This window comes from Rhinoderma darwinii, chromosome 3 (assembly GCF_050947455.1).
Source record: "Rhinoderma darwinii isolate aRhiDar2 chromosome 3, aRhiDar2.hap1, whole genome shotgun sequence".
NCBI lineage: Eukaryota > Metazoa > Chordata > Amphibia > Anura > Rhinodermatidae > Rhinoderma > Rhinoderma darwinii.
The window spans coordinates 265,984,039-266,128,217 of record NC_134689.1 but is presented as its reverse complement, the minus strand read 5'-3'; the positions used below and the strand labels follow the sequence as shown (position 1 = coordinate 266,128,217).

Genomic DNA, 144,179 nt, shown 5'->3' with positions numbered 1-144,179 from the left:
ATTTTTAGGTCAAATCCTCACTCCTCATGAATTCCGCATGGACCCTGCCAAGGTTCAGGCTGTGGCGGAATGGGTCCAACCTGCCTCCCTGAAGGCGCTACAGTGTTTTTTGGGGTTCCCTAACTATTACAGGAGATTTATTGCCAACTTCTCGGTCGTCGCTAAGCCTCTTACGGACCTTACTCGCAAGGGTGCTGATGTCCTCCATTGGCCCCCTGAGGCTGTCCAGGCTTTTGAGACCCTCAAGAAGTGCTTTATCTCGGCCCCCGTGCTGGTTCAGCCCAACCAAAGGGAGCCATTTATTGTGGAGGTTGACGCATCCGAGGTGGGAGTGGGGGCCGTCTTGTCCCAGGGTACCAGCTCCCTCACCCATCTCCGCCCCTGTGCTTACTTCTCTAGGAAGTTTTCGCCCACGGAGAGTAACTATGATATTGGCAACCGCGAACTTTTAGCCATTAAATGGGCTTTTGAAGAGTGGCGTCACTTCCTGGAGGGGGCCAGACACCAGGTAACGGTCTTTACTGACCACAAGAATCTGGTTTTCCTAGAATCTGCCCGGAGGCTTAATCCTAGACAAGCTCGTTGGGCACTATTCTTTACCAGATTTAATTTCTTGGTTACCTATAGGGCTGGGTCCAAAAATATTAAGGCTGATGCACTGTCACGTAGTTTCATGGCCAATCCTCCTTCCGAGAAGGACCCTGCTTGTATTTTACCCCCTGGTATAATCGTTTCTGCCACTGATTCTGATTTAGCTTCTGACTTCGCGGCTGATCAAGGTTCAGCTCCCGGGAACCTCCCTGGGGACAAACTGTTTGTCCCCCTGCAATACCGGCTAAGGGTACTCAGGGAAAACCATGACTCCGCACTATCTGGTCATCCTGGCATCTTGGGTACCAAACACCTCATTACCAGAAACTATTGGTGGCCTGGGTTGCCTAAAGACGTTAGGGCTTACGTCGCCGCTTGTGAGGTTTGTGCTAGGTCCAAGACCCCTAGGTCCCGACCTGCGGGCTTACTACGTTCCTTGCCCATTCCCCAGAGACCTTGGACCCATATCTCCATGGATTTTATCACCGATTTGCCTCCATCTCAGGGCAAGTCGGTGGTGTGGGTGGTAGTAGACCGCTTCAGCAAGATGTGCCACTTTGTGCCCCTTAAGAAACTACCTAATGCCAAGACGTTAGCTTCGTTGTTTGTTAAACACATCCTGCGTCTCCATGGGGCCCCAGTCAATATCGTTTCTGACAGAGGGGTACAATTTGTTTCCTTATTTTGGAGAGCTTTTTGTAAAAAGTTGGAGATTGATCTGTCCTTCTCCTCCGCCTTCCATCCCGAAACTAATGGCCAAACGGAAAGGACTAACCAATCCCTGGAACAATATTTAAGATGTTTCATCTCTGACTGTCAATTTGATTGGGTCTCATTTCTTCCCCTTGCCGAATTTTCCCTGAATAACCGGGTCAGTAACTCGTCAGGGGTCTCCCCGTTTTTCTGTAATTTCGGGTTTAACCCAAGGTTCTCCTCCGTTTCTCCTGGTTGTTCCAATAATCCCGAGGTAGAGGACGTTCATCGGGAACTGTGCACAGTCTGGGTCCAGGTTCAGAAGAACCTAGAGGCGTCCCAGAGCGTACAAAAGATTCAGGCTGATAGTAGACGTTCTGCTAACCCCCGGTTTGTCGTCGGGGATTTGGTCTGGTTGTCGTCCAGGAACTTGCGCCTTAAGGTCCCGTCCAGGAAGTTTGCTCCCCGATTTATTGGACCTTATAAGATCATTGAAGTCCTCAACCCTGTATCCTTCCGTCTGGAGCTGCCCCCATCCTTTCGCATACATGACGTCTTCCATGCCTCCCTCCTTAAACGCTGCTCCCCGTCCTGTTCCCGTTCTCACCCCTGAGGGGGTGGAATTCGAGGTGGCCAAGATTATGGACAGTAGGATGATCTAGGGCTCTCTCCAGTACCTGGTCCATTGGAGAGGATAAGGGCCGGAGGAGAGGACTTGGGTACCTGCTCGTGATGTTCACGCTGGGGTATTGATCAGGAGGTTCCACCTTCTCTTCCCCACTAAACCGGCTGCAGGCCTAAGTGGCTTGCTTGTAACCTAGTAAATGGTAGAGAAGGGAGCTAGCTCCCTGCTCTGCAATAGTGTTTAATCGTATCTGTGTCCTAAAGACGCAGATACAATTAAATGTGGCAGTCGCCCGGGGCCCCGGGTGCCCGATGCTAGCGGCGCCACCGGGAATGAGGGGGCTCATGCCGCCCAGCCCATATGTGTCACATATGGGCCGGGTAGCACGGGCCCCCTCATGCTAAGGGCCCCGTAGCAGCTACTATGGCTATTACAGCGGTAGTTACGCCACCAGTGTTGCACTATTTACAGGGGGAAATGTGTGGCCCTCCCTATAAGGGGCACTGTGGCAGATAAGCCTAAGATTTCTGCTGCAGATCCACTGGTCCAATTGCCTAAGGAAAATCCGACCCGTATGAATATAACATTAGTGTTGGTGTTCAGCTTGGACCTTCATCTGACGGGGAACCCAGGTAACTGGACTTTCACAAAAAATAGTTGAGCACCCCTGGTCTAGACACTGCCATACCAAAAAAAAGACTGAACAAAGCTTTGTGTGGGTTGATGAGAAAAAAACCAAGTGGAATACAAAATAAGCAGTCCATTCTTGCAGGAAAGTGTGTGTTTACACCGTGTTCCAAATTATTATGCACATTGGATTTAAGTGTCATAAACATTTAATTATTAGTTTTTCAATTAAACTCATGGATGGTATTGTGTCTTAAGGCCCTTTGGATCATTGTAATCAATCTCAGACACCTGTGATAATTAGTTTTCCAGGTGCGCCCAATCAAAGGAAAACTACTTAAGAAGGACGTTCCACATTATTAAGCAGGCCACAGGTTTCAAGCAATATGGGAAAGAAAAAGGATCTCTCTGCTGCCGAAAAGCATGAAATAGTGCAATACCTTGGACAAGGTATGAAAACATTGGATATTTCAAGAAAACTTAAGCGTGATCATCGTACAGTGAAAAGATTTGTGGCTGATTCAGAGCACAGACGGGTTCGTTCAGATAAAGGCATAATGAGGAAGGTTTCTGCCAGACAAATTAATAGGATTAGGAGAGCAGCTGCTAAAATGCCATTGCGAAGCAGCAAACAGGTATTTGAAGCCGCTGGTGCCTCTGTAGTCCCGCGAACCTCAAGGTGTAGGATCCTCCAGAGGTTTGCAAGTGTGCATAAAGCTATTATTCGGCCTCCCCTAAACAATGCTCACAAGCAGAAACGGTTGCAGTGGGCTCAGAAATACATGAAGACTAATTTTCAAACCGTGTTGTTTACTGATGAGTGCCGTGCAACCCTGGATGGTCCAGATGGATGGAGCAGTGGATGGTTGGTGAATGGCCACCATGTCCCAACAAGGCTGCGAGGTCAGCAAGGAGGAGGCGGAGTCATGTTTGGGCTGGAATCATGGGGGGAACGTTGGTAGGCCCCTTTAGGGTCCCTGACAGTGTGAAAATGACCTCTGCAAAGTACGTAGAGTTTATGACTGACCACTTTCTTCCGTGGTACAAAAAGAAAAACTGTGAGTTCCGTAGCAAAATTATCTTCATGCATGACAATGCACCATTTCATGCTGCAAAGAATACCTCTGTGTCATTGGCTGCTATGGGCATAAAAGGAGAGAAACTCATGTTGTGGCCCCCATATTCCCCTGACCTCAACCCTATTGAGAACCTTTGGAGCGTCCTCAAGCATCCTCAAGTAAAATATCTATGAGGGTGGGAGGCAGTTCACATCAAAACAGAAGCTCTGGGAGGCTATTCTGACATCCTGCAAAGATATTCAAGCAGAAACTGTCCAAATACTCACAAATTCAATGGCTGCAAGAATTGTGAAGGTGATATCAAAGAAGGGGTCCTATGTTAACATGTAACTTGGCCTGCTAAGTTTTTTTTGATTGAAAGAGCTTTTGATTTCTGTAAATAGGACCTCCTGATGCTGCAAATTCAACAAATTACCATTTTAATTCTCTTTACAACCTTTAAAATGTTTTGATCTCTATTGTGCATAATAATTTGAAACAGTGCATTTTGAGTTGTTTACTTCTAAAAAAAAATCTGTTATCGTTAGGAGATTTGTTCAATAAAATTTGCATTATACTCCAACAGTTGATTGCTTGAAGATTATACTGACTGTCATTTGCATCGACTATTTAGAAAAATCAGCGAAAAAGAACATTTGCATAATAATTTGGAATATCAGCCTCAGCCTTCCGTACATGGGTTCCGTGAGACCTTTCCGTCGGGAGAACCCATAAACTAAAAGACAAACGGAAACCATAACTTCTGTGTCACGAAGCGGGTTAGTGGACCCACTAGGCCATACCGCCGTAGCAGGGAGGCAGCTGGCCAAACAACAGGAAGCCCCAGCAATACAATGTCACGCACAAGGGTACCTGGATAGTCCAGACAGTGGCCGCAGCTCTGGCACAGATGGAGATGGGTGTAGCAGATAACGCCAAACGTGGCGGATGACACAGGTGCCGCAGGTTGCGCCAGACGTGGCGGATTCCTCCGGACGTGACAGATGACACAATACGTGGCGGATTCCTCCAGACGTGGCAGATGACACAGGACGTGGCACGACTCGATACTATAGGCACAGCATGGGAAACAGGAACAGGAAACAAGGCACGGGTAACAACTGGAACGGGAAGCACTAAGGGACCATTTGCAAGACAGACTGGGAAAACTAACAATACTCAGGCAAGGATCAGAAGGCCTGGGGCCTTCTTATAGACCAGGAAATCGTGGAAGTTGATGATGATGACGATTTCCTTTGTGCACCCTACGGGACACAGCAGACCGGAGCGGAAGTGAGCGCTGGCGTCTCCTACGAAGGAGATGGGGACCAGTGCTCACGGATCCATGGCTGCGGGCATCGGGAGGTGAGTAAACCCGACGGCCCGCGGCCATGGACGCTACATTCTGTTTGCATTACCATTGATTTTAATGGTAATGCTTCGTTGCAAATTATTTGAATTTGTTTGTGTTCGGTAAGGCTTCCTTTTTTTCAAAACATAAAATTTTTATTTATTGCGGAAACAATGGTGTAGTCGACTGCGCTATTGTTTCCACGAAAAAAACGAAATTGACCTATGCTCTGGCTGGGGATTCAGCTCATAGAAAGCGCTATCTACAGGGGGAGTGGCGCTACCTTCAAGGGGGGTGTGGCACTACCTATATGGACACTGTGGTACTATATAGGGGCACTATCTACAGGGGACACTGTGGTGCTATGTACATGGGCACTATCTACATGGGCACTGTGTCACTATCTACAAGGGCACTGGCACTAGGGGCAGCTAAGGGAGCATTATACTGTATGGGGGCAGCCATGGGGGCATTATGCTGTATGGGGGAATTTGTTTGGGCATTATACTGCATGGGGGCATCTGTACGGGCATTATACTGCATGGGAGAATCTGTGTGGGCATTATATTGTATGGGGTCATCTGTGTGGGCATTATACTGTATGGGGGCATCTGAGTTGGATTTATACTGTATGCGTGCATCTATGGGGCAATATACTGTATGGTGGCAGCTATGGGGGCATTATACTGTGTGGGGGCAGCTATTTGCTATTATACTGTGTGGGTGGCACTATGGGTGCATGATACTGTGTGGGCTGAACCGGGTGTGTGTGGGCGGGGATTAGATGGGATTAGAGGCGTGGCTTAGAAGAAAAAATTTGCTGCGACGCACTGCGGTTGTCCCTTTTTGTGATACTTGAAAGTTGGGAGATATGCAGTCATATTGAATATTTCATATTACATACGGCTGTAATAAGCAGATATAAGCCTGCATATTATTAACCATTTAACAATCTGCTATGTCATTGGTTCCTTGTTCACTATTCATGAAATACACATATATATTCATTTCCAAGCTGCTTACTATCCAGACAGCATATAAAGCAAAACTACGCACATATAAAGTCAACTAAGTACATCAATGTTTATATAAAAAGAAAACAGCTGTTTACTATAAATGCTTTTGTAATATACAGTATAAGCACTGGCGTAGCTATAGGGGTCGCAGCGGTCGCAATTGCGACCAGGCCCCGAAGCCAGGGGGGCCCACAGCCCCCCGCACCACATCAATAAAGTGTTACTATAGTAACTCGGGCCGCGGACCCCTGTTACTATAGTAACAGACTTTACTTACCTTCCTGGTTCCGTATCGAAGCGGAGGTCCTGACGTCAAGCGCTGTGCGCAGCGCATGACGTCACAGCGCTATGCGCCGCGCACAGCATCGAGACGACAGAACTACCGCCGTGGCTGAAGAGGAAGGTAAGCTTAGCCGTGACTGGCGGGGTCCGACTTCCGGGACCCGCCAATCAGCTGTTTTGAAGGGTCCGCAGCACTCGTACGAGAGCTGCTCCCCTTCATTCCGGTCACTTCATTCCGGTCACACTGTGAATCGGTGTCGGCGATTCACAGTGTGAGCGAGTAGTGAAATGAAGGGGAAGCAGCTCTCGTACGAGTGCTGCGGCCCCTTCAAAACAGCTGATTTGCGGGTCCCGGGAGTCACATCAGCTATTGATGGCCTATCCTGAGGATAGGACATCAATGTTTAGGGACTGCACAACCCCTAAGCCTACGATGTAGCAGGCTTAAGGGGCCCATGAGACAGGATCACAGATTGTGTGATACTGTCTGCTGGGCCCTGTATCTAAGCCAATCACATGGTAGGCTTAGATACATGGCCCATGCGTGATCCTGTCTGCTGGGCCCTGTATCTAAGCCAATCACATGGTAGGCTTAGATACATGGCCCATGCGTGATCCTGTCTGCTGGGCCCTGTATCTAAACCAATCACATGGTAGGCTTAGATACATGGCCCATGTGTGATCCTGTCTGCTGGGCCCTGTATATAAGCCTACCACACTGTAGGTTTAGATACAGGGCCCCAGCACACAGTAATCTTATACTGTATAAGATTACTGTCTGCTGGACCCTGTATCTAAGCCTACGTTGTGGTAGGCTTAGATACAGGGTCCCACAGACAGTATCACACATGGGCCCTGTATCTAAGCCTAACACATGTGTTACTAATTGGTTTTCTTGTGTGTTTTCTTACAGGTTTGGTCGTTGGCGGATTCCAGGACTAATTAGATGACGGCTTTTTTTTTTATTATCAATAAAATGTTAATGAGGGTTGTGTGGGTTTTTTTTTTTATTTCAATAAAATATTTTTTCTATGTCTTTGTGTTATTTTTTAAACTATATTACTACCGCCTTAGTAATGGCCGCTGGCTGATTGACTGCGTCCATTGCTAAGGCGGGGCTTAGTGTTAGCCGGTGCAGAGGCTAACACTAACCCCCTTTATTACCCCGGTACCTACCGCCACCAGGGGTGCTGGGAAGAGCCGGGTACCATCCAGTACCTGACCATCTGTAGTGATGGTCGGCCACTGGGGCGGCCGCAGGCTGGTAGTATCAGGAGTGGAAAGGCCAAAAACAGTGGCCCTTCCCACCCTGGTGATGCTAGGCTGCTGCTGCTTTATTGTATCAGGCTGGTTATGAAAAATGGGGGGGACCCCAAGTCATTTAAAAAAAATAAAAATAAAAAATAATTGGAAAGAACGATGTTGGGTCCACTCAATTTTCATAACCAGCCAGATACAACATAGCAGCAGCAGGCAGCATTACCAGGGTGGGAAGGGCCACTGTTTTTGGCCTTCCCCAGCCTAATACTACCAGCCTGCGGCCACCCCGGTGCCTGCCCGTCACTACAGATGGACGGGTACTGGTTCGTACCCGGCTCTTCCCAGCACCCCTGGTGGCGGTGGGTACCGGGGTAATAATGGGGGTTAGTGATCGCCTCTGCACCTGCTAACATTAAGCCCCGCCTTAGTAATGGAGGTTGTCAATCAGCCAGCGGCCATTACTAAGGCGGTGATAATAAAGATTAAAAAGATACAAGCACATAGAAAAAATATTTTATTGAAATAAACATACACAACCCTCATTAACAATTTTATTGAGAATAAAAAAAACGCCGTCATTGAAGTCCTCGAATCCGAAGTCCAACAACCGAACCTGTAAAAAAAAGCAAACACACAAAAATAATCAGTAACACATAAAGAAGCAAAATTATTATTCTTACCTTTCCTGGGTCCAGCGCTGGAGCCGCAATGTCAGCGAGCTGACCCTGTATCTAATCCAATCATGAGTGATACTGTCTGCTGGGCCCTGTATCTAATCGTATCATGTGTGATACTGTCTGCTGGGCCCTATATCTAATCGTATCATGTGTGATACTGTCTGCTGAGCCACTGTATCTAATCCTATCGTGTGATACTGTCTGCTGAGCCACTGTATCTAATCCTATCATGTGTGATACTGCCTTCTGAGCCACTGTATCTAATCCTATCATGTGTGATACTGTCTGCTGAGTCATTGTATCTAATCCTATCATGTGTGATACTGTCTGCTGAGCCAATGTATCTAATCCTATCCATAGTTTATAGGGTCGTAGTGCTATAGATATGCTATGCTGTCTCCTATACACACATTTCTTTTTTGAGCGGACACATATGTATTGGGGCTATTTCCCCTGACATTTTAAGCCCTGAGGGTATGTTCACACGGCAGCCTCCGTTACGGCTGAAATTACGGTGCTGTTTTCAGGAGAAAACAGCACCGTAATTTCAGCCGTAATGGCATGTGCAGGCGTCTTTCGCTGCGTCCATTACGGACATAATTGGAGCTGTTTTTCCATGGAGTCCATGGAAAATGGCTCCATTTACATCTGAAGAAGTGACAGGCACTTCTTTGAGGCGGGCGTCTTTTTTACGCGCCGCCTTTTGACAGCGGCGCGTAAAAAAAATGACCGTCGGCACAGAACATCGTAAAGCCCATTCAAATGAATGGGCAGATGTTTGCCAACGCTTTTGAGCCGCATTTTCGGACGTAATTCAATGCTAAAACGCCCGAATTACGTCCGTAAATAGGGTGTGTGAACCCAGCCTTAGTGACGCCCCGGCTGCTAGTGCTGCATTGTTGGGTCACTTAGGAGACCCAGCGATGCAGCTGAAAGCTGCGGACCGAAGGCCATGAGGAGTTTGCAGGGGGGGGGCCCCAATAAGAACTTTTGCACGGGTGCCCATGAGCCTTTAGATACGCCCCTGAGTATAAGCATGTGCTTGACCAAACTAACAATATACCATTATGTGTCACTAAATGCCATATACCTTATCATACCTTTTTATGGCACAAAATATAAATGTGTGGTACAGAATACAATTGTGTGACACAAGGTTACATTGTCATTGTTTTACTCAAAATATCTTTATATTCTGTATACAGAATATGATTTGCTGACATAGAATACAAATAAATGGGGAGCTTTTAAAGATCTATTACATGAATGGTGTAGTAAGTTTATACCTGCTGGTAACAAAATGTCTAAGAATAAAAGGAGACCAATATGGGTGACAAGGGAAATACTGAATATAATAAGACAAAAACAAAAAGCATTCAAAACATTGAAGGCTGAGGGTTCAACAAAAGCATTCCAGACTTACCAAGATCTCAAAAGAAAATGTAAAGTTAGCAAAGTTTTCTACAGAAAAACAAATTGCTAACGACATTAAAATAAATCCCAATTTTTTGTATAGATATAGTAATGCCAAAAAGAACAAATCTGATAATATTGTCCCTCTTAAAGATGACCATGAGAATACAATTATAGAGTACAAAGGGAGAGATGAGATATTAAACACGTACTTTTCCTCTGTGTTCACTAATGAGCTACCAGTACCAGATATTCAGGGGGACAGTAATAAAGATTCACTACCCGATATTACCTGCTTAACCCCTTCCTGCTCCTGGACGTACTATTAGATCATGGTAGCTGTATCGTTCGCGCTCCATGACCTAATAGTACGTCTCGGGAGTAACGGCCATTTCGGCCGTCCTCCCGACACATACAGGAGCTGTGACGGCTTCTGTCTCGTACAGCAGCTGTCACAGCTCCTACAGCGGGGACCGATCGCTGTGTCCCCGCTGATTAACCCCTTAAAAGCCGCGTTCAATAGAGATTGCGGCTTTTTAGGGGTTAAGCTGCCATCGCCGGCCTGCTGCACGATAGCGGCCGGCGATGGTGACTATGGCAACTGGACACCAAACAATGGGGTCCGGCTATGCCATCGACGGAAGCCTAGTGGGTCCTGACAAAGTCAGGACCCACTATGCTTGCTGTCAGTGAGTAGCTGACAGTTCTTATACACTGCAATACGCAAATAACAAATAAACTATACATAATTGGTATCACCGTGTCCGTAACGGCCTGAACTACAAAATTATTTTGTTATTTATCCCGCACGGTGAACGCCGTAAAAGAAAATAATAATAAACCGTACCACAATGGAAAAAAATGGAATAAAAAGAGATCAAAAAGTTGCATGTACCTAAAAATGGTACTGATCAAAACTACAGTTCGTTACGCAAAAAATAAGTCCTCGCACGGCTTTATTGATGGAAAACGAAAAAAGTTCTGGCTCTTAGAATAAGGGAACACAAAAAGTGAATGATTTTTTACAAAACTTATTTTATTGTGCAAACGCCATAAGACATAAAAAAAAACTATAAACATCTGGTATCGCCGTAATCGTATCGCCCCGCAGAATAAAGTGAATATGTCATTTATAGCGCACGGTGAACGCTGTAAAAAAAAAAATAGAATAAAAAAACAATAATAGAATGGCTGTTTTTTAGTCACCACTCCACCTAAAAATAGAATAAAAACTGATCAAAAAACCGCATGCACCCCAAGAAAACTACAATGAATTCCTCAAGGGTAGAGATGAGCGAACTTATGAAAAGTTCGGTTCGGCAGGTTCGCCGAATTTCATGAAAAAGTTAGATTCGGACCGAACTAGTTCTGACCGAACCTGTAATACAAGAAAGCCCCTAAAAATCGTGTATAACACTGTTTAAAAGCCCTAGAAGCCCTGTATAACACTCTTAGGTCACCCATGAGTGTATCCAAGTACTTTTGAGCTGTCTTTAAGGCAAAGTTAGTGTCAAAGTTACGCCAACATGTATGGCTATAGGAAAACGGATGGGACACGGTGATAACTAACAGAAACCACTGCACTTGTGCATGTTGTATGCTTAATGCATTGTTAAAAAAGGTACAAAAATTAACCATTTTAGGTGGCTGATGCCTGCCAGGGTTCATACATATAAGGTGGTAAAAGAAGAAGCAATGGCTTTTGACAAGCTCTCAAAAAATTTACCCTTTATGGTGGCAGATGCCTGCCGGGGTTCATCCATACATGGAGGTAAAAGCAACAAGCAATGGCTTTTCACAAGCCCTCCAAAAATTGACCCATTTTCTTGGCAGATGCGGCTTGCTCTCTGAGGAGTGAGGAGGTGCTTTGGTTTTGGGTGTGTTTTTTTTTGTATATACCTTCCCAGGGACTCTGCTTTATTACCTGCCCAGGTTTGTTACACCTGTCTGGGCTTGCAGAGTGCCCTGAGGGGGGCTCCATCCGGAGATGGAGTCCCGGTCCTCCACCCTCCGGAGTAGGCCGGTGGGGGGTGGAGGGACATCCCAGCTGGCTGGGAAAGTGGAGCCAGCCCTGGGGGAGAGAAGGTCATCTTGGGGCTGCAGCAATGTGGCCTCGTCGCCCCCCAGGGCTGGGGCATCGCAGCATGCTGCAAAGAGAGCAGAGGCGATGGAGCACTCTCCAGGAGAGGGACCAGCAAGATCGGGCCCGGAAGACCATGGCTGCAGGGACCCCGCGGAGTGGGGGTCACTGAGGCCGGGAGAGGAGGCTACCACTTTTGGCTCCCACCTGGTGGCCCACCTCGAGGAGTATAAAGACCTGGGTAGGTCCCTGCAGCGCCTCCGTGGAGAGCTAGCGGTAGCCCGGCAGAGGGCAGCGAAATCCTCTGGCGGCAGGAGAGCCAAGTTTTCGGCGCAGGTCCGCTCCCTGCTCCGGGAGGTGAAGGAAGTGGAGGAGAGGAGAGCGACCATCCTAAAAGGAGGAGGCGTTTTCGCTGAAAAGTTAAAAAATGAGGACCGTTTTACGGAAATGGCGGTTAGAGGAAGCGGTCAAGGAACCTCGGCAGCAAGCATAAAAGCTGCCATGGAGGAAACCCCTGTCGAGCCGGTGCCTGTCCCAGCACGGGAGGAGTCGGACGCAGAGGCGCCGCGCGAGTCGGGGAATTTAACGGCAAGGACTATTTCACCGAATATGGTACGTTTACCGGGGAGCAGCTCCGGGTCAGAGGAGGAGCACCCCCCCCGGTTTACTGACACAGATCTGCGACCAGGAATCCCCTGTGTCGCTGGAGGGGTTCAGTTTCGGCTCGGAGCTGCCCCCAGAGGAAGAGGAAAAAAGTGCAGCAGCAGAGAAACGGAGGAAGAAAAAGATGCGGCAGAAGCTGAGAGAGGAGAGGCGGCTGAAAGAGGTGAGACTCGTGTATGTCCATGGGTCTCCCCTGCACTCCGGGTCACAAGAGATTCTGGTTCGGAGTGCAGAACCCGCAAACCCCCCAGCCCCGGCTCCTGCAGTGGGGTCGGGGCGGGAAAGCGGGAAGATCGCAGCGAGGACGGGCAAAATGGCGCCGGACGGTGCTCGCTGTGAAGTGGGCGGCACTGGCGGCCAGAGCGCAGCAGGGGGCGTGGTCCCAGAGCAGGCTGACGGCGAGCCCCGGAGACCAGTGCTTGGCATGAGCCGAGTATCGGAGGAGGGGGCGGACCGGAAGTCAGCCGCGGCGCGGTCCCGTGGATCGGGTGCCTGTAACGTGGCCGGTCCTGTCACACCGCGACCGGTCAGCGTAATAGGTCTGCAGGCACCCGATGCCTCGGATAAGGGCGGAGCCAAAGCCTCTGGCAGAGGCGGAGCCAGTCACTCCGGAGTGGAGGAGGGGAGTGGCTTGGCAAATGTAAATCCAGAGTTGCTGCTGAAAAGCAGCTCAGAAATTAAAGTGACAGTACCAGTAAATGAAAAGTGTAAAATAAAAGTTAATGAAGAGCGTAAAATAAAAATTAATGAAGAAGGTAAAGAAAAGAGCAATGATGTAAATAAAGAGGTGATTAATGAAGTATATAGTGATGTAAATAGAGAAGTGTCTTTTCCTGCCCTGGCAAGTGATATGGACACCGATGATGCGGAGGGTTGCTTGGAGGTGCCGCTTATGTCATCTGGCGGCCCCTCCGTAGCTGCACCTGATGATGCAGAGGTGGGAGTTGGAGTCAGGGCAGGGAAAGCGAGTGAAAAGAAAAAAAATGTTGAGCCTGGCTTGGCCAAGGGAATGACAGGGTTGCGAGAGAAAGTGTCAGCCGGAAATGTGGGGGGGCCTGGTGCTCCTCTTCCCAGTGCCCCAATCAGGACTTATGCCGGGGTAGTGGGGGGGGGACAACCAGCCCACCCACCCTCGTCCTCCGGCCCTGGGGAAGGTCACTTGCAACAGCGCCTCCTGCAGGCCTTAAGGGAGGGGAAGCAGTCCCTGACTGTAGGGGGTGTGCAGAGGGACCTATCATTCTGGATAGATAGGTACGGATTGGAGGCCTTCTGAGAGAAAAGAGGAGATCAGTGGTCGCTCCCGACAACGGGGCAGGCTGTGGTCAGGAGGAATGTGGTCCGTCTCCGGTGGCGTGGCAATGAGATCTGTCCCCCCAGGAAAACGGTGGTGGAGCTGCTGCTGGGGATCGGCTTCAGGGCACGTGACATCTTTGCCCTGATACACACTCATGGCTCAGCTGAGTTCGACATCAGCTTTGTTCAACCAGGAGGCCTGGAGGTCTTCTGGGGGAATTATGAGCTGGTGAAGGACGAGCCCGGCTGGCGGGATTTTGCTGCACAAGCGATATCCCGCCAGAATGGTCTCAAGAAGGTGACCGTTCTCACCCGTAACGACTCACTTTCTTGCATTGACATCATGACCTGGTTAAGTCGTTTTGGAGAGGTGGCGGAGATGCCCAGGAAGAATCTGGATGAGTTTGGCATCTGGTCAGGGGCCTGGACGTTTATGGTTAAACTTAGGCGTCTGGGGAAAACTGTGTCCCACATTCCATCCTCTGCTTTCCTTGGGAGGGATCGCATCCTGGTCTTCTACCAGGGGCAGCCGAGGCTGTGTCACCGGTGTGGCGACCCCTCACACTTGAGCGCAGGCTGCACGGTGCAGAAGTGCGCTCATTGTGGGGGGGTAGGTCATCTGGCCGCATCGTGTGACCAGATTAGGTGTCACCTGTGTGGTGACTTAGGTCACCCATTCAGTAGGTGTCCTCACTCCGTGGTCAATGTTGTCGCCAAGCCTGCAGGAGAAGAGAGTGGGGTGGCTCCTGTGGGTGAGGGGGCATGCAGAGACGGCGGGGCAAAAGGGCAAGTGAAGATATCAAGGAGAGGGCTCCAGCCTTCCTACCATCGAAGGCTGGAGAAAAGGCAAAAGGAGAGGGAGCTGAGGGAAGCCCAGGCAACTGGGCGGACCTCTGGCCTGAACCCGGAGCCTGCCGGATGCCCTTGGGGACACTGAATTGGATGAGGAGGTCAGGAGGATCCAGAGGGAGCAAGCGGCTGAGGACTCTCAATCCTCCCAATATGAAAGTGTTGGTGAGGAAGAGAGGGTACAGCCTAAAAAAACACCTGGGACACAGGGCAAGATCTTGAGCGGGCCAAAGTCATCTGGCCATGCCCCGGCCATGGAAGGCAACATCTGCACCCCTCTGGTGCTCTCCCCCAACCGCTACCAAGCCCTCATGGATTTTCCAGCTCTTCAGCAAAGTGAAGAGGAGGGTGAGGTAGGGGTCTCAGAGGGCACCGGACCCCTTCCCCCGAGAGGTACAAAGGCCTCTGGGGCAGGGGTCAACCTGGGGCAGGGGGACGAGGATGGGAGTGTGAGTGAGGGGGGGGAGGTCCGCCAGGAGGGGATGGACTCCACCACCTCCAAAAAACGTGCTAAGAAAGGGAGAGAGTCTGGGGGGTCCTCCTCAGACCATGACAGGGGTGGGAAGAAGAAAGCCATCTAATTTTATCATCCAGGATGGCGGTACCCACACCGTTGACGTTGGCTTCCATTAATGTCGCCAGCATTAAGTCAGATATGGCTAAATTCTAAATTTATGGCCTTTGATTTTCTCAGCCGAGTTGAAGCTGACATTTTGTTTTTGCAAGAGACCAGGCTGGCGCTTTTGGCAGACGTCGTAAAAGCCAGCAGGGATTGGCGACGCGGGCCCTCCTACTGGTCTCTTGCGGCCGAGCCATATAGCGGTGTGGCGGTTCTTTTCACCGCACCGGTAAAATGCCGACGGATGATAGAATTAGAAATGGGGAGGTGCCTGATTTTAGATGTTCTCATAAAGGGACAAGAATTGCGATTAATCAACATCTATGGTCCCCAAACTAAGTGGGACCGGAAAAGTTTCTTTATGAGGATTAAGCCTTTTCCTTTTTTCTAGGCGACAGGTCATCTTTGGAGGGGATTTTAACACTATCGTTAGACCCCGCGATAGAGGAGGTTCCATAGACAGACTGGCCTACGATAGTGTAGCCTTAAATAGCATAGCTAGCGAGGCTCGCCTGGTGGATATCCACATCAGGCATACCCCAGGTCACCCCGGGTTCACCTATCAAAGAGGAAGCTGTAGGTCTAGGATAGATAGGTTTTTTTTAAGGAGGAAGCCATCTCTTCACCAGTGTCCGTTGTTGAGGTGGAATTCTCCGACCACTGTATGATTTTGTTTTCTCTGAACATTGCAGAATCCCTTCGGATGAGTCGAGGTATATGGAGGCTGAATTCTACTCTCCTGGAAGAAGAGGAAATAAGACAGGCCTTTGAAGATTTTCTCCAGGACCAGGTACCTCTGTTGTATCTAGGTGGCACTAAGTCTGAGTGGTGGGAGTTGTTCAAATATCGGGTAGCAGGATTTTTCCGCCGGCTTTCAGGCCTCAGGTCAATGAGCAGGTACCGCTTGTATCAGGAACTGAGGAGAAAACTCGAACGTCTGGTCTCGAACGGAGGTAGTCAGGAGGAGATCTCCGGGGTGAAAGCGTTGCTCAAAAGGTGTCAGTATGATAGGCACGCATCTTTGTTTCTTGAGAGGGATTTCGGGAGGTACCGCTCGCCCGACCCCTTCAGGAACTGTAAGATGTCAGTGAGTCGTAAAATAGTGACAGGACTAATAGACAGTACAGGGTCCCTGAGGAGATCCAAGTCAGGGATTCTGGAGGTTGTTAGATCCTTTTACTCTCACCTTTTGGGTAGGCAGGATCCAGACCGAGAGGAGATGTCTGCTTTCCTGGCTGAAACTATCCCTGAGCCAGGAGAGGATTCCTCCCTTAATGTCTTGATAGATCCAATCAAAGAAGAGGAAGTAATGCTGGCGATTGATGGACTAGGTCTGAAAAAATCACCAGGGCCGGATGGCTTAACATCCGAGTTCTACAAGACCTTTAAAGGAACCCTAGTTCCCCTCTTGACATCTGTATTTAATGAGTGTCTATCCTCGGGCACTCTTCCGAGGTCAATGAGGAGGTCAGCTTTGATTGTTCTATCAAAAGGAAAGGATTCGACTCGTATTGAGAATTGGCATCCCATAGCGCTCCTCAATACGGACAGAAAGGTTCTCGCAAAGGTGCTGTTTAATCGGTTGGTGAAATTTGCACCCCGGCTTCCTTCGCCGGTCCAGCATTGTTCCGTTCCAGGCCGCAGCACTTTTAGTGCTGTCCTCAGTGTCAGAGAGGCAGTGGAGCGGGGAAATTCTGGCCAGTGGAAGGTGTACGTTCTGTCCTTGGACCAGGCCAAAGCGTTTGACCGAGTGAATCACGAGTATCTATGGTCGGTCCTTCTGAGGTATGGTCTGCCGGGAGGGTTTGTCAATTGGCTCCAGACCTTATACGCTGGGGCAGAGACTTTCGCGCTGGTTAACGGTTGGGTTGGAACCCCCTTTGAGGTTGGGTCTGGTGTCCGCCAGGGCTGTCCTCTGAGTCCCCTGCTATATGTGTTTGCGATTGACCCTTTTTTTAAGAAGGGTTGACCGTAGACCATTGGCGGGGATCAGGGTCGGCTTGGAGGGGCCGGAAGCCACTCAGAGGGTGGTTGCATACGCGGATGACGTCTCCATTTTCGTCTCCTCGCAAGGGGAGGCGGAGTGGGTGATGTCAGAAGTGGAATGTTACTCACGGGCATCTGGGTCCAAGGTTAACCGTGACAAGTGCGTGAGTCTCTGGCTGGGAGGAGGAGATCCTAGTTTTGGTCTCCTGGACACCCTTCCAGAGCCTCAGGGGTCTGCAAAGATCTTAGGAGTGGAATTTGGCCCGGGTGATTATCCCAAGAAAAACTGGGATGGCAGGCTAAAGTTAGTTGCCCAGAAGGTCGACCAATGGAAGGGTTGGTCCTTAACCCTTAGAGAAAGGGTTCACTTGGCCAAAGCTTACCTGGTGCCCATGTTGCTCTACCTTGGCAGTGTGTGCATCTTGCCAGAACCTCTCTGGGCTCGGGTCTATAGCCTGTTCTTCCAACTGTTATGGGGGAACAGGCTTAACCTAATTAAGAGAGAAGTTACGTATCGACCAAGGAAACTAGGAGGGTTAGGTATGGTTAACCCAGTGGTGTTCCTAGTGAACACCTTTGTTAAGATCAATATGGCAAACCTCTGGCAAGAGAGGGCTCCTTGGTGGATTCTCTACTACAGGGAGTGGTTTCAGCCCTTCTTCCAGGAATGGGAGAGAGGAGGCCAAGTGAAAGACCTGCGTACACCTCACGGACATCTCCCGGCTTATGCCGCCCTGGTCTTGAAGATGGTACGCCGGTGGGGTCTGGAGGTGTGGGAAATCAGGACCATGCCGAGGAAATTCCTCGACAGAAGGGTTCTGATGACCCACTTCCGGAAGCCCCTGGCACTCAAAGACTGCCCAAGTAGTGACCTCGGGGAGGGATTAAAACTTTTAAATTCAGTGAGGATTCCCCAGAAGTTTTGGGATCTGGCTTGGCGCTGCTTCCACGGGAGACCGTATGTAAGGGGCAATTTGAAGTACAGAAACACTGACGACAGAGGATGTCCTCGGGAGGAGTGTAGCGATACACTAGAGAGTATGGAGCATTTCCTGCTTCATTGCCCCTTTAATGCAGAGGTGTACAAAAGGGTGGGTGCCTCCATTGGCTGGCTCGGCTTAGCCAACCTCTCCTACGCCGGATGGGCTTATGGGATGTTCGGAGACCTAGGTGGAAGGGACCGTAACACTTCTTTTTTAGTTAGCATAGTGGTTAAGCACTTTACCTGGAACGCACGGTGTTTAGTATCTACGCAGAGCAAAATCCTTCTGGTGGAAGAGGTTGTAGGGAACATCATCGGTGGCCTGGTGAAGGTACGCTCTTTGGAGGTTGATAGACTGGGAGCATCCAAAGCCTCTCGCCTATGGAGGGGCTTTTCTTTTGGGGTGCCTTAGGGTATTGACCTTCCGGGGGGGGGGCTCATCCGGCTCGTCCGGGGGGGGTCTGCCCTCGCTTAGGCACAAAAAAAAATTAAGCGATAGGGAAAACAATAGGGAAAGGAGGGCGAGTTTAGGGTTAGATCAAACATAGGGTAAGAGAAGGGACAGCATTAGGGGAAAGCGATAGGGGAAGCGATAGGGAAGGTGTCGGCGTGGGTGGATCCTATCCCTGGGGGGGTCGGGTGGGTCTCTTTCTCCTCTTTCTGGTGGTAGGCTGGGATTGTGCACGGCAGAGTGTTTTGTTTTCAGTACATAAAGGCAATATAAAGGCTTACAGGAACCGAACTTGGTGCTTTCAGGTTGTGTTTTTGTTGTTATGTATATGCGAGGGAGAGTGACAGGGGTTTATATAGGTTGGGTGGGGGAATTGGGGGTTGTGGGGAGGATTATATTGATTCTTCTTTTCTCTCCCGCTCGTGTCCGACTATGCAGAACATGAGAGGACATGGGGCGAGGGTCTGAGTGGGAGGTTTGCGGTGTGGTGGCGGAGGCCAACATCAGGACTAAGCGGACATGAGAGGACATGAGGCGGGGTGTTGGCCTGGTGTGGTGAAGGGTTAATTCAGTTAGAGTTAGGGTTAGTATATATATATAACAAAAATTTAAAAAAAATATATATATATATATATATAAAGGTATATAGGTGGAAGTGTATATAGGTGTATATATATTTTTGGGTATATGTGGGTGTATATTAAAGTGTGTTGTATATAAATATGGGTAGGTATGTCGGGGGGTTTGACACATTCCGGCTGATTGTTTCAAATGAGTACGGAAGGGAGTGAGTGGGGGCGAATGGATACGGGGAGGTGGCGGGGGGAAACGATAAAGGTTGAATGCGGATGAGTGTAGCTGGATGAGGAATCGGCCAAGTCCAGGAACATGGAGGAATACAGTGATGTATTTAAAAGTATGTATATAATGTCTTATGTTTATGTTTGTATATGTTGTATTTTGGTTATGGTTTACATCGGCTGATGTTGTTGTTATGTTTTTTTACTTTTAGAATAAAAGAGTTCCATACATGGATGTAATGTAAAAGCAACAAGCAATGGCTTTTGACAAGCCCTCCAAAAATTTACCCTTTTTATTGGCAGATGCCTGCCGGGGTTCATCCATACATGGATGTAAAAGCAACAAGCAATGGCTTTTGACAAGCCCTCCAAAAATTGACCCTTTTTATTGGCAGATGCCTGCCGGGGTTCATCCATATATGGATGTAATGTAAAAGCAACAAGCAATGGCTTTTGACAAGCCCTCAAAAAATTTACCCTTTTTATTGGCAGATGCCTGCCGGGGTTCATCCATACATGGATGTAAAAGCAACAAGCAATGGCTTTTCACAAGCCCTCCAGGCCTGCTTGTAGCAGACGGCAGTGGAGGTGTATTGGTGGTAGTAGAGGTAGCCAACACAGACAGCAAGGGTGGTAGTAGTAGTAGCAGCACATTAAAAAAAGAGACTGGACGACAGTCACAGGACAAAGCCCTGTGGTGGGGCAGGCCTCAGGCCTGCTTGTAGCAGACGGGCGGCAGTGGAGGTGTATTGGTGGTAGTAGAGGTAGCCAACACAGACAGCAAGCGTGGTAGTAGTAGTAGTAGCAGCACATTAAAAAAAGAGACTGGACGACAGTCACAGCACAAAGCCCTGTGGTGGGGCAGGCCTCAGGCCTGCTTGTAGCAGACGGGCGGCAGTGGAGGCGTATTGGTGGTAGTAGAGGTAGCCAACACAGACAGCAAGGGTGGTAGTAGTAGTAGCAGCACATTAAAAAAAGAGACTGGACGACAGTCACAGGACAAAGCCCTGTGGTGGGGCAGGCCTGCTTGTAGCAGACGGCACTGGGGGTGGATTGGTGGTAGAAGTAGTAGCAGCACCAACAACGGCACATTAAAAAAAGATTGGACAGGACAGAATCCCATAGTAGCAGGCGGCAGCGGCAGCAGCAGCAGCCATGTCAGATCTAATCAGTGGCATCAGGCACAGGGGTTTTAAAATCCTCACCGATCCACGCTTGATTCATTTTCAGAAACGTGAGATTTTCCAAGCTGTTGGCTGCCAATCTTGTTCGCTTAGGGGTGACGAAGCCCCCTGCCACGCTGAATACCCTCTCTGATGCTACACTGGAGGGTGGACAAGACAGTACACCCATGGCAAACTGGGCCAGTTCTTGCCAATGATCCAATCTGCTGACCCAGAAGTCCATGGGGTCTGGGATCAGCATTTCTGACGGAGAAAGGGCACAGTCCAGGTACGAGTGAACCTGGTTGTTTAGGTGCTGCACCTGGTGATGGTGAACATCCCTTTGGTGACTACGATGTGTGTCAGGTCGGGGTATTGGATGTAAAAATGTCATTATATTTTCCAAACTGAATTGGCTGCTGCTACTGCTGCTGCCGCTGCTGCCGCCTATTGCAGAGGTAGCTCCGCCAGAGGCGGTGGAACGATGAGAAAGTGGGGAGCGGAGAGTGGCCCCCCGGTCAGACATGCTTGCAGCAGGTGTTTGCCGTTTGAAAGCCGTGACAAGCTGGCTGCATAGCTTCTCTCGATAATAAGCCAATTTTGCCTCCCTCTCGGAAGGCGCAAAAATCTCCCCCATTCTGGCTTTATACCGAGGGTCTAAAAGTGTGGCTATCCAGTACTCATCTCTTTGCTTCATGCCAACAATATGACAGTCAGCGTGCAAGTAACAAAGCATACAGCTCGCCATCCTGGCCAGAGTTTCAGAGGGCCCGGTTGGTTCCATCTCCGCCCCATACTGCCATGGTTGTCCATCATCAAGGTCGTCGTCAGACTCGTCATCACCACCATCACTGTCATGTTGTGCGGCTGCCTCGTCCCCTATCCCTTCCTGTGATTCCATCTCCAAATCCAGCTCCTCTTCAGGTCCTGTTTCCTCATCCTCCTCCTCCTCCTCAACATCCATAGCCAGATGTGATCCTTCCTCCATCCTTTGCTGAATCATCGCTGTGAGCGTTTGCTCCATAATGAATATCAGCGGCATAACATCGTTCATTCCGCTAGCGTCACGGCTCACAAATCGTGTGGCCTCTTCAAAGGGCCTCAAAACGCGACATGCGTCTCTAACCAGCTGCCAGTATCTGAGCTCGAAATTACACTGGCTCCAAACGCTGGCCGTCTGCTGCATCAGGAAATCATTCACGGCTTTCCGCTGTTCGTACAGACGGTCCAACATGTGCAGGGTGGAATTCCAGCGTGTTGGAACGTCGCAAATCAGGCTGTGTTCTGGGAGATTGTTTTGACGCTGCAAGTCCAGGAGGGCGTGCTTAAATGCATACGAACGTCTAAAGCAAACGCAAACCCTCCTGGACATGGCCAGCACACCCTTCAAACCAACATATGACTTTAAGAAGCGTGTTATGACCAGATTGATCACATGTGCCATGCAAGGAGCGTATGTCAGGTGACCTCGACGCAGTGCAGCCACAACGTTCTTGCCGTTATCAGAGACAACATTGCCCAGTGTGAGTTTCAGAGGGGACAGCCAGCGTGCGATTTCCTCCTTGATGCACAGCAGCAGCTCCTGCCCTGTGTGGCTTTTCTCGCCCAGGCTCAGCAGGTGTCACCTTGCACTTATGAAAAGAGGAGGGAGGAGGAGTGGAAGATACGCTGTGTCCTGTCGGGGACGGGAAGACCTCCAAGGAGGAAGGCAAGGAGGAGGAGGATGGTAGGCGCCTGGTGTCCGGAGTTGAACCAGAAAGATACAAGCGTGGAGGTGGTAATGCCTGGTATTGCTGCGGTGGTGCATTGGACTGCAAAATATTAACCCAGTGGGCCGTGAAAGACATGTACTGTCCCTGCCCATAGTTGCTGCTCCACGTGTCGACGGTGGCATGTACCCTGCTGCACACGGATAATTGCAAGGACTGGCACACCTTTTCCTCCACATGCTTGTGCAAGGCAGGGACAGCTGTTTTGGAGAAGTAATCTCGGCTAGATATTCGCCACCTAGGCTGAGCGCACGCCATCAATTGCTTGAAGCCGGCGGAGTCGACCAGGTGGTACGGCAGTGACTGCACAACCAACAACTTAGCCAGGTGTGAATTAAGCCGCACGACAAGTGGATGACTGGGTATATATTGTTGCTTATTGGACAACGATTCCGTAATGGATAACTGGCGGGACGTAGGAAGAGCACTAGATGACAGTGATGATGATGATGACAACGACATGGTGGTTAAGGCCTGGCTACTACTTAGATGACAGGGACTCGGAGCAGCAGCAGCAGCAGCGGCAGAGGGGTCTTCATTAGATGTATATGATGATGGTGGGGCATGTCGATTGTCCCACATGGCCTTGAGATGCCGCTCCATGTGTTTACGTAGAGCGGTAGTTCCTACATTGCTGCCCTGCCCATGCCTTACTTTCTGCTTGCAGATACGGCACTGTGCCATGTTTTCGTCCTCCGGGAAGGTACAGAAAAATTGCCACACGGCAGAGTACCGTAAAGAGGTAGTACCACATACACCACCACCACCCGAGCTTGCCCCTTGTCTGGCAGGCTTTTTTCGGGAGCCTACACCACCATCAGTGTCGCCGTCACCGGCTCCTGAGCTGACCCTACCGCTGCAACGTTTTGCAAATTGACTTCTGCCCCTACCTCGGCTTGGCTGTTTATCACGGCCAGTGCCGCCACTACTACCCTCCTCCTCTGACGCCGTCATCACCTCGTCACCTGGTTCCCACGTCCTGTCTAAAACAACATCATCATCATAGCCTTCCTCATCATCCCCGCCACTTCTGTCACTGTGTTGAGAATGTGATGTGACATCATGGCGGGCTCCATGCCCCCCCCTCATTACTGCGTCTGCCACCACGGCTACCCCCACCAACACCCCCACTACCGCAGCTATGCGTCTCGGACACCGCTTCCACCTCCACCACCGCCGCAACACACTCCGTTGGCTGACTCGCGGAAAACAAATCATCATCATCACTATGTTGTTCAGTATCTTCCTTCGCACCCGAGGAGATGTCTCTTAGGACTCTCAGGAAAGATGGCTTCCCGCTAGGAAGGGGGAGCGAAGACATAGATGATGGAATGGAAATGCTAGAAATACCTATATTACTACTGTCACTGTGCCAAGGAACTGTAGAGGATCTGGAATCCAACGAAACCTGGCTTGAAGCAAGATCGTCAGAGTCTTCATGCTGAGATGACCGCGAGCCAGCCAACCAGTCCACAATGGCCGTATTGTCTAAAGTAACCCGCCCACCGGAGGAGATGGACAAGTCTGGCTTGCTGATACTGCTACTACTACCAGCAGGCACATGGCTGCTGCTACTAGTGGAACTGGGCACATGTCTTGTGCCACAAATGCTGGTACTGGGTCTGGCACCAACAGATCCAACATTTGGACTGGAAAAGGAGACGGCATGGGTGTTTTTTCCTCTACCCCGTCCTTTCACAACCTTTTTTTTACCAGACATTTCACTGCTGGAGTTCAGCAAGTTGAATCAAAACCCGGGGGATGAGCCCCTTCTAAAAGCGTATTCACACTGACACTGGCTTGGCAAATGGCAATGAATGACAATTTCTATCAGCCACGCCGCGGTGCACTCAGGGAATGCTGGGCCTTGTAGTACTACTACTACTACAAAGGCTGCCTGTATTGCAAGTTGGATTGTTATTTGTTTGTTATGTTAACGGCCGGGGATGAGCCCCTTCTAAAAGCGTATTCACACACTGACACTGGCTTGGCAAATGGCAATGAATGAGAATTTCTATCAGCCACGCCGCAGTGGACTCAGGGAATGCTGGGCGTTGTAGTACTACGTCTACTAAAAAGGCTGCCTGTATTGCAAGTTGGATTGTTATTTGTTTGTTATGTTAACGGCCGGGGATGAGCCCCTTCTAAAAGCGTATTCACACTGACACTGGCTTGGCAAATGGCAATGAATGAGAATTTCTATCAGCCACGCCGCGGTGCACTCAGGGAATGCTGGGCGTTGTAGTACTACGTCTACTACAAAGGCTGCCTGTATTGCAAGTTGGATTGTTATTTGTTTGTTATGTTAATGGCCAGGGATGAGCCCCTTCTAAAAGCGTATTCACACTGACACTGGCTTGGCAAATGGCAATGAATGAGAATTTCTATCAGCCACGCCGCAGTGCACTCAGGGAATGCTGGGCGTTGTAGTACTACGTCTACTACAAAGGCTGCCTGTATTGCAAGTTGGATTGTTATTTGTTTGTTATGTTAACGGCCGGGGATGAGCCCCTTCTAAAAGCGTATTCACACACTGACACTGGCTTGGCAAATGGCAATGAATGAGAATTTCTATCAGCCACGCCGCAGTGGACTCAGGGAATGCTGGGCGTTGTAGTACTACGTCTACTAAAAAGGCTGCCTGTATTGCAAGTTGGATTGTTATTTGTTTGTTATGTTAACGGCCGGGGATGAGCCCCTTCTAAAAGCGTATTCACACTGACACTGGCTTGGCAAATGGCAATGAATGAGAATTTCTATCAGCCACACCGCGGTGCACTCAGGGAATGCTGGGCGTTGTAGTACTACGTCTACTACAAAGGCTGCCTGTATTGCAAGTTGGATTGTTATTTGTTTGTTATGTTAATGGCCAGGGATGAGCCCCTTCTAAAAGCGTATTCACACTGACACTGGCTTGGCAAATGGCAATGAATGAGAATTTCTATCAGCCACGCTGCAGTGCACTCAGGGAATGCTGGGCGTTGTAGTACTACGTCTACTACAAAGGCTGCCTGTATTGCAAGTTGGATTGTTATTTGTTTGTTATGTTAACGGCCGGGGATGAGCCCCTTCTAAAAGCGTATTCACACACTGACACTGGCTTGGCAAATGGCAATGAATGAGAATTTCTATCAGCCACGCCGCAGTGCACTCAGGGAATGCTGGGCGTTGTAGTACTACATCTACTACAAAGGCTGCCTGTATTGCAAGTTGAACTGTTATTTGTTTGTTATGTTAACAGCCGGGATGAGCCCCTTCTAAAAGCGTATTCACACTGACACTGGCTTGGCAAATGGCAATGAATGATCATTTCTATCAGCCACGCCGCGGTGCACTCAGGGAATGCTGGGCGTTGTAGTACTATGTCTACTACAAAGGCTGCCTGTATTGCAAGTTGGATTGTTATTTGTTTGTTATGTTAACGGCCGGGGATGAGCCCCTTCTAAAAGCGTATTCACACACTGACACTGGCTTGGCAAATGGCAATGAATGAGAATTTCTATCAGCCACGCCGCAGTGCACTCAGGGAATGCTGGGCGTTGTAGTACTACGTCTACTACAAAGGCTGCCTGTATTGCAAGTTGGATTGTTATTTGTTTGTTATGTTAACAGCCGGGGATGAGCCCCTTCTAAAAGCGTATTCACACTGACACTGGCTTGGCAAATGGCAAAGAATGAGAATTTCTATCAGCCATGCCGCGGTGCACTCAGGGAATGCTGGGCCTTGTAGTACTACGTCTACTACAAAGGCTGCCTGTATTGCAAGTTGGATTGTTATTTGTTTGTTATGTTAACGGCCGGGGATGAGCCCCTTCTAAAAGTGTATTCACACTGACACTGGCTTGGCAAATGGCAATGAATGAGAATTTCTATCAGCCACGCTGCAGTGCACTCAGGGAATGCTGGGCGTTGTAGTACTACGTCTGCTTCAAAGGCTGCCTGTATTGCAAGTTGGATTGTTATTTGTTTGTTATGTTAACGGCCGGGGATGAGCCCCTTCTAAAAGCGTATTCACACACTGACACTGGCTTGGCAAATGGCAATGAATGAGAATTTCTATCAGCCACGCCGCAGTGCACTCAGGGAATGCTGGGCGTTGTAGTACTACGTCTACTACGAAGGCTGCCTGTATTGCAAGTTGGATTGTTATTTGTTTGTTATGTTAACGGCCGGGGATGAGCCCCTTCTAAAAGCGTATTCACACACTGACACTGGTTTGGCAAATGGCAATGAATGAGAATTTCTATCAGCCACGCCGCGGTGCACTCAGGGAATGCTGGGTCTTGTAGTACTACTACTACTACTACTACTACAAAGGCTGCCTGTATTGCAAGTTGGATTGTTATTTGTTTGTTATGTTAACGGCCGGGGATGAGCCCCTTCTAAAAGCGTATTCACACTGACACTGGCTTGGCAAATGGCAATGAATGACAATTTCTATCAGCCACGCCGCTGTGCACTCAGGGAATGCTGGGCGTTTTAGTACTACGTCTACTACAAAGGCTGCCTGTATTGCAAGTTGGATTGTTATTTGTTTGTTATGTTAACGGCCGGGGATGAGCCCCTTCTAAAAGCGTATTCACACACTGACACTGGTTTGGCAAATGGCAATGAATGAGAATTTCTATCAGCCACGCCGCGGTGCACTCAGGGAATGCTGGGCCTTGTAGTACTACTACTACTACTACTACTACTACTACTACTACAAAGGCTGCCTGTATTGCAAGTTGGATTGTTATTTGTTTGTTATGTTAACAGCCGGGGATGAGCCCCTTCTAAAAGCGTATTCACACACTGACACTGGCTTGGCAAATGGCAATGAATGAGAATTTCTATCAGCCACGCCGCAGTGCACTCAGGGAATGCTGGGCGTTGTAGTACTACGTCTACTACAAAGGCTGCCTGTATTGCAAGTTGGATTGTTATTTGTTTGTTATGTTAACGGCCGGGGATGAGCCCCTTCTAAAAGTGTATTCACACTGACACTGGCTTGGCAAATGGCAATGAATGAGAATTTCTATCAGCCACGCTGCAGTGCACTCAGGGAATGCTGGGCGTTGTAGTACTACGTCTACTACAAAGGCTGCCTGTATTGCAAGTTGGATTGTTATTTGTTTGTTATGTTAACGGCCGGGGATGAGCCCCTTCTAAAAGCGTATTCACACACTGACACTGGCTTGGCAAATGGCAATGAATGAGAATTTCTATCAGCCACGCCGCAGTGCACTCAGGGAATGCTGGGCCTTGTAGTACAACTAGGCTGCCTGTATTGCAAGTTGGATTGTTATTTCGTTATGTTAATGGCCGGGGATGAGCCCCTTCTAAAAGCGTATTCACACTGACAATGGCTTGGCAAATGGCAATGAATGAGAATTTCTATCAGCCACGCCGCGGTGCACTCAGGGAATGCTGGGCCTTGTAGTACTACTACTACTACAAAGGCTGCCTGTAATGCAAGTTGGATTGTTATTTGTTTGTTATGTTAACGGCCGGGGATGAGCCCCTTCTAAAAGCGTATTCACACTGACACTGGCTTGGCAAATGGCAATGAATGAGAATTTCTATCAGCCACGCCGCGGTGCACTCAGGGAATGCTGGGCCTTGTAGTACAACTAGGCTGCCTGTATTGCAAGTTGGATTGTTATTTCGTTATGTTAATGGCCGGGGATGAGCCCCTTCTAAAAGCGTATTCACACTGACACTGGCTTGGCAAATGGCAATGAATGAGAATTTCTATCAGCCACGCCGCGGTGCACTCAGGGAATGCTGGGCCTTGTAGTACAACTAGGCTGCCTGTATTGCAAGTTGGATTGTTATTTCGTTATGTTAACGGCCGGGGATGAGCCCCTTCTAAAAGCGTATTCACACTGACACTGGCTTGGCAAATGGCAATGAATGAGAATTTCTATCAGCCACGCCGCGGTGCACTCAGGGAATTCTGGGCATTGTAGTACTACTACTACTACAAAGGCTGCCTGTATTGCAAGTTGAATTGTTATTTGTTTGTTATGTTAACGGCCGGGGATGAGCCCCTTCTAAAAGCGTATTCACACACTGACACTGGCTTGGCAAATGGCAATGAATGAGAATTTCTATCAGCCACGCCGCAGTGCACTCAGGGAATGCTGGGCGTTGTAGTACTACGTCTACTACAAAGGCTGCCTGTATTGCAAGTTGGATTGTTATTTGTTTGTTATGTTAACGGCCGGGGATGAGCCCCTTCTAAAAGCGTATTCACACACTGACACTGGCTTGGCAAATGGCATTGAATGAGAATTTCTATCAGCCACGCTGCAGTGCACTCAGGGAATGCTGGGCCTTGTAGTAGTACTACTACTACTACTACTACAAAGGCTGCCTGTATTGCAAGTTGGATTGTTATTTGTTTGTTATGTTAACGGCCGGGGATGAGCCCTTTCTAAAAGCGTATTCACACTGGCGCTGGCTTGGCAAATGGCAATGAATGAGAATTTCTATCAGCCACTGTGCACTGACTCAGGGAATGCTGGGCCTTGTAGTACTACTACAAAGCCTGCCTGTATTGCAAGTTGGATGCAACGGGGATGAGCCCCTTATAAAAGCGTATTCACACACTGGCTGAGTAGTGAGTAGTGGATGAGCCCCTTCGATTGCTGGATTCGTGCCTTTTAGATTCCTAAAGCTTTCCCTTACTGCACAGAGATGCTATCCCTACAGCTCCTGTCTGTAAAATGGCCGCTGAGCTCCGTGCATAGACTTTTATTGCAGGCTTCAGCCCGCCCCTATGCTGCCTCCCGATTGGCTGGGAGAGCCGTTTGCAAGGCATTATGGGATAGCCTGATGTCAGGTGATCTTGTGAAATCCTCCATTTTAGATGTAACATGTGGCAGGCGCCAAAATGTAGCCGGGTTCGGTCAAAACGGGTTCGGCCGAACCCGGTGAAGTTCGGATTAGCTGCGAACCGAACTTTTCCGGAAGTTCGGACCGAAACCGGGTTCGGTTGTCCCAGTTCGCTCATCTCTACTCAAGGGGTCTAGTTTCCAAAATGGGGTCACTTTTGGGGGGTTTCCACTGTTTTGGCACCACAAGACCTCTTCAAACCGGACATGGTGCCTAATAAAAAAGAGGCCTCAAAATCCACTAGGTGCACCTTTGCTTCGGAGGCCGGTGCTTCAGTCCATTACCGCACTAGGGCCACATGTGAGATATTTCTCAAAACTGCAGAATCTGGGCAATACGTATTAAGTTGCGTTTCTTTGATAAAAGTTTTTGTGTTATAAAAAAAAATGGTATAAAGAGGATTTTCTGACAAAAAAAATATGTAAATTTCACCTCTACTTTGCTCTAATTTTCTGTGAAACACCTAAAGGGTTCATAAACTTTCTAAATGCTGTTGTGAATACTTTGAGGGGTCTAGTTTCTAAAATGGGGTGTTTGATAGGGGTTTCTAATATATAGGCCCCTCAAAGCAACTTCAGAACTGAACTGTAACCAAAAAAAAACTTCTTACATTATACTGATAATGAGCCGTGCCCACCCTGAGATGACCCCAGTTTTGACCATTTGTATAAACGGAGACCCCTATTAGACCGTTTCAGTGCCCGGTTTTCACAAGCATTCACCCCTGAGAAGTGTATTTCTATTGAGGAGTCCTTGGTACATTTTAAAGGGAGGCTTCAATTCCGCGAGTACCTGCCGGGTAAGAGGGCAAGGTATGGCGTGAAGATGTATAAGCTGTGTGAGAGTGCATCAGGGTATACCTACAGATTTAGGATATATGAAGGGAAGGACACCAGTATTCAGCCCCCAGAATGCCCACCCTTACTGGGAGTTAATGCAAAAATTGTGTGGGATTTGGTGCACCCACTGCTGGACCAGGGTCACCACCTCTACCTGGATAATTTTTATACCAGCGTCCCACTCTTCAACTGCCTCGCTTCCAGAAGTACTGCGGCATGCGGCACTGCTAGAAGGAATCTAAGAGGCCTCCCTAAGACTCTGCTTGGGCAAAAACCCAGAAGGGGAGAGAGCAGGGCACAATCTAGCAGCAACATATTGTGTGTCAAGTACAAGGACAAGAGAGATGTCCTTGTATTGACAACAATACATGGCCACACCAGTACCCATGTACCAGTACGAGGTACCAGTACAGAGACCCCCAAACCAGACTGCATCCTGGACTACAATAGGTAGATGGGAGGGGTGGACTTGTCAGATCAAGTCCTGAAGCCCTACAGTGCCATGCGGTGTGGTATAAGAAGCTGGCCGTGCACATCATACAGATGGCATTGTAAAATGTGTGCGTGCTACGTCGATGTGCAGGCCAGAGGGGAACTTTCCTGGAATTTCAAGAGGTGATTATCAAGAACCTAATCTTTAGGGACCAAGAAGGGGGGGGGCACCCAGTACTTCTGGAAGCGAGGCCACACGCATCTACCAGGGCAACACTTTCCAGGAGAAGTTCCCCAAACTGGCAAGAAGGGAAAAAGTCAAAAGAGATGCAAAGTCTGTTATAAGAGGGGGATAAGGGAGGACACAATATATCAATGTGACACGTGTCCCGAAAAACCAGGGCTCTGTATCAAAGAGTGTTTTAAAATTTATCATACATCCCTTGGTTTATAACTTACCCTGATGCACTCCGCACAGCTTATCCCCCCTCGTCTTTCCCCTCTGGGCCCTGCTCTGTGCCCAGGCAGCTGATAACAGCCACATGTAGGGTATTGCCGTACCCAGGAGAACCCACATTACAGTTTATGGGATGTATGTCTCCGGTCAAAATGCTCACTACACCTCTAGATGAATACCTTAAGGGTGTAGTTTTTAAAACGGGGTCACTTCTTGCGGGTTTCAACTATACTGGTACCTCAGGTGCTTCTGCATACATGACTTCGCACTAGAAAATCCCCAGTAGGCCAAATGGTGGTCCTTTCCTTCTGAGCCCTCCCATGGGCCCAAACCGCAGTTTATCACCACAAATGGGGTATTGCGGCACTCAGAACAAATTGCGCAACAGAATGGGGTATTTTGTTTCTTGTGAAAATAAGAAATTTTCAGCCAAAACTAAATATTATTGGAAAAAATTAATTTTGTTTTAATTCCCAGCCCAATTCAAATAAGTTCTGTGAAAAAACTATGGGGTCAAAATGGTCACAACACCCATAAATGAATTCTTTAAGGGGTGTAGTTTCCAAAATAGGGTCATTTCTGGTTGGTTTCCATTGCTTTGATACCTCTGGGGCTCTGCAAATGCGACATGGCACCCGAAAACCAATCCAGAAAAATCTTGACTTCAAAGAACAAATAGCGCTCCTTTCATTCTGAGCCCTCCCATGGGCCCAAACGGCAGTTTATCACCACAAATGGGGTATTGCCGCACTCAGGACAAATTGGGCAACAAAATGGAGTATTTTATTTCTTGTGAAAATAAGAATTTTTGAGCTAAAACGACATATTACTGGAAAAAATATATATTTTTTTTATTCCCAGCCCAATTCAAATAAGTTCTGTGAAGAAACTATGGGGTCTAAATGGTCACATTACCCATAAATGAATTCCTTGAGGGGTGTAGTTTCCAAAATGGGGTCACTATTGGGGGATTCCTACTGTTTTGGTACTTCAACACCTTTTCAAACCTGGCATGCTGCCTAAAATATATTCTAATAAAAAAGAGGCCTCAAAATGCACTAGGTGCTTCCTTGCTTCTAGGGCTTGTGTTTTATTCCACGAGCGCAGTAGAGCCACATGTGGGACATTTCTAAAAACTGCAGAATCTGGACAATACATATTTAGTAGTGTTTCTCTGGTAAAACCTTCTGTGTTACAGAAAAAAAAAATTGAATAAAATTGAAATTCAGCAAGAAAAATGAAATTTGCAAATTTCACCTCCACATTGCTTTAATTCCTGTGAAATGCCTGAAGGGTTAAAAAACTTTCTAAATGCTGTCTTGAATACTTTGAGGGGTCTAGTTTTTAAAATGGGGTGTTTTATCAGGGTTTCTAATACATAGGCCCCTCAAAGCCACTTCAGAACTGAAGAGATACCTTAAAAAAAAGGCTTTTGAAATTTTCTTAAAAATATGAGAAATTGCTGTTTATGTTCTAAGCCTTGTAACGGCCAGGAAAAATAAAATAATGTTTAAAAAACGATGCCAAACTAAAGTAGACATATGGGAAATGTGAACTAATAACTATTTTTGGTGGTATAACTGTCTCTTTTACAAGCAGATGCATTTAAATTCAGAAAAATGCTATTTTTTTCAAAATGTTCTCTAAATTTTGCAATTTTTCACCAATAAACACTGAATATATCGACCAAATTTTACCACGACCATGAAGCCCAATGTGTCACGAGAAAACAGTCTCAGAATTGCTTGGATAGGTTTAAGCATTCCGACGTTATTACCACATAAAGTGAAATATGTCAGATTTGAAAAATGGGCTCTGAGCCTTAAGGCCAAAACTAGGCTGCGTCCTTATGGGGTTAAGAAGGTTAAAAAGGTGGAACCGAGTAACTACCGTCCAGTAAGTTTGACATCTGTAATATGTAAAGTATTTGAGGGTATTCTAAGAGATGAATTACAAAAGTATATAGCAGAGAAAAGTCTAATTACTGATAACCACATGGATTCATGAAAAACAGGTCAAGGCTAAGCAACATGCTCGGTTTCCATGAGGAGGTAAGTGCAAATGTTGGTCATGCGGCTGATGTGATTTATTTGGATTTTGCAAAAGCTTTTGATACTGTTCCAAACAGGGCCAGCCTTAGGGGTGTGCGACTGCAAGTGCACAGGGCGCTGCACCATCCAAGCATGTAGGGACTGCCACTGGGCCCTGCCCTCTACTCTGTGCTCTGCTCTTAGTTAACACACATGGAGTAAATAAGAGCAGAGGAGCAAGAGCCCTCAGCCCACAGCCCATCCTGCAAGAAACCTCTAATCCTGTCAGCAAGGAGAGATGGTGAGTGTCTATGTGTCACTGTGTGTATATGTGTGTGTATATACAGTATGTGTATATATGTGTGTGTGTGTGTGTGTGTGTGTGTGTGTATATATACAGTATGTGTCTCTGTGTTTGTATGTGTATATGTTAGTGTGTGCGCGTGTGTGTGTGTGTGTGTGTGTGTGTGTGTGTGTATATATATATGTATGTGTGTGTGTGTGTGTGTGTGTGTGTGTGTGTGTGTGTGTGTGTCTGCATGTGTTTATGCCCCCATGTAAAAGTGTGTGTTCAATATTAAAGTAGAACAGATAAAATGAAGATATCTGTGCTTCCCCTATATACCCTGGTTCCCCTATATACCCTGCTGCACCTGATATACCCTAATGCCCCCTATATATCCTTCTTCCCCTATATACCCTGCTGCCCTTTATATACCCTGCTGCCTCCTATATACCCTGCTGCCCCTTATATACCCTGCTGCCCCTATATACCCTGCTGCCCCTTATATACCCTGCTGCCCCTATATACCCTGCTGCCCCTTATATACCCTGCTGCCTCCTATATACCCTGATGCACCTTATATACACTGCTACACCCTATATAGCCTGCTGCCCCCTATATACCCTGCTGCCCCTTATATACCCTGTTGCCCCCTATATACCATGCTGCCCCTTATATACCCTGCTGCCCCTTATATCGCCTGCTTCCCCTATATACCCTGCTGCCCACTATATACCCTGTTGCCCCTAATATACACCCTGCTGCCCCTTATTTACCCTGCTGCCTCTATATAACCTGCTTCCCCTATATAACTTGCTGACCCCTATATGCTCTGCTGCTCCCTATATACCCTGATGCCCATTATATACTCTGCTGCCTCTTATATAACCTGCTGCCCCTATCTACCTTGCTGTACCCTATATACCCTGCTGCCTCCTATATAACCTGCTGCCCTTTATATGCTTTTCTGCCCACTATATACCCTGCTGCCCCTTATATACCCTGCTGCCCCTTATATACTGTGCTGTCCCTTATATACTCTGCTGCCCCTTATATACCCTGCTGCCCCTTATACACTCTGCTGCCCTTAAGGGAAACACCACATTTTAATATATAGTAATCTATAAAACCTTAACCAATTCATGGCAATTAATTAATGGAAATAATATTTTTTAAGTGTAGCTCCAGTTTGGAAGTGCATTGCATGACATACATATATATAAAGTGTGCGTCCAGTTGCAGAGAATGTGCACTTAGCCCAGAATGCTGCTGGACTATAAAAAGGGCTCTGCCCTCTTGATCATTGCCTGAGCGTTGTTGTGTTACCTAAAGTTTGTCTTGCAAATGGTCTCCTAGTGTTTTCCAGTTCCCAGTGTTACCCGTTCCTGCTGCCTGTGCCCTGTATCCCGTGCTTCCGTGCCTCTGTGCCGTCTAGAGTTGAAGTCGAGTTGTGTCTTCCGCTGCATCTACTGTGTTACACCCGCCAGGTGTCTGTCTGCTGCCAGAGCCTGAATCACCGCTACTGTCTACATTGCCTCAGGTATCATTTCTGGACTATAGACATTGTATTGTACCTGTTTGGCCAGCTGCCTTTCCGCAACGCGGTACGGCGCAGTGGGTCCACACCCCGCGTCGTGACAGCAGGTAACATCCACTACATTATCTATACTCAGAGGGTTATCGCTGTGTTGTCAGCGGTGTTACATAGGACTGAAGGTAACACTACTACATTATCTGTTCTCAGAGAGTTATCACTTTGTTATTTGTGGTGTTACATAGGATTGCAGGTAACATCTACTACATTATCTGTACTCAGAGTTATCACTGTGTGTTATGTGTGGTGTTACATAGGACTACATGTGAAATCGACTACATTATCTGTACTGTGTATATATGTACCTGTGTGGGTATATATGGGTCTGTTTGTGAATGTGTCTTTGTGCTTGTATATATGTGCCTTCATGTCTATATATGTGCCTTTTATGTATCTGTATATGTTCCTGTCTGAGTATTTATCTGCCGGTGTGAGTGTGTGTGTGTGTGTGTGTGTGTGTGTGTGTGTGTGTGTGTGTGTGTATATATATGTATTGGTATGTCTAAATATTTACCTGTATGTATGTATGTATGTATGTATGTATGTATGTATGTATGTATGTATGAATGTACTGTAGAGGCACAGTTATGTAAACAAGCAATGCTGGGAGCTATGCCCAGTCTTATTGTTAGGCCCAGTTCACCCAGAGTTTTTTGGGGATGATTTTGACACGGAAACCACGTTGGAATCAGTGCCAAAAAATGTGCGAAATCGCCTCACATTGATTTCAATGAGAGGTAGAGGTATTTTCTTTTTCCCAAGCAGCTTTTTGCTGCTCAGCTGCTCACAGGAAAAAAAGTGGCATGTCCTTTCCTGCCGGGGTTCTGCCTCTGGCCTCTCATTGAAATCAATGGGAGGCAGAAAAGGCGTTTTTTGCCCGCGATCCTCAGAAAAAGCCGTGGCAAAAATGCGCAGGCAGGTTAAAATCTGCCTCAAACTTCCTGAAGGAATTCTCACTGACACATGCCTGTTGAGCAGTATAGGTGGATATTTATTAACAGGTTTAAGCCCTTAACGAGCACCCAGCGTCTTTTGACGACAGGGAGTGAATGTCCTTAGTCTACAGCGACGTCTTTTGGCGTCACTGTAGAAGAAGTGGATGAGCGCTCCTGTGAGTGCTCATCCTCTAAGCAGGAGCTGTAACTTACCTGTCCGTGACCGCGGCAAGATCAAAGGGAACTCCCTGCTTTGATCTCGTGATCGGAAACCCGGTGACGTGATCAAACACCGGGGGAATCCCTCTGCAGTCATCCCTGGGAACATAGAGAGGACCCCAGGGCTGTCTGTTCAGTTTGCCTGCTGTTAGGGCACACTATGTGCTGCCCTAACATCAGCCTGTGTCATAGTGGCACAGTATGATGTATTAGCATACAGCAGTATGCTAATACATTACAAGTAAAAAATTAAGTTGTAAATAAAGCTATTCCTTAGGCCCTATTCACACGACAGGGATTCCTGGCCATGTGACGAACGTTTTTTGAACGGCCGTCACACAGCCGCAGTAGGAACAATAGACCCCAAATGGGGCTATTCACACGGCTGATTTTTTGCCGGCCAGGTAAACTTGGCCGTCAAAATATGGTGCATGCTCTATTTTCGTCCGTTCTCCCGGCCACACAGCTCCCATAGACGTCTATAGGGCGGTGTAAAGCATGGCTGTCACTCGGATGTGATCTGAGTATTGGCCAAGCTTTCCGCCGCTCGTTCGCTCTCTTTTCCTCCTCACAGTGCGAAGTGCATGTGAGGAGGAGGGTATTTTTTTTCTCCCTGTAGGAGCGGAATCCCCAATCCCCGGCTACAGCTTCGGCAACGGTGTGGTCGGGGATTGGGGATTCCGCTCCAGGAGAGTCCCTGACTTCACTGTCCATATATGGACACAGTGATGTCAGGGACTTTTGAAGCGGAATCCCCGGCGCTGTGGCCGGTGTTTCCTCTCCAGGAGAAGTCCCTGACTTCACTGTCCATATATGGACACAGTGACATCAGGGACTTCTAAAGCTGAATCCCCGGCGCTGTGGCCGGTGTTTCCGCTCCAGGAGTAGTCCCTGACTTCACTGTCCATATATGGACACAGTGACGTCAGGGACTTCTGAAGCGGGATCCCGGGTGCTGTGGCCAGTGTTTCCGCTCCAGGAGAAGTCCCTAACTTCACTGTCCACATATGGACCTTGAAGTCAGGGACTTCTCCTGGAATGGTCCCCTACAGTGGCATTATCTACAGAAATGGCCGCCCGAACCGTACATGATTGCAGCCACATTCATTTGTATTTGAGTCCTCAGGACTCAGATACAAATGAATATTATAGGCTGCAGGCCACATTAGACCTGCAGCCTATAAGGCGCAGGCCTGTGTAATGAGGTACTGCATCACGCCGGTCTGCGCATGCGTCTAGTCCAGAGGATTCACATGCATCCAGCTGGAGCGGTCTCCGCGGGAACGGGGCAAGGTAAGTAAAATATATTAATTTTTTTAGGTGGGGGTAGCACTGTGTATATATTCAAGGAGGGGGGGAGTGCTCCATGACACTATATACAAGGGGGGGAGTTCTCCATTACACTATATACAAGGGGGAGTGCAGGGTGGCCCTATATACAAGGGGGGAGGGTAGCGCCGTGTGGGCCTATATACAAGGGGGAGGGGAGCGCTGTGTGACACTATATACAAGGGGGGAGTGCTCTGTAACACTATATACAAGGGGGGAGTTCTCCGTTACACTATATACAAGGGGGGAGTTCTCCGTTACACTATATACAAGGGGGGGAGTGCTGTGTGACCCTATATACAAGGGGGAGGGGAGCGCTGTGTGGCACTATATACAAAGGGGGGAGCGCTGTGTGCAATATATACAAGGGGGAGCGCTATATGGCCCTATATACAAGGGGGAGCGGTAAGTGGCCGTATATGCAAGGGGGAGCGCTGTGTGGCCCTATATACAAAGGGGGAGCGCTGTGTGACACTATATACAAGGGGGGCGCTGTAATATCTACAGGTGTTGTGTGTGGCACTATGTACAGGGGGCTCTGTGTTTGTGGTATTTTACAGTGTATGGTATTATTATATTCAGGCGCGCAGTGTTTGGTGCTATTATATTTAGGGGCACAGTATATGGCACCATGATAATTTTCTTTTCGTGTATAGGTGTGGAAATGTTGGAAAAGTGAGGAGCCGAAGACATCCGAGTGGCAAATCCTGCAGAAACAGGACATGGCCGGGAGAAGTCGTCATGAGCTCTGGACCGGATGGAGAAGAAAAGAGGAAAAAAACTACTAGAATCTGAGAAATAGTCACCTGTGAGTCACTAGATTTATAGAGAATCTGTCACCTCTCCTGACATGTTTATTATAGGAAATCCTTGTTTTTCACAAAAGTCTTTCTGCATTCCTGGCCTGATACACAATTCCCCTTGTTAGGAGGATGTGTCCCAGCACATACTGTCAGTATGTAGGGACACAGCCCTGTGACAAGGGGAATCGTAACACCCATTAGTTAATACTTGCCCAGAAAGGTAGTGTTAAAAATAGTTATGGCGCGGCAGGGCGGCGATGCGGAAGGGGGGCCCAAGTTTGAATAACAGCCCAGGGCCTATGGTCTACTTAATGCCACCTATGGGGGGGGGGTGCGATGTAAAAGGGTGCTGTGTAGAACTACCTACAGGGGGCTGTGTGGCATTACCTACAGGGGGCTGTGTGGCATTACCCACAGGGGGCTGTGTAGCATTACCTACAGGGGGCTGTGTGGCACTACTTACAGGGGGGCTGTGTGGCACTAAATACAAGGGGGGCTGTGTGGCAATACCTACAGGGGGGCTGTGGCAGTATCTACAGAGGGAAGTGTGTGGCAAAAAATGTACAAATGAAATTCATCTGCTTTTAAAACAGACAGGGAAAAAAAATTAAACGGGTCAAAATCGTCCGTTAAAAACGAAAACACGGCCCGGAACAGATGCAAAACGGCCGACACTCGGACCCTGTCGTGTGAATAGAGCCTTAACCCCTTCCCGCACCATGACGTAACTGCACGTCAAGGTGAGCAGTAATTTTGCGCACCTTGACGTGCAGTTACGTCTGTACTTTGACAGTTAACCGCCGCGCGGCGCTACACCACAGTGGTAGTTAACTACACCTGTTGCCGATAAGCGGCCCATCGCCGCTGATTTTTGCAATTAACCCCTCAGATACGGCGTTTGATTGCGATTGCCACATTTAAGGAGTTTAGCGCAGATCGTCAGCCTCGCATGAAATGACGGGGGCTGGCGATGGTACCCATGGCAACCGGACGCCAGACAATGGCTTCCAAGCTGTCATGTACAGAAGCAAAGCATATGAGGACCAGCCGGAGGCTTCCTGTCAGAGTGACTGTCATGTCACAAAGACAGAATACATTACACTACGTAGGTAGTGTAATGTATTCTAGCAACGATCAGAGCTGCAAGTCTAAATGTCCCCTAGTGGGACAAGTAAAAAAAGTTTAAAAAAAAGATAATAAAAATGTTTTATAAAAGTTTAAAAATAAAAGTTATAAGTTACATAAGCAAAAAATTCTTTTTTCTCTAGAAGTCTTTTATTATAGGAAACAAATTAACACGTTAAAAAAAGTACACATATTTGGTATCACCGCGTTCATAACAACCCAAACTATGAAACTATAATGTTATTTTTCCCGCACTGTGAACACTGCAAAAAAAATAAGTAAAAAACAATGCCAGCATTACTATTTTTTGGTCACCACCCCTCTCAAAATATACAATAAAAAGTGATCAAAAAGTCGCATGTACCCCAAAATAATACCAATAAAAACTACAACCCGTCCCGGAAAAAACAAGCCCTTACACAGATTTTTTGACTGAAAAATAAAAAAGTTATGGCTCTCAGAATATGGTGACACAAAAAATTTATTATTTTATTTAAAAAAAGTGATTTTATTGCGCAAACGCTTCAAAACGTAAAAAAAACCTCTATACATATGGTATCGCTGTAATCGTATCAACCCGCAGAATAAAGTAAAATTGTCATTTATAGCCCAAGGTGAATGCTGTAAAATAAAAGAATAAAAAACTTTGTCAAAATTTATGGTTTTTGGTCACCCTGCTTGCCAAAAAATGGAATAAAAAGTGATTTAAAAAAAACACATGTACCCTAAAATGGTACCAATGAAAACTACAGATTGTCCCGCAACAAATAAGCCCTCACACAGCTCCGGTGGAGAAAAAATAAAGAAGTCATCGCTCTCAGAATATGGCGATGCAAAATGTGCAGAGTGTTTTAAAAGTGGATAAGATTGGGCGCCATTTATCAGTGCGACACCGGCCACATATCTATGAATTATTATTTATTTACCCCATTATTATACCCTCTTAATATGCCCTGTTGTAATCCTCACAGCTTACATACGCCCCCACATTGTAAACTGAAATACCAGTAAAACAGAACTACTACCAAGCAAAATCTGTGCTCCAAATGGCGCTCCCTCTATTATGAGCCCTACAGCGTGCCCAAACAGAAGTTTACGTCCACAGATCTGGCATCGCCATACCCGGGAGATTCCGATTAATATTTTATGAGGTATTTGTCTTCAGTGGCACAAACTGGGCACAACATATTGTGCACTAAAATAGCATATGAGTGGAAAATTTTAATATTCACTCCGCACCACCTGTTGCGCATTAACACCTTCGTGCACCACGACCTAATAGCATGTCGTGGTGTGCAGGGGGGATGTATGGAGCGTGCTCACGCACTGAGCCTGTGCCATACGTTGCGGGTGTCAGCAGTTTATTACAGCTGACACCCGGGACTAACGGACAGGAACAGCGATCGCGCTGTTACAGGAGCTTGTAAAAATGACAATATACTGCAATACATTAGTATTGCAGTGTATTGTACAAGCGATCTAACAATCGCTGGTTCAAGTCCCCTAGGGGGACTAATAAAATGTGTAAAAAAAATAATAATTAAATAAATATTTAAAGTCCAAAAGAAAACCCTTTTCTCAATTTTTTGCACTAAAGCAATGTAAAAAATACAAAAAAATACACAAAATTGGTATCGCTGCTTCCGTAAAAGTCAGAACTATTACAATATACCATTATTTAACTCACGGTGAACGCCGTAAATAATAAAGAATTTAAAACGCCAAAATCACAGTTTTTTTGTCTCCTTAGCTCTAAAAAATGTTTTAATAAAAAGTGCTCAAAAAGTAAAAACCAGTAAAAACTACAGCTCGTCCCGCAAAAAATAAGTCCTCACACCTCTCAATCAACCAAAAAATAAACAAAGTTATGCCTCTCGGAATGTGGTGAAACAAAACGTTTTGTGTTTTTAAAAAATAGTTTTTAATTTGTAAAAGTAGTAAAATATAAAAAAAAATCTGTATAAATTTGGTATCACCTTAATCGTATTACGTCTCAGAAAAAAACTTAAGTTGTCGTTTTTACCGCACGGTGAAAGCCATAAAAACGAAACCCAAAAAACAATGGAGGAATCTCAGTTTTTTCCAGTTTCAGCCTGCAAAGACTTTTATTTCAGTTTCCCAGTACATTAAATGGTACTTTAAATGGTGTCCATAGAAAATACAACTCCTCCCGCAAGAAATAAGCCCTAACACCATTCTATTGATGGCAAAATAAAAAAGTTATGGCTCTTGGAAGAAGGGGAGTGAAAAATAAAAATAAAAAAGCAAAAAAGGGATCAGTCTAGAAAGGGTTAATTAATTTCTAATAAAAAAACATTTATGACCACGTGTGGTATTGCCGTACTCGGGAGAAATTGCTTTACAAATGTTGGGGTGCTTTTTCTCTTTAATCCCTTGTGAAAATTAAAAAATTCAACATTTTAGTGGAAAAAATGTTGATATTCATTTTCACAGCCTAATTCTAATAAATTCTGCAAAAGACCTGTGGGGTCAAAATGCTCACTATCCCCCTAGATAGATTCCTTAAGTGGTGTAGTTTCACAAATGGGGTCACTTTTGGGGGGTTTTCACTGTTTTGGTACCTCCGGGGCTTTGCAAATGTGACATGACACCCGAAAGCCATTTCAGCTCAATTTGAGCTCCAAAAGCCAAATAGCGCTGCTTCCCTTCTAAGCCCCGCTGTGGGTCCAAACAGCAGTTTATTACCACATATGGGGTATTTCCGTAATCGAGAGAAATTGCTTTACAAATATTGGGGTGCTTTTTCTCCTTTATTCCTTGTAAAAATTTCTACGTTTGTTCAGAAAAAAAGTAGATTTTCTTCTTCATAGACTAATTCAAATACATTTAGCAAAAAAACTGTGGGGTCAAAATGCTAACTATACCCCTAGATAAATTCCGTGAGGGGTATAGATTCCCAAATTGGGTCACTTTTGGGGGGTTTCCGCGGTTTTGGTCCCTCCAGTTCATTGCAAATGCTACATGGAACTGAAAACTAATCCAGCAAAATGAGCGCTCCAAAATCTAAATGACGCTCCTTCTCTTCTGAGCCCTGCTGTGGGTCCAAACAGCAGTTTATTACCACATATGGGGTATTGCCATAATCAGGAGAAATTGCTTTACAAATGCTGGGGTGTTATTTCTCCTTTATTACTTGTAAAAATAAAAAATGTCTACGTTTTTTCAGAAAAAAAGTAGATTTTCATCTTTACAGACTAATTCAAATACATTTAGCAAAAAAAAAACTGTGGGGTCAAAACGCTAACTATACCCCTAGATAAATTCATTGAGGGTGTAGTTTCCAAAATGGGCTCACTTTTGTTTTGCTTTTTACTGTTTTGGCACCACAAAACCTGACATTGTGCCTAAAATATATGTTTAAAAAAAAGGAGGCCCCAAAATCCACTGGGTGCTCCTTTTGCTTCTGAGGCCTGTGTTTCAGTCCATTACCGCACTAGGCCACATGTGGGATATTCTAAAAACTGCAGAATCTGGGCAATATATATTGAGTTGCATTTCTCGGGTAAAACCTTCTGTGGTACAGAAAAAACTGTATTACAAATGATTTTTGGCAAAAAAAAATTCTACTTTGCTTTAATTCCTGAGAAACGTCTATGGGGTTAAAACACTTTCTGATTGCTGTTTTGGATACTTTGAGGGGTGCAGTTTTCAAAATGGGGTGATTTATGGGGGTTTCTAATATATAAGGCCCTCAAAGCCACTTCAGAACTGAACTGGTCAATGAAAAAATGGGCTTTTGAAATTTTCTTGAAAATATGAGAAATTGCTGCTAAAGTTCTAAGCCCTTATTCACACGACAGGGTTTCCCGTCCGGGTGACGGCCGTTCATAAATCGTCCGTCACCCGGCTGCATTAGGAATAATATACCCCTAATGGGGCCATTCACACGACCGATTTTTTGACGGCTCGGGAAACCTGGCTGTCAAAAAATGGGACATGCCCTATTTTCGGCCGTTTACCCGGCCGCCGGCTCCCATAGAAGTCTATGGGGCCGGGTAATACACGGCCATCACCGGAATGTGTCCCGAGTGATGGCCATGTATTCCGTCGCACGTGCTCTCTCTCCTCCTCCTCCTCACAGTGCAGAGTGCATTTGAGGAGGAGGAGGGTCTTTTTTTGCTCCCTGTAGGAGTCGGAATCCCCAATCCCCGGCCGGGGATTGGGGATCCCGCTACAGGAGAAGTGCGTGACTACACTGTCCATATATGGACACAGCGAAGTCACTCACTTCTGCAGCGGAATCCCCGACTCTATGGCCGGGGATTCCGCTACAGGAGAAGTGCGTGACTACACTGTCCATATATGGACACAGCGATGTCACTCACTTCTGCAGCGGAATCCCCGACTCTATGGCCGGGGATTCCGCTACAGGAGAAGTGAGTGACTACACTGTCCATATATGGACACAGCGATGTCACTCACTTCTGCAGCGGAATCCCCGACTCTATGGCCGGGGATTCCGCTACAGGAAAAGTGAGTGACTACACTGTCCATATATGGACACAGCGATGTCACTCACTTCTGCAGCGGAATCCCCAACTCTATGGCCGGGGATTCCGCTACAGGAGAAGTGAGTGACTACACTGTCCATATATGGACACAGTGACGTCACTCATTTCTGAAGCGGAATTCCCGACCTGTGGCAGGGAATTCCTCTCCAGGAGAAGTCAGTGACTACACTGTCCATATATGGACATTGAAGTCAGTGACTTCTCCTGGAATGTGGGGGGGGGATGGGTGCAACATACAGGGGGCTGTGTGGCATCACCTACAGGGGACTTGGTGGCACCACCTACAGGGGACTTGGTGGCATCACCTACAGGGGGCTTGGTGGCATTACCTACAAGGGGCAGGGCGGCATTACCTACAAGGGGCAGGGTGGCATTACCAACAGGGAGCTGGGTAGCATTACCTACAAGGGGCAGGGTGGCATTACATACAAGGGGCAGGGTGGCATTACCTACAAGGGGCAGGGTGGCATTACCAACAGGGAGCTGGGTGTCATTACCTACAAGGGGCAGGGTGGCATTACCTACAAGGGGCAGGGTGGCATTACCTACAAGGGGCAGGGTGGCAATACCTACAGGGGGCAGGGGGGCATTACCTATAGGGGGCAGGGTGGCATTACCTATAGGGGGCAGGGTGGCATTACCTATAGGGGGCAGGGTGGCATTACCTGCAGGGGGCTGGGTGGCATTACCTGCAGGGGCTGGGTGGCATTACCTGCAAGGGGCTGGGTGGCATTACCAACAGGGGGCTGGGTGGCATTACCTACAGGGGGCTGTGTGGCATTATCTACAAAGGGCTGTGTGTGTCAACAAAGTTAAATGAAATTCATCCGATTTTAAAACGGACAGGGGAAAAAACGGACGCAAAACGGGTCAAAATCGGTCGTTAAAAACGGCAACATGGCCCGGAACGGAATCAGAACGGATGCAAAACGGATGCAAACCGGCCGGGAAAAACGGCCCAAAACGGCCGATTTTATCGGCCGACACTTGGACCCTGTCGTGTGAATGAGGCGTAAGCCTTGTAACGTCCTAGAAAAATAAAAGGACGTTCAAAAAACGATGAAAACATAAAGTAGACATATGATATATATGAAATAGTAAGGCGGGATTCACACGACCGGGTCCCGCCCGAGCCCGAGTGTCGGCTGGTAAAATCGACCATTTTGACCGACCAGTTTGCATAAAGTTTTGCATATATTCTGGGCCGGGCAGATCTGGACAGTGACATCAGCGGCAACTCCTGAAGGGGAATCCCCATGTGTTCGGGTATTCCGCTTCAGGAGTTTCCCCTGATGTGACTGCCCAGATATGAACAGAGACATCAAGCGCTCTGTCCAGGAGCGGAATCCCCGAAAACACGGGGATTCCGCTCCTTCAAGGAGCTAAAGTGGGGCTAGCACATAGCAGAGCGGGGAGATACCTCCCTGCTCTGCTATAGTGGCGTCGCTACAGTAGTAGCAGCCGCAGCAGCAGCTGCTAGCGGCGCCATGGAAGGTGTCGCCGGGCCAGGGCGCTTTTAAAACAAGCAGGGGAAGGGAGCCAGCGCAGCGCTCCCTTCCACCTGCTGTACACCCCGGCCCTGCCACACAGTGTACAGCCATTCGTCCGAATGGCATCAACTCCTCCTCCTCACATGCACTCTGCGCTGTGAGGAGGAGGAGATAGAGCGCAAGCGACGGAAAACCCGGCCATCACTCGGGACACATTCCGGTGATGGCCGTGTATTACCCGGCCCCATAGACTTCTATGGGAGCCGGGCGGCCGGGCACCCGGCCGAAAATAGAGCATGTCCTATTTTATGACGGCCGGTTTTCCCGGCCGTCAAAAAGTCGGTCGTGTGAATAGCCCCATTAGGGGTCTATTATTCCTAATACAGCCGGGTGCCGGCCGATTTATGAATGGCCGGCACCCGGCCGGGAAACCCTGTCGTGTGAATGAGGCCTAACTATTTTGTGTGGTATCAATTTTTTTTACTAACATAAAGTACAATATGTCACGAGAAAACAATCCCAGAATCACTTGGATAGGTAAAAGCCTTCCAGATAACACATGTCAGATTTGAAAAAATCGGCTTCGTCCTCAAGGCCAAAGCAGGCTCAGTCCTGAAGGGGTTAATGGGATTAAAAAAATGTAACAAAAAAAATATATATATATAAAAAAAGTCCAAATAAAGTCATTATTTTGTATAAAATATATTTTATTGCCCCTACACTAAATTTTTTTAAAAAAACCTACACATATTAGGTATCTAAACGACCGTAATAACCTGAAGAATTAATCGAACTGGTTAGTTAGCGTGAAGCGTGAACGAGATAAAAAATTAACAAGTAAAACTATGCCGAGAATCGCTTTTTCTTATAGTCACGCCATAAAAATTTTTTTTTTTTTCTACCTCCAAATGATGAAAAAAAAATAAAACAATTTCTCCCGCATAAAACAAGGCCACATACGGCCACGTCAATGAAAAAAATACAAAAAGTTATGGCTGCTGAAATGCAGAGAGGTAAAAACGGAAAAATTGAGCTGGTCATTAAGACCTTTTCAGGCCCGGTCATTAAGGTGTTAATACCCAATTACTGGGGAGCTCTTGCTGGCACTATTTATGGGGACACTGACTGACACTCTCGCTGGTTGTTGCTTTCACACAGGTACCAACAACCAGAGCATTTGAGGGCAGATGTATTCTTAAAATAATTCTCCCTAAATATTATATAACCAAACAATTCCACTTCACAATCAATTCTTCCAAATTTAATTGAGGCCAATTTACTACGAATCCCAGCTAAAGGATGGAGAGACAATTCTCCCATCTCTATCACTGAGAACATGAAATTCTGCACACAACAGCTATGACTAAGGTGACTTCCGTTTTCGCTGCGATACACGACATTGACACTAGATGGCAGTGCAGAGCGCCAGTAGCTGCGTCCCTGAATGGGTTTTCTGCACATGTGCACAGACTGAAAAGAAAGGAAATCAGTGAGAATGCAAATACAAAGTGCGTGTGGGAGTGAGACACACAGAGGGAGAGGGAAATGTCTGGCCTGAGATACAACAAAAGCCAGAAGATTCCAGCCATGGAGCAGGCTGCACAGGTCCGGGGAGGATAAGTGCAGGGATTAGAAGGGGAAGCGCCGATCACTGGACACAGCTGCAGGCGGGACCAGGCTTAGTATTATACACCTATTACCAGGAACACTTGTCTGGACGGTCACAATGTTCGCCATTAAACATCCGAAGCCAACGTTTAGGTCTTATCTTCTGCCACCTCAGGTATGTAATGTCGGATATAGCGCGCATATGTTATACAGAGACCTAGGAGTTCAGCACGGCACTTACTATTCTATATATCACTATATAGGGGAGGAGGCCTGTGGCTTCTCACTGCAAGTCAAGTGTCAAATGTACAATCACAGTCTGCCCACTGTAGAACTCCAGCTCTTGTGAGACTACAACTCCCAGCAGGTCTGCGGTCTGGGCCTGCTGGGAGTTGTAGTCTCACAACAACTGGAGAGCCACACGGTGCAGCCCATTGATCTCCATTGTGCAGATGTCTTCACATGACTGCAGTCTATCTAAATACCACTCATATATTTCTCCCATATTTTCCAGCATGAAGATAAACTCAGCCCAGAAACCAAAATCAAAAAGCTGAAACCAGTGCTGCTGCCAGGTAAGAGAGGGCATGTGTAATGGGCATGGAGTGTGTTTGCCCTGTGTTTGTTTTTCTGTCTCTGTGTCAAGTGTAACATTGGATTTCATCATAAGTTGCCGCGCTAGAAAAACATTCCACATTTTATTGTAAATATGTCACATAGTTGGGATTGCAAACACAGCTGGAAGTTGTAACGTCATTGAATATGTTCATGGCTTCCAGATGATGCAGAGTTAAAGGGGTTCTCCGATGCTGGGACGCTGCACTCGCACAGGTGCTCAGACCCCAGCGCTGTTGAGGCAGGAGACTACTGTAAGGGGTAAATAATGACACATCTCCATAATGTCCGTGTAAGGGCACATTCATACGCAGCAGATTGTTGCAGAGATTTCTGCGTCTGACCCATTCATTGGCAGACCATGTGCGTGCTGCCGAAACCAGCCCATTCCGATATATGGAAGTGATTTTCAGTCTCTGAAATATCTGCGTGAAATCTGCTGCATGGAGGGCTCCTCTAAAGCCGAGATCTCAAGACCTTGGAAGCAAGGGGGTGTTTGTTGTGTCACAGTAGTGGGCCTCGTTCACATCTGCGTTGGAGGTTCCGTTAGGGGCCTCTGTCTGAGGTTACCAGGGACAATAGCTATTGTCCGTGGCAAAATCATGGACACCTCGAAAGAACCCATTAAAGTGAATGGGTTCCGTCTGTCGCCGTCGCTTCCATTATTCCCTTGTCCTGCTCCTTTCACGGAGCAGAATAACGGAACACACCGACGCAGGTGTGAACGAAGCATAACCTATGCTCACCCCAATAGATTTGACACATACATTAATGCACATGACTCGTCTATAGAATTATCTATATGGATGAGCACCGGTAAAACAACACTCCCCAATATCTCTTATCATAGGCCTAAAATTAAAAATATAACACTGTAAATGCTTGATAGGAGTGGGTCTCCACTGTGGGACCCTCACTTATTGGGAGAACGAAGGTCGTCCCCTGCCCCACCCCATACTGTTTAATGGAAAGTAGGGTGTTCTGGTGCGTGTCCCTCTCCTTTGAGGTTTTTGGAGTTACCTAAAAAGCCAAGCGAGCAGTATATGTTTTTTTTTTATAGATGTAAATGCAAATCTAAGACACCATTGTAAAGTTATTAGAGACTTTGCTCATGTCTGGTGGTACAGTAAGTAACTGCATGGATATCTGTAATAACCTTGTATTGGTGTCTTATATTTAAATACATAACATTTATCTACCAGATCCCTAGAAACCCCTTTAACATTTAGTGTTCATGACCATTCCGACAAAGGGAGCGGAGAGTTGCCGGAAAGAGGGGCTCTCGCTCTTGAGGACTTTGCACAACCATGTATTGCGTCACTTCAGCGGGCTCCGAGTATTGCCTCGCTGTCTCTATCGTTTCGCAGCAGGGGTAATGTGCAGGCATGGCAACGTTCTGGGACTTGCGCCATCAGCTCATCGCCAGGTTGGGCTGTAAAATGAATAGGGGATTCTAGATGGGACAAACCCTTCAGGCAGGGGATCTCCATATCTTCCAGTGTAACTACGGTAGTACAGCTGTATCAGCAGAGGGGCACTTATCTGCCACCTTTCTGTAAATGCCATTCCACTTTCTAAATAGCACCCGATGAAAGTGACTTTAAAGGGCTTTCCCCATCAGAGACATTTATGACGTATCCACAGAATAAGTCCTAAATATCAGATAGATGCGGGTCCCACCTATCTCTAGAACGGGGCCCCCTAAAGCTTGTTCTACTGCTTCGTGTTGTGACTGAAGCGTGAGATTCCTGACCTTGAATTACGGAAACAGCGAAGCTTGCTGAGCTACGCGGTCTCCGTAATTCCCATAGAACCAAATGGTAGTTACAAAAACAGCGTCGTTCGCGTGCTACGCTGCTTCCATAACTGCCATTCACACTATGGGAGTTACGGAAACAGCGTAGCTGAGTGAGCTATGCTGTTTACAGAATTCATGGTTGGAAATCGCACGCTTCATTAACAACACAGAGGTAGAATGGGGTTTAGGGGGCCCGTTCTAGAGATGGGTGAGGTGAGATCGCATCTATCTGACATTTATGACATATTCTGTGGATACCTCATAAATGTCTCTGATGGGGAAAACCCCTTTAAAGCAATTTCCCTAGTCAGCTGTAGAAGTAGAATGAACTGGTTGGTCTACACAGTGAGGTCAGGAACCAATGATACATGGCATGGAGTTGTGTGGGCATGCATTGAGCAGGACATTAGGTAACTGGATGTAGCTGCATCACCTGCCAGAACTTACAGTTGACTACAACTTTTTCACGATGCAAAGTTTCCATTTGGAGTGAGACCAAAGTCGTGAAACACTGATGCCAAGCATAGCACATTACATCTTACTATGTAGTCTGGGTGTATCCATGTGGTTGGAAACATCGGGCATTATGTAAAGATCACCAACCCGCATACTGGGTCACTCTGCTATTTGGTTAGACAGGGCTTATGCTTCAGGCTTTTTTTTCTGTATTCACTTTATGTACTTTTAACCTATGTCTGCACAACATGATGTCCTGAAGAAATGACCTGAGTATTGGACGGGGAAGCTGCTCGCTGCATTAATACATGGAGTCCAAATATTACTCCTATAAATATGAACATAAATATACAACAGCATTGCACACCCTGATAATCTTACCAAAGGTTCATCCTATCTAACGTTCTTTGGCCATGTTTTGGCGTTCAGGATTCATTCTGTATGAACACGGCCTTTGTATTTAAATTCCTAACCATCTTCAGGATCACTGTTTGCTGTCAGTAAATGGAAACTTTGTTTACATTGTTTTACTCCCTGTTGCAAGCTTAGTTGACATAAAACCAGAAAGATATGAAATAGTGGTTTTCCCATATTTAGTGTACACTGAACTTTACAAGTGACTTTTCAGATAAGCTGTCATACGTGTGCACATGAGGAATAACCCTATTTCTGGCCATTATATGACTTGTACTGTGGGTGTGTTTTAGCCTAACTGTTATAATGGCTTCTATACACTGCACACGAAGAGGAGAATCCTGCTCTCCCATCTCTATCTATCACATATATAGAAGCTGCAGCAGCATGGAGGACATTATACAGCAGTAATGAGCAGTGTGGCTGTGAATCCAGCAATTGGATGACATAATACTCCTACCAGCAACTGCCTCTCTCGCTCCTGCTCTCCTACCCTCTCCATAGACTTCTATGGGCAGGTGTAACCTGATCCTTCTGTTAGCCAATATTATAAAAAAAATTATCTTTCTCCACTTATCAGACGCCCCCCCCCTCTCCATCCTGTTTACTTACCCTGAATTTACTGTTTTCTAGTAAGCGACATTACAAAGTTTCTTATATTCACTTGTACTGTTGATAAGCTACTGACCATTTAAACATTTTTTTCTGTTGGGACTCCTTTTAGTGAATATCCATTATGAATATACTATTACAGTCCCATTAATAAACAGTCCTTTTACCAGCAACGTATAATGCCACATGCTAGCTATTATCTACTGCAGTCTTGAGGTCGGAAGTGCTGTCATACCTTATGCAACAATGGAGAGTAAGACCCAAATAGTTGACGGGCGAATTAACGTTCAATGGGAATGGATGCCTGCTGGCAAAAAGGCCCTTTTTAACAACTATAAGCAAAGTAAAATAACAAAATTTTATAAGGCTATTAAAGCAAGAGACACACTACATAGAAATAAAAAAGTTCATGTCCACTGCTAACATTGACCAGCGTAGTGCAATGTCTGCCTGCAAGGAGATAGAGTGTCAGCGGCTGCAGCGCGCCGCACTCCGACCAAGGTTCAGTATCCGAGGTCAGCCGTCAACAATTATTAAAATTTCAAGAAAGCCCCCCCGACATGCTTCACTGCAGATGCAGCGTCTTCAGGTGTATCGGGGCTAATGTTGGCTAATGCTAAATTTTGGTTTAGCAACATGATACATTTTTAGAGACTAGTATGGACACTCCATATAAGTAGGGGCTGAATACTAAATTTTTCTACGAATGATCAATATATATTATGGGAAGTTCACACAACTCAAGTGTTTTATAAGATGTCACGTTCCAGTTTAGTATCTCAACGTTCCGTAAATACATAAATTAATTTATTTAATGATTTAGGCCTAGTTCATGTCTGCGTTGGGGTTTCTCGTTGTTTTGCTCCATCATAGGAGCAGAACAGCGAAAAAATGCCTGGACCCGTCGCTTGGCCACGCCCGACGGAGGCCTCCGACATAGATGTGAGCAAAACCTTCCCGTAGTAACAGCCATTTAGTTAAAAACAAATGTGCCTACAAAAATCTGTTTCTAGCTGTTGTCTGACTGCTATAATTGTGCTTGGGCTATATCTGGTATTGTAGCTAAGACCCATTCACTTGAATAAGGCCGAGCAGCAATACTAGACACCGCTCAGGACAAGAGTGGCGCTGTTTCTGGAAAAAAAAAATCTCTAATCTCTGACAATCCCAACTCTCCTCTGACTCCTGATTGAGACGTGTCAGAAAATAGTATCAGAGGGTTCCTTATGCCGGTGACACGCTTCCTACCATCCAATCGCAAGAATGAAGAAACTGTAGGACCCTTTTTTTTTTATCATTCCCCTTTTTAGTTTAAAGTGTATCTCCAGTTATAAGTGACTCCTGAAAGAAGTTTGAAAGAGACATGTCTGCACTTTAATTTGTAATTTTTTTTAATTTTATTTTTTTAATAAACCGCTTTACTGGAGGTACACTTTTATTCAAAGTTTTCAGTATGTCTAAGTTATGCCGATAATTCTCCATTTTAATTTAGTAGATTGTAATATGCATATGCCCATAATAGTCGGACATGCTTGATGTCTTTCCCAAACACAGGCAAATTGTTCCTTGCTCGGCTGTTTCTGTAACTCCCGTAGGAATCGGTGGAGAGGGCCGCGCACATTCATGGCTACCTCTCCGTTGATTCTCCACCTGGATGCGGCGGCCATCTCAACAGGCAGGACAGGGGTAGAGTGACCCTTGTTCTGGACATATATGCTAATCCCAGCTTTGAGATCTGCACCTTTCAGACATTTATGGAATATCTCATAAATGTCTTAGATGGGAATAACCCTTTAAAGACTATGTACACCTTATTAAAAAAAAAAAAAGTTTTCAAAATCACATGGTTATGAACTAAGATGTGAACGTAATGGCTCAATCCTGTGTGTCAGACACACGCAGGACCCGCTGACCTGACTTATTCAGGTCTCCACACACGATTTTAATAGAAACGGTCTAGAAAGTTGCAACACACACACACACACACACACACACACACACGTGTACATAGCCTTTCCTGTTCACCACAATGAAAAGGCCTTGCATATACGGCCACATTCAATATCTAACTTGGATGGTTTGACACCATGTGGCATTGCATTATAACATTGTCCCTGGTTGACATCTCGCCACTATTTGTCCCTAAGCAAAATGTGACCTAAAAGACAGAAGTTTACACAATAAACACTTAATAAAATTTTCTCCAACGTTGAATAGCTAGCATACTCCGATATGGTAGCAGCGTTGTATCCTTTCAGTGACTGTCCTAATACACTGACAGATATGACTTCTCAGTAGCAGAGACTTTACTGTGAGACAGAAAAACAATAATTGTGTAAAGGTTTAACTGCCTGTTATACGATCTATGGAAATGATTCATGTTCCTAATGAGAAAATAAATACAAAATAAATTATCATTGTATGTGGTTAACTTGACAGCATTTCCTGCTAAAATACAATTCACTGTAAATAGAATTTGTCCTCCCCTTTGATATCAAGTGCAGTGTAATAAAAAAAGATAGTGATTATTGCAATGCGTCTATCATTTTTTACCTCTCGGGATTTTCTGCGATCTTGTATCATTTCTTTTTTTTATAAATTCTTTATTTTGTATTTTACAACAACTTGCAGTAGACACAAACATCATATGACCTCAGCATATGAAATTAACATTTAACAATATAAAGGCAGTGCAACAGAAACAATGACTTTCACAATCCAAATTGCAAATAGGCAATTCCCACATATCTAACATCCTCAAGATGTATTTCACATAAAAGTCATTTCCTCTTGGATTCATATCAAGATATACATAAAGAAAAGAAAATAACGTACAATACCATAACTGACAATAAAATAAAATACAATACAATACATTCAAAACAAAAAGAAAATTGCTCATCATAAGGTAATAACCCATATCTCCAGCACATTGGGTCTTCTGCATATATTATAAGATCCATCGAATCTCAGAGCTCGCTAATACTTTCATATCCCTATATCCATAGGGCTGGTTGTCTCCCGGACGCCCTCCTCTCCTAATTAGCACCCCCCGCAGGATCTGACACCAATCCAGTACCCCTACGCCAGGTAAAGAGGACAATAGACCGCAATTCCCCTCACATGTTGACCTTCATAGAACGCTTACTCCGCATCTTCCTCTCCCCTTCATTCATTACGTACCCGCTACCCTTTATCTCTTTATCTCACCCATCCCCCTCACCCTCCTGTACCGCCTTTCTTATGATACTCCCTCCATGGCTTCCAAACCTTCAAAAACAGAGCCCTAGAGAAAGAATGCCAGCCCACCAACTCTTCCATTGAGTGTAATTGATGTACTTTGGCCCACCACATATCTATCGATGGGGGGTTCTCACTTCTCCATTTCTGCGGTATCAGCAGTTTAGCCGCTGAGATCATTAGAGTAGCTAAGTCTCTGCGTACAGGGGTGAAGTCTCCAGATGGAAGCCATAAAAGTATCAGCGTGGGCGTCAACTCCACAGAGCCTCCCACTATATCATTAATAGCTCTCTCTACTTGAGCCCAGAAGGGTTTAATTTTGGGGCAAAACCACCATATATGTGATAAGGTCCCAGGAGATATGCCACATCTCCAACAAACATCCGATGCAATAAGCCTAATCTGATATAAGTAAGCAGGGGTTCTATACCAGCGGGTCAGTAATTTGTAGGAATTCTCCTGGTGCCTCACACAACACGAGAACCCATGGGATCTAGTCAGAATATAGGACACTTCCCTTTGTGTAAGGATAATATCTAACTCCTTCTCCCACGCCAATAAGAAACAGGGTTTGGTTGGGGCTAAGTCTAACAAAAGGTTGCTGTAAATCTTTGACAGAGCCCTGATCGGAGACTGAGGCATAAGAGTGTAATTCTCCATCCAGGTAGGATCTGGATATGGGGCAGGGGCCCCAGACAAGAACCTGCAGCACGCCAATTCAAAGCCCCTCTGATGAAGGAATGTCGCGGGCGAAGCACATGGAGCCTCTCCAGATTCCCTTACCCTACCTATTAGCACTTGTAAATCCGGAACTACCCTCCCAGCAGTGACCTCCCTGACCCGAAGTAAACCCAGTAAAGGCCATAGTATCACCCCTAAGGATGTGTCCTTTTCCTTGAAATAAGGTAGAGTCCCTAATGGAGCTATTGGAGAGAGGTCCCCCTTAGCCATATTCAATACTGTAGACCTTTTGACAAACTTTGAGCATACCCCTCGTCATGTCACTGACTAAAATAGTTTTTGGGGGTAACGGTGCCTTAATCCAGAGTAAATGCAAATACTCATCCGAGAGGACCCTTCTTTCCAGATCCAGATATCCATGTTTGAGAGAATCATTAGCCAGCTGTGACCAACGGAGAAGTTGGATCGCTGTATAATACAACCCTATATCCGGTACTGATAATCCCCCCTGTCTCTTTTATAGGATAAGTAACCTATGAGCCAATCTGGGGCGCTTTCCTCTCCAAAGAAAACTAGTAAATAGTCTCTTGAATCTATTAAAATAGCTAGCCGGAAGGTCTATGGGAATATTCTGCAATGGATACAGGATCTGTGGGAGCACATAGGTGGCTAATAAATTTTTCCTTCCCATCCAAGAGAGGAAGGGAATGTCGATTTTGGTTAAAAATTTTTGGATTTTCGGGACAAGAGGCGCAAAATTCATGGAAAAGATATGTTTAGGATCCGCCGGGATTTTAATGCCCAAATATTGGATGGCCGAGTCTTGCCATTTAAACGAGGAGATGGATTTTAAGTGTTCTAACTTGTCATGTGGCATTGATATACCCATGGCCTCAGATTTCCCATAGTTGATTTTAAAATTAGATATATCCCCAAATTGAGTGAAAACATCTAAAACCCGCGGGAGTGCCATAAGTGGGTTCGTAACCAAGAGCAACAGGTCATCTGCAAAGGCCGCTGTCTTATGTATGCGTCCCCCGAGCTTAAGACCCTGGATTCCCTCATTCTGACGAAATTTTAATAGCAGGGGCTCCATCATTATAACAAACAGGGACGGAGACAAGGGACATCCCTGCCTAGTTCCATTCGAGATGGGAAAGGGGGTGGATAGGGATCCATTAACCTGGATTCTAGCAGAGGGCCCTTTATATAGTGAGAATATAGCATCTATAAATGTGATTGGGAAATTAAACTTCAATAGCGCCTTCCTCATGTACTCCCAGCAGACCCGGTCAAAAGCCTTTTCGGCGTCAGTGCCCAACAAAACCATAGAACCCCCGGACTTACGCACCTGCAGAATAGCATGCAAAACTCTACTCACATTGTGTTTGCCCTCTCTCCCCTTCACAAATCCCACCTGTTCTTCTCCTATAATTAAGGGTAAAAGCGGTTGCATGCGTGTCGCTAAAATTTTTGCCCACCACTTAACGTCACAATTCAATAACGAGATGGGTCTATAGCTTCCGCACTGCTCAGGATCCTTCCCCTCCTTGGGAAGAATAGTAACAAAAGCCTCTAAAGATTGCGCAGGGAGAGAGGATCCACACAACAAGGAATTACAGACTTCTGTAAATTTTGGTACTAATTGATTCCTAAATTTTTTATAAAAGGAGATAGGCAACCCATCCGGGCCCGGGCTCTTCCCCGAAGGGATAGAATCTAAGGTCTTCTCCACCTCCTCCTTTGTGACAGGTGCCAACAACGTCTCACACTGAGTTTGAGTGAGATGAGGAGCTACTATGTCCGACAAGAAGGCAGTAATGCGTTCCTGTTTATCTAAGATAGGATGAAGGGCCCCCTCGGCGGAAGCAGATAAATTATATAATTTTGAATAGAATGTCTGAAAGGCCTTAGCAATATGTGGCGTTGAGGTTACTCTGTCCCCTCGTTCAGTTTTAACAGCTTCTATAAACACTTTAGCTTGCCTTTGTTTGATTAGCCTAGTCATCAACTTAGATCCCCTATCTCCATGCATGTATGTCTGACCACAGGCCACTCTATACGCCTTAGCAGCATTATAATTTAGTAGGTCTCTAAGTTCCTGACGTAATGAACACAGCCCTTTATAATCTACAAGGAGATCTCCCTGTTTATGCAATCTCTCCGTTTCAGATATCCGTGACACTAAGCTAAGAATCCGTTTAGACCGTTGTTTCTTAAGATAAGAGGCTAGCGCAATAAGCTCCCCCCTCATATACGCTTTATGTGTCTCCCATAGAATGGGTCTGGATACCAGTGGAGAATCATTGAATTGGAAAAATTCCTCCAATTTAGAGGCCAAAGACGCACTATTATCGTCCTGAGCTATGATCTTGTCATTGAGTCTCCAGAGCCATTCCCTTTTGAGGAACACATCCCAACTCCAAAACAATACTAACTGGCGCATGATCAGAGACTGTGAGACTTCCAATCTCGGCGTGCCGCAGGTTCGATAACAGAGACAAGGGAAGGAAAAAATAGTCTATTCTATGATATGTACCATGAGGAGCAGAATAGAATGTAAAATCCTTAACCGATGGATTCCCCACCCGCCAAGCATCAACCATGCCCAATCTAGACATGAGCAATTTAAGTTTGCGGAGCATCAGAGGTGTCACCGCCTGCACTAACGAGGTGGAATCCATCGGCAGATCTAGGGAAACGTTGAAGTCTCCACCCAAAATAAGCTGACCCTCTGTAAAGGCCTTAAGGGACACTAAAGTAGATCGCAACCATCTATATTGCCCAACATTGGGAGCATACAAATTAGCGAACGTAAACTTAATTCCAAACATCTGGCCCTTTAAGAAAAGATATCTCCCTCCTTCGTCCATTTTAGATGTCTCCACCTGAAAAGGGACATTCTTATGAATAGCTATAGATACTCCACGTGACTTAGAGGAATAGGTACTGTGAAACCACTGTGAATATGTATGTTCCGGTAGCGTAGGGATATGTGCCGGTCGGAAGTGTGTCTCTTGGAGGAATAAAATTTCAGGGGCCTGTATACGTAAAGAGCCAAAGACCCTAGATCTCTTCTGAGGGGATCCCAGCCCCTTCACATTAAAGGAGCAAAATTTCAACCTACCCATTTATATATTTGACCAGATACCAGCTCAATAGACCCCAAGCCGTGGAGCTTCATCCGAGAGACACCCAGCCCCAGCCGTCCAATACGGAAAAAGGAGATACCTTCCAAATATGAACATACACAAAAACAAGAAAATAAAAAGACATACAAAAACACATAAGACCATAAGAAATTACATACGATCCTCCCTATTATCCCGGAATAAGGAGAAACAAAGACCTTAGACAAAGGCCTCAAAACTGACCCCTGTCCACGGGGGGGGGGGGGATAAACAAAGCCCACCATGAGACAGTAAACACTTCATCGAAACTTAAAGTGCTTAATAAAAGTTATTACAATTAAACACCACTTTGAAAATAGAACTATCAGGTCATGCAAAATGTACAAGGTATTAGTGTAGTGAGGCCAACCCACACCTGTAACGTAAGAAATCATATCTGAAAGGGGGAGAAGTAGAGAAGAAGGGTAAAGGGGGGGAGGGCAAGTGGGGGGGACAAGGAAATAAGGGGGGGGGGGGTGAAAGGGAGGAGGGAAAGGGGGGGGAAGAAGGGGGGAGGGATAGCAGGGGGGGGGGAATACAGGGGCTACAGAAAATGAGAGAGAACAAAGCAACAAGAGAAAATAGGCATTTGCCGTGTGGCATCCTCACATACAAACAAGCACGACCTTCTGATCCAGCAGATAGTCCTTCTTGTGACAGCAGTCCAAATCAAAAGATAATCCTAGATATTACTATCTACCGACTGCCGCTCCAGATTCGCTCTGGTCATCCGCCATCATACAGGTCCATCGAACCTTCATGGATTATCCACAACCGGCAGACGGGTCTTCTTTTGAGGCGACTTGGAATACCCCACCGTTTGCCATGGGCGGCTCATTCGGGGCCTCGAGAGGTCCATTGCCACTGGCATCCAAGAGGGGACATCAATCGGATCCAAATCTAGCGGCTTCCAAGCTCGCTCCAAATCTTCCGGCGTACGGATAGTTATCTGTCTCCCCGCTCTCATTGTCGCCAGGCCAAAAGGAAAAAGCCATCTAATTGGTAGCTTATTAGCCCTCAGCGCCTCTGTAACAGGCCTCAAGATGCGACGTTTTGCCAGCGTGCTAGCTGCCAGATCCTGATACACCGCAAGTTTAGTTCCTTCAAAATTTATCTCCGGATTGTCCCTCGCGGCCTTTAAAATGGCTGCCGTATGTACATAACTGAGAATACCGCAAATTACATCTCTAGGAGGCTCAGTAGCTGTAGGTTTAGGCCTCAGCGCCCTGTGAACTCTCTCTATCACTAATGAAGCCATCCGGTCAGCCCCTATCAAGGAGGAGAAAATCTGCGTCACAGTACCTGCCAAGGAATCAAAAGCAACCGATTCCGGAAGACCCCGTAGCCTGATATTCTTCCTTCTACTACGATTTTCCTGGTCCTCCATATGTAAGTATAAGGCATTCAGGTGGTTAGTATGCTCTTTTGCGGTCGTATGCATGGTAGCCTGTCGATCCATAACTGCTGCCTGTGACTCCTCCAGCGCCAGGACCCTGTGACCTATGTGTTGCAAATCCGTTTCTATTTCTCTGAGTTCACTCACCACTGGTGTGAGAGCCTGCATCAGGGTCTCCCTCAGGTAAGCCTTTGAGATAGGATCGGCATCCGCTTCTCCTGCACACTCCGACGGAGCATACGAGCTGTCTGAGTCCTCTGCTCCTTGATCCTCGTGTGCTCTGTCCGGCGCCATCTTGGATCTCCTCCCCGGAGAAGCCCCTCTTTTCTTAAAGAATTTCTCCATCTCCGGCAGTGATTTAGGAGGTCTCGGGGTCCCCAAAGTGTCCTTGGTCTTGTCCTTCCCTGTTTTCCCCATATTTGACGGCAAATTGTCGGTGTTATCCGCTGGTTTCGACGAGTGTGAGGTAGAGCTCCGGGATCACACTACCATCGCTCAGCGCAGCAAGCTCCGCCCCTCTTGTATCATTTCTTAATGTACTTATTGCATGTGATTTTGTGTTACAAAATCACATTGCGATACATCGCCGTTAAGCCCCAGCCAAAAGCTGTTCCAAGGTAACGATTCTGACAAAAGCTGGTTGACCACTAGGCTCTGTTCACATCTTCATTAGAGGCATCCATTCGGAGCCTCCTTCACAGATCCTATCAGATTTGATCGTAAGAATATGACGAATATGTACGACAGATCCACCACTTCATCGTGGTTTCCGTTCTACATGACCAGACCAGTGCAGCGCCAAGTTTGCCAAATACAAGGGCATTATCAAGTAAAAGTCTGGAAATGATTTGGATACATCAGACCCTTCCCTGTAGACTTTGTACCCCTGAATCTGGCTGCCTGCACATGTAAGGATAGTATAATGGAGGCTCCTATTAAAACTTTTATACCATTTAGTTTTGGGACTTTGTGGTCAGTGTGTTTGGCAACCTGAAAACTGTCACGAAGTGTGACCCATATTTATCCAACAGCCAGGATAATTTTGATCATCTTCAGATACTTTTAGGGCGAATTCACATGCAGCAGATCTGTAGCAGGAATTTCTATGACGGTTTTATTCTTCTCAATGAGGTTTGCACATGCTGCAGATACAACTGCATTAAGATGTGTGGAATGGATTTTGCAGTCGCAGAAATTTCCTCAACAAATCTGCCACGTGTGAATTTACACTTATGAATGACAAATGTTCATCTCTGAGAAACCTCTTCATTGTTCCACTACTACAGGATATATTATCTAAGCACGGAAGTGATCTTAGTGTGTTGTATAATTGCAGCGTTCCTTTAATCTGAGTGAGTAGCTCTTAGGAATCTAGATGTGACTTGAGCTGTCTGCTTTTTTTTCTTGCTGTCAGATTGGCCTACACAATATAGCTTATTTGTCATGACATTGGCTTGCCAGGCAACACTACCTCCCATGGCAGTTACCAGGGTAGAATGCAAGCATGCTGGATAGATGGCGAGTTTGCTTTTCACTTGCATTCTGGGAGTCTGCTGAGGAAGGTGATGTGTGCTTTGAATGGTTAATATCACGATGATGTCATGCTGCTGCACCAACATTTTATTATATCCCTGTGTATAAATATTTTACCTTTTTTATTTGTTTTTTTACGTGCTATAACCATATCCAAATTAGAAATCACAAAAGGAACAAATGATAACGTTCCAAAAAAGACCTACATTTTCTTTCTACATCTTTACTGCAGTGGTAATTTCTTTTCTTTAAGTAGGAGTTTTCAAGAAACATAACAAAATAGTGGGAAGGGGAAAAGGGATAACAAAAAGTAAGCCTGTGAACATTAGGGGTTGTCCGTTACAGATATATAAAAATAATAAAGGTAGGAGCGCAGGCTCCAACAATATTAAATATCCACTAGGGGGAGGAAACAAAAGTAGCAACACACAGCACTTTGTTGCGGGTTTTCCCCACTGAATTCAATGGGGTGGTAAAACCTGTAACAGAAGAGCAGCGATTCCGCTACATAAATTGACATGCCGCGGGGTTAAAAACCGCACCACAGGTCAATTTGTAAACTTTTTTTGGCAGATTTTTTTTCGCTGTGTGGGGATGAGATTTGTTCAAATCTCACCTGCACTGCTGCTACTGTATTACGCTGCGGATTTTCCACAATTAAATCCGTTGCGGAAAATCTGCAGTGTTTACGCTGTGTGTGTTCCTACCCTTGGGATGGAAATCCGGTATGACGTCATGGAAAGTCACTGTGATGAAGCAGAAAAAAAACGGGAGGGGGAGTGGTCTGTAAAAGTGGATGTAATTTTCCAAACTTCCTTCCAGAAAGGTTGTAATGTTTGGCAGTCCTAGAAGTTGTGGAGGGTGCTGCACGGGTAAATGATTGCCACTTTTCATTTCTCAGAGGAGGGGGTTGGCGGAACAGTATTTAACCTTTTGTTAAAGGGTTTTTAAATGCCATTGATATTAATGGCCTATTCTTTGGATTTATAATATGGTCGTAATGATTTCCAAAGCAAGTTTCTGTATGATGTTTTTTTTTTTTCCTTTTCTCTTTTATATGCAGTCTGGGCAAAACTTGTCACATACTCCTGTATGGGTGACGATTTTCCCTATATAAGTCAGGGGACACTAAAAAGTTGGATCTGTGGTAACTGATCCATGAGGTATCGCAATATGAGTATCGTACAACTACTATAAGTGACAAAGTAAACTAGAAAAGTAGCTATTAAAAATGTTTTATTTTTGTTTTCGTACGGTACCCGTACAGAACACCATAAGGCAACAAAGACGGTATCACAAAGAACTTGAGTGGGGAAGTTTGCGCTTCTCTAAAGAGCGCCATATGGTCGTGTATTTTTCATGTGTGGGCATACTTCACAGTGAACATTCCAACAATTGTCTCCTGCCCACTGTTCCATTGCGTAGGTTGAAAAAAGACACGGGTCCATCAAGTCCAACCTTTCTCCATTAATTACACGTCATTCATTGCTAGATTAATTATAACCCTCAATGCACAGATTAATCTTACTTTTTGATAATGGAATGGCTGTCAACATCTTCAAGTTTCATTCATGACCACTCAAAACAATTGATCAGAGGCAACCTTGCCTGCGAGATGAAGCTATGTTTCTGCTGGTTGGCATGTAACACCCAGGCTCATTGGCCACCTGGCATCTACAGGTGAATGCTTCTAAGAGGAAGGCTTTTCATTATGTACAGTCAGAAGTGTATTCTATAAAACTACCGGTAAATCAGGTTCCATCTGACATCTTCTCCTCTATTAGGGCTTCTCGCCTGTTGAAGTAATTTTGAAAACCCATAAAAAACCTCTGCTTTACCCAAGAGCATAGTCCTTGACTTTATTTAACTCACCAGGAATGTATATATTCAGGAAGAGAGATTTTATTATTTTAAAGCCAAGACTATTGAAAGCATATGGTGAACCAGGTATTAATGTGTGCAACCCACTTCCCAGTATGCGATAAGTGCCTCCAAATACCCATCCATAGTGGAGTATTGACCTAGAAAATTAGATTCTTAAAGAGTAACTAAACGTTCAACAAACTTCTGACATGTCACAGGTTTTGATCGGTGGGGTTCTGAGCACTGAGACCCCAACCAATCGCTAAAACGAAGCGATAGAAGCACTCGTGTGCCCACTGAACTGCTTAGTTTCTGTTCGGCTTTTTCCGGAAATCAATGTAGCGGTGTACGGACTCAATAGAAAGTCTGAGTCCGTACATCGGCATTCCGGAAAAAGCCGAACAGAAACTAAGCGTCTCACACGAGCACTTCTGCCGCTTCGTTTTAGCGATTGGTGGGGGTCTCAGAGCTCGGACCTCCACCAATCAAAACTTCTGACATGTCACTATCACGTCAGAAGTATGATGAACGTTTAGTTACTCTTTTAAAGAGTTAATACCATCACAAAATGTGGTGATTGGTGGGGGTTCCACATTTTTAGAGTTGGACCTCTTCAAAGTTTTTCGTTGCAGTCGGCACTCCCTACCACCGGCTGTGCTAGGAACTGTAGCACATACCAATTTACATGAGTAGGGTTGTGCTTCAGCTACCTGCACAGCAAGTGCCTGGGAGAGCTACTGTGGAGGGAAAAAACACTTTGAGGCTGCAGCACTAAACTAGTGTTGAGGCCCCTTCATTCTCGGGGTTGGTGGGGGGGGTCCCAAAAGTTGTACCCCCACTGATCAGAAAGTGATAGCGTAGCCTAGTAATCTTCCATTACTTTATGTGATGGGAATAACCCCTATTTACCAACTCACCTGGAAAAAGGGGAGTAGAAAACAAACAAAGATCTCTGGTTGTGAATTCACTGTTACACATTTTAATTTGTCTAGGACAGAAATTGGCCATATTGGTGGCATGTTTTGAAAAATTAGGAACAATTTTGTGTTCTTATGTTATATCTGAATGTTAGTTTTCCCATGTAAATGGGCTTTAGGCTAGATTTGCACACAGCATTTTGCTGCGTGTTTTATGGCATTTTTTTTAGAGTTGTTTTTTTGTGTGCGGCCAGACGTTACATTAAGGTTTTTAGTAAAATATAACATGCACCACACACAACTGCATTTCGATTTGTGGCGTTTTTGAGGCAATTTAGTGTTTCGTGGCTCTTTTTTTTATTTATTTTTTTTTCCAGCCGTTTTTTCACTATAGCACTTCAAAAGCGCCAAAAAGAAAGCATGACACTAAATTGAAAATGCCACCAAATATGCCTTCAAAATTACGTGTTCTATTTTAATAACGCTAGTGTTTCTAGAAGCGTTTTTTTGATTCAGTTTAAGGCTATGTTCACACAGAGTATTTTGGGGGAGGAATATCTGCCTCAAAATTCCGTTTGGAACTTTGAGGCAGATATTTCTCTCCCTGCACGCCGATTTTCGCGGCAATTATCGCGCCGTTTTTCGCCCGCGGCCATTGAGCGCCGCGGTCATAAAACAGCGAGAAATACGCTTTCTCCTGCCTCCCATTGAAGTCAATGGGAGGTCGGAGGCGGAAGCGCCCGAAGATAGGGCATGTCGCTTCTTTTTCCCACGAGGCAGTTTTACTGTTCGCGGGAAAAAGACGCCGACTCCTCCCATTGAAATCAATGGGAGGCGTTCTCGGGCAGTTTCTGCCGAGTTTTGTGACGCGGTTTCCGCGTCAAAAAACTCGGCAAAATACCCCGTGTGAACATAGCCTAAAATGCCAGAAATTTTCTGTGTGGGGAAGCCTAAGGACTAGTTCACCTATTTTGGCACTGTTTTTGACGTGGAAACCTTAGGCTCCATACACACGACAGTATTTTTCATCAGTAATTACAGACAGTAATTACGGACCCATTCATTTCTATTGGCCACGGACACCTTTCAGTATTTTTACTGATGGGTGTCCGTGCTGAAAAAATTATAGAACCTGTCCTATTCTAGTCAGTAACTATGGCGAGAAAGTCTATGGGAGCTTTCATAAATACAGACGGTATACGGCTGTGCCTCCGTATACTGTCCGTATATACGGAAGCGTTGCTGATATCATCATCAGCATCCTTTCCATTTTTACGGATCCGTAAATAACTATGAAATACGGTTGCCTACGGATCCGTATTTACGGACAGTATTTCGGGATAGATGAAAATACGGTCGTGTGCATTGGGCCTTAAGCAGTGTCTCTGCAGGCCAATTAGGATACATGGGTTACAGGTTGCACCATGTATGACCGGAAGAGACACAACTCTGCAGCAGCACCACTACAGAAAGAGAGAGACCCACCGCAACCAAGAATCCCTAGGGCAGTAGCCAAAAATTAACACAACAGCAGGAAAAAAACAAACCTACATAAGTCTGAAAGACTATTCCCGCCACTGTGGTTATATAGTATAGCGAAGTGACGGCCTCTGAATGTGCGTCCAGACACTGAGCGGAGTCTAATGATGCAGCAGCCAGGTGCCATGCAGAGGAAATACTCGGGGAGTGCTGACTAGTAGGTCTGGGTGAATTTTTTTTTTTAATTTATTTATTTTTTCTTTTAAACCTGCAATTTTTGTTTGTTTTTCATTAAAAAAAATTTTTTCTATTTTGTATTTTTTTGGAGCCAGAAGTAGATTTAAAAGCAATGGGAACTCTAAAGGAAGGACATACTTATGCTTTCTGCTGGATTCACTTCTAGGTTTGACTAAAAAAAAAAGTAATCAAAAACTGCAGTTGTGTTTTTTTGTTTTTTAAATGCTGTGTGCGAAACCACCCTGAAAAATAAATTTTTAGACATAAAATCAACATTTTATTGGTCTGAAATTTTTTAAAAATTATGGGATGCGTGATATCGCGTCCTGAAGCACAGAGCACGGTTGTACCTCGAACGTGAAAAACTAACGTCCGAGTTGCGCAACGCCCGTGTGAATCCAGTCTTAGGGTCAGTTCACATGTTTTGCGTAAATACTAAGTATTTTCTGCAACGGAATTTGTTGCTGAAAATCCGCAGCAAAGTGGATGAGTCAAAACAAATCTCATCCACACGCTGCGTAAATACTGAGCGGAAAAAACGTTCATAAATTGACCCGCAGTGTAGAATTTTTTTTATTCCGCAGCATGTCAATTGTATTAAGGTAAACGCTGCTTATTTGTTGTGGGTTCATCCCGTTGAATTCAGTGGAATAGTTGTTGCATTTTTTCAGCGGGTTCGCAGTGATTCCACCGCAAATAAACGCAAATTCGTAAAAGAGAAACAAAACAATTTTATAGTTACCCAGGAGTCTGTTTCTTCCTCCAGGCCGGACACCTGGGATGACGCTTCATCCCATGTGACCGCTGCTGCAGCCAATCAAAAGCTGCAGCGGTCCCCTGGGATGAAACTCTGCCTTTATGCTTTGCCTGGTTGCCTCGGCAATGGTGTCTTCCTACATCTCTCCACACCTGATGTCCGATCAGGTGGGAGAACACTTTGTTAAAGAGGATCTGTCACTAGTTTAGTAATGCCCTATTTCCCAACTAATCTAATAGGCGCTGTCACACTGATAATGCTAGTGAAAATTGTGTCCTAAAACGTTTATTATTTTAAACGTTATGATTTTTTTTCTAAATATGCAAATGAGCCTATACTTGACAAGTGGCTGTCAACAGCGGCGAATCTCCGAAGGGGGAACTACCTCACAGCCTCTGACACTGTGCTATCCGCATGAAGCTGCTTCACACAGTGTGAGAGACATTCTAGAGGGAAGGGGGATCACTTAAAACAGCGACTTTGGTGTCATGCAAGATTATTTCAATGGTGACGGATTCGGTGCACATTGTTTTCGTTGGTCACTGTTGTTTAAGGGTTCCATCATTTTGACGGAATAAATACCGTAGCTGAGACAAACGGAAACAATTTGCATCGGATCCGTCACTATTTAAATCAATACTGATGCAAATTGAAATCTATGGGTTCCCCTGATGGAAATCTCCAGTCCTCCCTGTTTTGAGGCTCATTTACCTCAGTATATGCATGGCAGTTACCTAAATTTCAATCTATTATCTCACTGGTGGTTTTGTTGACTATAGTTTATAATCCGTCTGTGCTGATGGAAATCATTTGCCAAGGCATTGTTTTTCTGATAAGCTTCTGGTGGGCTGGTGCTTGTACACCGCAGCGAGTCTGAGAATACAGATCTACATTATAAGGCCTCATGCACACAAACTTATTTATTTTCCTCCCGTAAATATGGGTCCTTTGTCACACGTTTTTGACCCGTATTTTACGGACACGTTTTCTCTGCACTAATCGGCAGCCCCTTCTCTCTATCAGTGATGGATAGAGAGAAGAGGCAGCCCTTTCGGGCAGAGTTTCCGCAGCGATTGAAAGTAAAAAGTTCATACGTACCGTTGTCTTGGTGATGCGTCCTTCTTTTGACATCCAGTCCGACCTCCCTAGATGACGCTGCAGCCTGTGATTGGCTGCAGCGGTCACATGGGATGAAACGTCATCCCGGGAGGCCGGACTGGAGGTAGAAGCAGGGAGTTCTGGGTAAGTTAAGGCCTCGTGCACACTTCCATCACCGTTTTCACGGCCGTTTTTCACGGATCCGTGTGCCCGTTTTAGCGGACATGTGCACTCCGTGTTTCCGAGCGCCGAGCATGGTACTGTCCAGGGTGCTGAAAGAGCATGGTTGTTCAGCGCTAGTCAATGTACAGGGTGCTGAAAGAGTTAATGGGCTGCACTGATCGGCGGTAACTCGTTCAGCACCTTGGACAGTGACTAGCGCTTTAGAATGACCATGCTCGGCGCTCGCAAATACAATTTAAATGAAATAAAAAATAAGTTCATACTTACCTCCTGTCCGGCTTCCAGGGATGACGTTTCATCCCATGTCACCGCTGCAGCCAATCACAGGCTGTAGTGGCGGTCACGCAAGTCAGAAGGCCGGCCTCCAGGGATGATGCTTCATCCCACGTGACCGCCTCTACAGCCAATCACAGGCTGCAGCGGCCACATGGACTGCCGCGTCATACAGAAAGGTCAGACTGGGGGAAGAAGAGGGACTCGTCACCAAGACAACGACTGGGTACATATGAACTGCTTTTTATTTTATTTTTATCAGCAGCCTCTTCTCTCTATCAGTGATTGATAGAGACAAGTGGCTGCCGATTAGTGTAATATATCTGTAATGTACTTCTGCCCGCCCGTTGCTAGGCAACGGCTCCGTCACACACGGACAGCACGCATCCGTGTGCCTTCAGTTTTTTTTGATGGTTCCATTGACTTGCATGGGCCTCACGGTCACGGAATCTCGGACCAAAGTAGGACATGCGCTACTTTTGATCGGAACGGAGCAACCGGACCGTCAAAAACTGAAGTGTGCATGGCCCCATTGAAATGAATGGCAGGGTGCTAGCCGTCGGAAAAACGGCTAGCACCCTGAAGAAAAAGACTGAAGTGTGAATACGGGAATCAGGAGAAAAGTTGCGGTTTTATGACCACTACAAATTATTGCAAAGTAAGTGACCCAGTGCTGGAATCAGGGTTTCGGTCACTAGTTTATGCTGCCCTCCGATAGGGCTGCATAATCCTGGCCATAGACTCCCTTTACAGATGTCATTGTTTAACTATTATAATGAGAATAAGTGTTGCATCTTTGCAAACATGTAATACATAATGGGGCACGTGCATCCAGAATGTCTTTTAACTAGGACTAGATGTTCCGTAAGGCACAAGTGGCCTGTGCATATGGCCGTACCTATGTAAAAGGGTGACAGCTGTCAAAAGTCTGTGGACGTCTCCAGATACCTGTTTCCGCGTGAGGTATGTTGAAATCCAACATGCCCGACCACTCTTTCCCATGACAGCAGATGAAAAATTGGCACGTTTATGGCCAGCTTTGGGGTCTGGGATGGATTATAGTTCGTGTAGTGGGTATTCGTGCAATAATCTCCTTTCAATACTTGGATTCCTGTGATCTCTATGCTGTAAGTGCTATTAGAAGAAATTTAGTACAAGTGTCATGTTACCGTACGCCTGCCAAAAATTATTCACAGAGTTCTAGGACATAGAGCACTGTGGTAAAGGGCTACAGTAACATATACATTTATCTAACGTGTCGTGTAAACGTTTTCATTATACTCTGCCAGATCAAAATATACCTATTTGATGAATAATAACCAATGCATATTATTGAAATAAAGCAAATAACAATAAAACACGTGTCATTTCACCCTCTACAGAATCCTCCTACAATGTATGACAGCTCAGAACTGCGGTTAGGTAGCTGACCGCTCTAGTCGATGAAATATTACATGCATATTCTGGATGAACGCTCTTGAATTGTACATTAGTGCGCCGCGTGCTGTGGTAGCAATGACTTCTACTGTGATAAGCTAGAATGTGTGCAGATAAACTGTCAGCGATGTTTAGTGAGCCTGATGCCATTACAAACACATGAACTTTCTAGCCTGGCTTTTCTAGCAAAAGTTGAAAATTAATGAAAAAATAGATTTTCCTATTGGAATTATTTCTTGGTTCGACCTTTAGACTTCTAATGGTTAACTTTTTGGCCCTACTATCTACTAGGCTTCAGCCAAAATCCTATAGCGACTCCACCGTAAATATGTCGGCGGGTTTGGACAACTTTTTTCTCGTGTATATCATTCAAATGAACGTATTGTACCTGTGTTTGAGTCCATATTCCTGATTGTAGCACCCTGATCTATGGTGCTGTTAGTCCGGTTGAGAAGGACCATGAGAGTCCGGTATTACATCCAGGCCCCCTGCACACGTGACAAATTCCAGGCGCCAATTCCCCAGCATTTCCATGTGGAAATTCTGCAGTGTTTACACGAGATAAATTGACATGCTGCAGATTGAGAATCCAATTTGCGCATGTGTTTTCTGCATTTTCTTTCAGCAGTGTTCGGATGATTTTTATTTATTTTTTATTACCTTTGCTGCTACTGTAATAAATTCCGTAGCATTTCTGTCCTGTATGCAAGAGGCCCTAGGGTACAGTGGAGGAAATAAGTATTTGATCCCTTGATGAATTTGTAAGTTTGCCCACTGTCAAAGACATGAACAGTCTAGAATTTTTAGGCTAGGTTAATTTTACCAGTGAGAGATAGATTATATATAAAAAAAAAACTGAAAAACACAGTCAAAATTCTATATATTTATTTGCATTGTGCACAGAGAAATAAGTATTTGATCCCCTACCAACCATTAAGAGTTCAGCCTCCTCCAGACCAGTTACACGCTCCAAATCAACTTGGTGCCTGCATTAAAGACAGCTTTCTTACATGGTCACCTGTATAAAAGACTCCTGTCCACAGACTCAATTAATCAGTCTGACTCTAACCTCTACAACATGGGCAAGACCAAAGAGCTTTCTAAGGATGTCAGGGACAAGATCATAGACCTGCACAAGGCTGGAATGGGCTACAAAACCATAAGTAAGACGCTGGGTGAGAAGGAGACAACTGTTGGTGCAATAGTAAGAAAATGGAAGACATACAAAATGACTGTCAATCGACATCGATCTGGGGCTCCATGCAAAATCTCACCTCGTGGGGTATCCTTGATCCTGAGGAAGGTGAGAGCTCAGCCGAAAACTACACAGGGGAACTTGTTAATGATCTCAAGGCAGCTGGGACCACAGTCACCAAGAAAACCATTGGTAACACATTACGCCGTAATGGATTAAAATCCTGCAGTGCCCGCAAGGTCCCCCTGCTCAAGAAGGCACATGTACAGGCCCGTCTGAAGTTTTCAAATGAACATCTGGATGATTCTGAGAGTGATTGGGAGAAGGTGCTGTGGTCAGATGAGACTAAAATTGAGCTCTTTGGCATTAACTCAGCTCGCCGTGTTTGGAGGAAGAGAAATGCTGCCTATGACCCAAAGAACACCGTCCCCACTGTCAAGCATGGAGGTGGAAACATTATGTTTTGGGGGTGTTTCTCTGCTAAGGGCACAGGACTACTTCACCGCATCAATGGGAGAATGGATGGAGCCATGTACCATCAAATCCTGAGTGACAACCTCCTTCCCTCCACCAGGACATTAAAAATGGCTCGTGGCTGGGTCTTCCAGCACGACAATTACCCGAAACATATAGCCAAGGCAACAAAGGAGTGGCTCAAAAAGAAGCACATTAAGGTCATGGAGTGGCCTAGCCAGTCTCCAGACCTTAATCCCATCGAAAACTTATGGAGGGAGCTGAAGATCCGAGTTGCCAAGTGACAGCCTCGAAATCTTAATGATTTACAGATGATCTGCAAAGAGGAGTGGGCCAAAATTCCATCTAACATCTCTCACTGGTAAAATTAACCTAGCCTAAAAATTCTAGACTGTTCATGTCTTTGACAGTGGGCAAACTTACAAAATCAGCAAGGGATCAAATACTTATTTCCTTCACTGTATGTTCCCACAGGCCAGATACGCTGCAGGATTTCCGCAACGGAAAATCCATATAAGAATCTCCCTAAATTCGCAAGTAAATCAGTCACCGGAATCTGCAGCAAGTAGAGTGTTTTAGTGTTTTTTTTTTTTGTGCGCATATTACTGAGGAAACGCAATGTAGCTACAGAAATCATTGCAGATTCTCTGCAGCGGTATTGATTGCAGATTTAATGTGAAGCATTAATTGTAGAGAACTTTTGTATGCAGGTGCATAGTTACTGAGGCTTTAACTGCAGAAATGCAGCAGAATCGCTGTAAAAAACGCTCCAAAACTCAACTTGCGTATTTTAGCGCAGAATTGATGCTCCCTATTCACGTTTATTACCTAAATCACAGCATCTCTGCTTGGCGTACGCAGAAAAAGCTGCGCATTTATTAGCCGCACCGCAAAACACTTTACGATGTGTTCTGCTTATTTTTTCTGCAGATAAAATCACATCCACTTTGCTGCTACCGTAAACGCTGCGAGTTTTCCGCGCCGTATTGGGCCTATGGAAACAAACCCTTAGGGTACACGCTGGCAGCATTCCCAGTGATTGTCTACATGCATATAGCATGTGACCACTGCAGCCAATCAGAAGTACAATACATGACGCTGAGCCTTTCTGTCCCCTGCGATCTGGCTACAGCGGTCACATGCATGTAAACAATCACCGGGGCTGCTGCTGGAGCATCAGCGCTGGATTGCCGGGGGACAACATAGGTAAGTACTGCTTCTTTTGCTAATTTATCTCATTTGCAGCCATTAGAACATTTTCAGAACCTGGATAACCCTTATGTGATTTATTAATTTTTTTATTTCCAAGACGCAGCATGCGAGTATGGCATTTTTCCCATAGGCTACCTTGTAGGGCTTGAAAAACGCCAGAAAAAAACGTATCTTACAAAAGTAACAAAATAAAAAAACACCTATTAAAAATGCTTAATTCTTTAAATTTAAGCAACATTTATGGAAAATATAATGCACGTAAGTTATAAAGACCTGAATGTACTGGCCATGCCGCTACTTGACTTCAAAATTGTGGCGGTTTACAAGCCTGTAGATATTGGGAGCTGGGCACCTGTGGCAATAATTAAATCGACCAGCAAAGCAGTCCGTGCAGGAAGATAATGTTTGTCCTGCTAATGCAAGTAGCAAGTTTTTTGCCACAAATAAAAAGATAAAAAAATGCTTTCGAAAAAAAAGGGTGTGTAGGCCAATAAGATGGGTGGTTCTAAAAATGTATATCGGGGGTAGCTGAGGGCTTTTAGCAGACTTGCTCTAGCGATCAAAATCTGCATCTTTCCTACCAGTTTAACCCCGTAGATGCAGTGGTCAATAGCAACCGCGCATCTTAGAGGGAGGGGGCTCACTCTCTCACCCCATCGGCACCCCCGCGATGCAAGGTGTGCCGATGGTTTTTATTGCAGCCGGGGACCTAGCAAAGGCCCCCCAGGTCTGCTTTTAGTGAATGCCTGTTAGATGTCTGTCATTTTTACACTGGCCGGCAATAATACACTGCAATACAGAAGTATTACAGTGTATTATAAAAGCGATCAAATGATGACATAGTGAAGTCCCCTAGTGGAACTAATAAAAAAAAGTTTAATAAAGTTAATAAATAACTCAAGAAGAAAGAAAATTAAAAAACCCACTTTTTCCCCTTACAAAATGCTTTTATTATGAAAAAACAAACAAAAAAGTGACACATATTAGATATCGCTGCATCCGGAACGACCCCAACTATAAAACTATTACATTATTTGTCCTGCACGGTGAACCCTGTACAAAAATAAAATAAAAATGTCAGAATTGCTGTCTTCTGTTCATCCTATCTTCAAAACTTTTTAAAAAAAAGTGATCAAAAAGACGTAAGTACTCCAAAATGGTACAAATAAAAACGAGAAGTCGTACTGCAAGAAAAAAAAGCCCTCCTACAACTGCATCGGCGGAAAAATACAAAGTTATAGCTCTTCAAATATGGAGACACCATTTTTTTATTTTGAATAAGTGTTTTTACTGTCTAAAAGTAGTAAAACATAAGAAAACGATATAAATGTGGTATCGTTGCAATCGTAACAACCCGCTGAATAAAGTTATGTTATTTATACCACACGCTAAACGGCTTAAGATGAAGATGCAAAAAAGAATGGCAACATTTCTGGGTTGTTTTTGTTTTCATTATCTCTCCCAACCCCCCCCCCCCCCCCAAAAAAACAAAACTTAACAAAAGTTAATTAATAAACTATAAGTACTCCAAGATGGTGCTATTAAAAATATAACTTGTCCCTCAAAAAAAAAATTCTTATATGGTTGTCGATCGAAAAATGAAAAAAGTTATAGCACCTTCAATGCGACAATGGATAAACTTCAAAAAATTGCTTCGTCATTAACACCGTGATGCATTATCACGTGCATGTACGTGATAAGCGTTAAAGGGAAATATGGAGTGCGCTCATGGGCTGGGTGCGCTCCATACTCAGCGGGTGTTGGCTGTGTATTACAGCTGGCACCCGGGACTAACGGCCAGGAGCAGCGGTTGCGCTGTTCCTGGCCGTTTTAACCCCTCTAAAAAAAAAATCTTTTCCCATTTTTCCTCTAAAGCAAAGTAAAAAATGAAACAAACAAAATTGTTATAGTTGCGTCCGGAAAAATCAAACTACTACAATATACTATAGCTCTAAATGAAAAATTTATAAAAAGTGATCAAAAAGTTGTATGTACCAATAAAAACAACTCATCCTGCAAAAAAATAAACCCTCATACCAATCAATCTTCGGAAAAATAAAAAAGTTGTGGCTCTCAGAATGTGGTGAAACAAAACAATTTTTTTTATCAAATAGTTTTTTCTTTATATTTTACAACTTTTTACAAAGAAACCTATATAAATTTGGTATCACTGTAGTTGTATTGAGCTGCAAAATAAAGTTAAGTTGTCGTTTTTGCCGCACGGTGAAAGCCATAAAAACAAAACAAGAAACCATGGCAATGCTTTATTTTGCAACTTTAGCCGGCAAAGATTTTCTTTTCCGTTTCCCAGTACATTATATAGTGCCAATATAAACTACAACTACTCATACCACTCTATTGAAGGAAAAATAAAAAAAGTTATGGCTCTTGGAAGATAGTAGTGAAAAACGGAAAAAAAATAAATGGCTCCGTCCTAAAGGGTTTAAAATACCTGTTGCGTTCTGTTGGAAGTTGTAAACCTGACATATTTTTTCCCTTTCCTGGTATTTTATAATCTCCACTCAGACTGATCGCTGGATTTGTAGCATATCTCAGGGGAAGAAGCTGCATGGGGACGTGTTTGACCTCCACCTTGAAACACAAGTAGTTTGTCAAAGTTTTTTTGGCATACGGTAGAGGGTAAACCGACTATTTCACTAGTATTACCGACTGAAATGCATGACCTATAATGCTGTAAGAAGTTATGGTTCATTCTTGATTTTTTTTCTTTTGATGGATATAGTATGAAAATATGCATGGAATCTAGATTCATTCAATTCATGAAATGTGTAGTTGTGGTTTTTTTTTTGTTCGCAGAGCTCATAGTTGGCTTGTGGCCAATAATTTGTCTCTTTGAGGTTTTGTATATGTTCACTCATAAAATAACTAATGTGGACCGAAAAGTCTTGGCTTTCGGAGCAGGCTTTGGTTGAAAGGTCCAGATGTTTTCCAGAGTTGGGCCTATTTCAGTCAGGGTGTGTATCTGCGGTTACTGCCTGGGCTGTATCTATTTGCTTTTCTCCCAGTTTAGCATGTAACGGAATCTAAATAAAAGTATGTGTAAATTATATTTTCCCACCGTAAATACGGTGGTTTTAAAACCATATAATCTGAAGAAGGTACTTCCGTGAAACAGGAAAAGATAAACACAAGTTAGTGGAGATTAGTAGGCCTCATCCGGAGTTATTTTCACTCCATGTTAGACCGTAAAATAAACCTAAGTATTAGGTCCTCTCTTTACTATGGTTCGAATGTGGCAGTGTGTGCATCGCTTATTGTCTGCTTAAATCTGCGTTGGCGGTTCTGTTAGAGGCCTCCGTTGCAGATCTATAATACCGGAAACTCAAGCGCACGGACCTTACGAAATCCACTAAAGTCAATGGATTCCGACGGATGCAGGTGGTGTCCGTCATACAACGAAACTGGCGCTTGTGGTATTTTCATTGTTTTGATCCATCAGATTAGCAGAACAACGGAAAGACCAATGCAGGTGTTTTTGTCTGGGGAAAGAAAACCTTTTTTTTTTTTCATAATGTAACCCATTCGTGTATGTCCTTGGCAGTATTTCTTTAATTCCGCGCCTGAGAGTCCAGCACTTTGTATTTGGCTTGAACCTGCAAGGTGAAGTTTGATCTCACTGGATTGCAACCAGAAGTAAGTTCTAATGTGGTGACACAAGCCCCTATTCCATATGACCTATTAGGGCATATATACGTCATGAAGAAGGTATTCCACTTGGGGTCCTCCTCTATGAGCCAGAATGTAGAGTCACTCTATAGAACCTGGTCCGTCCGCTCTTACAGACTATTAGGTAAGGTACAGTATTCTATTTATTTTTTTTGTTCATACAGCATACATGACATTGGACCCGGATTATTAAAAAATTTAGAAATCTGCTCTATCATTAGCGTGAAAGATGAGACATTAGGCCTCATGTACACTTCCGTGTGTCGCTGAACGGCTACTAATGACGGTTCCGTGAATCACGGACCTCACACGGATGGCTTCCGTGTGCTGTCCGTTGTTTCACGGACCAAATCAATGCAAAGGCCGAGACTGTTCCGTCAAAAACGGGCAGGAGTAGGACCTGTCCTATTTTTGACGGAACGGCCACACGGTTCCGTTAAAACAACGGAAGTGTGCATGGCCCCATTGAAATGAATGTCAGGGTGCTATCCGTTAAAACAACGGATAGCACCCTGACGAAAGAAACTGAAGTGGGCATGGGGCCTTAGTATAAGGCCCCATGCACACGACCGCAAAAAACCTCCGTTTTTGCGGACCGCAATCGCGGTCCGCAAAAACGGAGCCATTCACTTTCATTGAACACTGACACCTTTCCGTAGCACTACGGAAGGGTGTCAGTGCCGTGGAAATGTTCCGGGAATTATGGAACATGTCCGTTCTTGCGCATTTTGCGGGCCGTGCTCCCATACTTTGTATGGGAGCACGGCCCGAAAATGCGGCTGTCAGTCAGCGGCCGGCCGTGCCCGCAATCGCGGGCCGTGATTGCGGGCACGGTCGTGTGCATGGGGCCTAACAGATTATGAGCGTAATTTTGTAAAAGATGATGTGCCATTCTATCTGTTTTTGTCACCACCACAGTTTCTACTGTGCTCCTAGTGTGTTCATGTATACAAGTAATGTCCACCTACCACAAATAGCGATCACATCCAAATAATCACCAATAACACCCCTGCCCTTCTGCGGGTACAGCTGAAGTGCCTACACAATCACACTAAATGTACAGCGCTGATTGTTCCGTACCAGCGATGTACATTTTCGTCACAGGGCAGGAAGGAGTTAACATGGAATGTGCAGAAATCTGGAAAAGATCTCTGACCTGGGGCTGTTTCTAATATCCCTGTTTTTAAATTTTCTTTTATCATTTACAGCTTTACAGACAAATGATTGTCACGGATTATCTTCAGATAGTGAGGGCGACATGTGGTGACTGGATAAAGATCACTTGGTATTGACATTTTGTAAAGCAATCGAGTTTTCTCATATTTGGCAAAAAATAACAACGTGCCTATAAAGAGTGTCAGTATAATGTTTGTTCTTTGCACAGTTGTTTCATGTTCTTACCTTCTGTCGGTCTTCTCTATTTGTGTATGCACTGACGTCACTCATCCTTGAACTGTATGACATCGCATACTTTTACAGCCGTGTATGCTGTTCAAGGGTATTTGACAACAGTGCAATCTATGCTCCTTCTATTTGATACTTGCATCCAGGCAGTAACTTAACTGCTTTGTAGAAGTTTTACGGCTAGTTCACACTGAGTTCTTTACCGCTTCTTTTGACTCTGAAACCGCACCAAAAAAACGTCTGAAATCGGAGGCGTTTTTTTTCCTGCTCGCAGGAAAGTGAAGTGACAAGCTTTTTCTTTCAGCGGTTCCATCTCTGACCTCCCATTGACATCAATGGGAGGCAGAGAAAGCATTTTTTGTGCGCGGCGCTCAATGGCCGTGGCCGAAAGAAGGTGCTGGTAGGGCAAAATCGGCCTCAAAATTCCTTCATGAATTTTGAGGTAGATTTTTCTGCCTGCAAAAAACTGTGTGAACATACCCTTAGGCTAGATTGACAAAAGCGTTGCGCATCTCGGACGTGAAAAACTGCAGTTTTTAACGTCAGAGGTTCATCCGTGCTCTGCGTTGAGACATGATCCCACGCATCCCCCATAGACTAGAGTCTATGGAGGGAAGCGTGAAAAAAATAGGACATGTCCTATAGTCTCACGGACCCTTCACACGGTCCATTGAAACAACGGCTGTGTGAACGGCCACATTGAATTATATAGGTTCGTGTGATGGCCGTTGATTCAACGGCCGTCACACCGATGTTGAACACGTTCGTGTGAATAAGGCCTTGGACTCTCTAAACCTAACCATAAAGAATAGTTGCTGTTAGCCCACCATGTGCTCAGCCTTGTTTTGCTGGATGATATGCCTATGAAGAGGGATGCAGCCGGCTTCCTAGAAATCAAAATATACATGGAGACAAGTTTGTTTACTACTGTGCACAATGCAGCTGGTGGGAGCTCTGATGCCAGAAAGTTGTGTATTCCATAAAACACATGTTTGCTGTTAAGTGTTAAATGGGAAATAGAATTTATGTGGATTGTGTAATGTGCATGGGTAAGCTGGAAGTGGGAATACTAACTGATGACCAACTTGTCCGATAAAAAAAAAATGGATATCTATCATATGCAGCCACAAAACTATCCCCAATGATCAGTGTTGGGCTATGCTGGTTTGGCATAGCATATGTGTTACAAAATTGGACGGTGGGGGGAAAAAAAAAACATGCAAGTACAATTCTTTGACAAAGTATAAAGGTTTCAGACTTTAGTTATGACAATTAGCTTTACAACTAATTTTGTGTTGGCATCCTTTGTGCTTGGCTCTTTACACCAATACTCCAAAATATACTTGGTTTAATTGGATTACTGGGAAATTAGTCCTATAGTGTGTGTGTGTCCACACCGATCAGCCATAACAATAAGACCGCCTGCCTAATATTGTGTACTGGGCAGCCACGCATACTCATGCACTATGTTCTGACACCTTTCTATCATAGCGAGCATCAACTTTTTCATCTATTTATGCTACGGCAGCTCTTCTGTGGAATCAGACCAGACAGGCTAGCCTTCGCTCAAAACGTCCATCAATAAGCCTTTGACTCCCATGACTCGGTCACTGGTACACTGGTTGTCCTTCCTTGGACCACTTTTGGTAGGCACTAACCACTGGAAACACCCCACAAGACCTGATGTTTAGAAGATGTTCTGATCCAGTCGTCTAGCCATCACATTTTGACCCTTGTCAAAGTTGCTCAGATCCTTACACTTGCCCATTTTCCTGCTTCCAGCACAGCAGCTTCAAAAACGGACTCTACACTTATTGCCTTGACAGGTGACATTGTAACAAAATAATCAATGTTATTCGCCTTACCAGTCAGTGGTCTTAATGTTATGGCTGATCGACGTATACAACCCTGAGTTTTAAGAAGTCCTAGTATGACTCTCATACAAGTCTGTGAGGTCCTACTGTACCTCCATGTGCGTTTAATTTTAATTGGCGGTTTACAGATGGTTTTAATTATTTCCTGTCCGATTCCATATGAATCCAGCAGAAAAAAAAAATTGTACCATGTTCCATTGGATGTCAGAATATGGAGATATTCCCATTTAGAAGCGTTTCACGCAGTGCTGAAGGCCTTAGATTATGTGAGAATATTCTGTCAATCAAAGTGTCCCAACTAAGTTATTGGACGTATTTTTGTAAATGTCTTCTTCAAATATGTAGTAATTCTGCGTAGTGCTCATATAAAAACCACCTTATTGACCAATTTCCAGTAAACTAGAGCCTAGGTACTCAACCTGTGGTACGTGTACTCCAGGGGTACACACCATGGCTCTAGGGGGTACTCACACTGCACTCATGTCGTGCTTTTAATAGGTTTGGCACAGAGTATGATCATAGCCTTCAGGGTACTTTCATGTCATTTATTTGAGTTTAGGAACATTGTGAAGCGCTGAACTACAGAATGGCTGTCCTTCTGCCTGCCCAATGATTCTGGGAGGGTTACTTCAGGCATTAGTGTGTCATTTTTAGTTTTGGATTTTAGGAGTTGCTAGTGTTTAATGGTTGTACAATCTTCTACAGAACCTATATATTGTAGTTCAACAGACGGTGTCATTTTACTTGGAAAAATGCAGATAAGATTAAGTAATAATTGTGCTTCAGGCTTTACATGATGTCAAGGTATTTTCCAGTGTGTGTGTGTGTGTGTGTTAGGTTTGTTTCCATGGTGAGGCGCACAGTAAATTGTGACTATCGCATTTAGAAAACTGAAGAGTGAACATACGAATACTGGAAGTTAAATGATGATCGTTCCAAGTACATATCAGTAGCTGCTTGTCCGCCTCTTTCTTCTGAGTTCTGTGGATTTTCATGGTTGCCTAGGAGCTTGGTAAAGTCTGGAGGCTCTTTAATTCCATGTTGGTTATGTCACGGATCTATGCTGTAAGAGGTGAGTCATCATCTTTTCAGGCCTTATTAATTTTGCTGCTTCCTTGACTTTACTGGGTCAGTGTGGTCATTGGCATCATAATTTCTTCACATTAGGTAATGGTTGAATAATAGTAGCAATAAAAGTTTTTTGTTTTGTTGCCCCCGTTTCCATATGTGTGGTATACACGAAGATGTAACTTGCACATCCAATTCCCCCATCATTGAATTAATCATTTATTGTGTTCTGGGATCCTGTGCTTTTTAGCCAAGGTCAGACAATGAATTGTGTGTTCCTGGACCTTTCACAAAGTGGAATGTTGCTGGCACAGTCTTGTAAGGATGACTAAGAATTCATGTATGTGTCAGCCGTTCTGCCTGCCAAGCTTCAAGGAATTTGAAGTCCGATCCTTTAACAAGACTAAGGTTTGTTTCCCCACTGTTCTATTTTATCGTGGTTCATATTTGTGTTCTTTCTACTTCTGGCAGATTGTAGGGGGTGATATTCCAGTGTAGGTAACAGATTTAAAAATGAAACCGTTTGCTTGTGAAATGCAAAAAATTAAGCCTTTATTCCCCTAATTTTATTTTTTATCAGGGATATGCCTTCCGATAATAATTCAGTATTTGTTGTTTTTCACAGAGATTCATTTATTTAGTGGGAACTGGCACTGTGGTAACTTTTCAGCAAACATTGTATGTTCCTGACCATTTTATATAAGTGTCAATGTTCTTGTATTTCATTTTTGTTTTTATTTAATCTATCATTTACGTGATTTTATCAGCCTGTAATACATTATGCATTTGGCCCTGATGGGAACAAATGGCTTCAAGTGAGTGGGAGAAGGCTGTAATACTCTGGAACGTTGCTACGAGCGCCATGGTTCCTACACAACAGCTGATCGACAGGGGTGTTGAGTGTCAGACCCCCACCGATCCGATATTGATGGCCAGTCCTGAGGCTATAATATCAATTTCTTCTAAACGGAAAATCCTTTTAATGATAATAAATTTGTTGGGGCGTTGGTGGCCTCGCCTCATCAGCTAAGCGCCGCCCAATTTTTCAAAGTACTTTGTAGAAATGACTTTTTTGATGTTTGCCCTGTTCACCAATTTTCCTAGAAACTATTAGCAGCATTATAATCAAAAGTCTTTTCTTTAATGCATATCTCTTTTCTTACACATTATTTAAGAAGTTGTGGGATAAATTCAGGAAGATTTTGGGCTTAAAGGGCTTTTCTAAATATGCTCCAATCTTTAACAGCAAGAGGCATATCGAACTTAGAGCGGCTCCGTTACCACATTATAAGTGCCCTATCTGCTACATAATGTGATAGGCGATGTAATGTAGGTAACAGCAGTGTTTATTTAGAAAAACGATCTATTTTCACCAAGTTATGACCTATTTTAGCTTTATACTAATGACTTTCTTAATAGACAACTGGGCATGTTTTTACTTTTGACCAAGTGGGCGTTGTGGAGAGAAGTGTATGACGCTGACCAATCAGCGTCATACACTTCTCTCCATTCATTTACTCTGCACATAGTGATCCTGAGTTGTTCACTATGTGCTGTCACATTCACATACATTAACGTTACTGAAGTGTCCTGACCGTAAATAGACATCACCTCCAGCCAGGACGCGATGTCTATTCACAATCCCGACACTTCAGTAACGTTTGTGTATGACTTACTCACACAGCACATCGAGATTACGTTGTGCTGTCATTTACAGCGTGATCTCGCGAGATTACGCTTGCTGTGCTGTAAGTCACACACAAACGTTACCGAAGTGTCGGGATTGTGAATAGACATCGCGTCCTGGTTGGACTTGACGTCTATTTACTGTCAGGACACTTCAGTAACGTTAATGTGTGTGTATGTGGCTGCACATAGTGAAAAAACGCAGGATCACTATGTGCTGATTACATGAATGGAGAGAAGTGTATGATGCTGATTGGTCAGCGTCATACACTTCTCTCCACAATGCCCACTTGGTCAAATGTAAAAACATGCCCAGTTGTCTATTAAGAAAGTCATTAGCATAAATCTAAAATAGGTCATAACTTGGTGAAAATAAATAGTTTTTCTAAATAAACTACTGTAATCTACATTACAGCGCCGATCACATTATGTACAAGATAGGGCACTTATAATGTGGTGACAGAGCCTCCTTAAAGGGAACCTGTCGCCAGCATTTCACCTATTAAACCAGCAATACATGGTGGTAGTGGGTGAAAAATAATTTATATATAACCTATAATTGTCTTCTTAGTCGGCTCTGTAGCTTTAGTATTCCGTTTTTTAGTGTTCCCACGCCGTATGCTAATGAGCATAAGAGTCAAATCTTCATTCCTCAAGTCTTTCTGAGTTCACCCCGCCTCCTTACTTTTGATTGACAGCTCCTCGCCTTCCCCAGCACACAAAATCCTGCGACTTTGCATGGATGTCCTCTTCTGGTGTGTGCGTATAACGGGATACTGGATTATTACAATAAAAGGCGCAAAATGTTTGCAGACCGTTCTTTACAGTCGGAGGAGGAGTTTAGGAGAGGGGATAACGGTAATGAACTTGTGATAGCAGCGGCCAGTGAGGGATAACTAAAGTTCAATAGGTGAAATGCTGGTGACAGTTTCCCTTTAACCCCTTAGTGACCACTAATACGCCTTTTTACGTCGGTCACTAATGGGCTTTAGGCTAGGCTGACGCCTTTTCACGTCAGCCTAGTCTAAGTCCTGCACGGGTCTCCCGTGCAGGCAGGAGCCGGGGCTCTGCTGTCTGATGACAGCTGAGCTCCTGCTCCAACGCCCGCGATCGAAGTTTACTTCGATCGCGGCCGTTTAACCCGTTAAATGCCGCCGTCAATAGCGACCGCGGCATTTAACTTTGTTTACAGAGGGAGTGCGCTCCCTCTGTCACCCATCGGCGGCCCGCGAATGAAATCGCGGGTCTCCGATGGGGTGTCATGGCAGCCGGGGGCTTGATAAAAGCCTCCAGGTCTGCCCTGGACATATTCCTGTTAGGACGCGCCGGAGGCACGTCCTAACAGATTGCCTGTCAGATTTACACTGACAGGCAATAATGCTCTGGTATACGAAGTATACCAGAGCGTTATAGCAGCGATCGGAATATCGCACAGTAAAGTCCCCTAGTGGGACTAATAAAATAAGTCATCAAAGTGAAATAAAGATTATTAATAAAAAGTACAGTAAAAAAATCCATTTTTTTCCATAAAAAGAGGTTTTATTTAGTAAGTGTAAAAAAAAAAAAAAGTACACATATGTGGTATCGCCGCGACTGTAATGACTCCATTAATAAAGTTAATATGTAATTTAAACCGCAAAGTGAACACCGTAAAAAAAAAACGCAAAAAACCATGGCGAAATTGCAATTTTTTTCCATTGCCCCCCAAAAAAGTCATAAAAATGAATCAATAAGTCCCATGTACCCCAAATCAGTACCATTCAAAACTACGTCTTGTCCCGCAGAAAACAAGCCCAAAAAAATCACTACATTGATGGAAAAATAAAAAAATTACGGCTCTTGGAAAGCGACGATGCAAAAACAAATAATTTTAGTTCAAAAGTGTTTTTATTGTGCAAAAGTCGTAAAACATAAAAAAACCTCTACATATGTGGTATCGCCGTAATCGTACCGACCCATAGAATAAAGGTAACATGTTATTTACGTCGCATAGTGAACGGCGTCAATTTAAAAACGCATAGAACAATGGCGGAATTTCAGTTTTTTTTTTTATAATCCCCCCCCCCCAAAAAGGTTAATAAAAGTTAATATAAAAATTATATGTACCCAAAAATGGTGCTATTAAAAAGCACAACTAATCCCGCAAAAAACAAGTCCTCATACAGCTATGTAGACGAAAAAATAAAAACGTTATAGCTCTTTGAATGCGACTATAGAAAAACGAATAAAATAGCTTGGTCATTAGGGCCTAAAATGGGCTGGTCACTAAGGGGTTAAAGGCTATGTAGACCTTCTAAAGCGATATTATTATTATTGTCGTTGTTGTTGTTGTTATTATAATAAGTGTATGTGTGTTTTGTGCAATATTCTAATTACATTTTATGAAATAATATTTTTGGAGATACAGCTGCTTTGTATCCTGTATACAGAGCAGCTGTATCTTGCTCTGAATCCTGTATTCGTCGGGTCAGCGTGACTGATGGTTCAGTGTCAACTGGTCATGCAGGATCGAGCTGTTATTGATCACATCTAAGTTCATAACTTAGATGTTATCGATTAGAGGTGGATCCTGCGTGTCAGAGACATGCAGGAACCCGCTGACACTGAACCTGTCAGTCCTGCTGACCAGACTCATTCAGGTCTCCGCACATGATACAGCTGCCCTGTATACAGGGTACAAAGCAGCTGTATGTTAAAAAGTAAAATAATTTTTAATAAAAACGAATTCGGAAGTTGCTCCAAACACACTTACTGACATATTTTATATTTTTTTTTTAAATGTAAAAAAACCTAACTTTCGAAGGTAGGTATATATAGCCTTTAACAAACTATTAAGACCCAATGAGTGGATAACCCATGGGTTATATTATATCTATCAGATTTTTTTTCTTCCGACGGGTTGAAGAGCTTTGAGAGCATTCAGAAGGTGTTTACTATCTCCGTGAGGGATTTTTTAAGTATTTACAGTTAAGACATGTAATGCGGTTCACACGAAGATCATATACAACGGTGTTCCACTCAGGATTGGCTGGCCCTTGAGAACATTCTTGTATCACCGCCACCCAGGACATGTATATCTAGAATTTATAATGTACTTCTGCTGCCTCGAGAGCGACCTCATACTAAACTTCGCTATGATAAATGGTCTGATCAAGTTTTCGACTGTTGCTTGGGGAATGGATTGAAGTTGAAAAACACACTAGTCTCATCTCACTGAGCCAATCAGATAGCTTGATTAAGGAGAAAATCTGCCTATATTTCCCTTATTTAACTCCATGTATTCTTCATTAAATTGGATATTATGATAATGATGCATGTTAAGTTGTGGCTTACCAAATGAGGATTTTGTTTATTTGCTTTGGCGTTTTTCCAGGCTGCATAGATACTGGGCCTTCGTTATGGATTCTACCTTGGAAATGTTCAAAATTAACTTGGAACCTAGATTAGAGATGTGCATATTGGGGGTACTTGATAATGCTGAACTTCACTTTGAAACTACGATTTCCAGAATTTTATTTTCCTCAAGGAAATTATTAACTAGTAATTGCAGGAGTAAATAGTCTCCCTCCTGGAAAAACGCTATCAATCGCTTGTCCTATTAGACAAATTCACATATATTTATAGAGGTAACGTAGAACTTTTTCATAACACCTGGAATCCTTGGGTTAATCAAAAAGATAATGCTTCCCTTATGATTATGTAAAATTTGGGATAGACCAGTAATGACTTATTTGGTTCAGAGCGATAAGCGATACCCTGTTGTGTTGTGATTTTTTTTGATTTTTTTGTTCGTTTTATGTATAGTATAGTTCTTGTTTTTTTTGTTCCCTTTTTTTTTTATGCTCATAATTTGATGTGTTATTGCACAAATGTATAACTGATTTTTATTAAAAGAAAATTGGAATTGGAAAAAATAAATAATCCACAGCATGTCCATTTATCTTGCATTTCCATCTCAGAATTGTCTCTCACAAGTTTATAAAAAAAACAAAACAAAACTAACCAAAATCCAAAGCATATAACCCGCACCTGTTTCTGCATGAAAATCTGGGGGGCGTGGCCTGGCTGTTGAAGGAGATGGATGTCTGACTGGTGAGCTCCTGCACCTCCACGACTTAAAAAGCGACTAAAGACCTCACAAATAGTTCACACTTGTTATAAGTGCTTCTCACAACCTCAGGGATGCCGAGGAGGAAAAAACCGGCGGCCAGACCTGCGAATTTGACCGACTTCTTCTACCCCCGCCAGGCAAGTGGGGAGTGTGAAGATGCAGATTCCGGCTCTCATGCCGGTTCTTTTGATCTGAGTCACCGCAAGATCATACACAGGCTAGGCCGTCAGATAACACTACTCATACACGGCGCAACTCTGAACCGATAGTGTCCCCTCGCTTGCCTCATGAGCTCAGGCTCTCCAAGACGAGAGACCCGGGTACTCACTATGAGATAGATGACAACCACCATCAGCAACTCACGCCACCTTGGGTCTGCCTTATCGGCGCCATCTTCTCCGTCTGCCAGTAGTCCTGAGAAGCAGAAACAAAGAACGCTCGTCCCGGATGACTCTCTGCATCGGGTAAGACACCCCTCAATATCTGGCTTTACAATTCGTACGGGAGAGACACCTGATTTTTTGGGACACTTACCTTCATCCTCAGACCCAGTTACTGAATTGATGATATAAAACATGCTACATGCTTTACACCAGTCTCTACAAACAGGTCTGGAAGAGTTAAGGAGGTTGAGCATAGAGTTCTCCATTTAGAAAACAAAATCGGAGAAGTTACTTACTCTCATAATGAACTGATAGATGCTCACTATGACATGTCTGATGAACTTGCCCAAGTCAAATCTAAATTAGCAGATATGGAAGACAGATCGAGGCGCAATAATGTTAAATTTCGTGGGATATCAGAAAACCTTCTCCCAGAAGACCTTAACAAATATGAAAACAAGACTTCCTCAAAAGCATGATGCCAGAGTGCTCCCAGAGGGATTTGATTATCGATAGAATACACCGTATACCCAGCCACAAACCTCTTGCTGCAGATGTACCAAGAGATGTCCTGGCGCGCATAAATTTTTTCCACATTAAAGAGGCTCTGTCACCAGATTTTGCAACCCCTATCTCCTATTGCAGCAGATAGGCGCTGCAATGTAGATAAGAGTAACGTTTTTTTTTTTTTTTAAAAACGAGCATTTTTGGCCAAGTTATGACCATTTTTATATTTATGCAAATGAGGCTTTCTAAAGTACAACTGGGCGTGTTTAACCCATTAGTGAATGGCCCATCGTGTTTCTACGTTGGTCACTAACGGGCCTTAATCCGATGCCATAGACTTTTTACGTCGCGGCATCGGAATAAGTAAACAGAAGGGAGCTGTCAAATCTCCCTGCTCTCAGTTGCTAGAGGCAGCTGAGGGCTAGGAGCGTCCCTGCTCTGCAGGGTGAGATCGATATTAGTATCGATCTCACCCGTTTAACCCCTCAGATGCGGTGCTCAATAGCTAGCACCGCATCTGAGTGGTTTTGGAGAGAGGGAGGGAGCTCCCTCTCTCCCCCACCGACACCCGGTGATACGATCGCTGAGTGTCTGTCTCCAATGGCAGCCGGGGGCCTAATAAAGGCCCCCAGGTCTGCCTGGAGCGAATGCCTGCTAGATCATGCCGGAGGCATGACCTAGCAGATGCCTGTCAGTTTTAAACGGACAGGCATAATACACTGCAATACAGAAGTATTGCAGTGTATTATAATAGCGATCGCAGAATCGCGTATTAAAGTCCCCTAGTGGGACTAGTAAAAAAGTAAAAAAAAAAGTTGAATAAAGTTAATAAAAAAAAAAAATGAAAACCCCACTTTTTCCCCTTACAAACTGCTTTACTATTAAAAAACCAAAATAAAGTAAAAAAGTTACACATATTTGGTATCGCCGCGTCCGTAATGACCCCGACTATAAATCTATTACATTATTTGACCCGCACGGTGAACGCTGTAAACAATTAAATAAAAAACGACAGAAAAATTGCTGTTTTCTGTGAATCCTGACTTTAAAAAAATGTGATTAAAAAGTGATCAAAAAGTCGCATCTACTCCAAAATGGTACCAATAAAAACTACAAGTCGTCCCGTAAAAAAAAGCCCTCATACAACTGCATCGGCGAAAAAATAAAAACGTTACGGCTCTTCAAATATGGAGACACAAAAACAAATAATTTTGAAAAAAAAGCGTTTTTACTGTGTAAAAGTAGTAAAACATACAAAAACTATACAAATTTGGTATCGTTGCAATCGTAACAACCCGCTGAATAAAGTTGTGTTATTTATACCACACGGTAAACGGCGTAGATTTAGGACGCAAAAAAGAGGGGCGAAACTTCAGATTTTTTTTTCTATTCCCCCCCCCCCCCCCCCCCCAAAAAAAAGTTGTTAAAAGTTAATCAATAAATAACATGTACCTCAAAATGGGGCTATTAAAAAAAAAATACAACTTGTCCCGCAAAAAACAAGACCTTCTACAGCTATGTCGACGCAAAAATAAAAAGGTTATAGCTCTTGGAATGCGACGATTGAAAAACGTAAAGAATAGCTTGGTCATTAAGGGGTTAAAGTTATGTACAAGTGGGCGTGTATTGTGTATGTACATCTGGCCGTTTTTTACTTCTTTTACTAGCTGGGCGTTGTGGCTAGAAGTGTATGATGCTGACGAATCGGCATCATCCACTTCTCTTCACAACGCCCAGCTTCTGGCAATGCACAGACACACAGCGTGTTCTCGAGAGATCACGCTGTGACGTCACTTCCTGCCCCAGGTCCTGCATCGTGTCGGACGAGCGAGGACACATCGGCACCAGAGGCTACAGTTGATTCTGCAGCAGCATCGGCGTTTGCAGGTAAGTAGCTACATCGACTTACCTGCAAACGCCGATGCTGCTGCAGAATCAAATGTAGCCTCTGGTGCCGATGTGTCCTCGCTCGTCCGACACGATGCAGGACCTGGGGAAGTGACGTCACAGCGTGATCTCTCGAGAACACTCTGTGTGTCTGTGCACTGCCAGAAGCTGGGCGTTGTGAAGAGAAGTGGATGATGCCGATTCGTCAGCATCATACACTTCTAGTCACAACGCCCAGCTAGTAAAAGAAGTAAAAACGCCCCGATGTACACACACAATACACGCCCACTTGTACATAACTTTAAACACGCCCAGTTGTACTTTAGAAAGCCTCATTTGCATAAATATAAAAATGGTCATAACTTGGCCAAAAATGCTCGTTTAAAAAAAACAAAAAACTTTACTCTTATCTACATTGCAGCGCCGATCTGCTGCAATAGGAGATAGGGGTTGCAAAATCTGGTGACAGAGCCTCTTTAAGGAACGACTGATGGAAGTTACTAGGAACAAAGAAATGATCCCGCCACAATTTCGGATGATATCTGTCTTTACTGACCTATCAGCAGCGACACTACAAATGCGTAGACAATTAACCCCAATCACATTGGCGCTCAGGGAAAACCAAATATTATACAGATGGGGATTCCCATTCAAGCTACTGGTAACTCCAGAATGCCATGCATGTTATCAGATCACTGGAAGAAGGCACAGCTATTTTACGCCAAAGGAATATCATGGTTCAACACCCAATCAAACCTTTAATCCAAGCCTCCCCACTGTAATTGTTATAACCGTGCATGACTTTTGGTGTAGAGGAGGCCAGGATGGTCAGCAGCACACCTTTACTTTAAAAAAATGGTTCTTAAATTTGCATCCTTAAATGTTAACGGACTTAACACTCCCCAAAAATGCAACTTTATGTGGACGGAGGCCAAATCCTTATCTTGTGATATCTTTTGTGCACAGGAGACTGCTCTACTTTCCAATGATTCACATTGTATCAAATGTCATAATTTCCCACATATCTTCCAGTCTCATTAGAAGACCAAATCCAGGGGTGTTCTGCTGGCTATTAGGGACACCGTAGCATTTCAGCAACTCCATTTGCATGTCGACCCCAATGGCCGATGTATTTTATTAGTATGCTTACTTAATAATGTAAAACATACTTTGGTAAACCTTTATGCCCCTAATACGCGTCAAAACCATGTCATTCATAATCTCCTTAGGATCATTGACAAATATAGAGAGGGTAAGCTGATATGTGGAGATTATAATATGATGATGATGAACACAACACTGGACTCCACCTCTATTACCAGATCCAACCAATCATCCTTACGGACGTTAATTTGGGATAAAGAGTTATTCGATAGCTTGAGGATTAATCATGGTACGGAGAGGGATTTTTCCGTCTTTTCAGGTCCACACAATTGCTACTCTAGAATTGACATGTTTCTCATAGACAAAGACCTATTACTACTTATGGAGAATTCTACCATTGAAGATATTAAATGGTCTGACCATGCCGCCATAACTCTAACTTTTAAAAGAACATAATTACATCTCCACAGATATGTGGGGTTTGAGTTATCTGTTTCTACTCTCCCACTCCAAATATACACAGGAACTAATTTGAGATCTTGAGGAATATTTCACAACTAATGATACCGGGGAGATACATATTAATTCGCTTTGGAATGCTCCTAAAGCGTTCATAAGAGGATCCTTGATACGTATGGGTCATATAGTCAAGAAACAACCGTTAGCTACAATCACTAAACTTCTAGAACAAATCCACACATTGGAAACGTTAAACAAATCCGCCCCATCAATTCAACAAGCCACTAGTCTATATAATCTACGTCAAGAACTACGACTGCCCGTGGTCTTAGAATATGAGAAGACATTGCGCTAAACCAAGGCGCGATATTATTCTCAAAATAATAAAGCTGGTACATAGCTCTAGTCTGAGAATCAACCCCCAAGTTAAATATCTGGGATTTGGAAGCATTAACTGAGTAATAAGAAACTCTTCCAAACTCCACCAAGGATTCCTGTAACGCAGGTAAGGATGTAATAGGATCAGTAAGAGAAATAAGAACATCGTCCGCATAAAGGCCAACCTTATGGACCGAAGAGTCCACCTCAATACCCTTAACAATAGAATTGGTCCTAATGGCCTCCGCCAGGGGCTCCATCACCAGAGCAAAAATAAGTGGAGACCATGGGTACCCCTGACGTGTGCCATTACTAATAGTAAAAGAGTTGGAAAGGAAACCAGAGGTCAAGACCCTAGCCGAGGGGTTAGAATATAATGCTAAAATGGCAGATCCAATATGACCCGTCAGCCAAAAGCGTGACAAAATATGAGTAAGGTACCTCCAAAGTACCCTGTCAAACGCTTTCTCCGCGTCCAAAGTCAAAAGCAGCGAAGGCGTCAGTCCTCCACCCACTGAACAAGATCAATAAACCTCCTCGTTCCATCCGGAGCTTGTCGACCAGACACAAAACCCACCTGATTGGACTTAACTAAATTTGGGATGACATGATAGTCTATCAGACAATATTTTCACATAAATTTTTATATCCGAATTTAATAATATTGGACGAAAATTTGCCGGTTTAGTAGGCTCCTTTCCAGGCTTCGGGAGAGTAACAATTGTGGCAGACAACATTTCTGCAGGAAATGAGCCTTCAGAAGCTGCTTTATTAAAAATCTCTAGTAAATGTGGAGCTAATATAGAGGCATTTATAATAATTATTGGTGAGTCCATCAGGCACAGGAGCCTTAAAGGGAATGTGTTGCCAGAAAAACATGTTTTTTTAAAAAAAAATTAAACATTTAGTGTGTGGGTGATTAAACATTGTTCAAATTTTTTTTATTTTTTTGCACGAGTCCAGGAAATATTATAAATTATTTCTAATTTATAATACTACCCATTTTTGGTCACTAGATGGAGCTGTTCCCAAAATTGCAGCATTGCAACGTTGGGTTAAAAGCCCTCGCTCTAGTGAGCTCTCAGCATTCCCCCCTCCTTTATCCTGGCTAGTGCTGGGATAAACGAGGGGTTTGAACGATGTAACCTCCTACACTGTGTGTCGCCATTTTTTGAGCTAACCCACAGTGTAGTAGGTTTACATACAGTAGTAAACACACACAAACACGAACATACATTGAAATCTCTTACCTGCTCCTGCCGCCGCGGCTCCCTCCGGCCCGTCCGCTCCGTTTGCTGCCGCTGGTGCAAGTGCACAAATCCGGAAGCCGCGACCGGAAGTAGTAATATTACTGTCCGGCCGCGACTTCCGGTCCACAGGAAAATGGCGCCGGACGGCGCCAATTTCGAATAGGACTGTGTGGGAGCGGCGCATGCGCAGTTCCCACACAGACGCCGTACACTGCAGTCAATGGGACGGGAGCCGTTCGCAGTCCCTATGGGACTGTGGCTGCCGTATTCCATGTCTGTATGTGTCGTTAATCGACACACACAGAAATGGAACAAAAAATGGCAGCCCCCATAGGGAAGAAAAAGTGTAAAAATAAGAAAAAGTAAAACACAAACACACAAATAAATATAAACGTTTTTAATAAAGCACTAACATCTTGAACATATGAAAATTTTTTTGGGTGATGACACTGTTCCTTTAAAGGGTTTCAAAGCAGAGATAGCTTTAACGATCTCAGCCAGGCAAAGGGGTCTCAGTTTCCATACAAATGGCAAGAGGACCGTATTATGTATTTGGAGGTGTATACAGTGAAGGAAATAAGTATTTGATCCCTTGCTGATTTTGTAAGTTTGCCCACTGTCAAAGACATGAACAGTCTAGAATTTTTAGGCTAGGTTAATTTTACCAGTGAGAGATAGATTATATAAAATAAAAAAAAAAAGAAAATCACATAGTCAAAATTATATATATTTATTTGCATTGTGCACAGAGAAATAAGTATTTGATCCCCTTGGCAAACAAGACTTAATACTTGGTGGCAAAACCCTTGTTGGCAAGCACAGCAGTCAGATGTTTTTTGTAGTTGATGAGGTTTGCACACATGTTAGATGGAATTTTGGCCCACTCCTCTTTGCAGATCATCTGTAAATCATAAAGATTTCGAGGCTGTCGCTTGGCAACTCGGATCTTCAGCTCCCTCCATAAGTTTTCGATGGGATTAAGGTCTGGAGACTGGCTAGGTCACTATATGACCTTAATGTGCTTCTTTTTGAGCCACTCCTTTGTTGCCTTGGCTGTATGTTTCGGGTCATTGTCGTGCTGGAAGACCCAGCCACGAGCCATTTTTAATGTCCTGGTGGAGGGAAGGAGGTTGTCACTCAGGATTTGACGGTAAATGGCTCCATCCATTCTCCCATTGATGCGGTGAAGTAGTCCTGTGCCCTTAGCAGAGAAACACCCCCAAAACATAATGTTTCCACCTCCATGCTTGACAGTGGGGACGGTGTTCTTTGGGTCATAGGCAGCATTTCTTTTCCTCCAAACACTGCGAGTTGAGTTAATGCCAAAGAGCTCAATTTTAGTCTCATCTGACCACAGCACCTTCTCCCAATCACACTCAGAATCATCCAGATGTTCATTTGCAAACTTCAGACGGGCCTGTACATGTGCCTTCTTGAGCAGGGGGACCTTGCGGGCACTGCAGGATTTTAATCCATTACGGCGTAATGTGTTACCAATGGTTTTCTTGGTGACTGTGGTCCCAGCTGCCTTGAGATCATTAACAAGTTCCCCCCGTGTAGTTTTCGGCTGAGCTCTCATCTTCCTCAGGATCAAGGATACCCCACGAGGTGAGATTTTGCATGGAGCCCCAGATCGATGTCGATTGACAGTCATTTTGTATGTCTTCCATTTTCTTACTATTGCACCAACAGTTGTCTCCTTCTCACGCAGCGTCTTACTTATGGTTTTGTAGCCCATTCCAGCCTTGTGCAGGTCTATGATCTTGTCCCTGACATCCTTAGAAAGCTCTTTGGTCTTGCCCATGTTGTAGAGGTTAGAGTCAGACTGATTAATTGAGTCTGTGGACAGGAGTCTTTTATACAGGTGACCATGTAAGACAGCTGTCTTTAATGCAGACACCAAGTTGATTTGGAGCGTGTAACTGGTCTGGAGGAGGCTGAACTCTTAATGGTTGGTAGGGGATCAAATACTTATTTCTCTGTGCACAATGCAAATAAATATATATAATTTTGCCAATGTGATTTTCTGGTTTTTTTGTGTTTTTTTTAATATAATCTATCTCTCACTGGTAAAATTAACCTAGCCAAAAAATGCTAGACTGTTCATGACATTGGCAGTGGGCAAACTTACAAAATCAGCAAGGGATCAAATACTTATTTCCTTCACTGTATAACTAGTCCCAGCTCTTCACTCTTGTCTAAAAATTATATGCCATTGTTAGCTAAAGTTTCTAAAACCCTGGAAGGGTTTTCTAGGCCTATGATCTCGTGGGCGGGTAGAGTGGCTGTGGTGAAAATTATGGTTTTACCAATTGTGCTGTATTTATTCCGTACTGTTGTAATTCCTGTGCCCAACACTTATCATCTTAACTTACGAAGGGTTATCACTAATTTTATTTGGGCAGGGAGGAAACCCAGAATTAGTTTTTCCACTATGACTAGGCACTGGTCTTGTGGGGGTATGGGAGTCCCGGATGTCAAGAAATACTATGATGCCACTATTCTTTCTCCTCTTAAAGAGACTCTGTCACCACATTATAAGTACCCTATCTCCTACATCACGAGATGGGCGCTATAATGTAGGTGACAGCAGTGCTTTTTATTTTAAAAGAAAAATCTGTTTTCACCACTTTATTGGTGAAAACAGATCATTTTTATTAAATAAAAAGCACTGCTGTCACCTACATTATAGTGCCCATCTCCTTATGTAGGAGATACGGCACTTATAATGTGGTGACAGAGCCTCTTTAAGCATTGGTGGAGTGGTCATACTGATCATGTGACCTATGCAGGGGGTTTCAGCCTCCCCCTTTTTTCTTTTTTTTTTTTTTTTGCGGATCCGTGAATACTGATGACGCATGGATGCACTACAGAAGTTTTTTGCCAACAAATGGACCGCAAATACAGACACGGATCCATGGCTTTTCAGACCACAAATTCACCACGGTCGTGTGCATTAGGTCTTAGTCTGAATTTGTCATTTTAATTTCCAATGTGTAGGTCTATAAATTTCATGTTCACCAAATAAACCATGCTTTCTTGGAGAGAGCAGCAATGGGTCTGTTGCTGTTACCAGTCACTGTCATGACTGCAGCCCAGTGTCTGGGACACATTGTAACCATTTTGTTTAAGCAAAACAATGTGTGTCTGTGATGGGTAGTGTTTGGGAAGATTCTGTATAATGAAGAAACTATGTAGGATAGTTAACTGTTTGGACACTGAATCTCTAAGTGTAAATGCATACATGTCATTTTAAATTATGGTGATCTGCTTTGTAATGATGCTTATATTTTGTTCTGTTTGGAAATGTTTAAAATGGCTACGCTCAAGAATAGGCAGTTTTGATATTTATGTTCTTTTCGTTTTCTGATATTACTTTCAGATGTCATGGAGACGTGACACTTAAAGAGAACCTTTCACCTCCCCATACATGTGCAGCATGTAATGGGAAGGGCTGCACAAACCCTGGGGCACTTGACATTATTTTTTCTACCCTCCTCCGTTTTTTAGATATCCGTGCCGTTATATTTGGCGCCCGATATTTAAATAACCCCCTGAACTGTAAGTGGGGCGTGTACTGGCAAGGGGGCGTGTTTACTATGGCTGTGACACTGTTCAATCAGATACGGACAATGTTACAGCAAGAGCGAGGATAGAGGAGAGAGAGTGTGTGCGCACGCTCTCACTCTTCAGCTTTCAAGATCAGTCTTCTAACGAACTGGCAATGGGGCGTGTGTCTGCTACGGACCGTGCAAGCGCCGTAGCAGTGACACGCCACCTTGCCAGTTCGGCAGACAAAGTACAAGACTGATCTCTCGCAAGAGCTGAGAGCGCGCATGCGCGCTCTCCTCTCCACAGCTCTTACACTGTCCGTAGCAGTGACACGACCTCTTGCCAGTTTGGCAGAAGACTGATCTTGAAAGCGCACACTCTCCTCTATCCTCGCTCTTGCTGTAACACTGTCCGTATCTGATTGGACAGTGTCGCAGCCATAGTAACACGCCCCCTTGCCAGTACACGCCCCACTGACAGTTCAGGTGGATATTTAAATATCAAGCGCTAGATATAACTGCACCGATATCTAAATAACAGAGGGAGGTAGAAAAAAAATGTAAAGTGCCCCAGGGTTTGTGCAGCCCTACCCATCACAATGTGCACTCAGCTGCACATGTATGGGAAGGTGAAAGGTTCTCTTTAAAGGGGTTGTCTCATGACAGACATTTATGGCACAGCCACAGGACACATTGTTTCTGTGACCACTATAGAAGTGTGTGGGCATTACAGAATCAGCGTAGCACAGTGAGCTACGCTATTTCTGTAACTTGGGATTTTCCGGAATCCCATCCTCTCCTGGCTGCCTCATCAGATGGGACGGGGTAGGGAGACCCTGGTACAGTATATAGGTGCCGGTCCCAGAGGTGGGTTCCACATCTATCAGACATATGCCATAAATGTCTATCCTGAGACTACCCCCTTTAACACTTGACGTAATTGTACGTGATAGTCGGCAGGGGAAAAGAGTATAGCACGGGCTGAGCCAGCTCCATATTCGGCAGGTGTTGGCTGTAACGTACAGCCGAAACTTCAGTGCAATGGCCATAATCTGAGATAACTACGACCCTGACTGTTAAACCACTTAGATGCCACGGTCAACGGGCTGTGGCATCTAAGCCATTAGAGGGCAGGAAGCCCCCATTGTTGTTCTATCGGCCCCTCCGCAGTGCAATCGTGGGGTGCCAATGGTTGTCATGGCAGCCTGGGAGCCTAATGAACACCCCCAGGTCTGTCGTCTTTCTGCTCCTATTAAAGGGGTTATCCACAAACGGATAACTGATGACCTATCCACAGGATAGGTCATCAGTATACGATCCGGATGTCGGACCCCCACTGACACTGCAATGATTGGCTCCTCTGGCTGCCTCTGGGCACCGGATGTCCAAGCCAGAAGCAGATGGCTACGGTGACAGAATAGCGGCCGAGCTGCAGTATTTCAGCTCTGCTCCTATTCAAGTGAATAGGAGCAGAGCTGCAGAAAGGCCACTATGCAGTGGTTGGAGCCATCTGCTTCCGGCTCCAACTACTGCACACCCTTCATATCACCCGAATTCCCGGGGGCAGCCGGAGCAGCTGATCGGTGCGGGTTTTGGGTGTCGGACCCACATCGATCATACACTGATGACCTATTCTGTGGATAGGTCATCAGTTGTCCGTTCGTTGACAACCCCTTTTAAGCTCTGCCAGAGACAGGGGTTAATAGGAGGTGGTAAAATTGACATTACACAGCAATACAAAAAAAACCATAAATAATTTAAAGTTGAAAATAACACTTATTTTTCCCCTTAAGTAATATAAAAATTAAACATAATTCGTAAGTACCAACGATTCAGTTTTAACCTTTTTACTATTTTATATAATTGAAGATTTCAGGGTTAGTTTTACTCTTTGGCAAGACATCTATGTCTCCAGTTTTGCAATGTTTATCTGTTTTTACTTAGAGGCTCTGTCACCACATTATAAGTGGCCTATCTTGTACATGATGTGATCGGCGCTGTAATGTGGATTACAGCAGTGTTTTTATTTTTAAAAACGATAATTTTTGACGCCGTTATGACCTATATTCGCTTCATGCTAAGGAGTTTCTCAATGGACAACTGGGCGTGTGTTACTATATGGACAAGTGGGTGTTGTACAGAGGAGTGTATGACGCTGACCAATCAGCGTCATACACTTCTCTCCTTTCATTTATACAGCACATAGCGATATAGCTATACCGCTGTGTTCAGCCACATAAACACACTATAACGTTACTGCAGTGTCCTGGCAATGAATATACATTACCTCCAGCCAGGACGGGATGTGTATTCAGAATCCTGACCACTTCTCTGCACTTCACAGCATAGCAGGCATAGTCTCGCGAGATTACGCTGTAAACTGTCATTTACAGCGAGATCTCGCTGTGCTGTGCTGTAGTCTCACACAGACGCTACAGAAGTGGTCAGGATTCTGAATACACATCACGTCCTGGCTGGAGGTAATGTATATTCATTCTCAGGACACTGCAGTAACGTTATAGTGTGTTTATGTGACTGCAAATAGCGATATAGATATATCGCTATGTGCAGTGTAAATGAATGGATAGAAGTGTATGACGCTGATTGGTCAGCTTCATACACTCCTCTGTACAACGCCCACTTGGCCATATAATAAAACACGCCCAGTTGTCCATCGAGAAACTCATTAGCATAAAGCTAATATAGATAATAACTCCAACAAAAATGATAGTTTTTCTAAATAAAAAACACTGCTGTAATCTACATTACAGCGCTGATCACATCATGTACAATATAGGCCACTTATAATGTGGTGACAGAGCCTCTTTAATTTTTTTTCTTTCTAGCATTTTAGTGCTTATTTACTGCCTTCATGTTTTTACTATTTTAAATGCTTTTTTTTTTTTGTTCTTCTTTATTGCCCCCTTTACATTTTTATTTATCCACATTGGTTTTCTCCTGTTTTTAACACTTTAATTTCTATAAGGTATATAATGAATATTTTTAAATGCTTTTTAAAAATATTCCATTTAATATTATACTCTTGTTTTTGAGGACAGTGTCCCAGTCAGTGAGGTAAAGACATCTCTAAACTGATGCCATTTTTTCATCTGAAAATATCCTATTGAAAGACAAGTGAAAATGTATCATGCTATGGTCACTGTTTCCTAGGTGCCCCTCAACCTTCACCTTTATTATTATGTCTGGTCTATTCGTTAATATTAAAAGGGGTATTCCGGTTACTACAAGTTATCACCTATCCGCTGTAGAGGCGATCACTAATAGATCGGTGGGGTCCAACCCCTGTAACCCCAATCGGTCGCCGGAATGGGGGTCCAGTGTCCCTCGCTTCCCTCATCTGCAAGGAGGATTTTAATTGAGCAGTGATTATGCATGCACCCTGCTACTCAATTTAAATCTTATGGCACAGATGGAATTCCCCTTTAAGTTTAAAAGGGCCCTCTCTCAAGTTGGGAAATGCAACACTTGGGAAAAGTTAATAATATTTAGTTATTGACAACATGTTTTTCTTTTATTAGATCCCTTTGTTTAATTTTCCTGTTTTTTTTATCCAGGTAGTTGAAGTCCCCCATAATAACAACCTCGTTGTGCGTTGCTGCTTCATCTATGTACCTTACCAGAAGATTTTCTCTGGATTCTATTATCTTTTATAGCCTATAGCAAACCCCTAACAGTATTTTATTATGGTTTTTTCCTCCCATGTATTGCTATCCTAAGAAACTCCACATAATCATTTTCCTCACATATATCATCCAGAAGTGTCGGCTTTAGACAAGACTCCATATAAAGGTAAATCCCTCTCCCTGTGAACTTACTGTAACCCTGTAAGTTAAGTGCCCAGTCATAGCTATCACACAGCCATCTCTGTTATCCACACGATGTCATACTTTTCCTCTGACCATAATAATTCCAGTTCATCAATTTACATCTTAGAGGTTTGTGGGTATCTTTTATTTAAAACCTATCCTTATTAACTATTCTAACCCCACCTACTGTTCTACCCCCAGTTTCATGAATAAGTCTCCATTCTCTATACTGTAGTTGCCTCTCTTCCCCACCCCCCCCTCCGCCCGAACCCTAGTTTAAACACTTCTATCTATTCAGCTGCTTTCCACCCCTACTGAAGAGCCTGTAGCCAACAGAAGTTGGCCAAATTCTCCAAGAATCCAAACCCCTTCATCTTACATCAATTCTTGAGCCACTTTTTTAGCTTCCTAATCTCCCACTGCCTCTCTGGTGTTGCACATGGACAGGTAGTATTTTAGAAAATGCAGCCTTAGGCCTCGTGCACACTTCCATCACCGTTTTCACGGCCGTTTTACACTGATTGGATCAGTGTGCTTCCCGTGTACACTTCGTGTTTCAGTTTCCGAGAGGAAACTGTTCCCATTCACACTATGTACACGATATTGTGAGAGCTGCACATGGTATTCCCTGTCCAGCAGTAGTCACTGTCCAGGTTGCTGAAAGAGTTACTGCCGATCAGTGCAGCCCCATAACACTTTCAGCACCCTGGACAGAGCCTACCGCTGGACAGGGAATACCAAGTGCGGCGCTCAAAATATAGATTATTAATGTGTAATTTAAAAAAACCAGAACCCCCTGCTTGCCTGCTTCTTCCTCAAGTCCGGCCTCCTGAGATGACGTTTCAGACCATGTGACCGCTGCAGCCAATCACAAGCTGCAGCGGTCACATAGACTGCCGCGTCATCCAGGGAGGTCGGACTGGATGTCAGAAGAGGGACGCGTCACCAAGACAACGGCCGGGATACGTAGGAACTTATTTTTCTTTCTATCGCTGCGTTCCTTCACTAATCAGCAGCCTCTTCTCTCTATCCGTGCTGGATAGAGAGAAGGGGCTGCCGATTAGTGCAGTGCAATATCTGTCTCTGTGTACCTCTGCCCGCAACGCCTCCGTCGCACACGGATGCCTTCCGTCTGCCTCCATTTTTTTTTTTTTTTTGAAGGACCCATTGACTTGTATGGGCCACACGGTCACGGAATCTCAGACAAAAGTAGGACATGCTCTACTTTTTGTCGGAACGTCAAAAAAACGGCTAGCACCCTGAAGGGAAAAACGGAAGTGGGCATGAGGCCTAAGTCCATGAAACCATTTTTAAAGACCTTCCATCTACCTCTAACTTTGTCATTAGATCCAATGTGCACCGTGTTCGATGGGTCTTCATGAATAATCTATCAACCCAATCCACGATATTTCAAACTTGAGCGTCCGGAAGAGAACACATACTGGGGCAGACCTTTCCCTGGCTATTAGAGGAAGTGTTTTACTGCAGTAGTGCTACCCCTGAACGGACATCCGCCAACTTGGCAAATTTGTTGGGGGTGTGCCAGATCAAGACTAGTATCTCTTACCTTCACTCCGCTTTCTAACTGTCACCGAGCTAGCTGCTTCATGTTTTACATGCAGATTTTGTTGTGGATTTGCTGCCAATTTCACCCTGTGCATTTCAAAGGTTGAAATCTGCAGGAGTCCGTGACAAATCTGAATCTGAAACATCCAGATTTAATGACCGATTCACTGCAGCTAAATTTGTGGGGTAAAATTAGCCTATGTATGAATTTACCATTACTCATTCTGTGGTGACTGCCTCCAAGCTGTAGTGAAAATCTCTATATATTTGTTGTACGTGTCTGTACTTTATCTGTTTGTGGCTTTCAACCCAACTGCACTGTGTTTGACAGAACACTCAACATCATGTACAAGTTTCTTCATTATAAGGAGATGTGGATGTTCTCCATGTGCGTTCAGGACTTGGATTGTGGATATGAAACAACCAGGGACCGAGACAGACAGCAGAGAACACCTCTGCTAGAACAGTATATGGGCCCATTGTTTTTGAATAGCTCATTTTACAACACACCCGTTATGCCTCTCTAACAATCCACCAGTAATTTTAAGCTATAAAAGTTATCTTAAAAGGGGTTTTCTAGGTCTTTTCACAATCTCTGGCAGAGCAGGGGATGGCATAAAATAATATCCTAGCAGATTCTCAAACCTGAAGTGTCCCCCCACTCCATCACGGAGGTCCTGTTCTCCACAGCTCTGGTCTCGAAAGCTTCTTTGGCGGTCACCTGCTGTTAAATGGTCATGTGGTGTTGCAGCAAAATGCAGGCCTCATCGGTCACGGGCTGTTCATGACTGCATCTCCACTGAGTCCAGTGATTGACTGCAGCTGCACCTGACCTATGAAGGACTTGTGACCGCTGCAGGAGCTTCCTGGACCGGAGTCGTGTGGAACGGGACCTCAGTGATGGAGCGGGGGGGAACTTCTGAGGGTGAGTATTTGCTAGTTATATTATGGTATGCCATCCGCTGACTTCTTGCTAATTTGTAAAATGTCCAGGATAACCCCTTTAAACTCGTAAATGGAGTCCAACAGACAGTAGAAAGTTACTTTCGAAGATGTTAGTGTGCTCCCTTAATATCTGGATTCCTGTGCAACTGCACAGGTTTCACCTATCTGTCCGTCCCTGGTTGCAACAATGCTCTGTAAGATTATATGGACCAATTGACTAAATACAAGTTCCCTAATATAATATTGGTAGAATCGCCTTTGTAAGCATTATAAAGTCCTTGTGGCTCTCTAGTATGCGTTCTACGGACGGATTCTACAAGCATCTATGTCCTATTCACATAATAAAGACTGCCATTAACTGTTGTCTTCTAAAAAACTAAAAATGCAGGGTAAAGGTGAGTTTTAATTACTTTATTGTCAAACGTGGATATTGTCAAAAAGTCCCATTGCTAAAAATATTGGGTTCTGCAGTAGTCTTATATAGTCTTATAAATAGTAGTCTTATATATTCACGTATTTTAAAGAGATTGTCCAGGAAGGGAGGTATCTTTTAATAGGCCAAAAACTGTAAAATATTAACGTTTATAGCATACTCTCCTTACCATTTTTGCAACGTTCCTGCTGTGTAAAGGCGACAACATGTTAATGTCACAGGGTTGATGCGTTATGTGACCACAGTGGTCACTCCTTGCTGCTGCCGTTAAGTAACTATGGATAGTCTACTACAGTATTCATCCCGTCAAAACGAGGGAACCCTCGCACAACGGAGACAAACTGAAACCATTGGCACCGGATCCTTCACCATTGAAATCTGTGTCAGTCAGGGCTCATTGTGTCAGTCAGGGCTCCACTCCGACGCAAAGTCGGAACGGAGCCCTGACGCAGATGTGAATGAAGCCTAAGAGACTTTATCATTAGAGTGTGTTTTGTTTTAGCTTTTGGGTTTTTTCGCTCACTGCAAAACACTTTTCATTATAGTTAATGGTACAAATTATTGGACTGCTTTTTACGTGATATAAAAGGGAATAACTTTTAGGGCAAAAGTGCCAGATGAATTACAATATATGTCAAGTGGTCAGATGAGCTTCATGTATTTTACTTGTTAGAATTTGCTTCTATGATGTGCGCCACTTATATGTAAACCTTATAGGTGTCACTATTTTACCTCCTTAGGTGAAATTGTGGTAAATGAAGTAAACTTTGTCAGAAAGTGCATTGCATCGGATACCAGCCTCTATGACCTGTGGGGGAAGTTGACTTGCACCAACTTTAAGCTTTCATTTATTACAGATACTCCTTTACCCTTTCAGGTATGTACTAAGCTCTGTCAATGTTTCCTATAGTAAATGGAAGTTCCAGAAATGCTTTCCGCATGTGAACTTGCATTAGGTGCGCAGTAGCGGTTGTCAGCTTTGCTCCATGTGATTTTCAGAGCACGTGCAGACAACCTTTATCCACTGATACTATATGCTGTTGCATTCGCTTTCTTTCCTTTTGGTATTTCAATAGTGCAGCATGCTTCTTAACACGAGGCAGAAGCTCCAGACATTCCCTTTTCTGCTCGTCATAAAGGTCAAAGATCGGCAACTTTCCCTAGCTGATGGGAGGACTACCTGTTCTCTTTTTTTCAATTTCTAATCGTGTTTTATGTCCATCAAAATCTTTCGGTGGGTGAAATCTAGTTATCTTCTTGTCCTCTGTCTCTGATCCAATTTTACAAACCTACAAAAATAGAGTAAGATTCTTAGACAAACATGGCTGAACTTTTGAAATCCTATTAAAATACGCTTGCTGTGCTACCTATATTTTTCCCTTTAAACCGATCGTAAACTAGTTTGAGAAAATATTTTATTAATTCGCAATGTTTGGGTAGGGTGATCAACCTGATAACTGAATGGGCTGGCGGACAGTTATCAGTAGAGCAAACATTATGAGGTTCTCTGCGATCTGCTTACTTTATCTTTTATATATATATATATATATATATATATATATATAGCCAAATTTCCCACTTATTGCTCTCTGGGAATGTAGATATACTATAGGCCACACTAACTAGTTACAAGGCAAAATATATTTCCCTTTGAATAATATGAAGCAAATTCACCTATAGCATTCCATACCTCCTGTGTCATAAGAATTTGGTTGAAATGTTTACATATACCTTTTAGAAAAGCTTTGATATGATCTCTCGTGTCTTATTTTCCAGAAATTCCACTATAAAAATCACATCTTTGGTGAGCATGATGTCCCGCTAACTGGTATTGAACAAATTGTTGTAGGTATGTATACTTGTTGCTGAAATGATGATTTCATAATTGAAACGCTTCTGTTTTTTGGACTCCCGTTAACTAAAATGATGAGTGTCTTCACATTGGCTGGAACAGGGGCCACACGCTCCGGTTCTCATGATGAGTGGGAATCCTGGAGGTCATAGCACAACCATCACACTTTTTCATGGCTTCTACTTCAACTACACAGCCTGTAATACTTTAAGAGGGGTTAGGGCACCTTCATTAGCATCATTTTAATGTTAGAATGTCTATAAGGTGCTCTAGAGTCGATCTACTAATAGATTCCCTTTTCAGCTAGCCATGCATGCAGCAATTGTTAATCTGCAGAAAAGACTCCCTAATCGTTTTAGATCTCAGTAGGGCCTTTTAAAGGGTTTCTCCAGGACTAGAACATTGATGGGCTGTTAGAGGTTGGACCCTCACCAATAAACATTAATGGCTTATTTTAAAGATGGGCTATTGATGATCTTGTGTTAGATCGTTGAGGACTGTAACTTAGGGTTCTCTAAGTTGTCAGAATTATACAGAAATTATAGGGCGCTTTCTCCTATGCCAAAAGGCACTTTAATGCACCACGTTGCAAAACTGAATGCATTTTTACTGCAAATTACTCTGTTTTTCATCACCGTTAAAACCGTGCAAATACACATTTTATGAGGGTATATGATCATTTGAATGTTAGGAGTGGAAAGGGCTGTTGGCAAACGTGACAAAGATTTAGTGAATACACGTTTGGAAATGATGCGTCACCATTATTAATATGTTTATTACCAAGTGCTCCCTAATATCAGCAGTTAGTGACTTTGACAATGTGGAATCGTTTCACAATAGATGTGTATTTATTTTATAGGAAAACTTTACCTGTGGAGTGACTTAATAAACATTTTGTTAAAGAGTAACTTCACTTTCAGTAAATGTTTGATCTGTCATAGAGACATATCAGAAGTTTAGATCGAACGTCTATGTGAGCTGATTTCAGCCTTAGCGGGAGCGCCGTTTACATATGAAGATGCAGGTCACTCATCTGAGGGCTTTTGGACCTTAGTGTCAGCGACAATGGGGGGTTTTGGCACCCGGACCACCACCGATCCAAACGGCTGATATGTCTCTATGGCATATCAAACGTTTGCTGAAAGTGCAGTTACTCCTTAAGGCAAAACAAATCAAAGGAAAATCTTCCTTTAGGTGAGGTAGTGTACTTTATTTAAAGCGTCTGTGTCCCCGTACATGGGAACATTAAACAAGAACATCTATAAGATGCTCTTGAATGCTTATTCTAGTGGTGCAAAGAGCTCCACATACAGCCTCTAGAACCCAAGTTTAAAGGGACCATACACTTTGCCTGAAAACCATCTGAAAAGGACATTTTAGGCTTTTAGCCACTGTCCGTCTTCAAATGATCTCTCCTCAGTGTTCCTCCTAAATGTCCTTTTCAGCTGGATGCAAGGCCTACTTTATATTCCTCTATACTCTGGTTCTAGGAGCTGTATAGCACGGAGCTCTTTGCATCAAGTAGTTTACACAAGATCATCTATCTGAAGAGTAAAAAAGTAAAAGATAGTTTGTAGTCTGTACTACATTAACCGACTTCAGAGCAAGCACAGGAATTTATGGACTTTTTTTATTTTATTTTTTTTAAATGATCCGTATAGATATATAGAGAACTTATTTTTTGAATGTAGATACATATGATAATTTTCACTTCCGCATCAAGTACATTACAAACATATCTTCTGAGTCCCAATTACACTTTACACTGGCATTCATATTTCATGGCACTTTCAGGCCAGAAGTACAGGGTAGTATTGTTTTGCTTCAACTCTGACTGCCAGCCAGTCATTCCTCACTATTTTCTATGGCACTTTCAGCTCTAGGCATCACTTGCTGCATTTGTGACCAGCGGCTGGATGTTGCAGTGACTGGTTGGCCTCCAAAATAAAGTGTAGTGCCGTGAAATTACAACTCAATACAGTTTATCATGTGGCCTTTTCATTGTTTCCTGTAGATGTTGTTCATAAAAGCACATACTACTAGTCCAACGATATAACCTATAGTTTGCCACATATTACTATCCAGAAACTTTTCTCAATATAGCTGGAGAACCGAGTTGTTTTAGGTTCCGCCATTCCATTCAAAGCTTGATTGAACATACTGGTACACAGTCACATTGTTTTTTGGTTTTTTTAAGTAAATGACACCAAGAGAAAGCAGAAGATCCTCTCATCCAACAAGAAACTGAAATTCAACCCAACAGAGTTGATAATTTATTGTAAAGACTTCCGCATTCTTCGATTTCGATTTGATGAATCCGGCCCAGAAAGCGCAAAAAAGGTAAATTTAGTCCAAAAGAGGCTATTTTCACTAAGGAAGTATCTAGCGTAGGGTATTTCTTGGAGAAATCTTTGTTGTAAGCCTTGTTTTATGAATCACAAATACCATGCAAAATCTTCAGGGTAAAGCAACTTACCTTATATAATCTATTTTATAATAAACTATACTTACATTTTTTTCGAGATGCATATTCACACCATATTCCCTTATAAAAATAAATCCTTTTTTTTTCCCCCAGCTGAACCAATTTTGGTACATCGGGGAACAGGCTTTCAAAGTGACACTTTGAAAATCGGCACACCAATTTTCTTCACCCATGTATATGCAGTACAGTAAAATTTCTTTAATTCAGTACTTGATGGCCCAAAAATCAAAGTGGCGTGGCCAGAAACAATTTAATGTGTGTAATGCCACTTTCACATGGCAGTGTTTTTTATCCGTATTTGGAGGTCAAAATCAGGAGTGAAATATAAACAGATAAAATGTAATGGAAAGAATTGTACCTCTTTCTGTATTTTGGACCCACTTTATCACAGTGCATTCTGTATGATGAATTTGGCGCATCTTGCTAGACTTGTTTAGACATTTTTCTCTTCCTTACACTACCTCTTGGTTGGTTTAGTTTACACCTTTTTTACAAAATGTTGGTGCACATCGGCATATTTTAAGCAACTAACTAAAATCACCTTTATTAGCCATGTGTACCCTAATATAACTGACAAGGGGTTGTCTATTGCAGACAGGCCCAGTAATAGCAGCAGCTTATACTGTATGGACAAAAGTATTGAGACACCTACACATTAGCTTTTACAGGCGCTTTTATGGCATTCCATTCTAAATCCATAGGCATTAATATGAAATTAGTCCCCTTTTGCAGCTAAAACCGCTTCTACTCTTCTGGAGAGGCTTTCTACAAGATTTTGGAGAGTGTGTGGGAATTTTTGCCTATTCATCCAGAATAACATTTGTGAGGTCAGACACTGATGTTGGATGAGGGCCTAGCTGGCAATCTCTGTTCTAGTTCATCCCAAAGGGGTTTGATGGGGTTGAGGTCAGGGTTTTGTGCAGCCAGTCAAGTTCTTCCAAACCAAACTCTCCAAACCATGTCTTTATGGACCTTGCTTTGTGCACTAGGGTACAGTCATGTTGGAACAGAAAAAGGGCCTTCCCCAAACTGTTCCCACAAAGTTGGAAACATACAATTGTCCAAATCACTTGGTATGCTGAAGCATTACGTTTTCCCTACACTGGAACTAAGGGGCCTAGGCCAACCCCTGAAAAACAACCCCACAGCATTATCCCTCCTCCACCAAACTTTAGGGTTTGCACAATACAGTCAGGCAGGTAACGTTTTCCTGACATTCACCAAACCCAGACTCGTCCATCTGATAGAGAAGCGTGATTAGTCACTCCACAGAACATGTTTCCACTGCTCTAACCTCCAGTGGCTGTGTGCTTTACACCACTCCATCCGACACTTGCTTGGTGATTTATGGCTTACATGCAGCTGCTCGGCCATGGAAACCCATGCCATGAAGTTCGCTGGACACAGTTTTTGCGGCGATGTTCATGCCAGAGGAGGTTTGGAACATTGAGTCAGCAGGTGACTTTTATGCACTGTGTGCCTCGGCACTTGGCGACCCCGCTCTGACGTGGTCTGACACTTAATGGCTTAGTTGCTGTAGTTGCTAAACACTTCCACTTTGCAAAAATACCACGATGGAATCCTATCACAATACCATGCTCAAATTCTGTGAGAGAATGACCCATTCTTTCACAAATCTTTGTAAAGGCATACTGCGTGGCTAGGTGCTTGATTTTTTTCTTCTTCACCTGTCGCAAAGGGACGGAATAAAACGCTAGAATTTTTGACAGTGATCAGTAAGGCTACTTATGCCACAGCGCCACCTTTTCACTGTCTAAAGACAGCCGGGCACCTGCTTTAGCGAGCGGGATCGACAGTAGCATCGATCTTGCCTATTTAGCCCCTTATATGCCGCAATCAAAGCGACTGTGGCATCTAAGTGGTTTTAGTGGGAGGGGTCTCCCCCCTCTCACCACTTAGGCACACCCGCAACGCGATTGTGGGGTGCCGATGGTTTTTAATTGCAGCCGTGGGCCTAGCAAAATGAATGCCTATTAGGCCCTGCTAAATAGATTTACACTGACAGGCATAATATACTGCAATACAGAAGTATTGCAGTGTTTTATAAAAGCGATCAAAATATTGCAATGTAAATTCCCCTAGAGGGACAAAAAAAGTAAAAAATAGTTTTAATAAAGTTTATAATAAAAATCCCAAGTAAAAAAAATAATTAAAACCCCACTTTGTCTCTCTACAAAAAGCTTTATTATGCAAAAACGTAAAAAGAGTTTAAAAAGCTACACATAGTTTTATAGTTTGGGTTGTTACGGACACGGCGATACCAATTATTATGTTACTTAACCCACACGCTGAATGCTGTAAAAAAAAAAAAAAAAAAAGAAACATTGCCAGATTTTCCTTTTTTCCGTTCAACCTGCCTTTCAAAAAATGTGATAAAAAGCGCTGGAAAAAAGCTGGAGTTTTTATTGGTACCATTGTAGGGAACATGCAAGTCATCCCACAAAAAAAATAAGCCCTCATCCTGCTACATTATAATATGGCGACAAGAAAACAATAATTTTGAGAAAAAAAAGGGGGTTTTATTGTGCAAAAGTAGTAAAACATAAAAAAAGTAACTATAAATTTGTGATTGCTTTAATCGTAATGTCACACTGAATAAAGTTACGTTATTTATACCACACAGTAAACTGTCAATTTAAGATGCAAAAAAGAATCAGTTAACAAATTAAATGAAATACTTGTCCCACAAAACATGTCCTCATACAGCTTGTTGATGGAAAAATAAAAAAGTTATAGAGCTGTTAAGATACTTGTCCTGATACTTTTATCCATCTAGTGTATATCTTCTTGCAGGAGTGCGTGAGGTTATAGAGTGTATCAGACGGTTTGTAAATGCTCACTGTATATACTGCCTGGAGTGTGGACACCTGTGCCTATGTTTGAAAAACCACGCATCTGCCAATTCCCTTTCTGGACTTCACTTGCATTCCCAGCTACATATAAGAATCATTCACTGATTGGTAACATTTGCATTTGTCTCCTGGAAATTGCGTAGGACAAGATTTCCTCCGAGTTCCTTTGCTCAATCCAACCTGCCAAACTGGTGTTTTTGAGTTCAGGAAAGGGTGAACAACAGAATTATTCATCTGTACTTCCTGAAAACATGGCACATGGCTTGAGTGTTCTGAATCACTAGAACCGGGGCTTGATTTCGGAATGAATGAGTTAGCCAGGATTCCCAGAAATGTCTGGATGCAACACCTACTAATTTTTGGCAGTAGGCTTCTCTCCAGTGAGTCCAAGCGATAGTCTCGTCAGGAACTCCGCATACAGTGCATATCATGTGGTAGTTTACATACAACTACACAACCTTTTTTTTATTTTTATTTTTTGAGAGAGGGTTTTATTTTTCTAATATTAGAAAATTCTGTAATGAGCAACTCCTTAGCAATGTTGATATTGAAGTCCCTATCTGTACAAGCAGAAACAATTCTGACAGTGCGCCTACAATACTGAGGGAACTCACAATCTGTTTTCTCTAAGGCGCTACCCACATTGCATTATGGGCATTCTTTTGATGTATATATCCGGTAATGGTTTCATAACTTCTTCAGCTTATAAGATATCCTGTCAATTTTTTTTATTTCTCTAAAGTGTTTATCAAGATAAGGGTTTGGTTCAGCCCTAGTTTAATTTAGATATGTTGTTGTTCTAGTTTTGTACCTTTTCTAGTTTTGGTGTCTTTTTGTCCTAGGTTTGTCTTGCATTGGCACACTATTCACAGCCAACCGATCTCCAGCTACTTTTTGCCTTTGAGTATGTTGCCAAGATGTATCATAATCAAGGTAGGTTAAAGGGGTTATCCGGGGATCCAAAATATCAATTAAATCACTAACAACACTTGTACACCTCTTTCCTACTGTCTGCTAGTCATTTACACTCAGAGCCGCATTTGGAATTACTCGCCGCGCCACAAGGTAATGCCAAACCCACTCTACATGTTCCGGTTATGAGACGGGACTTGCACTTTCAGAATGCACCGAAATACTACAAGTCCCGGCATCCCCTTCTTTCTCCTCTGCTCAACTAGCCCAGCCCACCCCTAGAGCCTCGGTTACTGTTCTTTTATGTTGAGTGTCACATTTCCGGCCTCTACTGGCCATGTGATTTGATGATGCACCGACCCAAAAGAAGGGGAGACCTCTCGATCACATGGGGCTGTGTTGGCGCGTCCTCAAATCGGAAGAAACTACAGGGCATCCTGCTATGTGTGAGCGTGTTCTGAATCAGAGAGGGGCCAGTTCCAAAAGAAGAAATATATTAGTAAGTTACTGTATATACGATTACAAAATCAACGCTAGATTATTTTGTCGCTGGATAATACCATTAAGATTTGGCATCTGTGTTTACAGCGCTTGGTTTTGTAAGAGTGTAATAGAATACCACATAGTGTGAACACCTTAAATATTATAAATATGCAATATAAAAAAAAAATCATCATTCGGCTCTATTCACACTGGTATTCAGGGTTTCCGTCAGCCTTTCTTGTACTTTCCACTGTAAGAATATTGCAGTCTTCAGCCATTATTCTTGATGTTAAAAATACCAAAACTCAGATGGATCTCATGTCAATGGGCCATTGGGATTTGCCTGTATCTGTTTGGAAACTGGTTCGGCATAGCAGTCATGGCTCCTTTATAAACCGAAGCCGTGACGCTAGTGTAAACCAATATGAATGTATCAGGAAAAGTAGGTGGCACTTCAAAAGTGAGATGGGAAGCTGTGGCTGTAGATTGAACCCCACAACCCCAGAATTCTTCCCTGCTGGGAATCTGATCTTTTTTACATTCTTCTTCTTTTGAATAATTCAATAGCACATTTATTTCTCGATTTCCCCTAGTCTTTTTTTAAGCTCTTTTAGTGTATATTTGTTTCTATATGTTGCTGCTTGCCATTATCGTTGCCGTTTTTTACTCCCTATTTATAACTTTTATAGCGATTTGAATGATACTTAAAAATATTTACATATGTCTTGGGCACTCTACTGAAAGAAAATGTAAAATTTATTGTACAGGAGACAGAGTTAATGGAATAGATCCTGGAGGTGGAGATACAGGTCCAAAAACGCCTTTATTTGAAACCTATTCTGACTGGGACCGAGAGATCAAAAGAACAGGGGCCTCTGAATGGAGAGTTTGCTCAGTAAATGAAGGGTATATGATTTCAAAAAGGTATGTATACCTTTAAAAAATAGAAGAATTTTCATGATTGCATTCTGGCCTAAATGAAGCTCATGCAGTACTTCTATTTTGTGATTTAATATCTATACAGAAGAAATATTCTTGTTTTCTATAATTCTGCCGACATTATGTAAACTGTAAGGGACCAAATTATATTAACGATTTTATGTCCCTATACAGTTTGCATTGGCCCATGTAAAGGTCCTTTAAAAGAGTACTTATCGAGCTGAAATTATCGTAGATCTGCACTTATTATGGCCACATATCTCTCAGCTAAGGATCTCCCCTACAGGATAATAATTCTGTAATATGGCATACATTTGATTATGCCGCAGTATTTTTTCCCTTACAAATTTCATATGAAGCCATTAGAAGGAAAAAAATAAAAACTATTTTGTACAATTTTATGTAGGGACAGAATGGGCATATAGCAGTCTATGTGTTCTATGTTACTGATCTGTACAACACATACATGTGCATGAGCCCTTAGCATGTATAGAGTAGTTGCATGCAAAGCTGAAGATTCATCCCCGATCTCTTAACTGCCCAAACCATTTGAGGTCCTAAATTGATGGGTGTTCTGTAGGGGACCTTGCCTCATTTTCTCATTTGGGTACTCTTTTTTTTCTTTGTATGAGAAATTGAGGAATAATGGCACTGAGCCTTGCTGAAAACGATTGCTGGAGATGTAAACCAACACTTTTGCGATTTTAGATTTCCAGGTCCATGTTTGTTGGGGTTAGGGGTATATCTTTGGTTTGTATTTCTAACATTTTGGTCAGAGCAGGTGTGATGCAGTGCTTTCTGATCATCTCCATCTTCACCCAGCATCCACACTTATGAAGGTTGCTCTGCAAGGCAGATTAAAGCTAAGCCATTTAAGGTTGTCTATTATTAAGCGCCTTTGTTTATACCATATGCTCCTTTATATGAATAAATGACACCGTATACAGAACAGATTCCTTCTCTCTAAGGATTATTATTACATCACTATGCAGCAAAGTACACCATCTAATTTACTACCCGCAACTATTGGCAGACAACATTTGTCTGTTTTCATTAAGGAATTAATAAACTGCGTAATTCTTATGAGGATGTTGAGCTTGTCAGTCTGCAGCATTTAGGATTCCCGAGTGTAGCGCTTGTGATAGCGGGATTAAATACGTCACGCCACAACATATGGCCAGAATGTCTTCTTCCCACCTTCTCTATATTGTCTCCAGATTTGTCCTGCCTACATTAAATTCTGATACATTGTACTAAATGGCAATACTTCCAAATCGAGTTGAATTAAACCTTGCAGAGTTTTTTGAGGAGTTTTTTTGACGCGGAAAATGCGACAAAAAACGGCCGGAAATGCTTCCCATTGATTTTAGTGGGAGGCGGAGGCGTTTTTTTCCCCGCGAGTGGAAAAACCGGCTCGAGGGGAAAAAGAAGCGACATGCCCTATCTTCGGGGCGTTTACGCCTCTGACCTCCCATTGACAATGGGAGGCAGAGAAAGCGTATTTCACGGCGCTCAATGGCCACGGGTGAAAAACGCCGTGGAAATCGCCGTGCAGGCAGAGGAAAATCTGCCTCAAAATTCCAAACTGAATTTTGGGGCAGATTTTCCTCCTGCAAAAACTGCTCCAGACGGTTTTTGCACAGTGGTTTGACAAACTCGTCAAAACACTCGTTGAGGCGTTTTTTTCCCGTTTCTGACTGATTGAAATGGGGTTTTGGAGGCGGAAACCGCCTCAAGATGGATCATGTCGCTGCTTTTTACTGCGACGCGATTTTCCGGGCGGTTTTTGAAGAGTTTTGCGGATCGGTTTCCGCGCCAAAAAACGTGAAAAAAACTCTGTGTGAACAGAGCCTTAAACTGTAATATACTTCCTCAGGCATTGTGCTTGGTTTAGTCATAAGCACCATTGGTCTCGGCTGCACCCGTCTTCTCTAGTTACCATATTCATACAGGTCCTTAATAGGGTGAAGGGGAAGTAAGAATTTTGGTGTGGAAGTGTATTATTGTCCTGATTTCTGTATGGTCACACTAGTAAAGAATAGTAGTGAAAACAGTCATTCCAGTTTTATAGGAGTCTCGCACAAATACAGATATAGATTGACTACACCCAATTGCAGATAGTAATGGGTCCTGTGATTTCATCATCTTATCTCTGGGAATTGCATTAATGATTGTGCTCCGCCTAAATCCAAAGTGGAAATATTAAAGGTGTAGTACCTACTTCATATAATATATCGTATATGGGTATAGAAGTTGTTTTATAAGCCTCTGTGTACAGAGGCTAATGTAGAAATAACGGCTGTGGCTCTAACGCTAGATGTAGATGCAAAGATGGAAATATCTGATGTTTGGTTATAAGATTAGGAAGTACTTCTGTTTTGTTGCTTCTATCATAATGATTTTTTCACAAAAAATCTGCCTGAATGGGGTTTTACACTGGGCAATCGATTGTTCATAGAACACTGATTGCTGAGTAACGACCGCTCGTCCCCATACATAGCTCCTTGTGGCAGGAGCAAACTGGCACCGATCAATGATTTGTCTCGTTGATTGGCGCTCGCTGCATCGGCCAAAATTGGCCGGTGTAATAGGGCCTTAAATCATCATCGGTACTTAGAAAATTATCAGTAGATTACCATTTGTTTGTGATTGCCACCTGTGGAGATTTGGGGGTCTCAAATGCAAACCTCATCTTCATCTGTGTGCTTTCAATTTGTTTCCATATGAATTGCCTGCAGACCATCTTCTATATTTAATACAGATTACTTTGCATCTATGGGAGTATATAGGGCACCCGATTTAAGCCTGTATGGCAGCATGTGGAGGCTGTGCGCCTCTGTACTATGTACAGCCTCTGTGCACTTCCCTAGAGGCTCTCTGCAGAGCTGGCAGTGTGCATGAGCCCTTACCATCCCTATAGCAGTGGTTAATAGCAAGGGCAATCCGCTAATTTTGGAATATTTTATATCTCGTTGTAGCCTTCCAGAGTATTTTGTCGTCCCCTCCTCGCTGGCAGATACGGATCTAAAGCAGTATTCATATTCGTTTTTTGGAAGACGTATGCCAGTGAGTATGTATTGATTGATTTTGTCATTTTCAGGGAATATAATGCATTTATTTTACAACTAGTGATGTTGCTTTTTTTGTTTTATTCTCGGTCTTTTAAGTGATAATTTAGTGTCCCCAGATAAATTTTAAAGCACGTTCCTATTTAAAGATACATTGACAATATTGTCAGAGCCTTGCGTTCATATTCATGATCTTGTTTTTTGTTCTTCACAGTTGTGGTGCTGGAACCACTGTAATGGCAGCGCACTAGTGAGGATGTCCGGCATCAAAGACCTGTTACAGCAACGCAAGATAGACCAACGGTGAGTGGCGTTCAAGACCGCAACAGCTAACCGTAATACTGGAGTGGTACATGATGGAGCTACCTCCAGTTCTGTTACATGTACAGTTGTAGATTTATTGGAGCAAATATAAATGCTTATGAGAAGGGAATATTGCAAACATTCGGTCTCTAGCCTGTCCTGCTCATAGACTTTCAATGATTTTCTAAAAATTCTCCTTTTTTTCTCATAGGATTTGTGGTGGAATCACTCGTAGTCACCCTTTAAGGAGCGATGTTTACAAATGTGACTTGGATCACGGTCTTCCGACTCAGCTAGAAATTCAGACCGCTTTCGCCAAACTCAAGCAGCTGTGTGTGAATGGTGAGCGGAGCTTTTATAATTGCGGTGGTTTATCTCATTTCAATGACACTGAAGATCTAATTTTCCCATCTGAATGATGAGCATTCATAAATGAGTAGAATAATGTAAAAAGAAAAGCTAAAACACTGAAGTCTCTGCCATGAATGTGGGGAAGTAGATCGCTATCCTGGTTAGCTGCTAGCAGAATGAACTATATTGCGCTTTATCCTAATCAAAATTATGGCAGATGGATCGCCGAAAGCAACCATCCCGCTCCAATGGGTGGCATCATAGAAAACTGAAGTCCCAGCCGTTTAGCCCCTTAACAATACTTATTGTGGCACCTATGGGTTGTAGACAAATGGAGTGGGATCCCTTTGTTTGCTCCCCTCTAATAGTTTTATAGGGCTGTCCTGTGATATTGCATCCCTAAGGGGTATGCCTTAACAGGCAAAATAGATGGGCCTTTTTTTTTTTTTTTTTTTAAACTATAAATAACAAAAAAAGAGCAAATGTATATTATTTGAATGGCATAAAACATATAAATATATTGTGTATATATTATACTTGGTATTACCATAAATTGTTTGGTGTAACACAGACAAACTAGTTACATAGTTAGTACGGTTGAAAAAAAGACACATGTCCATCAAGTTCAAACAAGGGATTGAACAAAAATTCTACACATTGACATAGGAGCTGATTATGCTTTTGTTTTAAGAAGTTATCTAAGCCTTCTTTAAAAAGACTCTGTCACCACATTATAAGTGCCGTATCTCCTACATAAGGAGATCGGCGCTATAATGTAGGTGACAGCAGTGCTTTTTATTTAATAAAACAATCTGTTTTCACCACTTTATTAGCGATTTTAGATTTATGCTAATGAGTTGCTTAATGCCCAAGTGGGCGTATTTTTACTTTAGACCAAGTGGGCGTTGTACAGAGTGTATGATGCTGACCAATCAGCGTCATGCACTTCTCTCCATTCATTTACATAGCGCATAGGGATCCTGTTACATAGTTACATAGTTAGTACGGCTGAAAAAAGACACATGTCCATCAAGTTGAACCAAGGGACGGGAAAAGGGAAGGAAAAATTTCTACACATAGGAGCTAATATTTTTTTGTTCTAGGAAATTATCTAAGCCTTTTTTAAAGCCATCTACTGTCCCTGCTGTGACGGCTCCTGCAGTGACTATTCCATAAATTCACCGTTCTCACAGTAAAGAAGGCTTGTCGCCTCTGCAGGTTGAACCTTTTTTTCTCCAGACGGAGGGAGTGCCCCCTTGTTTTTTGAGGGGGTTTTACAAGGAACAGGATTTCACCATATTTTTTGTATGTCCATTAATATATATATATAAGTTAATCATGTCCCCCCTTAGTCGTCTTTTTTCAAGGCTAAATAGGTTTAGTTCTTTTAATCTTTCCTCATAACTTAAATTCTCCATGCCCCTAATTAGCTTCGTTGCTCTTCTTTGTATTTTTTCCAACTCCAGGGCATCCTTTCTATGAACTGGAGCCCAGAACTGAACTGCATATTCTAGATGAGGCCTCACTAATGCTTTGTAAAGTGGCAATATTACATCCCTGTCCCGTGAGTCCATGCCTCTTTTAATACACGACAATATCCTGCTGGCCTTTGAAGCAGCTGATTGACACTGCATGCTGTTATTGAGTTTATGATTTACAAGTACACCCAGATCCTTCTCAACAAGTGACTCCCCCAGTGTAGCTCCCCCTAGGACATATGATGCATGCAGGTTGTTGGTACCCAGATGCATAACTTTACATTTATCTACATTAAACTTTATCTGCCAAGTGGACGCCCAAACACTTAGTTTGTTTAAATCTGTCTGCAATTCATGAACATCTTCCATTGACTGAACTATATTACATAGCTTGGTGTCATCTGCAAAAATAGAAATAGTGCTATTAATCCCATCTTCTATATCATTAATAAATACGTTGAATAATAGTTGTCCCGGCACTGAACCCTGGGGTACACCACTCATTACCGGGGACCATTCAGAGTAGGAATCATTGACCACAACTCTCTGGATACGGTCCTTGAGCCAATTCTCAATCCAATTACAAACTATATTTTCTAAACCTATAGTCCTTAATTTACCCATTAGGCGTCTATGGGGGACAGTGTCAAATGCCTTTGCAAAGTCCAAAAACACTAAATCCACAGCGGCCCCTCTGTCTAGACTTCTGCTCACCTCTTCATAAAAACAGATTAGGTTAGTTTGACAACTTCTGTCCTTAGTAAAACCGTGCTGGCTGTCACTTATAATGCTATTTATTGTCACATAATCCTGTATATAGTCCCTCAATAGCCCCTCAAACATTTTCCCCACGATGGATGTTAAGCTTACTGGTCTATAATTACCCGGGGAAGACCTAAAGCCCTTTTTGAAAATAGGCACCACATTTGCGCTGCGCCAGTCCCTTGGCACTATACCAGTCACTAGAGATTCTCTGAATATTATGAAAAGGGGGACAGAAATAACTGAACTAAGCTCTTTAAGAATTCTAGGGTGTAACCCATCTGGTCCCGGGCCTTGTGCACATTTATTTTATTTAGCTTGGACCATATCTACATTCATCCAATTCAGTATATCAACTGATATACTAACAGCACTGGCACCGGCTACATCAGCTGCTCTTTCTTCAGTTGTATATACAGAGCTAAAGAACCCATTTAGTAACTCTGCCTTCTCTTGATCCCCTGTGATCAACTCCCCATTACCACTATCTAGGGGTCCTACATGTTCAGACCTTGGCTTTTTAGCATTTATATACTTGAAGAATTTTTTGGGATTTGTTTTACTATCCTTGGCCACCTGCCTTTCATTTTGTATTTTTGCTAATTTTATTACATTTTTACAGATTTTATTAAGCTCTTTATATTTTACAAAGGCTGCAGATGTACCCTCAGATTTGTATTTTTTAAATGCCCTTTTTTTGTCATGTATTGCCCCTTTCACAGAAGGTGTAAGCCATGTGGGGTTTAATTTGAGTCGTTTATACTTGTTACCTATAGGATTAAATTTTGCACTATAATAACTCAAAGTAGATTTGAAAATCTCCCATTTATCATTTGTTCCATTATTTGACATTAGTTCTTCCCAGTCCATATCCTGAATTGCAGCCCTCATCCTGGGGAAATTGGCTTTCTTAAAATGAAATGTTTTTGCCCTCCCAGCCTGCGTTTGTTTTTTTACAGTATAGGTAAAATGTAACTATATTATGAGCACTGTTACCGAGGTTTTCACGAACATTGACATTCCCAACAAGATCTGCATTATTAGAAATGACCAGATCCAACAGAGCTTCACCTCTAGTCGGGTCTTCCACAAACTGGCCCATAAAATTTTCCTGCAACATGTTGAGGAAATGTCTCCCCTTTGCAGTTGAAGCCGAACCATGACACCAATTAATATCCCGGAAATTAAAATCTCCCATTATCACTACAGTACCCGCCTGTGCAGCCCGCTCCATCTGTTTATATAGCTGAACTTCCATCTCCTCAGTTATATTGGGGGGTCTATAGATTACACCAAAAGTAATTTTTTCAGTGTTTACCTCCCTTTCTAGTTCCACCCACAAGGTTTCAACCTCCTCACAGTATTCACCCACTATTGTCTCTTTCACACTCGCCTTCATATCATTTCTCACATACACCACCACCTTTCCTATTTGTCCTGTCTTTCCGAAAAAGTGTAAAACCCTGTAGATTTACAGCCCAGTCATGTGAAGAGTCCAGCCATGTTTCAGCAACACCAACTATATCTATATTTTCTTCCAGTATCAAGGCCTCCAGCTCCCCCATTTTGCTTGCTAGACTTCTCGCATTTGTGAACATACACTTTAACTTGCCTGTCAGTTTTTCACTTTTATTATCAGAAATGTGATTTGACATTATTTGGGCCTTTTTATTTACACTGATGTTTTGTAACGAAAGGATCTCCTTATCTTGTTGTCTAGTCCTCTCCCCACATTCTGTTTCTCCCCCCACCGATATAGTCTGACCCCTCTCTAACCTGGCTACCCCTTTTTTTTCTACATTGACCTCCCTCCTCAGCCCTAGTTTAAATACTCCACCACCCCAGTTAGAATTCTCTCCCCCAGCACAGCGGACCCCCTTCCATTTAGGTGCAAATCATCTGCAGAATACAGTTTGTACCCCAATGAAAAGTCAGCCCAGTGCTCTAGGAACCCAAATCCTTCTCCTCTACACCAAGACTTAAGCCATGCATTTAACTCCCTGAGTTCCCGCTGTCTTTCCTGTGATGCGCATGGCACAGGCAGTATTCCTGAGAATACTACTTTGGAGGTCCTTCCCTTCAGCTTGTAGCCTAGTTCTTTAAAATTATTCTTAAGGCTCCTCCACCTACCATTTATTCTGTCGTTGGTACCGACATGGACCACGACAGCTGGATCATCACCAGCCCCTCCCAGCAATTTGTCCACCCGTTCCACCACATGCCGAACCCTGGCACCAGGGAGACAGCAAACCATTCGGTTGAGGTGGTCTTGGCGACAAATTATTCTTTCCGTCTTCCTGATTATAGAATCCCCTACGACTATCAATTGTCTTGGCTTACCTGCATTACCATCCCGCCGACTACTAGCTGGGCTGTTCTCCCGGCTGTTAGGGAGATCAGTATCCACTAGGGCTGCCATTTCTGAGACTGACACCCTCGCATCATCACCCAACTTGGCAATTTTGCCTGGAATGTCAGAAACCGGATCGGCCTTCCTTTTCTTTGACCCCTTTCTACTGCCCCTAACTACATTAACCCAGCTACTTACCTGATCCTGCTCACCCATGTCTTCACCCTCCAGTTCTAACTTCACTAACTGGGTGCTCCGTGAGCAGCAAGCTCAGCTCAAGATTGTCTATCCTCCTCAGTGTTGCATTCTGCTCCTCCAGATCTCTAATACGAGCTTCCAGGTGACCAACATGCTCACATCTGCCACAGAGGTATTCACCCTGGAACTCCTGCTCCAGTCGTGCATACATATGGCAAACTGTGCACTGAAGAAAATCTCCAATCTTGCTATCCATTATCCAAGTTACAAAAAAAAACAGCGAACAGTTGTTAATCAAAAAGAAGTAGAAGAGTACTTACTGGGGCTTTAACTCCGGTTTTTGGAACTCCACTTGATCTACAACCCACTTGTTTTTTCAAGCCACAGAGCAGGCTCTACAGAGTACTGAGGCCTGATTTATAGCACCTGGGACCAGCTAACCCCTCCCCCTAGTCAGCTACTCAGCAGGAAGGAAGCTGCAAAGGAAAAATGGTTTTAAATTATGTCACTTTTGCAAACTTTGTAGCAAGCAAGCAATCAATACATATATCACATACAATGGCCCCCCACATGTTACTGTTAGATCAGTATGTGCTGTCCTATACTTACACATTAACAATACTGAAGTGTTTAGACAGTGAATAGACATTCCACGGGATGTCTATTCACAATCTCTGCACTTCGTTACTCTGTCTGTGGTAGTTACAGCAGAGGAAGCGTAATCTCTCGATTACGCGGTAAATGACAGGTTACAGCGAGATTACGCTTTGCTCTGCTGTAACTACCATAGAAACCGTAACGAAGTGCAGAGATCATGAATAGACATCCCATGGAATGTCTATTCACTGTCTAAACACTTCAGTATTGTTAATGTGTAAGTATAAGATCGCACATACTGATCTAAAAGGATCCCTATGCGCTGCCTAAATGAATGGAGAGGAGTGCATGACCCTGATTGGTCACTGATTGGTCAGCGTCATACACTCCTCTACAACGCCCACTTGGGCATTAAGAAACTCATTAGCATAAATCTAAAATCGCTAATAAAGTGGTGAAAATAGATTCTTTTTTTTTTAAATAAAAAACATTACTGTCACCTACATTATAGCACCCATCTCCTTATGTAGGAGACAGGACACTTATAATGTGGTGACCGAGTCTCTTTAAGGCCATCTCCTCTTCCTGCTGTGACCAGCTCCTGCGGTAGTCTATATTTATTCCATAGATTCACAGTAAAGAAGGCTTGTCGCCTCTGCAGATTGAACCTTTTTTTCTCCAGATGGAGGGCGTGCCACCTTGAGGTAGTGTTACCTCAAATTCCCCATTTTACTACTTGTATTATCTGAATTGCCAATGGACTTTACCAGCAAACTATGCACTTCTATTTGTGGCAGTCTGTAGTTTGATTCCAGGCTGCAGATTTCTGTCAAATAGTTTGTAGCTAGATGACAGGCTGCAGAAAACCTGCAAGGGATTTATTTTTCCATTTACTGCTCTGCCCTGGCTACAAGCAAAAGCAAATCTGCAGATAAAACCTATAACGCAGTTCCCTAATACATTAGCTTCTGTACGTCCAAAGCAATTTCTGACCATGAAAATAATAGAGTTTGGGTTTATTATAACTCTGCACTGGGACCGCTAGCATTTGTGATAGGAACAAATCAGGGCCCAATATGGCCTTTATTTTTGGATTCATCATTGGATCTATCAGCTTTAGGACTTTAACAAGATGAAACAGAATTAATGTACTTGGGGATAGAGGATTCTGCATTTCTGCTGGCTACAGAAGCCCAATTGTGATCTGCCTTGTCGTATCTCGCTGTGTGCTGCTCTGTCCTTTCCCCAGCTGTCCTCACAAGTACCTTCTTGGATTGTTCTGCATCCAAGTGTTAGTATATAAATAGTAATTCTTCTAAAAAAAAAAACTGTCTTTGAGAGTAGAGCCAATATTTATTTATACAGCATAATGTGAATTCTAGCAGCAGCGTGGCCCCTACTACTTAGTGTAGATAAAGCGAGAATGTCCTGGGGTAGGACATAATTTGATGTCCGGTTGCTCTTGGTGGACCGTACATGGATGTATATGGAGTGCAGAGCGGTTCATTGTTTGTGTGTTATTGCTGTAAAGTATCACAAGTGATTGTGTCAGGTTATTTTGACCATATGATTTAGCTCATCTATTCAGTTGGAATACTATACACAGGTTTGTTCAGCGTGACTTGTTTCACTGCACAGCAATGTGCTGAGTATATGGAATCAGCCAGTAAAGGCCCCCGGGCAACCTGATCCTGCTACATAGCGCACTCTGTAATCCTATTCAAACCCAAGTCTACAATACACTGGACCTACTGCGGTAGATGGGTTTAAGTGTATATATTCACCAAACCGGGTTCAAGTATTGCAGCCTGCCTTACAAGTAGTAGGCGATGGTTTCTTAGTTTAAAGGGAGAAGCAAGAAATGGGAAGTTAATACAAAGGGAAGAACGTATAGGAGGAGGATGTGAAACGCTGACCATTTTCAAAATCCCCTTTTGTACTTGGCATTTAGAGACTTTTTATTTTTGTTTAACCCTTGCCTATTAACCGTTTATCAGCAGCCATCAAGAAAGATATGCGTTAAATATCTAGTGCAGACCTGATTATTCATGTCTAGAGGCCAAGCAAATCTGCCGTTCTAAATATAATTATTGACCAGGATTGTACAGCTAGTTATAATGGCATTATAGGATTTTTTTTTTATAGGTGATTGTCATTTTTATTGCTGTAATTGTCATAATTACACAATGATGTATGAAGTGGAGTCAAGAAGGAACTAGTCCGAGAACATTAGGTAGGATGTAGTCACGGGGTTATTGGGTGTTTAGGGACAGGGCTATTATTAATTCAGATTAAAGTTTTTTTTTTTTTTTGTTTTCAGCAAATTAAGTTACACATTGTATAATGGAAAGTTATGCAACTTTCTAATTTTTTTAGATCAAATTCTCTTTGTTAGAACTTGTTTAACTTGTAGTCATTCAATAAGATCCTTCATAGTTTCCTTTGAGGATGAAAACCTTTCCTGGTCATATAATGATCACACACGTGCTTGGCTGCCCTCTTCCTTCTCTGCTCTTGCCTAGAACATAGGTTGTCAAGGGGGTGTCCAAACCTATAGATTCTAATTCCGAGAACTCAACCACAGCGTTTGACATGGGAGGCCTTGTGATAGAGCTTCATGTAGCCATTCATATTACTGGTATTGCTGTGCATTTCTGCTATTAACTTTGCACAACATAATCACTATATTAAAAAGGGCAGATATTTTATCCTTGTTTTTTAGCCCAGTGCTAGTTTGATGCAAAATCTGTCATAATATATGTATTCTACAATTAAAAGATACAAATACTGTGAACTGTTGCAAGATGTCATGGCTCTAGACTACCTTGTCTGTTAGAGGGCAGGTGGCGACTGTAGATGACTTTTCTTGCATTCATGACTAGTACACGGTTGCCCTTGTACAATTCTGTATCTTCCCGTTAAATAGCCGCTGAGAAACCCTCTAAGTGTAGATGAGAGCAGGACATTTGCCATTCCAGTTCTTGCTGCTTCTCCGTCATGCTCCAATGCTAACTAATAGAAGCATGTGGCTGTTCTTTTATCCGGCTAGTCCGTGTGTTGTCTATTCAACAAGTCATTTGTCTTATTTGAGTACAGCAGAGACGGACCATGTTGTCTGTCCTATACTGGACTGTAAGGGTATGTTCACACGCTGAGTCAAAAACGTCTGCAAATATGGAGCTGTTTTCAAGGGAAAACCGCTCCTTATTTTCAGAAGTTTTTTTAAGCCAATCACGATTTTCGCAGTGTGTTTTACAGTCGTTTTTGGAGCTTTTTTCAATAGTCTATGAAAAAACAGCTCCAAAAACATCCCAAAAAGTGTCCTGCACTTCTTCTTTTTCGCAGTCGTTTTTTTACGCGCCCATTTTTCAAAAAAGGCCGCGTAAACAAACGGCCCGTCGGAACAGAATGCCGTTTTTCCCATTTAAATCAATTGGCAGATGTTTGGAGGCGTTCTGCTTTCGACTTTTCAGGCATTTACGGCCCGAAAAACGGCTGAAAATAGGCCGTGTGAACATACCCGAACTGTTCTATATTTGAGTAGTGATGAAATATCTTTATTTTTCTTCTCTGTAGAACCCTTTGATGAAACAGAAGAGCGATGGTTTTCATCCATCGAAAGCACACGCTGGTTGGAGTTTGTCGGGTATAGCTTCATTTTCTTGCTGCCACTTATTTGTACATGACTGGTAGTTATTTACCTGTGCATTTAGGAGAAACAACTAGACACGGTGGAATTAAAAGAATATAAGAGCTTGCAACTAAGTGTTTATTATGGAAAGACTAAAATGATGCCTTCTAAAAGGCTAATTGTAGGCCACTAGAACATAACTACTGGTGTAGCAGGCTGTGTAATTGCTATGGGGCCACATGGGAAGGGGGCTTGTTTTACCTATACTGCTGCAGTTCCAAGCACTCGGGGACCGAATAATAAACATTATATTACATTATATCTCTGTTTTATAGTGTGTAGTCACTACTGGCCATATTGAAGGTCACCAGTGGTATTGCACTTCTAAGCTTATACACCAATATTTTTTAATGAATGAGGACAAGTATTTACAGGGTTGTGGTCCAAGTATTTAAGCATTGTTTGTGCTTATCTTCGGTCTCTTGTTGTTTGTTCAAGTATGCCAAACAAGCGCCTTACTTTTACTTGGTTCCACTTTTTTGTTTTTTTTTGTTAGTCCTTTAGTACTTTGAAGATTCAGCATTTATGTTTTAGAATATAATAGAATAGTTTTGTACATCTGGTTACTGACATAAAAATTAAAAAGCTAAGCATAAGCAGTTTATCAACGGTCATTGTATCATATGTAAATAGATATTAACATGATATGACAGACACTTTCCTGCAATTGTTCTAGTGAATACACATTTTCCAGATATAGCAATAGCCCTTCATGGGTATATGATCAAAATAACCCCTTCACGACTGCCATACGGCTTTATACGTTCCAACTGCCGATTCCCCGTGCAGTTGTCATTTATATAAATGCTGGCAGCCTAGAACGGGTTTTAATGAGTTCAATGTTGCTTAGTTGTAAGCAGCGTTGCACACTCATGTCTGCTGGGGCTTTGAGGGCCCCGGAATACACACCCTCCCTTTGTAGATAGCGCCAAAGGGCGCTCTGGCCGGGGATTCCCCTCCTAGAGGGAGCTCCCGACGTCTCTCCACCCCCTGTAGATAGCACAACTACCCCTCCCCCTGGAGATAGCACCACCTAAGCTCCCTCTAGGAGCGAAATCACCATTCAGATCACTCTGCCTGGTGATTCTGCTCCTAGAGGGAGCCCCTGACGTCACTGTCCATATATTGAAAGAGACGTCAGGGCTCCCTCTAGGAGCGGAATCCCCGCCCAGATCGCTTTGTCCAGAAATTCCACTCCTAGAGGGATCTTAGGTGGCGCTATCTACAGGGGTGGTAGTGGTGCTATCTACAGGGGTGGTAGTGGTGCTATCTACAGGGGTGGTAGTGGTGCTATCTACAGGGGTGGTAGTGGTGCTATCTACAGGGGTGGTAGTGGTGCTATCTACAGGGGGAGGGGTAGTGGTGCTATCTACAGGGGGAGGGGTAGTGGTGCTATCTACAGGGGGAGGGGTAGTGGTGCTATCTACAGGGGGAGGGGTAGTGGTGCTATCTACAGGGGGAGGGGTAGTGGTGCTATCTACAGGGGGAGGGGTAGTGGTGCTATCTACAGGGGGTGGGTAGTGGTGCTGTCTACAGGGGGTGGGTAGTGGTGCTGTCTACAGGGGGTGGGTAGTGGTGCTGTCTACAGGGGGTGGGTAGTGGTGCTGTCTACAGGGGGTGGGTGTAGTGGTAGCGGTGCCGTCTACAGGGGGGTGGGGGTAGCTGTGCCATCTACAGGGGGGGATGGTGTGATCTACAGGGGGTAGTGCTATATACAGTGGGTGTGGCCCTATCTACATGGGCACTACCTACAGGGGACACTGGCTCTATATGGGCACTACTGGGGACATTGTCGAGCTATCTACATGGGCAATGTGTGTGGAACTATGTGGTAACAGTCTATAGTGGAAACTGTGGCACTATGTGCGCACTGGCACTATCTTCAGTGGGCAATGTGGCTCGATCTACATTGGCACTGTGGTGTTCTCAGGTGGCTGGGACAGAAAAAACCCTAACAAATAAAATTCATCCATTTTTTTTAACGGCCATGAAAAATGTATGGCAAATGGTGGTTAAAAACGGTCAGACGGCCGGGAAATGGAGTAAAATTTGGAGACACATTGATGCAAAACAGCCATGAAAAACTGACGGTTGATTACTTAACTTTTTTTTTTTTTACGTCCTGTGAATGTAGCCTTATAGCCCTCTTCACTCTCCCCTAACAGCGCTCGAGGCTGACTACTAATAGTTACAGAGCTGCAACAGGATATTTTATATAAAATTTTAGTTATTTGTCTGCTCATTATAAAAATTTAAAACATGGAATTAACTAATCTAGAAAAAAAAAGCCTCATAAGTCTTGTAAAAAAACAAAGTAAGAATATTTGATCTTGAAAGCGGTTGCAAAGATATTATCATTTAAAGAAGTGCATATCAGAAATGGAAAATTTGATCTGGACACAAGGGGCATCAATGACCCTTGGTCATGAAAGGGTTAGGCCCCATGCACACTAACGTGCTTTTGCGGCCGCAATTCCCCCAAAAATCCACGGGAGAATTGCGGCCCCATTCATTCCTATGGGGCGATGCACATGACCGTGGTTTCCACGGTCCGTGCATGGCCCCGGAGCCCGGACCGCAGAAAGAACTGGCAAGCCTTATTACGGCCGTGATCTGCACAGCCCGCGATTTGCGGGCGGCTCGCGGCTGACACTCCGTGGCCGGTCGACCCGAAAATCATGACTGTGCACGTGGCTACGGTCATGTGCATGAGGCCTTAATTTTCATAAAATGAAGGATGTATCCTTTTTAATTCAAGGCTCCCTTTTCCTTTTACAGGGTGTTTTTGAAGTTAGCGGGGGAGCTTGTCTACGTCATGGATTCCAAGCGACTTTCTGTTGTCCTACAAGGTGAATTTATCTAACGTACTGTATCTTCTCCTTTTATGCATCACTTTTACTGTGAAAGAATAGTTAAGCACTCGTTCTGCTGACCGCTTTCCCGACTTATCTATGAACATACATGTTCAACTTAATTTCAATAGGACTATCCAACATGCCAGATTCTTTGAACCCCTGACATCTGCCATCATCGGCCCTTCATCTAATGTGTATTGCCTGCTGAACTCCATGTAGACACCAAGTGTGTGGCAATAATCCAAAACCCTTAGGTTACATGCACATGTTGCTTATTTTGAGCCGAAAATTCGCACCAAAACCGCATCAATACGCAGGAAATTCAAATGTGAAAACCGCACCTAATGCGTTTTTCAGTGTGGTTTTTATGTTTTGATGTGTTAATCAGCGTGTTTTCATGCTGCAAGTTTTATACAATTCGCAAGTGGAATTGCAAAATAAATTGTCATTCTGCAGGTTTTAAAATCCACACCGCTGGTCAATTTATGTGTAGAAAATACCGCAGCGTGTGCATGAGACTTCCTGGAATCTCATTGACTATGCTGGTACAGGCATTACGCTGCGGATTTGCCGCACGCAAATATGCGCTGCAAAACCGCACATAATACGCATTGTGTGCATTGACCCTTATGCTTATGCCACATAATTGCATTCTTTTTTTTTTCCCCTCCTGCCTTGCTATATATTGTCAGCACTTGCCCTCTCAGCTTTTGCAATAACCCGACAACATCTTGCTGCTTCCTTTCTGTATGTTGCTCACTGTGGTGCAGAAAAACTACGGGTGACCACAACTATTGGGTCTGTAACATTGTGGTCACCGATACAGCTGCTAATGCACAGCAAGTGGAATTGGGATTTAGTATAAACCTTGAATTTATGAATAGAGACAGTGAAAATATTTATTGCATAAAGGCTTCATCTTCTGTGTTGACTTTTGAAAACCAAAAACTTGCCAGTCATAGTCCTTCTTCTCTTTTTCTTTTTTTGTAAAGTTTTTAAAAATTGTATTCATTGGTTTCCCAGTGACGTCTCTGTTTGATAAAGCAAGGTAAAAACCAGTACGAATATTGGTTTCACCAGCGGACATGCCGGCCCCTCCGATATGCTGGATCCTTTTTTACACTTTGGCCACTTCCTCATAATGCCCCAAAAGCACTTATTCCTTTACATCTATATTTAGAAGTGTTTCAAGCACTTTCTCCATGATATCACACTTGTGGGTATAGATTTAATGGTATTTCACTGTGTTAACTAGTCATTCCGAATGAAAAAAAAAGTGTCCCTAATATCCTATGCTCTACAACGTTTGGATGTAGTGGTATTTAACTGTATATACGTCATGTATAAAATGCAGATGTTTGTTCCAGGGAGTGGAGAGCGTCTGACATTGCAAGGAAGTGAATTTAGACCTCTGTGCTGAATACACCGGGACTTCCCTCTTAGAGGTGCTGATCGTCTTGGTGACTCATTCCCTCATCTTGCCAAGTCAGCTGTACAGCTGTTGAGTCAGAAAATGACTATTTTGGTGAAAGTGTTTTGCAACTCTAGCCAAATCCTTAAATTCCAGCTCCCTGCCAGGCTGCCGTTATATCTGTCCAATCCCTCTTCTAAATAAGTTCTTCAGACCGTAACCAAGGGGTGGAATCCATCCTGGAACTACTCGTCTTATTTATAAGGGTGGTGCCCTTTGGGTATTTTTAACATTTGCACGTCTACAGTTAAATGGGCACAGTGCTTATGTGGAGTCAGCCAATGAAATCTGAACACATATTCCACCCTTGTTAATGTTCCACAACATTCCTACAGGGGTTTTCACTGTTCACATTGTGGAAACTGTGTAATGCCTCCTGATCTATAGCTGTATCTGGAATTGACTACTTGAAGCAGCCGTATCGCTAGTCCTTGTGTATGGAACAAATAATGTGTTCTACGAGTTTAGTTTGTAGCTCTTGCCCATCTCAAGCAATATGTGACGATAGCGCACATATAGGACTTGCTTGTTTGAAAACAGATCCAATATAGCAGGACGTTTGCATAGTTTTGATGCTAAGGGCTTTAAAGGAGTATTTCCAAATACACTGAATGTGCCATAAATGTCTGATAGGTGCGATTCCCACATATGGGACCTGCACCTATTTGGAGAACAGGGATTTCCCAGACTTCTGTCCTGCCTGGTTAAGTGGCCGCTGCATGCAGGCGGATCATGAAAGGAGGCTGTGCATTTACGCTGCTCTTCCCATTCATTAGGCCCCACGCACACGACTGTAAAAAACGGACCCATTCACTTCCATTGAACGCGGACACCTTTCCCTATCGCTACGGATGGGTGTCCGTGCTGTAGAAATGTTCCGAAAATACTTTGTATGGGAGCACGGCCCGAAAATGCGGGTGGCAGTTGGCGGCCGGCCTTGCCCGCTATCGCGGCGCGTGATTACGGGCACGGCTGTGTGCATGGGGCTTTACGATGGACGTTCTGGAACCAGCCGAGCAAGCGTGTACTTCTCATGTATTTATATAAATTGCAAAGGCTAGGCCTATTGGAATTCTGGGATGTTTGACTGTTCTGAAATATCTTCCAAATAAAAAAATAAATATATATATATATATATATATATATATATATATATATATATATATATATATATATATTCTATAAAGTGTAGGGTCTGTGACTTTTTTTTTAAAATATATATATATATATTTCATGAGGTTTTCACCACTGTCCCTGTCTTTATACAATACTTTTAAAGTCAAAAGTTAACCTATGTTAGGAGAAATAAGTTTTCATTGCAAATCGAGACAAAAAGGCTTTGTCCACCCTATGGGGCAAGGTATTGTAAAATATCCTGTACAGTATTGTCGAGGCACATTAGCACCAATATTCTCCTTGTTTTCGTAGAGGAGGAAGGCCGGGATCTCAGCTGTCTCCTGGCCTCTCTCGTTCAGTTGATGTCGGATCCGTACTTCAGAACTATTGTCGGATTTCAGAGTCTAATCCAGAAAGAGTGGGTAATGGCTGGATATCCATTTCTTGATAGGTGCAACCACTTGAAGAAGTCTGAGAAGGAGGTATGGTATCATTGTGCTAAATGACAGGCTATCCTTTGCTAATGTTAAAAGTAAAATCTGGTGTACTAAACTTGTCAGAGTGCTCAGTCTACAGCTACAATAGAGCAGCAGTGAGGAGGGATACAGACATGGTGGTCTTACTACTTGTAGCCACATAGGTGCTTGCAAGTGACCACTGCAGCCCTGTTTTTCTTGCCAAAATAGACCTCTTGTCTACACATGAGAACATGGTCTATTTGGGTGTCTAAAATAGACCAGGCTGCCCATAATGAAAGGGTTCAAAATGTACAGATGCCACTGAGCTGGGAAGAAACTAATGACACTGCTAGAATAGTGCTGGTGAGTTAGCATGAGATCTGAAACAAAAAAAAAATGCCGGAGTGCTTCTGTAAAGTGTGACCGGTCACCTTTAAAATGCAGGTCAACCTGCTGGCAGCATATTATAGAGCAGGAGGAGCTGAGCAGATTAATTTTATATAGTTTTGTGGAAAAAGATTTATTATAACTTGTATTTTGTTTCATTAAAACCTCTTCTCCATCTGGGCTTACGAGTCCATTGTGAAATCTCACTCCGTGATTGAAAGCCTTCCCTTTGTAAATATGTGCATACAAAGATCGCTGTCAATCACGGAGTAGGACCGCCCACTGGATTCCTAAACCCAGAATAAGCAAGGATTTAAATGAATCTTTTCCTACTAACCTATATATCAGTCTGTTCTGCTCCTCCTGCACTATAACGTGCTGCCTACAGATCAGACTGCATATTCCACATAACACGTTCCATTTTAGTATATGGGGGATTGATTTTCAAAATATTTGAGGATATGGCGGTGGTCTATTTTATTTGGCATTGTTCTGCAGATGTGCACCTAGTTGTCCTAGACTATTTCCACATAATGTTTGAGACCTATGTCTGTTTGTGTGCCGAAAAAAAACTAATTTAATGCTCCCATAGGTTTTTTATGGTCCTGAATAGTGTAGCTTGAAAGGAATCTGTCACCTTTTGTATGCTGCCCTCTGAGGGCAGCATAAGGTAGTGTAAGAACATTGATTTCAGCGTTGAGTATTATGCCTGCCTGTGGTGTCGTTTTTGTAAAGCATACACTTTATTCGTTGCAGTGCTCACGTTGTGCTGTAAGAAAGGAGTCCTTGGTATTCATGAGCTGCGGGCCGCGAATTACACTATTTTTCCTATTACTGTGTATAGGAAGAATATTGTCCGTTAGGAGGACAGTGGTGGGTGGAGGGAGCCCGCAGCTCATGAATATTGAGGACTGCTTTCTCATAGCACAATGCGAGCACAGCTACAAAAAAACGACACCACAATTTAGTGGTGACAGATTCCCACTGTTCAGCCCAGAAAAAGTATATGCTACGGTACTTGGGATGTACAGCACGCCTGACCGGAGATGAAAAAAATATTAATCTGCCTCTATTAACAATGACCAATGCACATCTTCACTACACGTCATAAAATAGTGCCAAGAATTAAGGAGACTTTGTGTCTGATTATTATAGCAAATAGAGGAGAGTCTTCATGTCTGGACTATATCAGTGTAAAGTTCTTCATCCAGGAGTCTCCTGTGTCTCATATACAAGTTCTTATCCCAGAACTAACATAATTACCTTCTCCACAATACACAATTATTTGTTACAGCAGCTTTTTTTCTGCATAGCATTGCTTTGACATTTCCATAAATATTTATTTGACTTTGTTCTGCACCTTGTGCTCTGTGTAATGCCATCGCTGTCGACATAAGACCCACAGGCTTACATGGCATATCCGCGTAATAAATATTGAGAAACACATTATGAACAAGAGCACACCCGAATAGAATTTAATATTTATTCATTTATGGAATACAAAAAGCATAAGAACATCGAAAACCAGACAAGGAACCCGTCTGTGCAGTAAAGCACAGGACAAACTGCAGCAAAAACCCCTGCTATAGAAAATGTATACAAAAACATTTTTTTATATAATATTCTATATTTATTTATATATATATATACACACTGTATTTTCATATCTATCAATTAGGAAAACTAAACATAGGCAACCCCAGTCTTTTTCTACTGCACTTCTATTTGTTTCATTTTGTTACAAAATAAAGGTAAGAAGTGGTTAAGACTGAGGCAGGATGGATCCCATTTCTAGTACTTTGATCCTCGATCACCTAAGATCCACCTGTCCATATTAGCAGTCTGCAAATCTTTTCTTGCAGCTTCAATAACCTGTCCTCTTCCTCTGTAATTTATCATCCATCTACAGAGAATATTGGAAGGGAAAGAGCGTAGAGAGCGGCCATGTTCGTTGTCCAGCAGATAAGTTAGACATTTTCCATGGACTTGATCCCACCTGCTGTGCTTTTTAGTAGACCTTGTATATGAGGCCTAACAATAGGGTTCATGAATCTCCTCCGCAATCCTGCCATGTGCACTGAGCCTGCATGGAAGTTGTGTACAGGGGAGGTGTAACTTGAAGCTCCTGGGCCTCAATGCAAAATTTATAACAAGACCCCCACGTACCATAGATTATTTATAATACTGGTGACTTCTTATGCGTCGGAAGGACTTTTGGACCCCCCTCTGGCTCCATGGCCCGGGTGCGATTGCTACCGCTGCATCCCCTATAGCTTCGCCCCTGGTACAAGACTTTTCTCAAATAGAAGCAATGGTTGTAGGGGAGAATACCTTCATACATTCAACATCCGATGGAGCATGCCATGAACTTTTTCATATGAAATCAGAAGCATCCTTTGGTACAGTAAAAGTCCTTATGGCTCTGTGCAAGAAGGATCCATAATACAGCCGAGTGCATGAGCCATAAATAGAAGCAGTGGTCATCGTGATGCTTTTCTAGGACAGGTTAGAAGTTATAGCGGCAGTTCCAGCACTCTTCTTGGTTATAGACTTTATAAATCTACACGGTATTTAGTTGCGCAGAGACGTGTACTGATATATATCAAAGTCTGTCCTGTCATATATTCTTAAACCTCGGTTTCTCTTCCATAGTGTCCCCTGTTTGTGCTATTCCTGGACTGTGTGTGGCAGCTCCTTGAGCAATACCCAGCAGCTTTCCAGTTTACGGAGACCTACCTGACTGTGTTACATGACAGCACCTGCGTCTCACTGTTTGGGACATTTCTGTTCAACTGTCCTCACCAGCGAGTTCAGCAGAGTAATGTAAGTATACAGATCTCCAAATTCTTGTCTCTCTGTTGGTTGGTTTAGTGTGATGTCTAAAAACACCTACCCTAGGAGAGACCGGCTCGTTCTGGGATTTGGCTGAGCATTCTGGAGGCGATGATACAGGTTTGCATTGCAATATGTGTAGGAGAGATGCTTAGAAACAAGAAACTTGTGAGTTCAGGTATTTTCTACATTAGTAGAACAGTAACTTACTATAAAGCCAAAATGTACAAAAGTTTGCAACCCTTTAAATAGGGAGAACTCCCCTTTTATGAGTACTCAAGTGAATTTTGAGTACAATGTACTTGATACATCATATTAAAGTTGCATATAAATTGCTGTAATGTACTGGGCTGCTTTATTACCATTGGATTCCACAATCGAACAAAGACTTGGTAATACCTTGTATAGGAGCTTTCCAGTTCTGGAGAGAAATTCTGCTGGTGCTCTTCATAATCACCGCTGGAAAAGCAATGAAACATGTTGGGGGATGTAGTTCATTACCAAGTACTGATATATGGTGGGAATTCCAAGAATCGACAATTATCCCCTCTCCACAGGTGATCAATATCTGATTGCTGGGGGCCCCACCAATCGCTAAAAGGGGGGTCCCGATCCCCCCCCCCCCCGTTCCACCTACTTTTATGATTGCAGTGAGGGGAACTTTGAGCTGCACCGCGCATTCTAGTCCTACACTCCATTCAATCAGTACAGCGCACGGCTGTTACCATCAGTCCCATAGACATTGAATGGAGCGTCAGGGCGCATGCTTGACTGCCGCTCCAGTCAAACTCCTCCTCATTGTGAGGGGGGGTGTACAGTGAGGAGGAAAAAGGGCTCAATTCCGTAGTGGCGCAGCAATCCGACACTTACAACCTATTTTGTAGATAATAGTTGAATATTGTGGAGAGCAGCAACAATGGGAACTTTTTGGGAAGTCACATGATGGTTATTCTAACTGGAATTTCTCATGTCTAGCTTTTTTTTTTTTTATATATTACTTATCACAATTATTTTTCATCTGATCTTTAGGAATTTGCAATCGGTAAAAATATTCAGCTGGGAGATGAAAAAGGACTGAAATTTCCATCTGTGTGGAATTGGTCGCTGCAGTTTTCAATGAAGGATCGGGCACTATTTAATAACCCCTTGTATATTGGGAAGAGCGTGCCCAGTGTTCAGAATGGAATTACAAAAAGTTTCAAGAGGACAAAGGTAGAGCGAAGAAATTATAAATATCATATACATTAGTTGCTATTCAACTGCTGCAACTAAACTGCCCCTTGTAATAAATGATCATTGCCAGAACTACATTAGTTGGTGTAGAACTGTCGTTATCAAAATGTATCAATGTATTCACAACCGCTTTCTTGTGGTAGTCGAATGCCATAATTAGGAATTCTTGTGCCAACCGTGACTTATTTGTCAACCGACCAGACCTATTGTTTCTATCCTACGCCAGATTCATTGATTTAATCTGGTGAAACCTGCACAGCGGGAAGAGACTGGTGAATCGTTCTTGCAATGCATCCGTATTAATAAATGTTGCCTATAATTCTCCAATTACATGTTAATTTATGCATCCTTTACCTGTCCACCTGTTACATTTTTATTAAGAATTCACACATTAAGACTTTTTTCACACAGCGCAGTATTGGTGTCGTTTTTGAAGCCACAACCAGGAGTAGATCACAAAGGGAGGGGAACTATCTAGGCGAGATTCTACTTCTTGTCTTTTTTGGAATCCATTCCTGGTTGTGGCTTCGACTACTGCACCAAAACTGCACTGTGTGAATAAGGCCCATTGGAGTGGCATTGACGTGGTCGCGATGCATCCGCTAGCCACAATGGCATCCGGTTCAGTGCAGCTGTCAAGTGGCTAGTTAATTGACATGCGTTATTGTGGATAAAGCGGCTGTTTACTTGAAAAATCGAATGAAAACTTCCTATATGTTTGCAGGTGGACAGCTGTTTTATCTGCATCAACGCACGGGCATTAACTAGCAGCTTGACAGCCTCGCTTAACAGGGTGGCGGTTTGGCTAGTGGACATATTGCGGCCGCGTCAATGCTGCATCATTGGGCCTTGCCCTTAAAGGGAATCTGTCACCAGAAATTGCCCTGTAAAAGCAGCAGCACAGTAGGATAGTGTAGCCGCACCTGAATATAATGCCCTTTTCCTTTTTCAGATGAATGGCTCTGTTGTAGAAATATAAGTTTATTCGTAATATGCTAATTAGTATTTTTGAGCAAAGTTCTCTTCCCAATCTGTTCCTCGCTCCCTTCTCTGATTTGACAGTGCCATTGCGGGGGTCACTACACATTTGTTCCCCATTGAAATCAATGGGGGAGTTAATTTCCTCAGCAAATGGCAATTGTTGCATTGTCATATTCGCAGCACATTCTCCAGGTTCTGAAAGAAAAAAAGATGATACTCACATGGGCTAGTACCCATTGCAATGGGAGCACCAACACAGGCTACAGCGATCATGTGATGAAACTGTGGCAGCCTTTTTTTCTTCAACCGTTTTACACAGTGGTCAATCTATTTGGTGTACATTTTTGGCCGGATTTCCCTGCGGGTTTTCGTGGTCGGTTACGCTGTGGACACACACTAAAGCCACTTTTACACGGCAGTATTTTGCTTCCTTATTTGTAAGCCAAAAGTGGAAAATAAACAGAACTAGTATGATAGAAAAATTAGGACCTTTTCTGTGTTTTGGCTTACAAATACTAATGCGAAATACTGACCTAAATACTGTAGTGTGAAAGAGGTCTAAGGACCATTTACCTGCTACGTTCTTCTCTAACAGAAGTGCCAAGTGCCAATGACTTCAGTTGCTGGAGGCTGCATATAAGGGCTCTAGAATCTATTCAATTGGCTCACACCACTGAAAATGTATGAAATTATTAACTTTAGCCATAGCTCCTCTGCAAAGTAAGGTTTTATGCGCTGGAATATCGTACAAGCAGCAAGTGATAAGTGTCTAGAAGGCTTGTGTGACCGTTCTGTCTCTTTATTCTATTTACAGAAAAACTATAGTTCTACATTGCGTGGAATGCCTCCTTCCTTAAAGAATGGGATTATCACCCAACCAGAGTTAATGCCACGCAGGAACTCTCTAATATTGAAATTACGTCCTGAATTGGCCCACCAGGCTCCACAAATCCAGGACAATGGACTACAGCTGTATCTCAGACATTTTTTTTCTAAGCCGGTGGACTTGCATGGAGTGATCTTACCAAGGCTGAATAGTCCTTACATTAAACTATGGAAGCTCCTTTACCTCCGCTGGATTCCTGAGGCACAAATTAACCATGGTGGTTTCATCACTGCCTTCCGCAAAATTTCCTTGCTGGCAGATGAGATTGAAATGCTACAAACAAGTCTGCGCCAGTACCGACGTTTCCCATTGTCGCAGGCCACATCCCCCGATAGTGAACAAAGCAGAATGTTTTTCAGAGCTGATGACTTACAAAGCAGTTATGAGAGTTTGGACTTTCTTTCCTCCTCCTTCCCTTTCTCCCCAGTTGGGAATTTGTGTCGCCGGAGTATAATGGGCACACCGTTAAGCAAATTTTTAAACGGTGCCAAAATTTGGCTATCCACTGAAACACTTGCCAATGAGGATTGAGGATTATTTGAAGGGTAGCAGATTGATTTAGTTACAGTAAGATTTCAAAGTGCTGCAATTTTGCATATTTAGCCATACACTGACTTTTTTTTTTTTAATCTAAAATTACAGGTTTCAGATTTACACACAATGGAGCAGATTAAACTGTAAATTTTAGACAGTCTGGACTAGGCAGTCAGAAGATGCACCAAATTTATTTCAGTGATGTATGATGAGTTTGGTGCATCTAGCTTGACTTGTTAGAAACTTTTCTCCTTCCTATACCACCTTTTTGATTTGGCGTAATTTACGACCGGATTTTGTGCCAGATCTTTGCTACTTTTTAAACCATGCACCTTTTCAGAACCAGAGCATTTAGAGAGGTGCAAACATTGATTCTAAAAAGAAATGCACCAAGTTGTGCGTTTTTGGACACATTCTAGGCGCAGACACATTAGTAAATCTGCCCCAATATTTCTGTTGGAGAAGCAGAATAACTAACCAAAAGTGAGGTCTCACAAACCTCTAAGGGTATGTTCACACGGCATATATTCAGGTTTATTTTGGAGCGTAAACGCCGCGTTTTACATTCCAAAATACACTTGAAATAAGCCTGCAAACCGTTTCCCATTGATTTCAATGGGAAATACACTGCGGTTCAGGAGGCGTATTTTTATGCTGCTGAATTAAAAAGCCTGGTAAAAAGAAGTAGCGTGTCATTTGAGGTGTTTTTGAAGCTGATTGACCCTATGAAAAATGCTACAAAAAAATAAAAGCTACAAATAAAAAAAGCTTAATTTTTAGCTTCAAAAACACCTTGAAAATAGCCTCGTGATTTTCAGCCACTTTTTGTAAGTGTGAACATACTCACACAGATCCATTTTTTACCGTTCTATATGTAGGTCTAGGGTACGAGGTTAAAAGCTAGTCTAGGAGCTTAGGGATCGGATCACTGATTTTGATTGGTATTCTTGTAGATTTTTTGCTGCAGTAATATCTGCACCATGTTACACGTCTGTTTTTATGATGTTTTTTGTTTTTTTTAAAGGGAAAACTTCTATACGAGTTGCATTCTACAAAGCTGCCTGATGTAAACAGATACTGGATCAGAATGTTTGTATTTTTCTTTGGGGAATGTAATTTGATGGTACAATCTCACGCAGCTTATCCTGCTTTCTCCAAAGGATCTTTGCCCCCCACCCACTCCTCGGGGCATGTTGAAATTTTCCATTTGATTCAGGACTAAAATGAACATAATGTGCACTGTTAATTGTAGATAAATCTTAAGTTACAGAATTGTAGTTGTAGAAGTGCCTTTACATTTTAAATTAAAAGTTGTATATAGTTCTGAATATTCGTTAACAGGAATTTTTAATTTTGGTACTTTCTGCATTGACTGCTTACTAAAGGATAGATGAGTTATTTAAAATGCCAGTAGAAACTGATTAATTATTATTTTTTAATTAAAGATTTTTAATTGACCAATGGCAACTCTGCATGATAGAAATTTATTCCAAATTGTTAATGAACTGGAACTCTTCCCAAATGAAATGCCTTTTCTTTATTTTTCAAATATCTAGGCACAAGCCGCACGGTGTCCTTTGGTCCTGTTCAAATTGCATTAATTCCACAATACGCACACAACCAACTCGCTATATGGCATATGCACATGGGGCGGAATAGCTGCAAATTCTCCACAACGGATTTTATTGCGGAAAATTCGCAGCCTATTACAGTTGCAGCAAAGGGGGGAGATTTGAAGAAATCTCATCCACACTCTACAGAAAAGAAAAAAGCTGAGCACCTGCATAAATTGACCTGCAGTGCAGATTTTTTTTCTTTAACCGCAGCATGTCCATTTATGCTGCGAAATCGTTGCACTTTTGTTGTTGTTTCTCTCTATTGAGTAAGTAAAAGCCGCAACAATAAGCAGACGTTGCTATTTTTCTGGTGGAAAAGCTGTGAGTTTTCCTATTTTTAAAATTTAAAGTCTATACTTTCATCCCTGGTGTTGCCATAGCAACAGCTCCTTGTTCCCCAGCTGTTCTCCATGCTGCTGGCCTCCTGGGATGGCGTTCCATCCCATGTGACGTCTGCAGCCAATCACAGGCTGTAGCGGTCATATGGGCTGCAGCGTCATCAAATGAGGCTGGTGAGCAGGGACATGTCGCTATGACAACACCAGCAAGGGAAGTATTGACTGTTTTTCCCCTGCTCTTTCCACAGCAGAGATTGTCCAAAAATCTGCACCACAATTTGGTGTGGTCTTTCAGCCGGAATGGTCTGCGGGTTCTAGGTCTGATACGCTGCGCACTTTTCTGCAGCGTATTTGACCTGTGTGAACATAACCCTATAGCTCCTGCCTTAAGAGGGTCAAAGGATGAGCAACATACGCCTGACCATTTTACCAGTTAGGCCTCTGGAGACTCAGTGAGTTGTAGTTTTTTTACACGTTTTTTGCTGCTAAAACGGCTGAAATTGCCTCCCATTGTTTTCAATGGGAGGCGGAGGTGTTTTTTCCCCGCAAACAGAAAAAAATGCTTGCGGGAAAAAGCAACATGCGCTATATTGAGCCGTTTTTCCACCTCAGAAACCCCATTGAAATCAATGGGAGACAGAAAAAAGGCCGTGAACGGCCGATGTGTTGTGTCAAAAACCACTCGCGGTTTTTCCCTTTGCCTGTTGAATAGGTAAAAAAAAATGTGCGTCAAATTGCCTGTTGTGCAAAACCACTTAAAAAAAAAAAAAAGATTTTTCCAGACAATTTTCTGCGTGCAAAAAACTTAGTGTGAATGTAGGCTTAAACTGCATGTAAAAAAACACCATAGTTTTTTAAATAGAAAACACCATAAAAAAATGCGTAATACATTTAGTGTCAATTTGTACATGCTTTTATTCTGCCATTTTTTATGTCCTATAGGGAAGCCTATGAGAAAAAGGCCATTCCTAAAGCAAGCTGTGTTTTGGGGAAAATTTAAAAAAAGCCACTGAACCCAAAAATGGCAAAATCCAATAGGGTGTGTATGTAGACTTTTCAACAATTCACTGTGAACGTTAAAATAACATCTGGTGGCAGTTTTTTTGACCTTTTAAAGAAACCCCATAAATGCCAAAACAAGCGGCACCAAAAATTCAGTAAAACGTGTGAGAATCCAGCCTAATGGTATTTGCAACAATGTGTCGGTGCCCATGAGAATGAAGACTCTGAAAATAGGTCGTGAGAACATATCCTTAAGCCGTTTTTCGGGCAGTAAACCCCCCAAAAAAAATAAACTGCTAAAAATGCGGGGGCTGAACGCCTACAAACATCTGCCCATTGATTTTAATGGGAAAAATGGCGTTCCGTTCCCACGGGGCGTTTGTAAAAAAAACGCCTCGTAAAAAGAAGTGCTTGTCACTCCTTGAGCCGTTTTTCATAGAAAAACGGCTCCAAAAATGGGTGTAAAAACCGCAAGTTGCTTAAAAAACAGCTGAAAATCAGAAGCTGTTTTCCCTTGAAAAGAGCCCCGTATTTTCAGTGTTTTTTTTGTTAAGCGTGTGAACATAGCCTTAGGCTGGGTACACACGAGCATGTTCAGTTCGTAATGGACGGAACGTATTTCGGCCGCAAGTCCCGGACCAAACACACTGCAGGGAGCTGGGCTCCTAGCATCATAGTTATGTACGATGCTAGGAGTCCCTGCCTCTCCGTGGAACCACTGTCCCGTACTGAAAACATGATGACAGTACGGGATAGTTGTCTGGCAGCGAGGCAGGGACTCCTAGCATCGTACATAACTATGATACTAGGAGCCCGGCTCCCTGCAGTGTGTTCAGTCCGGGACTTCCGGCCGAAATACGTCCGTTCATTACAGACCGAACATGCTCGTGTGAATCCAGCCTTACGGTGCCAGCATTTGAATGTATCCTGTAAAAAGGTTTGGTTGGAGCCTATTGCTCAGCCAGCAGGACCCAGGGTGGTTCTTGTTACAGATCCCTGTTAAAGATGGGCTCCCATGGGATTGAGTTGTATGTTCCGTTAAATGTTTAGTCCTAAAGTCTTGTATTCTGAATCAAGGTGCTGCACTACAGTGATCAGAGCGGAGCTCATTTTTTGGAAACTAATGCAAGAGGAAATTGGGCGAGACGTTCTTTGTTGATGAGGTCAACCGCTCTGTTCTTTGCGCTAGTTCTTATACACAAGAGTCAATGTGTGCCACCTATAATATACTTTTAATTTAGAAAATTGTAGATGTTGAATGTGATAAACATTAAACGGTAAATGTCCTTTCAAAAAAAAAAAAAAAAACTCCTGACTCCGAGATATGTCTAAAGTTTTATTTGGTGGTGGCTGCGCTCGAAGACCCCCACTAATTTCTTAGAACAAAGGGGCACAAGCGCTAGTTTGGCAGTACTTTTTGGCTCTCCTTGGACAGTGCATACAGGCGCTATGCTTTGTGTACTTTAAAAGTTACTTTAGATGATGGGTTTTTAAATGAACCAATACCTTTTGAAAGGAGTACAAGACACCTGCTACTTCAGGAATAAAGTACAGATATTCGGGTTTCTTGGGCTCTGTCCACACGTTTTGCAATCCGGCAAAGTATACAATTGTATAGGCATTCAATGGAATAAGTAGCTATACAGCCCCTTCCCCCTCTCTTGAAAGCCAGCCCCGTACACGCACAGGCAGCACTTCTACCCATTTCCCCAATACTGTGTACAGTTGATAGAAGTGATCGCTCTGTACCTCCCTACTGACTGGAGTAGTAAAAGGCACTCCCCCCTCTGTGAACTTGTCCTGCACTATGGACTACTAGGAGAAAGGAGAAGGCAGCGCCTCCTCCTGGCGAAGCATCAGTGATGTCACTGCCATGAAGCTTCTGGGGTGGTCTTGGTAAAACTAAGCCCAACATGTGTTTAGAAGATTTTTTTAGAACATCTGCAAACTTAGTCTGGATCTTTCTTGAACATATAACATGATATGAAACATTTTTGGACGTAACGTACGTAATTTTCATGAAGAGCGAGCGCATCAGCTGTTGTGTGAGGCCGGACATTTAAGGTTAGGATTCTACATTGCAAATCTGCAGCAACGTTTCCAAAGCCCCATCCACATGTAGCAGAAAGAATCTGCCGCATGCTCATTTTTGGGCAGAAAAGTTGCAGATTTTCAATGCAGGTTTAACCCTTTGCAATGCAGAGGTTGAATTCTTCTGCGACAAAGTCTGCATGTAACAAATGCAGATTTTGCTGTGGAGTAATAGTGGATTCCTGATGGAAATTCTCCAGCATCACACTAGTATTGTGTAGTAGTTCAGCTCTGGGCAAATCTGTGTGGTGGGCACAGTGGTATAAGCTATTTTGTGTAAAATGTGATCACTGTAAGCACTATGTGGCCCTAGTATAGAAAGCACGATTGAACAATCCTAAGATCACCAATGACAAAGCTAGTTCTGTCTAATATGTCTCCGGAGGAAGTGAACTACATTTATATTGGTACAATCTCTGTGACGCTGCAAGAAATTCCACGTGGACATCTGGGTCAAGACCCAGGGAGATCGCGATAAGTCTACTTTACAACTTTAAGTATTTTTATTGCATATATACTTTAATACTATGAAGCTGGCTACACCATGGGCAGGCGCACATTTTGTTCTAATTTTTAGGTGTGCTAAGTGTAACGAGGGGACAGAATTTGCCGCAACATGCAAATATAGAGAAATACAGTTAGGTCCAGCATTATTTGGACAGTGACACAATCTTCATGATTTGGGCTCTGCATGCCACTACATTGGATTTGAAATGAAACAACTGAGATGCAATTGAAGTGTAGACTTTCAGGTTTAATTCAAGGGGTTGAACAAAAATATCCTGTGGAATGTTTAGGAATTGCAACCATTTTTCTACACAGCCTCCTCATTTCAGGGGCTCAAAAGTAATTGGACAAATCAACATTAATACTTTGTAGAGAATCCTTTGCAGGCAATGACTGCCTGAAATCTGGAACCCATGGACATCACCAAACGCTGGGTCTCCTCCTTTGTGATGCTTTGCCAGGCCTGTACTGCAGATGTCTTCAGTTGTTGCTTGTTTGTGGGTCCTTCTGCCTTAAGCAAGTGAAATGCAGCTTGATTGGGTTGAGATCTAGTGATTGACTTGGCCATTGCAGAATATTCCACTTCTTTGCCTTAAAGGCAATGTGTTGCCAGAAAAACATGTTTTTTTTTTTTAAATTAAACATTTAGTGTGTGGGTGATTAAACATTGTTCACATTTTTTTTATTTTTTTCACGAGTCAGGAAATATTATAAATTGGATTCAATTGGAGTCAAATTTATAGTATTTACCATTTCTGGTCACTAGATGGAGCCATTCCCAAAAATATGTGGTAAAGCAACCACATAGCTTTTCTGCTGAAAAATTGGGTAAAAAGCCCTCGCTCTAGTGAGCTCTCAGCATCCCCCCCCTCCTTTATCCTGGCTAGTGCTGGGATAAACGAGGGGTTTGAACGGTGTAACCTCCTACACTGTGTGTCGCCATTTTTTGAGCTAACACACAGTGTAGTAGGTTTACATACAGTAGTAAACACACACAAACACGAACATACATTGAAATCTCTTACCTGCTCCTGCCGCCGCGACTCCCTCCGGCCCGTCCGCTCCGTCTGCTGCCGCTGGTCCAAGTGCACAAGTCCGGAAGCCGCGACCGGAAGTAGTAATATTACTGTCCGGCCGCGACTTCCGGTCCACAGGAAAATGGCGCCGGACGGCGCCAATTTCGAATTGGACTGTGTGGGAGCGGCGCATGCGCAGTTCCCACACAGACGCCGTACACTGAAGTCAATGGGACGGGAGCCATCCGCAGTCCCTATGGGACTGTGGCTGCCGTATTCCATGTCTGCATGTGTCGTTAATCGACACAGACAGAAATGGAACAAAAAATGGCAGCCCCCATAGGGAAGAAAAAGTGTAAAAATAAGAAAAAGTAAAACACAAACACACAAATGAATATAAACGTTTTTAATAAAGCACTAACATCTTTAACATATAAAAAAATAATTTGTGATGACACTGTTCCTTTAAACTCCTGGGTTGCTTTCGCAGTATGATTTGGGCCATTGTCCATCTGTACTGTAAAGCGACATCAAATCAACCTTGCTGCATT

General features: G+C 43.6%; 1 protein-coding gene across 3 annotated transcripts; it reads left to right on the top strand.

Annotated features, from left to right (window-relative positions):
- The first annotated feature begins 46,655 nt into the window (after window positions 1–46,655).
- Window positions 46,656–138,683, top strand: MTMR10 (myotubularin related protein 10). 3 transcript variants are annotated; one of them, XM_075857881.1, is made up of 17 exons: window positions 47,318–47,378; window positions 76,739–76,815; window positions 79,695–79,880; window positions 102,704–102,840; window positions 103,740–103,812; window positions 106,013–106,155; window positions 110,016–110,106; window positions 111,336–111,492; window positions 114,486–114,573; window positions 114,790–114,878; window positions 115,090–115,220; window positions 124,191–124,260; window positions 127,084–127,154; window positions 130,060–130,229; window positions 133,245–133,415; window positions 134,454–134,636; window positions 136,453–138,683. In XM_075857881.1, the coding sequence occupies exons 3-17, from the start codon at window positions 79,847–79,849 to the stop codon at window positions 137,053–137,055; spliced, it is 2,211 nt and encodes a 736-aa protein (XP_075713996.1). In that variant the 5' UTR covers window positions 47,318–47,378; window positions 76,739–76,815; window positions 79,695–79,846; the 3' UTR covers window positions 137,056–138,683. The 3 variants fall into 3 exon arrangements, with proteins under 3 accessions (XP_075713994.1, XP_075713996.1, XP_075713995.1); XM_075857879.1 differs by lacking the exons at window positions 76,739–76,815; window positions 79,695–79,880 and adding an exon at window positions 46,656–46,978 and having other exon boundaries at window positions 136,453–138,682; XM_075857880.1 differs by lacking the exon at window positions 76,739–76,815.
- The last annotated feature ends 5,496 nt before the right edge of the window (window positions 138,684–144,179 follow it).

Coding starts and splice junctions, on each gene's coding strand:
- MTMR10 (XM_075857879.1), top strand. CDS start 46,922: ATGTTCGCCATTAAACATCCGAAGCCAACGTTTAGGTCTTATCTTCTG. Junction 133,416..134,453: donor AGCGAGTTCAGCAGAGTAAT/GTAAGTATACAG, acceptor TCTGATCTTTAG/GAATTTGCAATCGGTAAAAA. Junction 134,637..136,452: donor AAAGTTTCAAGAGGACAAAG/GTAGAGCGAAGA, acceptor TTCTATTTACAG/AAAAACTATAGTTCTACATT.